This window comes from Salvelinus fontinalis, chromosome 22 (genome assembly GCF_029448725.1).
Source record: "Salvelinus fontinalis isolate EN_2023a chromosome 22, ASM2944872v1, whole genome shotgun sequence".
Taxonomy (NCBI): Eukaryota; Metazoa; Chordata; class Actinopteri; order Salmoniformes; family Salmonidae; genus Salvelinus; species Salvelinus fontinalis.
This window is the reverse complement of record NC_074686.1, coordinates 8,380,706-8,524,884: the sequence shown is the minus strand read 5'-3', so window position 1 is coordinate 8,524,884 and position 144,179 is coordinate 8,380,706. Positions and strand designations below refer to the sequence as shown.

The 144,179-nt window shown below is 44.2% G+C and overlaps 3 protein-coding genes across 7 annotated transcripts in view; all 3 read right to left on the bottom strand.

Moving 5' to 3' along the window:
- Window positions 1–6,138, bottom strand: part of LOC129819696 (voltage-dependent calcium channel gamma-4 subunit-like) — a 13,293-nt gene extending 7,155 nt beyond the window's left edge. The window contains exons 1-3 of one of the 4 annotated variants that reach the window (XM_055876184.1): window positions 6,030–6,138; window positions 3,179–3,457; window positions 2,462–2,689 (exon numbers count right to left, since the gene is read on the bottom strand). In XM_055876184.1, the coding sequence (XP_055732159.1) occupies window positions 2,462–2,689; window positions 3,179–3,209 (259 nt within the window). In that variant the 5' untranslated portion in view covers window positions 3,210–3,457; window positions 6,030–6,138. Of the gene's footprint in view, window positions 1–2,461; window positions 2,690–3,178; window positions 3,458–3,553; window positions 3,724–6,029 lie in introns of those variants that run through there. The other 3 variants (XM_055876186.1, XM_055876185.1, XM_055876187.1) reach the window with 3 other exon arrangements.
- An 18,052-nt stretch (window positions 6,139–24,190) lies between these two features.
- LOC129819695 (voltage-dependent calcium channel gamma-7 subunit-like) lies at window positions 24,191–62,011 on the bottom strand. The gene is made up of 6 exons (XM_055876183.1): window positions 61,523–62,011; window positions 55,014–55,209; window positions 34,871–34,960; window positions 32,690–32,830; window positions 29,554–29,699; window positions 24,191–28,238 (listed from the first exon to the last, which is right to left on the bottom strand). Exons 2-6 carry the CDS (start codon window positions 55,201–55,203, stop codon window positions 27,762–27,764), a joined length of 1,044 nt encoding a protein of 347 aa, XP_055732158.1. The 5' UTR covers window positions 55,204–55,209; window positions 61,523–62,011; the 3' UTR covers window positions 24,191–27,761.
- A 19,202-nt stretch (window positions 62,012–81,213) lies between these two features.
- Window positions 81,214–142,063, bottom strand: LOC129819694 (glutamate receptor ionotropic, NMDA 2D-like). Of its 2 annotated transcripts, XM_055876182.1 has the most exons (15): window positions 141,690–142,063; window positions 133,707–133,807; window positions 127,380–127,985; window positions 123,591–123,857; window positions 116,682–117,013; window positions 108,565–108,679; window positions 107,176–107,384; window positions 104,994–105,162; window positions 104,329–104,482; window positions 101,269–101,394; window positions 100,804–101,033; window positions 91,355–91,515; window positions 90,608–90,795; window positions 87,932–88,164; window positions 81,214–86,945 (listed from the first exon to the last, which is right to left on the bottom strand). In XM_055876182.1, the coding sequence occupies exons 3-15, from the start codon at window positions 127,923–127,925 to the stop codon at window positions 83,907–83,909; spliced, it is 5,769 nt and encodes a 1,922-aa protein (XP_055732157.1). In that variant the 5' UTR covers window positions 127,926–127,985; window positions 133,707–133,807; window positions 141,690–142,063; the 3' UTR covers window positions 81,214–83,906. The 2 variants fall into 2 exon arrangements, with proteins under 2 accessions (XP_055732157.1, XP_055732155.1); XM_055876180.1 differs by lacking the exon at window positions 133,707–133,807.
- Window positions 142,064–144,179: the final 2,116 nt, after the last annotated feature.

The window sequence follows — 144,179 nt, the reverse complement described above, 5'->3', positions numbered from 1 at the left end:
GAAGCTGTAATCAGTATGTTGAGCATCTGCCACAAATATTATATAAAATGGCTGTTGTCCTCTTTTGCGGTCTATCACTTACTGTAGGTAGCAAATGGAGAACCACTCCATCAGACTATCACTAATGACTCATCACTCTGACTCGTTACAGGAAACTAGGCGTATGTCCGCGTCACTATTTCACAGGAGAGACATTTTTTTTAGTTATCAAAATGCATTTTTGGGCGGAAATGCCTTCTGGAACATGTGAACTTTCATGTGCCTTAATATCAAACATGTATGCCATCTGTAAATATGAATAAAATTGTTACATTTCGATACTAGTTGGTTTAGCCACAGACAAAGTTAGCAACCTTCCCGCTGGCCATGATTGGCTGAGATAATGAATGGCTTGACACGCCGAGAGATGAGTTTGGATTGGTCTGCCATGTAGCTCGCTTCTATCTATTTAAGCTGGTCAGTATGTGTAGGTAATTCTGTCTAACGTAGTTTAAATATATATATATATATATATTGCATAGTAGAACAGTAGAACTGCATAAGTGTTGCTCTCCACTTTCTGGAGGACCGAGTTTTAAATCAGTGGAATGCATGGTGGAATTAGAGTATGATACAGTAGCCAAGGAAATGGAGAAAACACCTATCTCCGGATTACATTTTCAAACTAAGGGCAACCATGGCATCCGTGACAGATGTCCGTGACATCCATGTATATGGGTAAGATAGTCTATCTAGCTAACGTTAGCTGCCTGGCTCACTAGCTAACATTACATGTATGCAACGTGTATCTGTGTAATAATATTATTTGTATCTCAGAGCCATTTGCTTTGCTAGTTATAGCATAATGTTAGCTAGCTAGCTAACATTGAACCTGGTTGGTTAGCTACCTGCAGATTCATGCAGGGTAGTAATGTCATGAGTTGGGATTATGGTTCATTGTTTAGCTAGCTAGCTACATGTCTTAACAAAAGACTCCACTTGTCACGACTTCCACCGAAGGTGCCTCCTCTTCCTGTTCAGGCGGCGCTCGGCGGTCGTCGTCACCGGTCTACTAGCTGCCACCGATTCCCTTTTCCTTTTCTGTTGGTTATGTCTGTATTGATTTCATCTGTTTCTCGTTTGGGGTTTTGTTCAGGGCTATTTAAGCCTTCTAGGCCCGCCTGCTTTGTGCGGGCTTGTTTTCTGTTCTGTGTGTGGATGGTTGTGTTTGTTTTTGGACTGTTTGGTGTCCTGTTTTGGGGAGGTCATTATTTTCGCCTGTTGTTGTTGGCGTGACCTTATTCTTACCGGAATAAATACGGCAAACTCAAAGAACCCTCTGCTCTCTGCGCCTGACTCCGCACCCACCACTTCTAGCTACGTGACACCACTATGCAAGTAACCATTTCAATTGAATGTTAACGATGTCACTGCGACAACTGTTGATATACGTAGCTGGTAAATTCGCTCTGGCTATCTACTCCAATTTCAGAGCACTCTCGTCTGAGTTACCAAGGCTCTGGATAACATAAAAACAGCCTAACCAGCTCTGCTAGGGCGAGTAAAATAGTCAGAGTGAGCTGTTCTCTCATTTGTGTCTGGAAGTAGCTAGCAAGCTAGCCAACGTTAGCCAGTTAGCTTGGGTGCCCGACTGCTGGTGTTGGACAGAACGCTCGGATCAACCCTTAAAGAGATGGGTGGGGCTAAAGCTTGAGAGGGTGTGAATGATGCTGAATAGGTGTAAACAAAGAAGAGCTCTTCAATAGGTGCACCAAAACAGTCAAAGGCCATTTTCTCAAAACTGAGGTTACAAGTTTATCAACTTTCAAAGCAGAATTACATTCCCATTGTTCCTCAACTGTAGTGTATGATAAACCATTTTCTAGCTCAGAGACCTGTATCCAATGTAAAAAATAAAAAAGAACACAATTTCAAATTTGATACATAAGACTGAACCGAACCAGTCGGTCACAATTGTCCTCTTTGGCATTCGCTGGTCTCACGTAGCCAAGCCTTCAAAATCAAGTCATTGTCACGCATGGTTCTCGACAAGACTAGTTTCTCGCAGATGACAATAGGGGAAAAATGCTAATGTTTGATCATGTTAGATAAGCAGCTCTTGAAATGTGCCTTTTTTTCTCCTGACTGTCTTCCACTGCCCACTGGATGTCCTCTAAATGCACTCCAGGTCGCAGCGTGTCGAACCGTGTCTTTCATGGTTGAGCTGCACAACACACACACTCTTGTACACACACCTGCACACGCACGTATGTGCACATAAACGCGCGTGCACACACAAATGGGGAAATATGTAAACACACTGAGCCAAACACAGTGATCCACCCACACCCACCCACACACACACACACCCACACCCACACACACACTGAGGCATTCATCTGACCCCACCAAAACCCTGGAAATACACTGATCCCCCCCATCACCTCTCCCCCTCCCCACACACATCTAGACCTCCCCTTACCCTCCAGACAGCAGATCCTCCAAAGGCCAGAGTGGGTGAGGGCTCCAGGGTCTTTCTTGTCCTTGTTGTTGGGGTCATCCTGGGAGGAGTTGGCCGTGCTGTTGCAGATGAAGGCCCGTGCGTACAGCCAGTAGTCCGTCCCAATGGCCACCGCCATCAGGGAAAAGGCTGCAAACGCCCCCAAAGTGGTGAGGACAACCTGGATCCCCTTCTCCCACCACACCATGACTGGGCCGGAGAGAGGGAGGAGAGAGAGGGATTGAGAAAGAGAAGAACTGGTGAAATGGAAAAGACGCCTGAAAAGCTACAAATCAAGAGTATCCTCTTGAACGGTGTGGGTTTGTCTGTGTTTCAAAGGAAACAAACCGATATACCTCAACTGACCCGTTATTGACCTGGATGTCCAAAACCTGGTGTGTCGATTTCAATTCAATAAGACTTCATTAATCCCAGAGGGACAATTAGAAAGGCATTGTCAGTGCTTTGTCTCTCTGATGACTTGTAATTGTTTTAATACAAAAGCCTTTTGAGAAGGGCAAAAACCGAAAACTTCAGTATAACTGTCTAGTCTAGTTACAGAATAATTACTTGGGTAAATCATATTGTTTCCTTTTGAATCCAGGCATCTGTTAAGTGTGTCTTTGGTTAAGTGTTAACGTTAAGTGTGTGTGTGTGTGTGTGTTTGGTGAAGTGTGTTTCCAGTGAAATGTGTGTTACCTTGGGGCATGCCTCTGCCTTTTGCCTCCATGTCTGCAGCTTGCTGTTCCTCGTCAGTGAAGAGTGCGCATTCAGAGTCCCCTCTGTCCAAGCCGCATCCATAGACCGCTCTTCCTCTCTCGTTTCCTCTCTTCTCTTCTCGTTCCCCTGTCTCTCTCTCTCTGCTCCCGTGTTCCTCCCCTTCTCACTACCTCCGTCTCTATGTGAACGTGGAGCCACAACTCGAGGTTCCGTCCCTCTTCTCAGTAAGTGGCCGTGGCATGGGTCTCAGCGTTGCTCCTGTGGGGTGAAGAATAAGAAGAAAAAAGAAAAGGATTTAATAAATGAATGTGATGTGAGAGGGAAGCCAAGTAAAATGGTCTTTCTTAACCTTACAATAAGATGAATCATTAATACAACTTGGTTTGTACATTATGCGATGGACCAACCCGAAAGGAAAGCGGCTGATCCGTTTCCACATTTCACCTAGAGAGAGACAGAGGGATATATAAAGCAAGAGGGAACAGGAAAGAAGCGAGAGAGTGTGCTCTATTCCATTGCCATGGCAACAGTAAATTCCAAAGTCTAGGATGGAACAGAACACGGCGAGTGAGAAGCGAGTGGGGGGTGAGGGGCAGCTGGAACAGCTGAGGGGATTTTGCCGCGATTAAACCGAATATAAATACTGATGCTGAAGACCTCAATATAATATATCTTTTTTAAAAGAGTGAGTCATTTCAAAGCCATGATAAAACATGTAGAATCCTAGTGTACTGTTCAATTAAGGAAGTAATCAAGCGCATTCAGATGATGACAAGCACTTCAGTATCATTATGTAGTTGAGCTAACATATGGTGTGTGAGCATCTTCGGTACACATCAAGGGCATTAATATAGAGTTGTTTCCCCCTTTGCTGCTATAACAGCCTCCACTCTTCTGGGAAGGCTTTCCACTAGATGTTGGAACATTACTGCGGGGACTTGATCCCATTCAGCAACAAGAGCATTAGTGAGGTCGGGCACTGATGTTGGGTGATTAGGCTTGGTTCAGCGTTCCAATTGATCCCAAATATGGTTTCAATGGGGTTGAGGTCAAGGCTCTGTGCAGGCCAGTTACAATTGACCGGGGCAGCTCTAGCAGGGCAGAAACTTGACAAACGTACTTGTTGGAAAGTCACTGAGCTTTTCAGTACGGGCCATTCTACTGCCAATGTTCGTCTATGGAGATTGCATGGCTGTGTGCTCAATTTTATACACCTGTCAGCAATGGTGTGGCTGAAATAGCCGTATCCATTAATTTGAAGAGGTGTCCACATACTTTTCGTTTATCATAAGATTCAAACGTACATACAGAATGATTCATGAGCAGTTATTTTTACAGTAATTACCTAAAATGCTACTTTTTTCTATATTAAATTATGTGATGGATGCATCATTAATCAAACGATTCAGTGTACTGCAGTAGGAACCTTGTAATGATAAAATAACAGCCCAAAAGTTAGGTGATAGTCATCAAACAGTGGTTTATGACTCACGATTTCTACCCCAGTTTCAAGATGAAAAGTTAGTTCAATCCATAACTGAACCTACTGAAACGGGTTTAAATTACACACAAAGATGATTTTCCTCCATATCAAAACCATTAGAAGGTTTTTGTTTCTATAGTTGTTTGGGTACGTACTGTTCAGAAAGCAAGTAACCTAGACGGACAGATATGGAGGAGTTTTGCCATCGGCAACACATCAACACAGAATTATGATAAAGGAAGAGATCGAGTTCACGGACAAACCAGAACCACATACTGAAATGCATGAATGTACAGCTTTGGGGTACATGCATGGCATTAAATGATGGGTGATTGGGGAGATTCTGTAAGACTATAACAATGCTGAGTGAACAGAAAGTATGGGTTAAACAACAAGAGGATAACCTCGATATTAGTTGCACTTCTCCACATTGTGCACACAGAGACACACATACACACAGAAGCACACACAGAGATACACACTTTCCTTATCTTTGGTCGGAATCCTGAAATGTCCCCTGATTTGCACACTGTATGTAAAGTGTATTGTCAGTAAAGAAGAACTGTGCTGCAAAAGTTGAGGAGAGGCAAGTAGCTCGGGAATACTTACTGTGTGTATGCGCGTGTGTGCATGAGTGCGTATCTGCGTCTGTGCATGAAATCATAAAGCAGAACTATTGCATTGATAAGGCTATCGCTATCTGCAAAAGTAAATGCACAACACCCTGGTTAAGCAAACTACCTTCATGGTCATTAACCAATTGCTGCTGAAGGGCTAAGAAAATGTGTTGTATACTGAAGCATCATAGGAAGCAGAAGCAAAACCATTGAATTTATTAACTGATGAATGTACATGGAGACAAAGACAACCTACAAGTGCAGGTCTGTCTAAATGTACCACTTCCTCTGTCTTCTAGGCTGAGATCAATTCCATCTATTTATTAACATCTACCACTTGTGAGACCAGCAGCGAGAGAGAGAGAGATGCCAGGTTAAGAAACCTGACAAAATCTGATTAAAAAAAATCTGATTTAAAATAAGATGTTGAGTTATTAACAGCATAACTGGCATTGTACCGAGTAGCCTACATTTCTGTGTAAACATGAAATAAACAACTCTTATTTCAATGCAATATTGTTTTTAAAAAACATGTAGGATAATTACAGTATGTGCATTTCGATATGTAGGCTAATATTGCGAAAATGAATACTAGGCTAATCATGTACCTGGACCTGCTCTGCAGACTTAAAACGCACATTCCTCTTTTCATCATGCAAATATAAAATAACTTTCGGGAAGCATATCATTTACATATTGCATACAATCTTTATTCTGCTTAATGTCTTACCTGTAATTCTTGAACTTCTGCAGTGGTTACGGTGGACGGACTCCGTATGCGAGGCATGTGCAAGACGTGAGAATGAATGGTAAATATTGCTAGGATGAACGTCGAGGGATGTGGTGGGAGTTGGAGGGGGTGTGAGGGGGGGGGTTGCAGTGAGAGAAAAAGGTGTTTTTGAATAAAAGGTCAAATCAGACGTTTAATTCCATAAGTATGTCATCCATTATAATAAACGTTATTGCATAAATGAATAGGCTATGATTTTTTTAATTATTATTTGAGAATTTATCAAGGTTTATTAGGGAGGGGGTTATAGCCTATGAATGTAATGCCAGTCTCAAGTGGCTTTATTAGGCCTACATGAACCATCTTATGACGGTATAAATGTCAGCCATTTTGGTCCTGGAGCTGTTACACCATGCCTTGCAATGCTGTGATAAGATACTGTCTAAAATAATGAATTTGAAGAATTTATCTGCACTGTATGCCTATGTTTGTTAGCTAGCCTGACAGTTTTAGAGACATAACTTTTTCTAATTAACTGCCAATATGCCAACATTCCAATAAAACAATGCAGTCAATCCACAGCCATGCACTGGATGAAATTAGTTGATGATAGGATTTAGACAAGTTGTAACTGCAACAAGTATTATATTGTATCATATAATAGCACTCACAGTTTTACAAGAAAATATAAATTGAGACATTTATGGTCTGTTTGCATATATGTTACAGGCTATTTATACAGAAAATTGGTAAAAAACCTGTATAAACTGTATCTATAATTATATGAAAATATTGTAGGTTCTATTACACAATATCTGATATATCACATGCCTTACTTTGATGTTCCTGCATAAGTAAATTTAGGATTATGCCTCTACTGCCATTCATTCCAATTAGAACAATGGCTGCCATTTCTGGCCGCTCTAGTAATATAATAGGATATCTATGTATCCACCTCATTTACGAACATTGCTATCCAAACAACGGAAGTGACGGATTCGACTTCTGCTTTACTTCCCTACTGCAGCGCTGGTGGCAAACTTGCCAGAGTAAATCGTTTGAAAGAGTCCATTTATAGAGTATACAAGTCAAGTAAACAATTATAAATGTGAGTGTACAGGTGTAATTTTCTATGTATTTCGTTCAAGTTCGCTAACGTCAGCTAGACTTACTAGTAGGCTAGTTCTGTTGTGTCAGAGTTAAGGCCTGAGCCATCCACCAAGTCAATAACTACAACGATGACTCTAATGATAACCTATAGGCTACATAACTATAAAACGTTGGTGAGCATCCACACTGGAGGAAAGTTTCTCATGTAGCTACAGTCCTACATATGTCAATCAACTGATCAAACGCACAGCTTCTCTAACACACAGATACTGAGATACTGGTTCAGACCGTTCAGTGCTTTCAGGGTGTATTCATTGTCATAGTGACAACTGCAAATAATAGTTAAATGTACATGTAGGCCTAATGAAAATATAGTAACTCGTATTTAAATGTCGCAATTCAACAACAAACGCCCATTAGCGCGCGCATCTTTTACAGCATGTATTTGCCTCGTTGCTCAAGTGGTTTGCAAGTCATTTCCGACATGCATTTTCTATGCAGTAGGCCTGTTATAAATTCAGCAATTAGCAAGAGCAAGCCTGCTTCTTTCCCCGAATAGGCTATTAGCTATTTATTAAAACATATTTTAATAAATGTCCTATATCGTTTGTAGCCGATAGCTTTTCCTGGGATTTCACGAGAAGAGGAATTGCCTATTGTGGAGAGGCTTGCGTAGTCTATAGCCTGTTGCGCACGGTAGCAGCTGGAAGAGAGAGGCTAATGATGTGACCCCGAAGTAAAAAGCGAAATATTAGGCTATTCATTAGTTAAATATTAGGACTATAGGCTAAATATTTACCTGGCAAAGTGCAAGAAAAATAAATTAACAGATTATGAAATGAAATTCCTCCAGGCTGCACTCTGCCTGGGCACGCAAAGCTCCACTATTGATAAGGCCTATGTATTTAGACAATTATTATCAAGTGAATACGCAATTACTGTTCATAGGCTGTAAACTGCAGTGATGTATTGGGTACTTTTAATAACCACGCACACATCCTGTTTTGTTTCATGATGAAAAAGTGCATAGGTGTCACGCCCTGGCCTTAGTATTCGTTGTTTTCTTAATTATTTTAGTTAGGTCAGGGTGTGACATGGGGAATGTATGTGTTTTTGTAGTGTCTAGGGTGGTAGTAAGGTTTAGGGGGTTTATTAGAGTAGTTGGGTTTATGTTTAGTATAGAAGTCTAGCTGTGTCTATGGTTGAGTGTAGGTATCTAGGAAAGTCTATGGTTGCCTGAATTGGGTCTCAATTAGAGACAGCTGGTTATTGTTGTCTCTGATTGGGAGCCATATTTAAGGCAACCATAGGCTTTAGCTGTTTGTGGGGGATTGTCTATGTCGAAGTGTTTTGTGGCAGCACTTATGTTTGTATAGCTTCACGGTCGTCTGTTTCGTTTTTTCCTTATAATAAAAAGAAGATGTATTTTTCACGCGCTGCGCCTTGGTCCTCTCTCTCTCCCTTTGACAATCGTGACAGAATCCCCCACCAACATCGGACCAAGCAGCGTAAATCAAGGCAGAGTGGCTGGAAGCCCGAGAGGCTCCCCAAATAATTTCTTGGGGAGGGCACACGGGGAGGGTGGCTGGGTCAAGTGGGAGAATTGAGCCAGTTCCCCGTGCTTACCATCAGGAGTAGTTGGCTAAACTAAGGTATGAGTCGGAGAATGTGGAGGAGTTATTGGACAGATTGGAGGAAAGTGAAAGGATGGGAGATTATGAGACATTTGAGGAGTTGTTGGTGTTATTGGAGGAGAGTGAAAGTGAGAGATGTTGATATGGGGGAGCATACAACCAGGTAAGGTTGGGAAGCCTCCTGTGCGTCTTCTGAGCCCTGTACGCACTGTTCCTTCTCCCCGCACTCTTCCTGAGGTGCGTGCCCTCAGCCCGGTACCACCAGTACCGGTACCACGCACCAGGCCTATAGTGCGCCTCGAGAGTCCAGTGTGCCCTGTTCCTCCTCCACGTACTAGCCCTATGGTGCGTGTCTCCAGTCCGGTACCACGCACCAAGCTTCCTGTGTGTCAACAGAGCCCTGTTCCTCCTCCACGCACTAACCCTGTGGTGCGTGTCTCCAGCCCATTACCACCAGTGCCTACACCACGCACCAAGCCTCCTGTGTGTCCCCAGAGTCCTGTGCGTCCTGTTGCTGCTCCCCGCACTAGCCCTGAGATGCGTGTCCCCAGCCTGGTACCACCAGTTCCGGCACCACGCACTAGGCCTAATGTGCGTCTCCAGTGTCCAGTATGCCCTGTTCCTTCTCCCCGCACTAGCCTGAAGGTGCGTGTCCCCAGCCCGGTAACACCAGTTCCGGCACCACGCACCAGGCCTACAGTGCGCCTCAGCCGGCCAGAGTCTGCCGTCTGCACAGCTGTGCCTGAACTGCCCGTCTGCCAAGCGCCATCTGAGCCATCAGTCTGCCCAGCGCCATCTGAGCCATCCGTCTACCCAGCGCCATTAGAGCCATCCGTCTGCCCCGAGTCATTAGAGCCGCCCGTCTATCCCGAGCCGTCAGAGCCGTTCGTCAGTCAGGAGCCGCTAGAGCCATTCGTCAGTCAGGATCTGCCAGAGCCGCCAACCAGACAGGGTCTGCCAGAGCCGCCAACCAGACAGGGTCTGCCAGAGCCGCCAACCAGACAGGGTCTGCCAGAGCCGCCAACCAGACAGGATCTGCCAGAGCCGCCAACCAGACAGGATCTGCCAGAGCCGCCAACCAGACAGGATCTGCCAGAGCCGCCAACCAGACAGGATCTGCCAGAGCCGCCAACCAGACAGGATCTGCCATATCCGTCAGCCAGCCATGAGCAGCCATATCCGTCAGCCAGCCATGAGCAGCCAGATCCGTCAGCCAGCCATGAGCAGCCAGATCCGTCAGCCAGCCATGAGCAGCCAGATCCGTCAGCCAGCCATGAGCAGCCAGATCCGTCAGCCAGCCATGAGCAGCCAGATCCGTCAGCCAGTCATGAGCAGCCAGATCCGTCAGCCAGCCATGAGTCATCCAGCCAGGATCCGCCAGAGCTGTCATCCAGCCAGGATCCGCCAGAGCCGTCATCCAGCCAGGATCCGCCAGAGCCGTCATCCAGCCAGGATCCGCCAGAGCCGTCATCCAGCCAGGATCCGCCAGAGCCAGCCAGCCAGGATCCGCCAGCCAGCCAGGATCCGCCAGAGCCAGCCAGCCAGGATCCGCCATCCAGCCAGGATCCATCCCTCAGTCCGGAGCTGCCGTCCCTCAGTCCGGAGCTGCCGTCCCTCATCCTGGTGCTGCCCCTTATCCTGGTGCTGCCCCTTATCCTGGTGCTGCCCCTTATCCTGGTGCTGCCCCTTATCCTGGTGCTGCCCCTTATCCTGGTGCTGCCCCGTATCCTGGTGCTGCCCCTTATCCTGGTGCTGCCCCGTATCCTGGTGCTGCCCCGTATCCTGGTGCTGCCCCTTATCCTGGTGCTGCCCCTTATCCTGGTGCTGCCCCTTATCCTGGTGCTGCCCCTTATCCTGGTGCTGCCCCTTAGTCCGGTGCTGCCCCTAAGTCCGGTGCTGCCCCTTAATCCAGTGGGGTTAATGTGGAGAGTGGCCATTTGGAGGAGGCTACGGAGGCGGGTAGTGACTGTGGTGGGGTGGGGACCACGACCAGTGCCGGAGCTGCCGCCGTGGACGGACGCCCACCCAGACCCTCCCCTAGACTGTGTGCTGGTGCGCCCGGAGTTCGCACCTTAAGGGGGGGTTATGTCACGCCCTGGCCTTAGTATTCTTTGTTTTCTTAATTATTTTAGTTAGGTCAGGGTGTGACATGGGGAATGTATGTGTTTTTGTAGTGTCTAGGGTGGTTGTAAGGTTTAGGGGGTTTATTAGAGTAGTTGGGTTTATGTTTAGTATAGAAGTCTAGCTGTGTCTATGGTTGAGTGTAGGTATCTCGGAAAGTCTATGGTTGCCTGAATTGGGTCTCAATTAGAGACAGCTGGTTATTGTTGTCTCTGATTGGGAGCCATATTTAAGGCAAGCATAGGCTTTAGCTGTTTGTGGGGGATTGTCTATGTCGAAGTGTTTTGTGTCAGCACTTATGTTTGTATAGCTTCACGGTCGTCTGTTTTGTTGGTTTGTTTCGTTTTTTCCTTCTTATAATAAAAAGAAGATGTATTTTTCACGCGCTGCGCCTTGGTCCTCTCTCTCTCCCTTTGACGATCGTGACAATAGGTCTCATTATGCAACTATTTGGATCAGTTTGGGTCTATTCTCGTTAGTTTAGAAGGTCCAGAAAGGGACATTAGCAGGCCACTCATGGTGAAGGTCTATTTTGTCAGGATGTAACACGGTGTTAAGATAGGCCTACTATAGGAACAAATAGGTTTCTCCTTTCCAACTCTCAGCCCGTTAATGCTGTAGCCTATTTTACATTCAGCAAGCAAGAACAAGCTTGCATCTCTCCTCTTATTGGCTAGTAGGCTAAAGAAATCGAAATAAGTGTCCAACAAGCTTTTGTAGTGTGCCTTTTCCTGGAACTCCACACGATTTAAAAGGGATAACCATGGCAGCGGGGAGGCCAGGTGCATAATTGCACTACAGAACAATGAAGACAGACAGGCTGGAGATGTAACATATAGCCTATGTTAGAAGCATATGCATATTAGCCCATTATTCATAAACTCAATGTTAGTGTCACAGTGGCGTGTATAAGTGGCAGAGGAAGTCAGGCGCAGGAGAGTCAAAATAGAGTGTAGCATGGAGTACTTTAATTAAAGTCCCAGTAATCTGCTCCATAACACTCACGGAAAAATATAATACAAAATCTGGGTACGAAGACCCATCGCACACCTATACACAAACAACACAACACTTGACAACGAACAATCTCTGACAAACACATGAAGGGAAACAGAGGGTTAAATACACAACAGGTAATGAATGGGATTGACAACAGGTGTGTGGGAAGACAAGACAAAACCAATGGAAAATGAAAAATGGATCGATGATGGCTAGAAGACCGGTGAAGTCGACCGCCGAACACCGCCCGGACAAGGAGAGGCAACGACTTCGGCAGAAGTCGTGACAGTACCCCCCCCCTGACGCGCGGCTCCAGCAGTGCGTCGACACCGGCCTCGGGGACGACCCGGAGGGCGAGGTGCAGGGCGATCCGGATGGAGGCGGTGGAATTCTTTTAACATGGAAGGATCTAAAACGTCCTCCACCGGAACCCAGCATCTCTCCTCCGGCCCGTACCCCTCCCAGTCCACGAGGTACTGAAGGCCCCTCGCCCGACGTCTCGAATCCAAAATGGATCGAATAGCGTACGCCGGGACCCCCTCGATGTCTAGAGGAGGCGGAGGAACTTCACGCACTTCAGCCTCCTGGAGCGGGCCAGCCACCACCGGCCTGAGGAGAGACACATGGAACGAGGGGTTAATACGGTAATTAATGGGCAGTTGTAATCTATAACATACCTCGTTCACTCTCCTCAGGACTTTAAACGGCCCCACAAACCGCGGACACAGCTTCCGGCAGAGCAGGCGGAGGGGCAGGTTTCGGGTCGAGAGCCAGACCCTGTCCCCTGGTACGAACACCGGGGCCTCACTGCGGCGACGGTCTGCGCCAATTTTCTGGCGCCTTATGGCACGCTGAAGGTGGACGTGGGCTGCCTCCCAAGTTTCCTCAGCGTGCCGAAACCAATTGTCCACCGCAGGAGCTTCGGTCTGACTCTGATGCCAAGGAGCCAGAACCGGCTGATACCCTAATACACATTGAAAAGGGGTAAGGTTAGTGAAGGAGTGACGTAGCGAGTTCTGGGCTATCTCTGCCCAGGGCACGAACTTCGCCCACTCCCCTGGCCGGTCCCGGCAATAGGACCGCAGAAACCTGCCCACATCCTGGTTAACTCTCTCCACCTGCCCATTACTCTCGGGGTGAAAACCTGAGGTAAGACTAACCGAGATCCCAGGACGTTCCATGAACGCCTTCCAGACCCTTGACGTGAACTGGGGACCCCGATCAGACACTATATCCTCAGGCACCCCATAATGCCGGAAAACATGTGTAAACAGAGCCTCCGCAGTTTGTAAGGCCGTAGGGAGACCGGGCAAAGGGAGAAGACGACAGGACTTAGAGAACCGATCCACAACGACCAGGATCGTGGTGTAACCCTGTGAAGGTGGAAGATCAGTCACAAAATCCACTGACAGGTGCGACCACGACCGTTGAGGAACGGGTAAAGGTAAAAGCTTACCTCTAGGCAGGTGTCTAGGAGCCTTGCACTGGGCGCACACCGAACAGGAGGAAACATAAATCCTCACGTCCTTAGCTAAAGTGGGCCACCAGTACCTCCCATCAAGACAGCGCATCGTCCGACCTATCCCAGGATGACCAGAGGAGGGTGATGTGTGAGCCCAATAGATCAATCGGTCGCGGACAGCAGACGGAACGTACAGACGACCAGCTGGACACTCATGAGGAGAGGGCTCTGCACGTGACGCCCGCTCAATGTCCGCGTCCAGCTCCCACACTACTGGCGCCACCAAACACGACTCTGGGAGTATGGGAGTGGGATCCATGGGTCGCTCCTCTGTGTCATACAGCCGAGACAATGCGTCTGCCTTGACGTTCTGGGAGCCTGGTCTGTAAGTAAGCGTAAACACAAAACGAGTGAAAAACATGGCCCACCTTGCCTGGCGAGGATTTAGTCTCTTCGCCTGCCGGATGTACTCCAGATTGCGGTGGTCAGTCCAGATGAGAAAAGGGTGATTAGCCCCCTCAAGCCAATGCCTCCACACCTTCAAGGCTTTTACGACAGCTAACAGCTCTCGGTCCCCCACATCATAGTTACGCTCCGCCGGGCTGAGCTTCTTCGAGAAAAAAGCACAGGGGCGAAGCTTCGGTGGCACACCCGAACGCTGAGAGAGCACTGCTCCTATCCCAGCTTCGGATGCGTCCACCTCTACTATGAATGGCAAAGAGGGATCCGGATGAGCCAACACAGGCGCCGAGGTAAACAGAGCCTTCAGTTTACCAAAAGCCCTATTCGCCTCGGCCGACCACTGCAAGCGCACCGGTCCCCCCTTTAGCAGTGAGGTAATGGGAGCTGCAACCTGACCAAAACCCCGGATAAATCTCCGGTAGTAATTGGCAAACCCTAAAAAACGCTGCACCTCCTTTACCGTGGTTGGAGTCGGCCAATTACGCACGGCTGTAATGCGGTCGCTCTCCATTTCCACTCCTGAAGTGGAAATCTGATGCCCTAGGAAGGAGATGGATTGTTGGAAGAACAAGCATTTCTCAGCCTTGACATATAAATCATGCTCCAACAGGCGACCAAGCACCCTGCGCACCAAGGACACATGCTCAGCGCGTGTAGCAGAGTATATCAAAATATCATCGATATACACCACTACACCCTGCCCATTCAGGTCCCTGAAGATCTCATCTACAAACGATTGGAAGACTGATGGAGCATTCATCAACCCATATGGCATGACCAGGTACTCATAATGACCTGAGGTGGTGCTAAATGCCGTCTTCCACTCATCACCCCTCCTAATACGCACCAGATTGTACGCACTCCTGAGATCCAATTTTGTGAAGAAGCGGGCCCCGCGCATTGACTCCATTACTGTATTAATCAAAGGTAGCGGGTAACTATATTTTACCGTGATTTTATTAAGGTCTCGATAATCAATGCACGGGCGTAAACCGCCATCCTTCTTCTTCACAAAAAAGAAACTCGAAGAGGCGGGTGAAATGGATGGCTGAATGAACCCCTGACGCAGGGATTCAGAGATATAATTATCCATAGCCACTGTCTCCGCTTGCGACAGAGGATACACATGACTCCTGGGATATGCAGCGTCTACCAGGAGATCTATCGCACAATCCCCCTGTCGATGGGGTGGTAATTGAGTCGCCTTCTTTTTACAGAAGGCGAGTGCCAAATCGGCATATTCTGGGGGAATGCGCACGGTGGAAACCTGGTCTGGACTTTCCACCGTAGTAGCACCAACGGAAACCCCTACACGCCTACCTGAGCACTCTCGCGACCACCCCGTGAGAGCCCTCTGTGGCCACGAAACAGTGGGGTTATGAGTAGTTAACCAGGGTAGGCCTAACACCACAGAATACGCAGGGGAATCAATAAGGAAAAGACTAATCTTCTCCTTGTGACCTCCCTGCGTTATCATAGACAAAGGTGCGGTGACCTCCCTGATAAACCCTGACCCTATTGGTCGACTATCTAAGGCATGAATAGGGAAAGGCATATCAACAGAAACAACAGGAATCCCTAAACTATGAGCAAAATTTTTATTAATGAAATTCCCAGCCGCGCCTGAATCTACTAGCGCCTTATACTGGGAATGCAGGGAAAAATCCGGAAAGGTGACAGAGACAAACATAAGTGCAGCAGAGGGCTCTGGATGAGTATGGTGCCTACTCACCTGGGGTGATGCCAGAGTGCCCTGCCTGCCTTCTCTATTCCCAGAGGAACCAACCCGACACCGATCAGCAGTGTGATCTCTGCGATGATAGATGGTGCTCGAGCGGGTACCCCCTCCGGTCTCCCGACGCACCGTCCCTCCCAATTCCATTGGTTCGGGAGAGAGGGTGCGGGAGGATGGAACAACCAGACCCCGATCTAGACGTCCACGAGTAGCCAGCATGTTGTCCAGCCTGATGGACATGTCCACCAGCTGGTCGAAGTTAAGGGTGGTGTCTCTACAGGCCAGCTCCCGACGGACGTCCTCGCGTAGGCTACAATGGTAATGGTCGATCAGGGCCCTGTCGCTCCATCCAGCGCCGGCAGCCAAGGTCCTAAACTCCAAAGCAAACTCCTGGGCACTCCTCGTCCCCTGCCTCAGATGATAGAGAAGCTCACCCGCCGTTTTTCCTTCGGGAGGATGGTCGAATACTCTCCTGAAATAACGGGTGAACTCCTCAAAATGGTCCAACGCCGCATTCTCCTCTCTACACACAGCGCTGGCCCACTCCCGGGCTTTCCCGGTGAGGCATGAGACGAGGGCGGAACTCTTCTCCCGGTCGGATGGTACTGGGGAGACCGTGGCCAGATATAAGTTCAGTTTAAGGAGGAAACCCTGGCAGCCAGCAGTATCTCCGTTGTAACCCGTGGGTAGGGGTAAACGGATTTTATTAGGTTCAGGTGGGGAAAACGCGTTAACGGTAAATCCCAGTTGTGGCAGTGGAGGCGCTGGAGAAACTCCCTGTCTCTCCAAGCGATCCATATTCTGGACAATACGATCCATGATGGCGCTCAAACAGTCAATCTCCTTAGCTTGTTCCATAACGCGCTTTTCCACCTCCATGGCCGTCGTGTCCTCTCCTGCTGACTTCATATATATTGGTCAGAGATTCTGTCACAGTGGCGTGTATAAGTGGCAGAGGAAGTCAGGCGCAGGAGAGTCAAAATAGAGTGTAGCATGGAGTACTTTAATTAAAGTCCCAGTAATCTGCTCCATAACACTCACGGAAAAATATAATACAAAATCTGGGTACGAAGACCCATCGCACACCTATACACAAACAACACAACACTTGACAATGAACAATCTCTGACAAACACATGAAGGGAAACAGAGGGTTAAATACACAACAGGTAATGAATGGGATTGACAACAGGTGTGTGGGAAGACAAGACAAAACCAATGGAAAATGAAAAATGGATCGATGATGGCTAGAAGACCGGTGAAGTCGACCGCCGAACACCGCCTGGACAAGGAGAGGCAACGACTTCGGCAGAAGTCGTGACAGTTAGGCTTCATACCGCAGTGAATATATCCAGTCAATTTACAAAGAGAAAGAAGTTAAGTTGATCATAGGTAGTTCATGTGAGTACAAAACTCTAGGCTGTAAACTGCAGTGCCTATGTTTGAATAACCGCTCAAAAGCCTGCCGTTTTGAATGCATGTTCATTTTGAATTAACTGCATCTAGCCTGCCTGATTGGGCAACCATTTGCATCAGCAGTGGAGTACAGTACTCAAGTAAAAAATACTTTAAAGTACTAAGTTGTCGTTTTTTGGGGGTATCTGTACTTCACTTTACTATTTATATTTTTGACAACTTTTACTTTCATTTCACTACATTCCTAAAGAAAATAATGTACATTTTACTCCATACATTTCCCTTGACACCCAAAAGTACTCATTATATTTTGAATTCTTAGCAGGACAGGAAATTGGTCTAATTTGCGCACTTATCAACATAAATGGTCATCCCTACTGCCTCTGATCTGGCAACTAACTAAACACAAATGCATAGTTTTGGAGTGTGCTGCTGGCTATCCATACATTTTCAAAACAAGAAAATTGTGCCTTCTGCTTTGCTTTATTTAAGGAATTCGAAATGATTTATACTTTTAATACTTAAGTATATTTAGAACCAAATACTTTTAGACTTTACTCAAGTAGTATTTTACTGGGTGACTTTCACTTTCAGTTGCAGCGATGAGACAAGATTGTAACTAGTACCAATTGGATACCATGAAATTAGGGGATAAAAATAATAATGTTTTTTCTTTATCCTTGTTATAGTTAAGGAAACTAAGCAGCACATTCTCCCATAAAAAAAATTGTCATCAATAATATTAACAATTATAAAACTAAGAATATCTTTCCATAATTTCTATACAGGTAGACAATGCCAAAATAAATGCAAAACTGTTTCTGGATGTTCAACACAAAAAGTACAGTTAATATTCATGTATTTTTTTTGTTTCTTCAGGTAATGATTCGCAGGGTAATACGTCATGGATCATTCTGAAAGAGACCTCTTTGACCTTTAACTTCTTGAGAATACAGGGGGTGCTGTTTCGCATTAGCATAATTGCCTCTACAGATTAAACTGCCTCTTATTCAATTATTGCTGTTACTATATGCATATAACCATATACCATTGGATAGAAAACAAGCTATGGTTTCTAAAACCGTTCCAATTTTGTCTCTGAGTGAAACACAGGTCATTTCACAGCACTTTCCCTGAGCCAGAAGAAGATTGCAAGATGTGTATGCTCGCTTCAACGCTCTGCCTATATATGGTCATGCCACCTATGACCCGAAACACACTTCATTCTTCTTCCTCTGGGTGTCAGGAAGTTGTCAGAGGAGAAATTTTTTGTTTATCTTGTACTGACGTGAAATAAGACCTATTTCTTTAGCGTGACCGACAACTTCCGGTTTTCTGAAACGCGCGTTTTAGAGGTGCCATTGTCTTTTGTTATGCTGGCGTTACGGATGAAAACTATCTCCGTCTCGAAGTTTGTTTGATACATGTGACCATATCACCGTAATGTATGTTTTTTCAATATAGTTTAATCAGATTATTAGAATTTTTTCGGGAGTTTTGCCGTGTTCCGTTCTTTGAGTTTTTTAACTTTGGACAGGGACCGTGCCAGTCGACCAGTACCCAGGCTAAATGAAGAGGGGAAGTTGCCATTGTGAATGGATTGAACGACTCATCAGGACTAAGGACACCTTGATCAACATTCTGATGAAAGATCAGCAATAGTAAGACCCAATTTACGATGTTATTTCATATATCTGTCGTGCATGTGAACTGGTCGGGCGCGTCCAGCTGGTTCTGGCTGGCCTGGTTATGCTAATTTAGCGCTACATTTTGTTTTCGCTATAAAACATTTAAAAAATCTGAAATATTGTTTGGATTCACCAGATGTTGGGCTTTCAATGTCTGTACGCTGTGTATTTTTTCTGAAATGTTTTAAGACAAGTAATTAGTTATATAACGTTGGTCTCTGTAATTGTTCTAGCTGCATCAGCACTATATCAGATTGCAGCTGCAATGTAGAACTGTGATTTATACCTGAAAAATGCACATTTAAAAAAAAAAAACTATGCTATACCATAAATATGTTATCAGACTGTCATCTTATGAATTTGTTTGTTGGTTAGTGGCTATCAATATCTTAGTTTAGCCGAATTGGTGATAGCACCTGATGGAGTAAGAAACTGTTGGAGTAAGAAAATGGTGTCTTTTGCTAACGTGTTTAGCTAATAGATTTACATATTGTGTCTTCCCTGTAAAACATTTAAAAAATCTGAAATGGTGGTTTTATTCACAAGATCTGTGTCTTTCATTGGTGTCTTGGACTTGTGATTTAATGATATTTAGATGCTACTATTTAATTGTGACGCTATGCTAGCGATGCTAATCAGTGTGGGGGGGGGTGGGGGGTGCTCCCGGATCCGGGTTAGGTACTCTGTAGAGGTTTAACAAGCAGGTATTTGTGTGGTAATATAACCAGACTTTTCCCCAACAAATATCATTGATGAATGTATTCCAGTAAGTTGTGACATAAGGAATGGAAACAATGTCCCTTTGAAATAAAGTATGTATAGATCTGTTGTTCTGAGGGAGCAAGAAGAAACACATTTTTCCTATTGGAGTGTCAACAGGACTAAGCGAGGGTAGGTCAAGAAGGTGAGGTCTGGTTACACCTCTAAACAACATGAGAGTTCCAGATGGAATAGCATCAAAGACTATGGTGAACTCTAGGTGTAACAGGGATATTGTAAAGAGATAAAAATTCCTCATAATTGAGTAACAATCCTTCTGCATTAAAAAGTTGACTCACAAGCAGGCTATAATTATCAAACCATTTCTTTAAAAAAAATACTTTATTTCTATACAAAATATCCTTATTGTTCCAAATGAAATACCTATGCAGGGGAAAAATTATGTTTATATATTAACGACCACGCTAAGAATACTTCTCTATGAAAAGCAGGTCATTTTGTAGGAATCTTATCAATGTTATAGTTACAAAGTAACATAAAAATGAAGCCACCAAAACGGGAGAAGATATAATGAGGGATGAAATTACAAATTGAAGTTGGATTCTTTAAGAAGTGTTTAGCCCAATTCATCTTAAAAGTATTCTTCAAAGTTGGAAAATCGAAAAAATTGTGACCACCATATTCATATGTGTTCATAACGACAGATTTCCTAATATAATGTGTATGACTTTTCCAGATGAAGTTGAAAAGCATCTGGTCAACCGCTTTACCTATTTTGTTGTCAAGATGCAAGGACTGGGCTGCATAAGTAAGTCTGGAGGTACCTTCAGCTTTAGAAAGCAATACTACTCTACATTTCAAGGATAAATCCCTCTGCAACCAACCAATGATTCAACTTCTTTTCTTTTTTTTCAATAATAGGTATGAAATTGAATGAGCATTTTTCCTGTTGATCCTTAGAAATGGTAAACCCAAGGTATGTTACTTATTCATTGACTGGAATATTGCATATAGAAGGTATCACACAGTCTTTAACAGCAAACAATTCACACTTATTAAAGTTTAGGCAAAGACAAGAAAATATTTATCACATCGACTGCTCTAGAAATTTGGTCAGCATCTTTCAAAAAGAGGGTTGTGTCATCTGCAAGTTGACTTATGATAATATCTGTCAGCAATTGAGATCCCTTTTATATCGCTGGATTTAACAAAACTTGTAAGAAGTTGGGTTGCAAGCAGGAAGAGGTAAGGCGAACTTGGGGAACCTTGCCTAATTCCTCTTTTCAAATCAAATCTAGGAGAAGTGCCATGCTTCAATTTAATGGAACTGTTCCCATTCATATAAAGTTTTAATAGTACTACAAAATAATTTCCCAACAGTAGGCAAAGTTATGAGGGTGAAAGGGACCAAATTATTACTGTGAGGCACATGGGCTACTACTAACTACTAACATGTACACTTGGTATTTCGTTCTTAGCTACAGTATACATATCTCCCTGGTATGTTACATCATTTATGCAGCAGCATACAATACATTTTTGGACGCACCTTGTTGTGCTGTGCTCACTTGAACTAGAAGGTGGATCGGCTGTTCTTGTGGGCCATGTTTGTCATCAAAGTCTGGCATTCTCTGGATTTATGATGCTTTCAGAACAACTGGGAACTCGGAAAAAAACAAGGTCAAATCACGACGTCAGTGATCTTCAGGTCGGAGCTCTAGAAAGAGGCCCGATATTCCAAGTTGTAATTCCGAATTGGATGACCGTTCAAACCAAATTTTCCCAGTCGAAGCTCATTTTTTTCATAGTTCATTTTTTTCAGAACTCACTGAAGTCTGAGATTTCCCAGTTCCAAGTTTCCAGTTGTTTTGAACGAGGCATAAATCATGCTGGATTGACAGCATGGCCAATGTATTCAACTTTTTCTCTCCCATGGTGTTGAATGTTTATCTTTTTAAGCTTGGAAAAGAAACCTTTAAACCCAGACCTGGACCACACACCCATTCCACTGAATAGCAGGCTAGTGATTGCTTTGCAACGCTTGCAGTTAGCCACTGATTCCTTCCAATCCACTCATTGTTGAATTTGTGATTTACAACTTCCTGTGTAATGTTTATGTCCAATGGCCGATGAGCACCAATAGGTTTTCTTTATAATTTCTCTTCATATGGATTGAAAAGGATTTGCCAGTAGATTGTCGACGTGATGCATGATGACAACTGCTTGTCTAGTTTGCTAGCTAAGATTTTGAAAGTATGATGTTGACATGATCAGTCCAATCAAAGCTATGGTAGATATAACATGATTTGACTTCATTTTATCTGTGGCCAATGACCTTGAGACTTCTTGGATGGGCACTTCTAATGTAACTCTATGGCCGCACCCGAGGGGCTTGAATTTTTTAGCTCTACCCGTAGATCTTGCGGTGATGTAGTGTCCCCATGAGTGACAGAACACTAAGCTAATCATGGCGCAACTAGAGAGCATTCCCAACCCATACGCTCCGTATTTTTTGCTGGCTTCCCCACCACCACAGAAAAACCTGAGCTGAAACACCTGCATTTTGGAGCTGCCTTACTCAAGAAAACAAAAAAGAGACCATGTTTGTATGCAGCTTTATTAACTCAATGATGATTTTTTTGCCTTGTTTGGAAACTGATATGTGACACGTATTAATGCCAAAATAACAGGCAAAACAGGTAACAACAAAAAACATATATACAGTACCGGTCAAAAATTTGGACACACCTACTCATTCAACTCATGTAGTAACCAAAATAGTGCTAAACAAATCCAAATATATTTTAGATTTGAGATTCTTCAAAGTAGCCACCCTTTGCCTTGATGACAGCTTTGCACACTCTTTTTTTGCTAAACAGGTCACCACTGTTAATATCACAATCCTTGGTAATATGGTGTATTTTGTCACAATGTATCAGCTAACAGAAACATGCTAATGCAGGGATTTCTAGTTGCGTGGATATTAATTATGATCATGCGCGAGCACGGAGGAGGTTGGAATCCATAGTTTCAGCATTTGACTTCCGTGTTTTAAAAGAGTTCCAAAATGAGGTGGATAGGATCTCTGTGATACAGAAGACATGGGCTGTGTCCATTCGCAGATATAGGCTATCATCAACAGTTCATGGTATTGGCTTCAGTTTGTACAACGTTTGAAAGAAGTTTGACTGCGCAATCTGAAGTGATTTATAGCCTATGGTGGGTCAATTAATGAAGTCAATTGAGAGAAAAATTGCTATTCAGCCCGGCATAAGTCGTGTAACACTTAACTGTGACAATGCATTGAATTCACCCTACGGTCTTTGTAAGCCTACTCATAGAATTTGAATTATATTTCTATGGGCATAAAACATATTACGAGCCTGAAATAGCTGTTCACTACAAACTTGAATTACTTTCCTTTGTATTTCCAGTATATCCAAAGGTGATTCTGTAAAAGTAATGTGTCATCTGTACTCTCCCATCACACACACACACACACACAAGCGGACTTGTGAGCTGGTCATCATTTTTTTTTTTATATTCCAGCATCCAAACAGTGCACTGTGCACCCACCAACCTTCCTTCAATTCGCATGGCTGAAACAATCTCACGGAGAAAGCATCTGAGCGAGTGAAACAGCACCCCTGTGTCTTACTATATGTAGCCCACGTACCTGATGCTGTCTGGCCAAAAAGAGTATGGCCTTCACTCGCTCGGATGCTTTCCCCGTGAGATCATCCAATTATTTTGGATGAACGTGCAAAGGTAACCTACTCTTCGAAGTGATTTGACAATCAGATGAAAAGGTCACGACTGGTTGTGTTCATGGAACGTTAAAAGGTAATACGTTCTTACAGTTAAATTACGTCTTTACTATAAAAACCTATGGGGGCCTCAGACTGGCCTCTGCCTGGGGGCTCCAAATCACTCCACCCACCGCTGTACAGACACACACACACACACACACACACACACACACACACACACACACACACACACACACACACACACACACACACACACACACACACACACACACACACACACACACACACAGTCTTGGACAGCTAACCTTGTGGGGACCCACAATTCAGTCCCATTCAAAATCCTGTTTTTCCTAACCCTAAACCGTACTCCTACCCTAATCCTAACCCTAACCTTAACCCAAAATCCTAACACTAGCTCCTAACCCTAAACGTAATTGTAACCCTAAAACCCTAAAACTAATTCTAACCTTAACCCTAAACCCCCTAGAAATAGCATTTGATCTCCCCAGTTGGTCAAATTTTTGTTTGGTACTATTCTTGTGGAGACTTCTGGTCCACACAGTACACACACACACGCACACACACACACGCAGAACATCGTAACACCCATTAACACCATTACACACACACACACACACTTGGTACTGCTACATTTCTTATGGCTTTAAATAAGCAGAGCTTTGGATTAAACACAATAGCAGGGGGCATTACCAAGATACTGAGCATGTCAGTCTCCAGTCCTGCTATTCGTTCTCTACACCAGTGTGCAAACAGGATTTCATCTCTATATAGTTTAGCCATGTTGATCTTTTCAGCTCTAAAAGTTCCTGACATCAGCGGTAGGTGTGTGTGTGTGTGTGTGTGTGTGTGTGTGTGTGTGTGTGTGTGTGTGTGTGTGTGTGTGTGTGTGTGTGTGTGTGTGTGTGTGTGTGTGTGTGTGTGTGTGTGTGTGTGTGTGTGATTTTGTGTGTGCTTGTGTATGTGTGATTGTGTGTGTGATTGTGTGGGCCAGACATCTGATCACAAACATTAAGCACACACAGATTTACCTCTAGGATTTATTCATTAGTTGTAGAACAATGACGTTAGTCAGCTACCCACAGGCATCGATCCAATAACAAATAGTATCTCAGGTATGAACAATCTCTTCAGATTCATTAGTGCATTGCTTAGCAAAAAGAAAATGTCCTTATTGTCATTATTACCATTAAATCGTTGATTTGGTGGTAAATATGGGTAATATATTTACACTGATAATAATAGTTACAACAATAAGAATTATATAATAATCTTAATAATAATTAATAGCTTGGATCTCTGCTACTGTTGTTAGGCACAGTTCATTTTAAAAAGCTCAAAGACAGGTTCTAAGAGAGCGCCTTAACAAAAGAAGAAAGTCATCGAGAATGAGTGAAAAACGAGGCCTGCAAAGAGAAGAGACAGGTAGAACAAGTCTGCCCCACATTACATTAATGGGGATTTGAGAGACAAACCAAGACAAATGATCAATAAAGTTCAAAAGGTGGGATACCGGGGATGGGAAGCAAGAGGAGAAACAAGTGAAGGCAATAAAAGGAGCTTGAGGAAATCAATGAATCTCACTTTAGCTACAGAAAACCACAATCGTCCTCAACTTCAATAACATTCACGGTCTAGTCAAGACATGGCTCTCTGAAAGGAAACCTCAATTTAGCAGAGTATTATAACGAGGAAAAACAACAGAGGATAATATTTAATTGACAACATGAATGTTATACAATTCTTATAGCTACCCCTTTCATTTCTCTCTCGCTCTCCCTCTCTCAATCAACCTCTCACACCAAATCATAATAGGCCTACTATATTTTACACTATAGAGTTAATACAACTACACCACTACACTATTCTACCTATTATGATTACAGAACAAGCTACAAATATTATTTTGTTATAATTTTCCCTCCAGCAGGAGCCAGTCCTGTTTGATAATGCGTTCATATATTTTACTCTATACTATATTATAGGCTGTACATCGCTGTCCCGGGTCCCAAACAAACGAATGCTACCACTCATCACACGTGTATGTGCATCTGCTACATAAAAAACAATATAGCTATTTAAAAAAACATTTGATCACGTGTTCTGATTGCATGAGAAGATATGGAATTCCGAAAAACAACCACATCATATTAGGAAAACAATTGAAATGGATGCACATTGATCGGGAATTAGTTCACTATTTGTAGGCAGACATTGCAAGACTTTGTTATAAGTCGTTCTTCTATCCCCCAAGTCCAGAATTGCTAGCGTTTCGCTAGAAAAAAATGAGCGTCGTGACACAAAAGGCAAAGTTCAGCCTCGATGTAGAGCAATCAGACTCACTGCAAAAGCACTAGGTGGTGCTACAGAGACCCATTGGTCATGTTTTGCTCTCGTTCAGACCTTAATTCACGAACGGACGCTATTGTGAAATTCACTGAGTGGACAAAACATTAAGAGCACCTGCTCTTTCCATGACATAGACTGACCAGGCGAATCCAGGTGAAAGCGATGATCCTTTGTTGATTATCACTTGTTAAATCCACCTCAATCAGTGTAGATAAAAGGGCGGAGACAGGTTAAAGGAGGATTTTTAAGCCTTGAGATAATTTAGACAGGGATTGTGTATGTGTGCCATTCAGAGGTTGAACGGGCAAGACAAAAGATGTACTGCATGTGCCTTTGAACGGGGTATGGTAGTAGGTTTATCCCACGCTCGACAGTTTCCTGTGTGTATCAAGAATGGTCCACCACCCAGAGGACATCCAGCCAACTAGACCCAACTGTGGGAAGCGTTGGGAGTCAACATGGGTCAGCATCCCTGTGGAATGCTTTCGACACCTTGTAGAGTCCATGCCCCGACGAATTGAGGAGGGAGGAGAGGTATCTAATGTTTGGTACACTCAGTGTTTATTTCTGTGCTTTATATTAGACATTGTTAAACTCTTATCAACCTCCCACTTTCTTTCTCTCACATCCTCTATGGTTTTATTATATGTTCATATATAGTTCCATTTACTTACATTATTATAATACAGATGTTTCTAAACATAGATAATGATAATGGTCACAATCTTTCTTTTGATATTAGTAGTAGAAATAGTAGTAGTAGTAATTGAAGTTATAGCAGGACTGTGGCAGCTGGTTTGTGTGTGTGTGTGTGTGTGTTGCATTTAGTATAAGGATACCAATAAACATCAGAATAGAATGTAAACATGTAGTGCAGTAGGTAGGCTACATAGGCAGCATCTATTATATACACCCAGTCACAGTCAGAAGGAGAAAAGTAAACATTTCAAAATAAACACAGTCTTTACTTCATCAATCTACTCCATCGCTGTATGGAAAGCTCTTTTGGTAACTATGAATAGAAGGAAGTTACTCTACCGGTAAGCAGCCATGTGCTACAGAATATGAACACTCAAGCTAATTAGCAATCTAAGGAGGATCATACGTCTCATGGAATCTGCAAATAGGCTCTCATTCTTCGTAGTAAAATGGGTGCTTTTTTATATTCTCTGTCGTAAATATTTGTAAATGATGGGAAGTTATGGATTTTCTTTGTTACCAGGACATTTTAGTCAAAAACATAAAACAACAATTCAAGTGTTTTTTTATGGATACTGAAGCCTATGACCTGGACATTTATACACACACAAAAAAAGATGCTATCTAGAACCTAAAGGGTTTTTCGGCTGTCCCCATTGGAGAAGAACCCTTTTTCGTTCCAGGTAGAACCCTTTTGGTTCCAGCTAGACCCCTTTTAGAATCACAGAGGATTCTACATGGAACCAAAAAGGGTTCTACCTGGAACCAAAATGGGATGTCCTATGGGGACAGCCGAAGAACCATTTTGGAACCCTTTTTTCCAAGAGTGTAAGGGTATTACAAGAATGCTACTGCAGAGGGGAATCTGAGATGTTACAGTATGTACAGTTAAGTCACAGAACCCTCTTGAATGATCTTCAGATGTCTCAGATTTCTGTCTTCGTACTCACAATTCTTGCCTCTCAAATACAAACGATGAATACAATGATAGAACTAATCATACAGGAATACACATCTCATGAAAGACAAACATGGTTAAGATTTCAACATTTGTTTTTCCAGGACTTAGAGAAAGAAAAATGTCTATACAGTTTAAGTATAAATCTCTATGCATATACAATTTGTTCTTGATTCTTGTGTGTATTAGTGCTTGAAATGCATCGTATTCTTTTTCTTCTGAAACAGAATCACCCTTTCTTATAGACCCCCTCACCTCCCCTCCTCCCTCTTTTTCTTATTGTGTAAATGATGATCATATCCCTCCCTCTCTCTCTCCCTCGTTTAAAATATCTGTCTTCATTTTAAGCACAGCATCAATTGTGAATCATCCTCCACCCATCTCATTTTCTTTCCTTCGTTCATTCCCTTCTTTCTCTTGATCTCCTAAATATCCTTCCTTCCTCCCCTCTTCCATCTCTCCTCCCACACTTCTGTGTGTGCACTTGTGTGTGTGTTTGCATCTGTCTCTGTGTGTTGGACGTATGACAGAGCCAACCCCTGCTCTGTCTATCCCCCCTCCCCACCCTCCCTCATCCCTCACTCCCCCCTTCTAGCATGGCGAGGCACTCATGTGCATGTGTTGGTGGTATCGGGGAGGGGGCTGGGCAGAGGGGGGCATGGCCATGGGCATGGACTGGGGAGGGGGCCCGCTGGGGTGGGAGGACATGGTGTGGTGGCTGGAGTGGAGGGGGTGGGAGGACATGGAGTGGTGGGGGTAGGAGGAGGAGGAGGACTGCTGGTAGCTGGCGCCCGAGGAGGGGCCAGAGGATGGGGCCTGCTGCTGCTGCTGCATGGAGCTGCCCTTGGGCGGCGGGGGCGTCTGGTTCAGCTGGATGGAGATGTCGCTGGAGACTTCAGACGCGCTGCGGCCCCTCTTTGGAGGAGGCCACGACTCGGGGTGAAGGTATTGGCCGCTGTAGTCGCTGCACTCGGACAGGCGGGGGCGGTAGAGGGACGGGTGGGGCCGGTACATCTCCTCCTCGGCGTAGCGCTTCATGAAGAGGTACACTGACATCACCCCGGCCCCCTGGGAGAGAGCAGCGCAAGTACACTATGAGATACTATGACTCATATTAATGCATGACATGAAACTGAAACACCATCATAAAGAAGTCATAAGTGACACATTGGGCCATCATACATACATCAGGGACACTCTGAACCACAGCAAAAAGAAGGCTGACTAAAAATAAATCATATTATATAAAAATCACATAAAGTACTGGGCCATGAAATACAATAAATACTGGAACATTTAAAGGTCCAATCCAGCCATTTTTATCTCAATATCAAATCGTTTGTGGGTAACAATTAAGTACCTTACTGTGATTGTTTTCAATTAAAATGGTAAAAAAATAAAATAAAATTGCTTCTAAGCAAAGAGCCATTTCTCAAGCAACAATTTTGCTAGGACTGTCTGGGAGTGGTCTGAGTGGGGAGGGGATTACTGAGAACAACTTTCTTTCTGATTGGTATATCAACAAATGTATCACCTAGTGATGTCACCAGGCAGGCCAAAACTCCATCCCACCCAAACAGGCTGAAATTGCATGTGGTCTTTTCATACAGTCCATACAGTAAAAGGGCATTGTAATCATTTTCACAATTTAACAGTATTATTCCAACCTCACAGTGTGGAAATATACATATGACATAGGGAAATCTCGTTTTTGACTGCACTGGGCCTTTAATAAAGCACAATAGTCCTCAATACAACAGGATGTAATATAGCATCCTGAAAGATCTATAAAAAAATGTTTGAATCAATATAAAATATGAAACATTTTAATAATATTACATGCATACGTTATTTTCAACTGTGGAATATATTATATGATGCACAAACCTCTTAGTGCCTTAGCAACCTACCCTGCAATGCACCGAAGAGACACTAATGCTCAGACTCAACCAAACCGCTCCTCCGTGTAATAACTCATTATCAAAAATGCATTCATGTTGCGCCAAACATTTACACCTCATCCACTATTCATCGCTGACATCTTGATACAACATCCTTGAAACTTGAGCACAACGGCGCTGGCGCTAAGCGCTATTCCCCCTCCTCTTCCTCCTGCCGCCGCAGAGGGGCTGGAGAAAAAGAAAAGCCCTCTAGCGAACTGTATATTCATGTGACGACAGCAGCGTTTCAAGCTGCTGCTGTGACAGAGCTGTCACCCTAAAGTATCCGCTATTAACATTTATGAATATTGACGCGAGATGGGGGGGGCGGGGGGGGGGGGGATCCTAACAGTGAAGTACTGCGCTAGATGTTGGTTAGCAGTTAGCAGAGGTTAGTAGTTAGTGGTCGGGCGCTACGCTGGCAGGCGGACGGGTGCGCTGACCTCTTTGAGGAGGAAGGAGCTGGCAGCGAAGGCGAAGGACCAGCCGTAGTGGTAGTGGAAGAAGTGCTCGGGCTCACGTGGCCGGTTCATCACCTCGTCGTTGATGCTGCTGATGTAGAGGACCAGGCCCACCACCAGGCTCAGCCCTGAGAAGGGGGAGAGGAGGGTGATGGAGAGAAAAAAAGAGGGAGGGAAAGGGGGGAGAGAGAGGCAATGGAGATGCATAGAAGCAGAGAAAGACATGGGAAGGAGTAGATGAAAGAGAGAGAGATGGAATGGAGAGTGAGAGAGAGGAGGGGAGAGAAAGGAGGAGGGAAGAAGAGGCGAGCCAGTGGAGGGTGAGAGAGGAAGAGGAGAGAGAGAATGGAGAGGAGTGTACAGGATTGGGAAGATTATATGAAACAGTGAGCGAGAGAGAAAGGGTATTGTAAATTAGAATGAGAGAGGGAGAAAAGGGTAGAGGAAAGAGAGAGGAAGGGAGGAGGGAAGGGACAAACGCCAGGGGCAAGAGTGGATGGGGGAGTGGGTCAGAGAGTGTGAACATGAAGGGGAGGGTGGGTGGTAGGGAGAGAGAGATTTGGAGACAGGAGGATACACAGTGGGCAAGATGGAGGGAGAGAGTTGGAGATGAAAAGAGAGGTGGAATGTTTATATGAGTACATCTCTGACTGCTTGTTGCCTTGGCATCCAAATAGATCCTCTTGACATATGACATAAAGGGTGAGGCAGCTGGAAAGTGGGACAGTATGTGGCCTATAGTCACACCGCTGGAAGGGGATAAAAAACACCATATTTTGAGCCAAAGTCAGTAGTCTACTCAAAGGGCATAGGATACAGACAGGAGCTTTGAGGTAAACCCCACTGTTCTTGTTCTTTTATGAGAACATTATTTTATGAAAACAAGAATCCTAAATTATAGATGGTAAAATGTGATTACGATACAGTGCAAATGACCAACCATTGCTACTACTACTACTACCACAGCTGTATTACACTAGACTAGCTAAATTAGTGTCACCACTGCAAAAAAAAATCATTGTTTCTCAAATGTTTTCTCAGTTAAACTTCCAAAAGCCACCATTTTTGCTACGTGTTTCTGCCTTCACACGGAAAAGGGCTCGTATGGCTAAACATTTGAGCACATTTCCCCTGACGCATTAAAAAACAACAATAAAACAACTGAACAAGGTCCTCAAAACGTCCTCTTGAACCACATTTTAACGATTCATTATTTGGAATAAATTAGCCTCATTATACTAAATGGAAACCAAATCCCAACCACTGCCTGTGAATCTGCGATAAACAAGGACAACAGACAAGAGCAGTGGTGGAAGAGAAAGAAAACCTAATTAAAGGATGTGTCTGTGCTTTTCCCCAGCCGGCCAGCCTCGGCTGCTGCTGTCTCTGACCCTAAAATCCTCCTCCACCATTAAGCAGCACAACAGCCCCACTGCATAATCAACCCTGACCAGCACCACAACAACAACAACAGCAGGAGGAGATTCAGGCAGCAGTAACAGCTGCAGCAGCGGCCAAAGCTCTTGGGAACCAGTGACCTGGCTTCCCCTTACTGGGTCAGCAGGGGGAGCTGTGTGGCTAGCTGCTGCTAGCTCCTCGCCTGCTTCCCTCTCAGCAGCAGTCAGCCTTTCTGCGTGGGCGTGCTAGAAAACACTGTCCCTCTCTGAAGAAAGGCAGGCTGCACCGGAGCCAGTTTGAAGCGTCGTCCGTTCTGTTTCTTCAGAATGGTTTGGGTTAGGAGAATGTGTATGGAGAGCTGATCCTGAATCAGGATGTGAAAACGTTTTGTTTGCGAGGACATTTTTAGTCATTTGTGTTTTGAAATGATGATGAAATTCTATTCTATGGCAACCACATTTTTTATTTTTTATTTTCTATTTTTTTATCCCATTTTCTCCCCAATTTTCGTGGTATCCAATCGCTAGTAATTACTATCTTGTCTCACCGCTACAACTCCCGTACGGGCTCGGGAGAGACGAAGGTCGAAAGCCATGCGTCCTCCAAAGCACAACCCAACCAAGCCGCACTGCTTCTTAACACAGCGCGCCTCCAACCCGGAAGCCAGCCGCACCAATGTGTCAGAGGAAACACCGTGTACCTGGCCCCCTTGGTTAGCGCGCACTGCGCCCGGCCGGCCACAGGAGTCGCTGGAGCACGATGAGACAAGGATATCCCTACCGGCCAAGCCCTCCCTAACCCGGATGACGCTATGCCAATTGTGCGTTGCCCCACGGACCTCCCGGTCGCGGCCGGCTGCGACAGAGCCTGGGCGCGAACCCAGAGACTCTGGTGGCGCAGCTATAGACCACTGCGCCACCCGGGAGGCCCCCTGCAACCACATTTTTATAGAACAGACATTGAGAACAATGTCATGCAGAGAAACTAGAGAGCTCTCAGTTTGTTGAAATGGCTTCAGAATAACAGAATATTTTCTCAAATCCAGTTGATTTCTCAAGTCGTTTTTGAGACCCATTACCTGAAGCTGTCGTGGTTTTACAATATTTTAAGTTTTATTTATAAAAAAAAAATCTAAACCCACAGCCCAGAAAGTTTCCCGTTTCAAGTTGTATAAGTCGTATGTACAGGATACACATGGTCTACACCGTCCAACGAAAGGCTTACTTGCAGGTTCCTTCTCGACAATGTAACAACAACAAGAAATAATAAAAGACAAGAATACGAACATAAAGTAAATGGCTCAGTAGAAAATAATAAACAGAAAATACCTTTCATCGAGTTAACTACTAGAAAAGCACAGAGTACTCAATTTGCGCCTGAAACGGTGAAATCGTTCACCGCTGCAGGTCAGTGACATGTAATAAGGACAAGATAGGCACATAACTGCTCTGTCAGCAGCATCTCATGCTAGGCTAGCATCTGTGAGCAAGACATGCAATACCCCCCAAATAGAAACTGATGTCATCTTATAGACAACTGAGGATCAGGATAAACTGTTAGCCAAGCCACTAAATCAAAAACCAATCAGGAGGGTTCCAGACCCAGATCACACAGAACCTATTTTACATACCATTGGCAGCTTTCATCAACCAATAAGTATCTTGAATACTGAATATCATTAAAACAACAGCCAATGGGAAACTTTTATGTGGCACCTTACCTGAGAGGATGAAGAAGATTCCAGAGATGAAAGCCAGGATGGTGCGCTGGGGCCGGATGTGTCCGATGTTACTGATGACGAAGGCGGTGAAGACGAAAAGCAGCGAAACCATGGGGAACGGTGTGGCCGTCCGTACCATCTCTGATGAGGGAAACAGGTCAAGAGAAAAACAGAAGAAGAGGGAAAGATATATTGAGATAAGGAGGGAGAGTTAAGTTCAACACTAAAAAAAATATGAATTATAAAAAATATTCAACAAATAAAAAATATTCAACATTTCTTACATCGTTTTAATCCAAGTGTCAGTCCCACTGGGATAATTAAGCCGCGTTCAGTGAAAAAAGCTTTATGTTACACATGTCCTCTATTTATGACTAATTAAGTTAATAAATACAATACCAGTCAAAAGTTTGGGCACACCTACTCATTCAATGGTTTTTCTTTATATTTACTATTTTCTACATTGTAGAATAATAGTGAAGACATTAAAACTATGAAATAACATATATGGAATATTGTAGTAACCAAAAAAGGGTTAAACAATTCTAAATATATTTTAGATTTGAGAATCTTCAAAGTAGCCACCCTTTGCCTTGATGACAGCTTTGCACACTCTTGGCATTCTCTCAACCAGCTTCACCTGGAATGCTTTTCCAACAGTCTTGAAGGAGTTCCCACATATGCTGACCACTTCTTGGCTGATTTTCCTTCACTCTGCAGCCCAACTCATCCCAAACCATCTCACTTGGGTGAGATTCTCAAATATAAAATATATTTGGATTTGTTTAACACTTTTCTTGTTTACTACATGATTCCATACGTGTTATTTCATAGTTTTGATTTCTTCACTATTATTCTACAATGTAGAAAATAGTAAAAATAAAGAAAGACCCTTGAATGAGTAGGTGTGTCTAAACCTTTGACCGGTACTGTAAATGAATGCACAGTACATAACACATGGAGAAAAAAACATGAATGGTCTAAATTGTTATATAAGTGTATGAGCGATTTGTAACTGTTATGTTTTAGCTGTTACGCAAACCAATAACTAAGGCTACGTGTCTTTTTTTATGTCTGTCTGCTTGCGCTGCAATTATTTGTTGCCTTGTCTATTTGTCTATTCAGTAGTGCTATGTTACTTGTATTGTAGTCTGACACTTTTTCTTCTAACTGGGTTTTCCTGTTATACTTTGCTACCCGTGCTGCCTACTTTGTTTCTCGTGCTACTGCCTGTTCCTACAATGTTTTGCACTGTTGCCATAGATCTCCTATCATGTAGTGTTGCGATGTCTCTATTGTCGTGATGTGCTTTGTCTCTGCCTATTTTGTGGCTCGTGCTGTTGTTGTCTGCGCTTAACAGTGTTTGTGCCATGTTGAGTTGTTGCCATAGGAACTCTCATCGTATAGTGTGGTGGTATCTCTCCTGCTTTATTTCCACTGTCTGTCTGCTGATGTATCTGTGCTGTCGCCAAGTGTCTGCCAGGCCGTCATTGTAAATAATCATTTGCTTTTAATTGACCTGCCTTGGAACATAAGGTTAAAGAAAAATGAAAAGTGTCATGAGTGAACACTTGAATTATACAGAAAAAAATCTTCTTCCCTTCCTTTCTTACATGACTATAAAGTCTTTATGAAGTAGTTACAGAGGTTGACTTGAATTGAGGTTGGGAGCAATTTTGTACAGAAATAAATGCTTTATGTAATACTAGCCCCCACCATTCTAAATTCAATTATTTTACTTGTCAATCACGAAGAAAGGAAATCATACAAAATAAGGATTAAGTAACATTCATTCCCAAGAACACATTTCCTGTATCAGTTTATCATTCCCTACAGGTGGTTACGCCTGCAGCCAGCTGTACAAAACAATATACTGTAGGAAAGGTAATGTCCTTTGTCGTAGCGTGTCAGGTCCCATTGTAGTCTATATAGTCCACTTTTGGGCCACAATGTTCTACGCTTTACAAGGTTTTCCAAGTTTTCTTATCTTGAATAATTTAAATAGTTCTTAAATAAAGAAAAGGGAACTTCAGCAGTGTTCAACACAGGTTTTAAATAAAAGAGGTTGGGAACTATTTTGCCTCACCATGTTTCCTGGATAGAGCCATAAGGTGCATAAAGCAATGACACAATGACATGCAGGGGTTATTTTCCTGCACGTTTCTCGCTGTTGTCACTTACTTAGTATATTTGCAGTGTTTTCGGTCACGATGTCGATCTCAGCTTCAGTGGTGAAGTATTCCGATGCTACACATCTCCCCTTTTCAGGTCCTGAGAGAGAGAGACAGAGACAGATGAGCAGAAGAGACACTCGGGGTGGAATAGAGAGTAAGTCGTTAACCTGGAATTTGGGCAGAGAGCGGGACACCTAATCAGAGTGGCACAGAGGTGAACAGTCAGCGAGGAAAGCCACATTCCACACGACAGCAGCATCTTCCACCTTCCACCTTCCGTACCAGGCACCAGCGCAAACAACGCCATTCTGCTGGAGGGCCACCAGTATAACTCTGGCTAAAGGAGCGTGTGTGTGTGTGTGTGTGTGTGTGTGTGTGTGTGTGTGTGTGTGTGTGTGTGTGTGTGTGTGTGTATTCTTCCTTAAGCGTTCCTTTCAACCTCAAGCGTTCCTTTCAATGCCTCTGAGTCATGGGTAACAATCATTGTCTTCCGTCAGATAGCGCGTCGATTCCGCCTGCACTGATCTGTCCAATAAAAAGTATCATCGGACTGCAGTAACTACACGCTGCACCCAATACACCCCGCGCCCATTGCCATTGAGCGTACTTGTAACAGTACGACGTCCATTAGCATTATGTTACTACATGCATTATGTCCAGTGGTGGTCGGTGCCATTTAAGATGTGGCAGGACAATTTTTGTTTTTCATGAGCATGGCCTTATTTATATTACAGCATATTGGATGACTGTCATTCATATTCCATTCACTCAGTTCAATGTAACATGGATAGGTTAAGGCTACTGCATGATACTCAAATTTCCCCTCTAGCCATCATGAGGTTTCTACAACCTAGCCTATGAATGAAAGTTTACAATGTAGGTCAAGAGTCGAGAGAAAAATGTGAGGTGACAGGCATTGACACATGGACAGGTCTAAAGTGACACATTCAATACCGCCACTCTAGCCTGCATCTAGCTAATTTAGGGTGTAATTATTAGTTTAACAGTTGCAAACAAGAGTTTGCGTTTAAGAAATGTTTTTCAACAGAATCGCCCATGATCACACGTAACACAGTTCACTTTCATAGCAGCCACGTTGTATTACTGCTCGCATCTATGCGCTCTACATCTCTCACCTTTTCTCTTCGCTTGTGGGATTCAATGCACAACACATCAGCTGTACGTGACCAGGCAAAAAAAACATTTCCAAGCCAAACCATATCATAACCGCTACTCACAGCCTACATCGTTTTTACCATATTAGCTAAGGTAACATCATTGTCAACATAACTAATAGAACTAACGTGTTACAATCATGCACTAACGTTACAGTTACAGTGTACAGTCAGTAAGCAGTTTAGCACTTACGCCGGCAGGCCAAGGTGGGATTAAATTAGTAAAACCAAAAGCTGCCTTGATTTTGAAAAGTTCCAGTGTTGTGTTGGATAGTCATAGCCAGCTAGCTAACATAGCATACCTCTGTTTGAGCAGGGTGTTTGAGTAGGCTAAACTACCTAGCTGCATTTGCTAAGTAAGTGAAACTGAAAGCGATTTTTTATCAATTAAATATCTCTCTCTCTCTCTTGCTTCTTCTTCATTTTGGAAGATGGTCCTCCCCTTCCTCCTCTGAGGATCCTCCACTGATTACGTCACTACATGCACACTAGCTGGCTAGCTAGCTTGTACACATATCTGTTGGAGCCAGACCCTATTGAACCCAACTCTCACATGGCACTACTTGGTAGGTGTGGTGTGTAATCAATCGTCACTACACGCCATGCCCCACATGCCCCCCCCCCCCCCCACATGCCCCCCCCCCCCCCCCCCCCCCCCCCTCAGATAGACCCTCCTCGATCTGTCTCGTATCTCGCAAAGGGTAATCCGGCTACAATGGGCCGCCATAAAATTATAAAGTATAAGCAGTGATATGGACATAATGACGAGATGCTTTTATCTCCTCTCCAATAATGGGGTTTGTTGTCCACAAAGCAGAACGGCAGGCTGTCAAGCTCTCGCCTATTAAATTTGGATTGGTGGATACACCTCGTTACTTTAATTATTTTGCGAATAGTCGATGAGGGGTGTTGACGTCAACTGCCTGCATTCAACGGAGAGTGAGATGCTAATCTCATGAATATGCATAGACCTTCTTGAATTTCAACAGGGACAAATCTGATATTAAGGGTTTGCCGGGATGTCACGTGCATCACACTTATATCATTACACTCATAACAACCTAAGCATTAAAAAACGTATATTAGTTCAAACAAGCCTCACATGTCAAAATAGCAATTCATGTCTATCTTGACTAAATTCGACACACTCTCATTGCCCCTCATACAATAATTAAGGATCTGCTTAACATGGACATATTTTGGCCAGATAGAGGGCTCTCGCTTCGCCTCCCTCTCTGATATTACCTAGGTGACATTGCCTAATGAATCCTATTTCACCCTAAAATAGGCCAAATTATTATAAACTGAAAAAAATGGTTGTGTAATTGAGTTTTTTTTCTGAGGAAGTCTTAATAGCTAATTTGGACATCTAGCTAAGATGTTTGGTGCTTGACAGAACAGTATTTCTGGAGTTTGACAATGTGTGCACAACAACTAACTTAAATTTGTCCATGGCATTAGCTTGCTAACGTTGCTCGAAGCCAGTCACTTCGTATGAAAATAATAGGAAGCTAACCTAGTCCAGACATTCAATGTGGAACATCAAATGCTTTCTCCACTAGCTAGCTAGCAAGCTACTTTAGCAACATTATTTTATCACAATGAATGAATTTTGAAGAAGCAGCTAGCACTGCCTGATTTGCTGTGAGACCGTAGCCTCCCCGTCAGCTCTTCTGCTGCTGCACTCACTGACCTCAACTTAATGATCACCAAGAAACATGCTGATCTACGGACTGATTTCTGATAACACACCCTCTTAATTTTGGGGCAGCATGTCTACAACTCCAGGGCAAACTAGGCAAGCTGTTTAAAAGTCAGTAAAGGCAGAGAGAAATTGTAGAGCGCAAAATTCAAAATACAAAAATCGTAATATTAAACATTCATGAAAATCCAAGTGTCATACATAATTTAAAAGCGTAACTTCTTGTTAATCCTGCCGCTTTGTCAGATTTCAAAAAGGCTTTACGGCGAAAGCATACCATGCGATTATCTGAGGACAGCGCCCCACATACAAAAGCATTAAAAACATTTTCCAAACCAGCAGAGGCGTCACAAAAGTCAGAAATAGAGATAAAATAAATCACTTACCTTTGAAGATCTTCCTCTGTTTGCAATCTCAAGGGTCCCAGCTACACAACAAATGGTATTTTTGTTCGATAAAGTCCTTCTTTATATCCCAGAAAAGTCAGTTTAGTTGGCGCCTTTGATTCAGTTATCCACCCGTTCCACTAGTTCAATTTGCATACAAAGGAATCCCAAAAATTACCAATAAACTTTGTCCAAACAAGTCAAACAACGTTTCTGAACAATCCTCAGGTACCCTAGTATGTAAATAAATGATAACATTTAAGACAGAATGTAGTATGTTCAATACCGGAGATAAATAACGAGGTGCGCGCCTTCATCCATGCGCGCCACAAGACTACAGTCAAAATGAGAGCCACCTTGAAAAACTACAACTACTAATTCATTTTTCAAAATTCAAGCCTGAAAACCTTTATAAAGACTGTTGACATCTAGTGGAAGCAATAGGAACTGCAATCTGGGAGGATTTCCTTTGAATTTCCCATAGACAAGCATTTCAATGGGTGCTGAACTCAAAAAATAAAAATTCCGGATGGATTCTCCTTGGGTTTCGCATGCCATATCAGTTCTTTTATACTCACAGACATTATTTTAACAGTTTTAGAAACGTCAGAGTGTTTTCTCTCCAATATTACCAATTATATGCAAATCCTAGTTTCTGGGCCTGAGTAACAGGCAGTTTACTATGGGCACATCAGTCATCCGAACTTCCGAATACTGCCCCCTAGCCGTAAGAAATTTTAAACTGAAATTGCAACCAACTTTCTATGGTTTGTTTAAAAATAGCGAGATTTTTTTGATTTTTTTCAAATAACCAAAAGTGAGAGGTTGTAATCTGAATAAGTGGAAAAAGGCCATTCTTGAACATGGGGTGAGACATTCTTACTAATCTGCTATAGAACCTGTTCGGATTTAAGTATAACTTTTGAATGATGGAAGCCTTTAGTGAGAGGTCTAATGCTTCAATATTTAATCTATTTTTGCTAACTTTCTATTAAAACATATTGTAATGAGATCATTTCTTTTTTTCGGGATATGAAAACCGAGTATGTCCACTTTACCGTCAGACCGTTTTATTGGTAAAGTACACGGTAATGTAAAGGTTGTCTTTTTTTTGTGATCCAATACATAATATAGTACACTTATCATCATTTGGTTGTAATCCAGAGAGGTTAGAAAAAGTATCTAGATCATCTATGAGCCTGTGGGAGGATGCAAATTGTGGATTTAAAAGAAAACATGAATCATCAGCGTACAATGACACCTTTGTTTCTAATTCCTGGATTTCTAGGCCCTTGATGTTATTGTTGAATCTGATTTTAATAGGTAACATTTCGATGGCCATAGTAGATAGGTATGCCGATAGTGGACAACCTTGTTTTACTCCTCTTGACAGTTTAAAAATGACTGAGAAGTAGCCATTATTTACTATTTTACACCTAAGGTTACTATATATAATGTTAACCCATTGTATAAGAGATTCTCCAAACTTGAAATATTCCGGGCATTTAATATAAATTCCAGACATACTTTATCAAAAGCCATTTCAAAGTTAGCTACGAATACCATACCTTGTTTGACAGATTTTTCATAGCGCTCTATTGTTACCAGTACTTGTCTGATATTATCTACAATGTATCATCCGTATAAAAAACCTGACTGATTAGGATGAATAATATCCTACAATACCCTTTTAATTCTAAGCGCTATGAACTTTGCTAGAATTGTTGCATCACAACACTGAAGTGTAAGGGTCCTCCAATTTTTTTAATGGACTGGATCTTTATATTTACCACTTGGGTCCTGTTTCAGTAATAATGAAATCAGACTTTCTTGTTGAGTATCTGATAATCTACCATTTTTATCCGTACAACAGAGCATAATTTGCTAATCGAGAGGTGCCGGAACCAAAAGTGAGCTCGAGAGGGGGGTGGGGGAGTTCTGAGGTACCAGAAGCATTACATGCATATGATTTCATTTGCATAGTGCCATAGAGCAGCAGAGTATTGGGTTTTTCAGAAGTTGCACACATGGGGTCTGGAAAAAACTTGGCTTTTTAGAAATGCATTTCATGCTATTCTACATCATATGGCAGAATCTTTGGCGGAATCTTTTTTAAAACCGCACAAATGATCGAAATGGAAGGCTACTTTGACACTGACAAACTGAGATCAATAAAAAACGACCTTGTCTTTAATCCATCAATAGCCTAGGCCTAGGTGTGTGGAGACATATTGTAGGCTACAATATGAGGAGGACATTTTAGTCCTAAAAATGCCAGTTGCACTGATTTACCCAATGATGCGCAGCTCACTCGCTGTTGATGGCCGATGCGCGCATGCCAAAAGCCTCACTCCTTATTTTATTTTTGTAATATTTGTGTTGTGGAAAAATGACCAGGCAGGAGACGGGAGTACAGTTAGTTTTCGTTTAGTCAAAACCTCTCGTGCTCTACAGTTCCCGGGCACACTAGTGCGCATGTGCATTTCCTATTAGGTGTAGTAACGTAACACTGTCGTAATACATCACTGCTTAGTAACAGCATAGTAACTAATATAAACAGATGTAGATCCCAGATACTACACTCCTCCCCCATAGTGTTTAACTCCCAGAGAACAAGGTAAATATGTTAGGGAACTACTAATGCAATATCTGAACAATGCATTCTTAACATTTTCAACTACTGGGTTGAAGCAGACTTTTCAGAGCCCAGCACAAATCCAGGGGATTATTCTGCCCCGAAGATGGAGTTTGTGTCCTAATAACTAACCCAGGTAATGTCCTTTTTCTTTCCTTCTATCTAGGACATATTAAGGTGTTTGTTTGTTTTACTGTCTGTTACCTTAACCAGCTCAACTCACATGTCAAGCTTTTGAGGTGCCCTTCTCTGTCGAATAGGATATCTCCGCTCCTCCTGGGCTTCCGGTGGTGGGCCAGATTCGGGTGGAAGGTCAGGCTCTGTCTCTCCCGTACGTCCACAGTCAGGAGAATAGTCCTGGGGGTCGTTATTGTTCTCTCGGCGTGTCTCTGCTGGGGCGTTGGCCCGTAGCAGATGATCCACATGAACGTTGACCTGGCGATGACCAATTTGGACTTGGTAAGTCAAAGGTCCTTTGCGTTGCAAGATCACACCTGAGTTCCACAGGCTCTTGGGGTGTCTGAAATCACGTACCATCACCCTCTCTCCCTCTTTGAATTCTCTGACAGTCTTTGAGTGTCTGTCATGAGCTTTCTTCTGCTGTAGCTGGTGCTTTGCCACAGTGCTTGACAAGTCTGGTTTCAACAATGTCAGGCGGGTACGTGGTTGGCGTCTCAGAAACAGTTCAGCTGGTGTACATTCCGTTACTGTGTGTGGTGTGTTACGGTAAGTAAACAGGAACCGGGGAATCCTTTGGTGGGTGGGCACAGACTGAACCTCGAGTCTAGTCCAGGCCTTCTTAAAGGTTTGCACGGCTCTCTCCGCTGCTCCGTTTGATGCCGGATGGTAAGGTGGTGACAGGATGTGCCTTACTCCATTGTTCTTGAGAAACGTTTCAAAATCGTTTGACGTGAAAGGAGGGCCATTGTCCGATACGAGCTCCTTGACTTGTCCAAAGGATGCGAACAGGTGTCTGAGAAGATTGATGGTCTTCTCAGCTGTGGTCAGTTGAGTAGGGAACACTTCCATCCACTTGGAATGGACATCGACGACAACAAGGAAATGTTGCTTGTCAATCTCAGCGTAATCCACATGGATGCGTTCCCAAGGTGTCGCAGCCCAGGACCATGGATGAAGAGCTGCAGCAGCAGGCTTGTTGCGAACAGCTTCACAAGGTGAGCAGTGGCCTACATGCTGTTGAATGTCCTGATCCAGTCCAGGCCACCACAGATAACTGCGAGCGAGTGCTTTCATTCGAGTGATCCCTGGATGTCCCTCATGCAGGTCAGATAGCAGTCTCCTCTGGAATTTGTGAGGTACCACCACCCTTGATCCCCACAGAACACATCCTTGATCAGTGGACAACTGGTCTTTCTTGTCGATGAATGGACGAAGGTTATCGTCATTTACGAAGGTTGGCCAACCTCCTAATGTTAAGTCCAAGACTTTGGAAAGCACTGGATCTTTCCTTGTTTCCTCTGCTATGTCTGAAGCAGATATGGGCAGTTCGTCAATGAGAGAGATCTGGAAGACTGCTCTATCATCTTCACTGTCGGAGTCACTATTGCATGGTAGTCTTGATAGTGCATCTGCATTTGCGTGATCACTGGATCGTCTGTACTCAATCTCGTAGTCGTAGGCTAACAATATCAGAGCCCAACGTTGCATTCGAAGTGCAGCAAGGGTTGGTATAGCTGATTTTGGTCCAAGGATGGCCAACAAAGGCTTGTGATCTGTCAGCAGTTGGAACTTCCTTCCGTACAGGTATTTGTGAAACTTCTTCACTCCGAATATTATGCTCAGGGCTTCCTTCTCAATTTGAGCATGATTTTTCTCACTTGGTGACAGAGTCCGTGATGCAAATGCAATAGGGTGTTCTTCACCTGACGATAGAACATGTGAGATGACGGCTCCTACTCCGTATGGAGATGCATCACACGCGAGTCTCAGCTTCATCTCTGTGTTGTAGTGGGCAAGCCACTTGCTCTTTAGCAGACGCTGTTTGCAAGTCTTGAATGCTTCTTTGCATTGTGGGGACCAATTCCACTTTGTATCGGCCTGCAGCAGTTGGTGAAGCGGATGCAACAACGTGGACAAGTTTGCTACAAACTTTACGTAATAGTTCAGGAGCCCCAAAAATGACCTCAGCTCTGAGATATTTGTGGGTGCTGGTGCGTTTACGATTGCTTCCACCTTTCTGTTGGTTGGGTGCAGGCCTTGTGCATCAATCTTGTATCCGAGATACTCCACTGAGTCCTGGAGAAACTCACACTTGCTGCGTTTCATTCTCACTACGTATTTCTCCAGTCTTGACATCACTTTGTCCAGCACTACAAGGTGCTCTCCAATGGTTGGTGCTGACACGAGGATGTCGTCCATGAAGCACACAACGTTGTCTATACCGTCCAAGATCTGATCCATTGTGTGTTGGAATATCGCTGGAGCTGTCGAGATTCCGTAGGCCAAGCGATTGAATCTGAATAGCCCCTTGTGTGTATTGATGGTCAGATACTGTTCTGACTCCGGATCCAGCTTCAGTTGCTGATAAGCAAATGCCAGGTCCAGCTTACTGAAAACCTTCCCACCAGCTAGAGTGGCAAACAGATCTTCAGCGTTTGGTAGTGGATATTCCTCTGGTAGTATGCAGCGATTTACTGTGACCTTGTAGTCACCGCACATTCTGACGGTCTTGTCTTTCTTTGGGACTACAACAATCGGAGCGGCCCAGTCGCTCCTCGCTACTTTCGTGATTATGTTATTCTTCTGTAGGCGGTCCAGTTCCTTCTCTACTGCTTCCTTAAGAGCATAGGGAACTGGACGTGGTTTGTGAAAGATAGGCTTGGTTCCTTCTTGCACTCTGACTTTTGCTGTGAAGTCTTGTATTTCACCGTAGCCATCTTTGAAAAGTTATTTGTGCTTCTCCAGCATGTTAGTGAGTGTAGCCTGACTCACTGGTTTGTCCTTTCTCAGACTGAAGATTTCTCCCCAGTTCAACTTGATCTTTTGTAGCCAGTTTCTGCCTAGCAAGGCTGATTTTTCTCCTTTAACAATGACAAGCGGTAGCGTCCACTCCTTCCCCTCATACCGGACTGGTACCTGGATCTGCCCTAACATAGGAATAGTGTCACCAGTGTATGAAGAAAGGCGGATGGACGCTGGCTGAAGAGGGCACTCTTTCAGTTTTTCTTTGTAGAGGCTCTCTGGAACCAGAGATAAAGACGCTCCGGTGTCCAGCTGCATTTTTACCGTTTTTCCCGCTAACTCCATGTTGAGATAGATTCCATCTTTTTGTTGTTGAGCTGTGTACACTGTGAACAGTTCCAATACTGTTTCAGTTGTAACTTCCTCTTCTTGTGCTGCGTCTGACACTTTGTGCGCTCTTGCTGTGCGTTTTGAGGCTTTACACACTTTCTGTAAATGTCCAACCTTTCCACAATTGTGGCACTTTACATTTTGGAATCGACATTCACTGTGCTGATGATTATCTCCCCCACATCTGTAGCAACTTGGCTTAGACCTTTGAGATGTGGGCTGCTTTGTTCTTGTGTAACCTTGAGGACGGGACTGAGAAAAGTGTGACTTTTGTGAGCCTTTTTCACCACGTGCATCACTGACCTTGTGAATACCTTTCTGACGTTCTGCATATCCCGATAGCTCAATAGTATCCCTGTGGGCAAGCTCGAGTCCAAGTGCGATATCACAGGCTTTCCGAAAGGTCAGGTCCTTCTCTGACAGAAGCCTTCTGTGATATGCTTCACCTGTGAGACCACATACAAACTTGTCTCGAAGAGCATCATCAAGAAATTGTGCAAACTCACATGTACTTGCCAGCCTTTTCAAAGCAAGGATGTAGTCAGCCACGGTTTCCCCTTGACTCTGGTGACGTTGGTAAAATCTGAAACGTTCTGCAATGAGAATTGGCTTAGGCTTGAAATGCCTTGAAAGAGTTTCAGTCAGTTCTGCATAGTTCAACTCCACTGCTTTCATTGGTTCAATGAGACCTTTCAGCAATCCATACTCAGTTGGACCCAAAACACTGAGAAATAAGTCTGCTTTCTTTTCATCTTTGATTTCATTTGCAGCCAGCCAACACTCAAAACGCTCCAAATAGGAATCAAAATCCTCTTTTGTAGCCTCAAACTCTGGTACTCGACCAATGGTTGCCATTTTCAGTTAATTGTTCAGTTTTCTTATTCCTTGTATTCCTTAATTGTCCTCTAATTCTTCATTTCAGAAGTTTCTGCAATTACTTTGTTCACTGCACTCATTTGTAATAATGTACACACCGTGTTACGTTCCTTCTTCCTTTTTTTTTCTTCTTGACAATATTTTTTATCCACTGAGATCGCCTAATTTCAATGGGTTCAATGACAATTTTTATTTTTTTTTACCACCAGAGGGCAGTGTCGCTATTCTGGACTCCAATAGTCTTGCTACTAGGCAGCTCCTGAACACTGTACCTGCTAGCAGTGCTTAGCCTTTTTTTACTGGCAAAGAAAATAAAAAATAACTGACGAATTACATAATTATTTTGAGTTTCATTACTCACGCAACATTCTTCCCTTCAAGCAATGTCCGTTAAAGAAGTTTAATCACCTCGTCGCCACTGTAATATTTGTGTTGTGGAGAAATGACCAGGCAGGAGACGGAAGTACAGTTTGTTTTCGTTTAGTCAAAACCTCTCGTGCTCTACAGTTCCCGGGCACACTAGTGCGCATGTGCATTTCCTATTAGGTGTAGTAACGTAACACTGTCGTAATACATCACTGCTTAGTAACAGCATAGTAACTAATATAAACAGATGTAGATCCCAGATACTACAATTTTGTATAACAATATTTGGAAGTTGATCAACTATTTTGGTAGCCTACATTATAGAGTCTTTTCAGCAGTAGGCTTTTGCTTTCCACCCTGTGTTTTCCCTTGATTGTATTTTAAATATTGCGAAAAGCCTGTTTTGTCTGCATGCTGTTTGTGTCACTGACAGATTTGCTGCACGTTCCCGACTGTAGGCTATTCCTTGTTACTGGGCTACAATCCACAGCTAGACTATTTTTAAAATAAGCTATGTATCCTCTGTGGCTAAATTATAGTCCTTCTCGTGGTGTAGTAGGCTATTCTGAATGATTCCGTTACTCTCCGAACAGACAGCAGTTATTCTATAACTTTGGCAAATATTTTTCAATTCATTAGGGATGCTACAGTTCCTTGATTCTATGATTCTATAAGGAAATAAATGATGATGTCAACGCTGGAGGATGAGAGTTACAGGTTCATGTCTATCAGGGCAGAGAGGGAGAGATCATAGAAAGTGAATCTCATTTTAGTTATGTAAGAGATACAGGCTCGCTTCTCACACAATCACAGCCACGCACTGGTCTCACACATAGGCCTACAGTAGGATACAATGCCTGTGCAGAAAATCAACTTTTTAACATTACGTTTTTTTGGGGGGGCAGGAGAATTAATGAAGAGGCAACTTGAATGAACAATTATTTTTCATGCCACAAGAGTTGCCGGATCCGACCAAATAGCTTCTTGAATAAAACAGTCCAAAACGGAGAGGTGCCAGGATCCGGCTCAAATTAAGCACTAATTGAATTATTTTATAAGCCATAAAACGCCCTCTCCCTATCCACTCGCGATACAACGTGTATCGATTGACTTGCGTTGTTATTGTTCGCGGCTTGTGTCTATTTAATATCGATGGATATTTCACGTTCTCCTGTCAGACGAGTAACAACATGAATTGGTGCATGAGTCAGAAATAATGAAGTGCGACTCGAGTTTTGCCATCAGCTCGAAGACGGTGTCCCATTTTTGGTCAATCAGCAGCACTCAGTGGAGTTCTCTGCTGCTGTTTCTCTCTCTCTCTCTCTCTCTCTTTCTCTCTCTCTCTCTCTCTGAGACTAACCAACAGATGCAGGCACCATCAGTCCAGTAAAGAAACAATTGATATTTTACCAGTGTGATATACCGCACGTTTTGAAATATAATTTTAAAATGGTCTGAGAAGAACAGTGGCAAGGCAATTCAAGAATAGCCTACTGCACAAACCTCATTGTTACATAACTTTTATTTTTTTAATAGGTTAATGTTGCAAATGCTTACGTCAGAAAAGGTTGGTGACCACAGGGCTAGGGCATCACGAAGATATTCCCTACACTGGATTGATGGCAGATTTTAGGAACGGAAAATTTAATATGTTGGGGCTGCCCGTTGTGGGGGCTGCACACTGCGTTAATTCGGCCATTCTGTGGCTCTGGGGGGATTTTCCGAGTGCGGGCTGAACGTGTGTGACGCTTCGCATTGGATCCGATCGTGGATCTGGTGACATTTCTAAGAAGCTCCGGAGACAGGATTTCTTTGGAGGGGTGGATTGTGGATTTTGCTCAATGGGAAAGTTAATTTCTTGATCTTAGAATCAATGTTGTCACAGTTGCTTCTTGTTGAAGCGTATGGGTATTGGCTAGTAAATATCCTAAACCTAGCCAGCTAGACAGATAGCCGCAAGTTAAAACCAGAGAGAGAGAGGGAGGAGAGAATTCACTTTCTGTTTCATCTGCTGCTGGCTTGCTAATGTTCACTCAGATACGTTTTTCCACATGTAATTGATGAAATTAAATGTTTATTCTACAAAGATAGTAATAAATATGTTGTGAATATTGTAGAACAATCCTCTCAGCTGTTTTCCATTAAAAAAAGTGCACACCAGTTTACCATGTACAGTAGGCTACAATCAATATGTTCCTCCACAGCGTGAGTCAGAAATTGTGATCTTGCGTTCGGAGCTTTCCAGCGGTCTTCGTGGTTTTATATGCAGGGAGCATAAATTGTACAATTCTATACTAACAAATACTTTTTCAAGCTGGAACCCATGTATATTAGTTCATATACAGCACCAACTAAATAAATACAGTTGAAGTCGGAAGTTTACATACACCTTAGCCAAATACATTTAAACTCAGTTTTTCACAATTCCTGGCATTTAATCCTTGCAAAAAGCTCTGTTTTAGGTCAGTTAGGATCACTACTTTATTTTAATCCACCAGAAACGACATAACAAATATTCCAACAAATATTATGGTTAAACTCAAATATACTAATTGATAAAATTGGTCTAATCTTTGTAAAGAAAATCATAAATAGGACTGGTGGAGTTATGTCACACACGCAGCTAACAAAAATATATGGAAATGTCTGCTCGTCTCAAAATTACAACCAATTGCAACATTACTGGAAAAATGGAAGAGGCAAGTGGAAGGGGGAGAAAGTAAGGAACTTGTCTCTCGGCCATGCATCAAAGACCAAAATTGGCTTAAGAAATTTTTGATAAATAAAAAAGTATTCCAGTTTCATTTAAGGACCAAAACATTGACAGCTGTGCCTTTGTTTTAGTACTGTCCATACATAGCTTGTTTTTCGTCGCAGATTCAGGAATGGCTGAAGAATTGCAACATTTACCTGGAGTTAACTCTGCAAATAGTACTGCTAGGTGATTTAAAAAGTAATAGTCAATCGGTTAATAATATAATAATACTCTTAGCAAAAATGGTAATCTTTCATTTACAATATGTAGAATCTATGAGAATAGAAAGGTTCAGAAATGTTGTGAAACACTACAGCACAGTTGAAAAAATATATGGAAAATAGGAATCAAAACTGGTTGGTGTTCAAAGATAGACAGGAGGGGTTGATGGTAGCTGAAGGATGGGGTTAAAACAAACAAAAGAAAACTATTGTAAACTACACTGTGTCTGTAAAATGTATATAGTGTGTATAAGCTGGAAGTTGAAGCCTAAGAGTAGTTGTGCATTAGTTTACTCCAGTTAGGGGAGAACTAATCATGGCGCCGACAGAGATGGTCGCCTCACTTCGCGTTCTTAGGAAACTATGCAGTATTTTGTTTTTTTACGTATTATTTCTTACACTGTTACCCCAGGAAATCTTAAGTCTTATTACATACAGCCGGGAAGAACTACGTCAATTTACCAACATTACAACAAGGAATACGACTTTCCTGAAGCGGATCCTCTGTTTGGACCACCACCCAGGGAAATGGATCGGATCCCAGTAGGCGACCCAAAACAACGGCGCCGCAGAAGGGGCAAAGGGAGCGGTCTTCTGGTCAGGCTCTGTAGACTGGCACATCGCTCACCGCTCCCGAGTATACTACTCGCCAATGTCCAGTCTCTTGACAACAAGGTAGACAAAATTCGAGCAAGGGTTGCCTTCCAGAGAGACATCAGAGATTGTAACATTCTCTGTTTCACAGAAACATGGCTCTCTCGGGATACGTTATCAGAGTCGGTACAGCCACCCGGTTTCTTCACGCATCGCGCTGACAGAAACAAACATCTCTCTGGTAAGAAGAAGGACTTAAGATTTCCTGGGGTAACCATGTATGCCTTATGATTAACGAGTTGTGGTGTGATCATAACAACATACAGGAACTCAAGTCCTTTTGTTCACCTGACCTAGAATTCCTTACAATCAAATGCCAACCGCATTATCTACCAAGAAAATTCTCTTCAATTATAATCACAACTGTTAATCCCCCCAAGCAGACACCTCGACGGCCCTGAAAGAACTTCATTGGACTCTATGTAAACTGGAAACCACATATCCTGAGGGTGCATTTATTGTAGCTGGGGATTTTAACAAAGCTAATCTGAAAACAAGGCTCCCTAAATTTTATCAGCATATCGAATGCGCGACCCGGGCTTGCAGCATTCTGGATCATTGCTACTCTAACTTCCGCGACGCATACAAAGCCCACCCTCGCCCTCCTTTCGGCAAATCTGACCACGACTCCATTTTGTTGCTCCCAGCCTATAGACAGAAACTAAAACAGGAAACACCCGTGCTCAGGTCTGTTCAACGCTGGTCCGACCAATCTGATTCCACACTTCAAGATTGCTTCGATCACGTGGACTGGGACATGTTACGGATAGCCTCAGACAACAACATTGATGTAAACGCTGATTCGGTGAGCAAGTTTATTAGCAAGTGCATCGGTGATGTTGTACCCACGGTGACTATTAAAACCTTCCCCAACCAGAAACTGTGGATTGATGGCAGCATTCGCGCAAAACTGAAAGCACAAACCACTGTTTCATGGCAAGGCAACCGGAAACATGACCGAATACAAACAGTGTAGCTATTCCCTCCGCAAGGCAATCAAACAAGCTAAGCGTCAGTAAAGAGACAAAGTAGAGTCGCAATTCAATGGCTCAGACACGAGACATATGTGACAGGGTCTACAGTCAATCACGGATTACAAAAATAAAACCAGCCCTGTCTTTGTTCACTTTGGGGACAATACAGTGCCACTGACACGGCCCGCTACCAAAACCTGTGGGCTCTCCTTCACCACAGCCAACGTGAGTGAAACATTTAAACGTGTTAACCCTCGCAAGGCTGCCGGCCCAGACGGCATCCCTAGCCGCGTCCTCAGAGAATGCGCAGACCAGCTGGCTGGTGTGTTTACGGACATATTCAATCAATCCCTATCCCAGTCTGCTGTTCCCACATGCTTCAAGAGGGCCACCATTGGTCCTCTTCCCAAGAAAGCTAAGGTAACTGAGCTAAATGACTATCGCCCCGTAGCACTCACGTCCGTCATCATGAAGTGCTTTGAGAGACTAGTCAAGGATCATATCACCTCCACCCTACCTGACACCCTAGAACAAACTCCAATTTGCTTATCGCCCCAATAGGTCCACAGACGACGCAATCGCAATCACACTGCACACTGCCCTAACCCATCTGGACAAGAGGAATACCTATGTAAGAATGCTGTTCATCGATTACAGCTAAGCATTTAACACCATAGTACCCTCCAAACTCGTCATTAAGCTCGAGACCCTGGGTCTCGACCCCGCCCTGTGCAACTGGGTCCTGGACTTTCTGATGGGCAGCCCCCAGGTGGTGAGGGTAGGAAACAACATCTCCACCCCGCTGATCCTCAACACTGGGGCTCCACAAGGGTGCGTTCTCATTCCTCTCCTGTACTCCCTCTTCACCCAGGACTGCGTGGCCAAGCACGCCTCCAACTCAATCATCAAGTTTTCAGACGACACTACAGTGGTAGGCTTGATTACCAACAACAACGAGACGTCCTACAGGGAGGAGGTGAGGGCCCTCGGAGTGTGGTGTCAGGAAAATAACCTAAGGAGATGATTGTGGGCTTCAGGAAACAGCAGAGGGAGCACCCCCCTATCCACATCGACGGGACAGTAGTGGAGAAGGTGGAAAGTTTTAAGTTCCTCTGCGTACACATCACAGACCAACTGAAATGGTCCACCCACACAGACAGCGTGGTGAAGAAGGCGCAACAGCGCCTCTTCAACCTCAGGAGGCTGAAGAAATTTGGCTTGTCACCGAAAACCCTCACAAACTTTTACAGATGCACAACCGAGAGCATCCTGTCGTGCTGTATCACCGCCTGGTACGGCAACTGCTCTGCCCACAACTGTAAGGTGCTCCAGAGGGTAGTGAGGTCTGCACAACGCATCACCGGGGGTAAACTACCTGCCCTCCAGGACACCTACACCACCTGATGTCACAGGAAGGCCAACAAGATCATCAAGGACAACAACCACCCGAGCCACTGCCTGTTCAACCCGCTATCATCCAGAAGGCGGAGTCAGTACAGGTGCATCAAAGCTGGGACCGAGAGACTGAAAAACAGCTTCTATCTCAAGGCCATCAGACTGTTAAACAGCCATCACCAACATTGAGTGGCTGCTGCCAACATACTGACTCAAATCTCTAGCCACTTTTCTAATTAAAAATTGGATGTAATAAATGTATCACTAGTCACTTTAAACAATGACACTTTATATAATGTTTACATACCCTACATTACTTATCTCATATGTATATACTCTACTCTATACCATCTACTGCATCTTGCCTATGCTGCATGGCCATTGATCGTCCGTATATTTATATGTACATATTCTTATTCATTCCTTTACACTTGTGTGTATAAAGTAGTTGTGAAATTGTTAGATTACTTGTTAGATATTACTGTACGGTCGGAACGAGAAGCACAAGCATTTCGCTACACTCACATTAACATCTGCTAACCATGTGTATGTGACCAAAAATATTTGATTTGATTTGATTTGACACTAGGGTTATGGGAAAAGAATATAGGAAAATGTATTACGAAAAAGGTATATATATATTTACAAACAATGATGTGGGGGATTGGAAATGATGCAGACAATTAAGCTGATGGAAGCCACAATCCATCTGCAATATATATATATATAATAAGTAAGCAATGTGTTGAATAAAGTGTTGACAGTGCTGAATAAAATCTTAAACATGAACTCACTCATAAAATCAGCAGCTCTTTTGCTGTATTTGTCAGTCTTTCTCTCTAGTGATGTTTTTTAAAGATTTGAGATCTCACACAGTAGAGTTGACCATCGACTTCGCTGTGGGCTCGTGAAAGCTGCAGACCAATGACATTCCGTATTTTCTGCAGACACTGGGATCTGAGCTATCTGATTGACCAGCGGTAGGCCAATCTGTGCACTTCATTTGGTCTCAGTGTCTGCCGGGTTGGTGCAGTTTGTACTTTCAGACGCAATAACATGGTTAAAAATCCATGGCACCTGAATCACGTGCTGCTACCGCAAACAACACAAAACAAATAAAAAATAGGAAAGGAAGGGTATCGTTGGGCTTTTTACAGAAGTGTTTTGGCGATTGACTAAGAAAGCCTTGGAGACCAGGCCCTAGTCCATTTAGAATAAAATTGTACTGGTGTCGCATCAACACGCACAGATCCCTCCGACAAGTCATCCACGCACATAGTTTTGGCACCAGCCATAGGGCTCTACACAGTAACAGTGACCTCTGGCATAGCCAAAACTACTCTTTCCCAAAAGCTTGTACTAAACTTAGCAAAAAATAAACGTTCTCTCACTGTCAACTGCGTTTATTTTCAGCAAACTTAACATGTGTAAATGTTTGTATGAACACAACAAGATTCATCAACTGAGACATAAACTGAACACGTTCCACAGACATGTGACTAACAGAAATGGAACAATGTGTCCCTGAACAAAGGGGGTTCAAAATCAAAAGTAACAGTCAGTATCTGGTGTGGCCACCAGCTGCATTAATAAGTACTGCAGTGCATCTCCTCCTCATGGACTGCGCCAGATTTGCCAGTTCTTGCTGTGAAATGTTACCCTACTCTTCCGCCAAGGCACCTGCAGGTTCCCAGACAATTCTGGGGGGATTGGCCCTAGCCCTCACCCTCCGATCCAACAGGTCCCAGACGTACTCAATGGGATTGAGATCCGGGCTCTTTGCTGGCCATGGCAGAACACTGATATTCCTGTCTTGCAGGAAATCACGCACAGAACGAGCAGTATGGCTGGTGGCATTGTCATGCTGGAGGGTCATGTCAGGATGAGCCTGCAGGAAGGGTACCACATGAGGGAGGAGGATGTCTTCCCTGTAACGCACAACGTTGAGATTGCCTGCAATGACAACAAGCTCTGTCCGATGATTCTGTGACACACCGCCCCAGACCATGACGGACCCTCCACCTCCAAATCGGTCCCGCTCCAGAGTATTCATTCCTTCGACGATAAACGCAAATCCGACCATCAGCCCTGGTAAGACAAAACCGCGACTAGTCAGCGAAGAGCACCTTTTGCCAGTCCTGTCTGGTCCAGCGACGGTGGGTTTGTGCCCATAGGCGACGTTGTTGCCGGTGATGTCTGGTGAGGACCTGCCTTACAACAGGCCTACAAGCCCTCAGTCCAGCCTCTCTCAGCCTATTGCGGACAGTCTGAACACTGATGGAGGGATTGTGCGTTCCCGTTGTAACTCGTTGCCATCCTGTACCTGTCGCGCAGGTGTGATGTTCGGATGTACCGATCCTGTGCAGGTGTTGCTACACGTGGTCTGCCACTGAGAGGACGATCAGCTGTCCGTCCTGTCTCCCTGTAGCGCTGTCTTAGGCGTCTTACAGTACGGACATTGCAATTTATTGCCCTGGCCACATCTGCAGTCCTCATGCCTCCTTGCAGCATGCCTAAGGCACATTCACACAGATGAGTAGGGATCCTGAGCATCTTTCTTTGGTGTTTTTCAGAGTCAGTAGAAAGGCCTCTTTAGTGTCCTAAGTTTTCATAACTGTGACCTTAATTGCCTACCGTCTGTAAGCTGTTAGTGTCTTAACAACCGTTCCACAGGTGCATGTTCATTAATTGTTTATAGGTCATTGAACAAGCATGGGAAACAGTGTTTAACCCCTTTACAATGAAGATCTGTGAAGTTATTTGGATTTTTACTAATTATCTTTGAAAGACAGGGTCCTGAAAAAGGGATGTTTCTTTTTTTGCTGAGTTTATGTATAGTATGATAGCACCAGCAGTTAGCTACCAACAGCTGGCAGACATGTTAACATTTGGTTCGTTTTATCAGTGTTATTTAGATGGAAGTCGTGAGCTAAATGTAGTAGCTCTATAGCTAGATAACGTTAGCAGAGAGGTATAGCAGCTCTTTCACTTACCCGGTTCACTTCCATGCTCACTGAAGCCTGTGATAATGCTCGGGTGATAAAGCACGCTCAAATCCGCCCGCCTCATTCTTACAAATTTTGCCCACTTTTTACAACGTTTTTCAATCCCTGTGTGACCATGATCTGCTTTAGAGAAAACCTCATTACAATACTATAGCAATTGATTTAAGAGTTTTTAATTCGAGTTTTGTTTGGGTGCCCTTAGTTACTATTCTTCGTCTCGGGTCTAACAGCGCCTCTTCGTCTCGGGTCTAACAATATTAACCACACTGCTAACATTATGCTTAACCCTAACCTTAAATTAAGACCAAAAAGCACATTTTTGTTTTTTATACATTTTTACGATATAGCCAATTTTGACTTTGTGGCTTTGGTAACTAGTGACAATCATTGAGGGATGAGCGCCGTGTATGAGTGATGCGATATGACGCAAGACAAAGGGGTAACAATAAAACACGTGCATATGTTTTGTTTGTGTGTGTGTGTGTGTGACAGAACGAAATGTGAAATATAGCCTATGTTTATTCCAGTACCTGCCACAAAGCATTACAGTAAGGTACGTGTAGCTGTGTGTGCCTCTGTACATATGAACTACTGTTTATACGTGTTGCTTTCCTCACGCCACAAAGCATTATGTGTACTATACGTTCATGCGTGCTTCTGTACATATAAACTAAATGTGTCTATTCCAGTATACCTGCCACGAAGCAGACCCTCCACATGCCGGAGTGCAGGGCCATCCTGACCTCCATGCTCTGGTTCTGCTGCAGAATGACGCCCTCCTCCATCAGCAGCCAGTAGTCTGTGGACACAGCCACGCCCACCAGGAGCAGGCCGCACGCCCCAAACACCGAGGACAGGAGTGTGAGTGCCCGCGTGCTGAACATGCTCACCTGAGGAAGAGAGGAGAGAGGATAAGAAAGAAGAGAGAGGAGGTGAGCGGACAGGTGAGGTTTGGGGTCGAGTCTATTTCAGTTCAGCTAATTCGGCAGATGAATGGAAAGCCTGGTTGAAATGGAGTTGGCCTCTCCCCTGGTGGGTTTTCTCATCAGAATAACTCAACAGAGACGATTTTACAGTAGAGGAACCACTTGGTTAGTTTTATCACTTGGTTAGTTTCAGAGGAAGAGAAAGCTTCTCTACATGACTGAAGGATCCCTTTTATCACAATGCTTCACGTTTCAGTGAAGATAATTAACCAAATAACAGTTTTCTGTCTTCAACTCATCTTCAAAGAGCAAAGACAGAGGAAAGTGTAGGATTATCTGCCAGTGTCTTTGGATACATAACGGTGACTACTGGTACATATGCTGCACATACTAACCTGGTTAACCCATGCTGAATGTTGCAGTCAGTCTGGTTTAACTACCCCCTGGGCACACACACTGGTTGAATCAACGTTGTTTCCACACCATTTGGACGGAATTACGTTGAACCAACATGGAATAGACGTCGAATTGACGTCTGCGTGCAGCGGGTAGGCTATAGGTAGCATAAGCGGTGAATACATAAGCAGTGCTAAAAATGCAACACATGACTGCCCAGCCCGCTATGCCAGTGAATGGAACGACCTCACCACCACAGAGCAGCGTGCTGCAAATTACAGGTGAGGCTCCTCCACTGACGACAGTGTGGCTTTACCCACTCAACCGTTTCACCGGTGAGAAGGGGGAAAAAAAGAAAAACCTGCACGAGGGAAAGAAGAGGAGAGCAGGAGGAGAGCAGGAGAGCAGGAGAGGAGAAGAGGAGGAGAGGAGGAGAGCGACTGTGGTGCCGAAACCAATGACCTCATCACTGATCTGAGATGCAGCACTGCACATTCACGAATGTCACAATGGATTTTTCTCACTCATGATGACTCACCAGTTACAAATATTTGATATGGTAAGAAGCAGCACCCGTTCTATCTCCCTCGCGTGAACATAGTCTACCCAGACCTTCAGAAATCCGTTGAATAAACATTGTCAACTCAAGAAGACAGTGACCGAGGGTAAAGGGAGGACTGTGTACGTGTCAAGATTCCCTCAAGGCAACCACCGATGATTGGATAGAGGAGGAGGTGGCAAGGGGGTGAAACAGTTAGCATCTGTTGTGCTCGGTAGTTGTGTACTTGCGTCTGCAAGGTCAAACAGAATATGAAGACGAGGCACGTCGTCGAATTTGAATCGGAGCTGAGAAGAGGCTTCTTTATAAACAGTGTTGACTGGGAGTGCTAGACATGGCAGCCAGAGAGAGGGAAAACACCAGTCTCAAACAGATACTATGACAATTTGTAGTAAAATCTCCTTCACACTACTGAGCAACCGAACTAAGCCAAACCAACCTACAGTGCATTCGGAAAGTATTCAGACGCCTTGACCTTTTCCAAATGTTGTTACATTACAGCCTTATCCTAATGGATAAAAATACTGCATAATGACAGAACAAAAACAGGTTTTTATACATTTTCAAAACTGAAATATCACATTTACATAAGTATTCAGACCTTTTACTCAGTACTTTGTTGAAGCACCTTTGGCAGTGAATACAGCCTCGAGTCTTCCTGGGCACACCTGTATTTGGGGAGTTTCTTCCATTCTTCTCTGCAGATCCTCTCAAGCTCTGTCAGGTTGGATGGGGAGCGTCGATGCACAGCTATTTTCAGGTCTCTCCAGAGATGTTCGATCAGGTTCAAGTCTGTGCTCTGGCTTGGCCACTCAAGGACATTCAGAGACTTGTTTTCCGAACACTCCTGCGTTGTCTTGGCTGTGTGCTTAGGGTCATTGTTACTGTTGGAAGGTGAACATTCACCCCAATCTGAGGTCCTGAGTGCTCTGGAGCAGGGTTTCATCAAGGATCTCTCTGTACTTTGCTCTGTTCATCTTTCCCTTGATCCTGACTAGTCTCCCAGTCCCTGCCGCTGAAAAAAATCCCCACAGCATGATGCTGCTACCAGCATGCTTCACCTTAGGGATGGTGCCAAGTTTCCTCCAGATGTGACGCTTGACATTCAGGCCAAATAGTTCAATCTTGGTTTCATCATAGCAGAGAATCTTGTCTCTCATGGTCTGAGAGTCCTTTAGGTGGCGTTTGGCAAACTCCTAGCGGGCTGTCATGTGCCTTTTACTGAGGAGTGGCTTCCGCCACACTACCATAAAGGCCTGATTGGTGGAGTGCCGCAAGGTTCTCCCATCTCCACAGAGGAACTCTGGAGCTCTGTCAGAGTAACCATTGGGTTCTTGGTCACCTTCTTGGTGACCAAGGCCCTTCTCCATGAATTGCTCAGTTTGGCCGGGCAGACAGCTCTAGGACGAGTCTTGGGGATTCCAAACTTCTTCCATTTAAGAACGATGGAGGCCACTGTCTTCTTGGGGACCTTCAATGCTGCAGAAATGTTTTGGTACCCTTCCCCAGATCAGTGCCTCGACACAATCCTGCCTCGGAACTCTACGGACAATTCCTTCGACCTCAAGGCTTGATTTTTGCTCTGACATGCATTGTCAACTGTGGGACTTATATAGACAGGTGTGTGCCTTTCCAAATCATGTCCAATCAATTGAATTTAACACAGGTGGACTCCAATCAAGTTGTAGAAACATCTCAAGGATGATCAATGGAAACAGGATGCACCTGAGCTCAATTTCGAGTCTCATAGCAAAGGGTCTGAATACTTATGTAAATAAGGTTTTTCTGTTTTTTATTTTCAATAAATTTGCAAAATAAATCTAAGAACTATGTTTTCACTTTGTCATAATGGTGTATTGTGTGTAGATTTATGAGGAAATACATTCATTTAAGATATTTTAGAATATGGCTATAACGTAACAAAATGTGGAAAAAGACAAGGGTCTGAATACTTATGGAATGCACTGTATACACAGTTGTTGGAACCGTTCTGAAAAGGGCAACGTAAAAAATTAAATATCCAAGCCTGCACAGTTTGGTTGGGTTCGGCACGATGTGTGGAAAGGGTAATAGATACCATCTGGCCTTACGGATGGACAAAAGTAAGAGTAAGAGGCATGGATCGTGGACCGGGTCAATCCCTCATGGATCATTCATTATGGGCTCTCACATTTTGAAGCAGGGAAAGAGATGAGAAAGAACAATTCCCTTGATTCTTCATTCCCTTGAAACACTCTGGGCATCAGTAACATGAAGAGACCTATGTTTCTCTAAGATGGGGCATTGGGGTGGATGAGATTCCCTTTGTAGTTAAAGCCTACAGAATAAACCACAATTCCCATGCTGCACCCTCAGCTAGGTTCCATTACGGCTGGGCAATTTGGACATTCATCTATATTGCAATGAATTGCCTGAATTGATGTGATAATGACAAATAGAATGATAAGTTTATAACATGAATTTGCACCACAGTTTTTTATCATCCTTTAAACTACTGCTACTAGTTTGATGGTTGGTCAAATCAATTATCCCATTAAAAATGACCAATATTAGCAAACGTATTTCATGTTAAAATGTCTCTTGTATAGGCTACTTATCGTATTGATCAGCAAAAAGCATGCGATAAGTGATCGGTATGGTCGGTGTCGATTATTTTTAGTCTATCGTCCCAGCTCTAGGCTCCACCACTTTGTGTTGGGACTGGGAGAGCTTAGGTTTCTGGGAGGAAATGTACGGAATGCCACTTGAATGGGGGGGATGAATAGTGAATGGTGGTTTATGTTATAGCATGAAGGGGGGAGGGGATCCAAGAAGGGATAAATAAAAGAAGGGATCAGTAGAGGGAGAGTTTGGAGAGAGAGAGAGAAATAGAGAGAAGCTTCAAAGGAAAAATGTTTGAGGTCAGTGAGAGTGTGGATCTGTCCACTAGTATGGTGCTGAAATAACAGAATAATAGAAAGCTTAAAACTAAGAGAGAGAGAGAGAGAGAGAGAGAGAGAGAGAGAGAGAGAGAGAGAGAGAAGAGAGAGAGAGAGAGAGAGAGAGAGAGAGAGAGAGAGAGAGAGAGAGAGAGAGAGAGAGAGAGAGGCTGGCTAAGGGGGGATATGTTTGAGGTCATGGTTAGAGTGTGGAGCTGTCCATGAGTGAGGTGCTGAAATACCAGAAAACTAGATAGCGTAAAACCAAGGACACTATTAGCCTATAGTCTCATGTATGGGTCCGAGCACACTACTGTAATGGGTCAGCTCTTTTTTGTAGCTTAAATAACAAACGTCACACTTAATTAACTAGATAGGTTTATTCATTAAGGTAGTAATGTTGGGTCATTAGCATACAGGTGATAAGTATGTAATAATATTAATATTTTTGAATAATTGAGACCTTCCACCAGTGAGGAATGGAGTCTGGGAATAGGCACTTTACTTGAGGTATTGTGCCCTGCATCATGCAGCATATAGGGCTGTCACAAGAGTAGCATTATCCATTATCTTAACATGTCATGATGGGACATTAGCAGCGAATCCAATGTCAGCCTGCATGAAAACATTGGTGTCGAAAATGTCCCCACGTGTCATGACAATGTAATTCAATGTAACTCGTCATTCTAATGAGCGTGTTATGACATACATGTAGGTACAGTCCAATGGGACTAGGCTTCTCTCAACCAAATGTAGCAGATCCAGCGACTTTCAAGGACACACAGCCGTTTATGGAATCCAATACGGAGAAATACTTGGAACACTACGGAGAGTCACAGCGCTTCATTGTGCATTGTCTCCCTAGAACAGCGTTGGATTAAACATCGTGGGACAGTGTGATGGAAAGAAGAAGGGATGGATGGATAAGGCAATCTGGACCGATCATGGGTCAAGTGGACAAAGACAACTGCTGAGTGGTACAGAAACTACAACTCCCAAGCCACCGGGACCAGCCCCACAGTTGATATTCCCAGCTAAGTGGCCAATGAAGGCTCAGGAAGGGTGTCGTTTTCTGTTGAGGCGGCAATATGTTCCACTGTCAGCAGGCTCGGCCAACTGGCATGAAGAACGCAGTATTTAAAGCAGGGACGGGAAAGTAGGTCTGACATCAGCTTCTTGAATGAGAAAAACCATGCACAGGAGAAAGTACATGAAAAGCGCAGTAACGTACAGAGTGCAGTACACTGTATGAATGTACAGAGTGTAGTACATTGGAATCCATGAATGATACAGAGATAACGAACATCAAATGTGCTCAATAGGGGAAGAAGATCAACTGTAGGGAGAGAGTGATGGAGAGGGGGGCGGGGAGGAGACATGTCTGGGTGGGGACATGTCTAGGGAAAGACCTTGGCCCCAAAAATGTAGGAGCATCCAAGAGCTCTGACTGAACCTACACATGCCTGTACAAAGCCCACTATTCTTACAGTGACGGGCACCAACCACCATTCACAAATACATCCAGGATCTATAAACGGCCATGTCTGTTTTCTTTAGCGTTATATGTAGAGGCATTGAAAGCTATTAAAACTGACTGATAGACAGGGATAACCCATCCGAGCATTTAAACTGGACACCCAGAGCCACACTCCCCCCCCCCCCCCCCTCTCCTTCCTCCTGTCACCCCCCGCCCCCCCCCCCCCCCCCCCCCTCCAATCAAAAACTCGACACACACACACACACACACAATTTTAAACATGCACATGGACCCAGATACAGAACAACTAGGCTACTGCAGCACACATCATATACCATCACCTTCCCCTCAGGTTCCCCCAAGTAACAGGCGTTACTTTTAGTCTCCCAAACCAACTACATCCCAAAAATGTCGTGATTCCCATTCTCTTCACACATCCACACAGAGCTTTACCACACACTACCGTGCGCTGTTGCACTGCAATGAACAACGCTCACCAGTGGCAAAAGCGACACGGAAATTATTCTAATCATCAAGACATGTCATGGGAAGGAAATATTCATGAAGGTAACATTCTCAGAGCCCGCCACACGCACATCTTGCGGGGAGCGAGAGAGAGAGAGAGACCCAAGGCAGTATATTATAGAATGACAGACTACTTTTTCAGAATTTCAAACCCAAATGTCAGTCGCATGCATTTCTTGTGTGTATTCAGCCAGGCTAAATAGATGCAGCAAATGTTACAGACAGACTGACTGTAGCCCACAACACACTGACAGACGGACATCATCATGAAACGTGTGAACTGCTATAACCCCAAATGAAAACTATGATGATGTACGATGAGACATTTTTCAAGACGGTTTATGAAACGAATGGTCATTTGTATAGCGTAATGATGACATATAAGCAACAGGCACTACTCACTCTTTCCGACCGTCCAAATTAATGGTGCAGCCGTCGAAAGATCCGCGCGCTAGGGAGCCTTGACGGATTGTGCAATTTTCCTTTTACACCCCCCCCCCCCTCTCTCTCTCCCTCCTTCTCTCACTCTCTCTCTTGTGTTTCCCCGTATCGCCCCCTCTCCTCTCTCTCTCTCTCTCTCCCTCTCTCTATCTGACTCTCTCTCGTGTGTTTCCCCGTATCGCCCCTTGCTCCTCTCTCTCTCTCTTTTGCCACCCTCCTTTCACTCACTCTCTATTTCAGCACTGCGGAGAATAGGTTGAATGGGCTATACCGAGGAACGCGCAGAAGATGCGTTGAAGCGCGGGGGAAAGCGCCACACAGATCGAGGGACAGAAAGACCGCGGAGAGTTGCGAGCGAAGACGTGCTACTTTTGCAAGGAGACAGACAAAATCCTACGACACAGAAGCAGGCAGGGACACGCAGTTGGGTTGGCTATCGCACTCACGCAAGCACGAGCCCGCATGCAATAAGCAACACGTACACACACATTGCATTCAACGTGGTATGGAGAGGGTAATGGGGACAATGATTGTTCTACCAGGCTCGCGCAACAACACAGTGCTAATTGGAAACATTGCATTGGTTCATCCAATTAATGTAACATTTGAATTGAAACGGAGAAAGAACAGGGAAGCATATAGAAACTGCTCCTGAGTTAGAGTGAAATTAGGATGTTCAATACAAAATGTTTTTTTTTACGGAGAGGAGTGATCAGAGACAATATATGTATGGTTTTGAATCATATATCAATACTATTTCATGCTCACAAATATACTGAAAAAAATATAGAAACGCAGGATGTAACAATTTCAATGATTTTACTGAGTTACAGTTCATATAAGGAAATCAGTCAATTGAAATAAATTAATTAGGCCCTAATCTATGGATTTCACATGACTGGGCAGGGGTGCAGCCTGTGAGGGTAAAGGCCCAGCCACTTGGGAGCCAGGCCCACCCACTGGGGAGCCAGGCCCAGCCAATCAGAAGGAGTTTTTCCCACAAATGGGCTTTTTTACAGACAGAAATACTCCTCAGGACCGCCCCTCCCGCTTTTCAGATGACCCTGCAGGTGAAGAAGCCACATGTGGAGGTCCTGGGCATGCGTGGTTACACGTGGTCTTTGGTTGTGAGGCCGGTTGGGAAGTACTACAAAATTCTCTAAAACGACATTGGAGGCGGCTTATGGTAGAGAAATGCATTCTCAGGCAACAGCTCTGGTGGACATTCCTGCAGTCAGCCTGCCAATTGCACGCTCCCTCAAAACTTGAGTCATCTGTGGCGTTGTGTGACAAAACTGCACATTTTAGATTGGCCTTTTATTGTCCCCAGCACAAGGTGCACCTGTGTAATGATCCTGCCATGCAGGTGCTTCTACACCTGCATTGCTTGCTGTTTGGGGTTTTATGCTGGGTTTCTGTACAGCACTTTGAGATATCAGCTGATCTAAGAAGGGCTATATAAATAAATAAATAAAAATAAAATCATCTTCTTGGTGTGCCACACCTGTCAGGTGGATGGATGATCTTGGCGAAGGAGAAATGCAAACATAAAAGGGATGCAAACAAATTTGTGTACAAAATTTGAGAGAAATAAGCTTGTTGTGTGCATGGAACGTTTCTGGGCTCTTTTATTTCAGCCCTTGAAACATGGAACCAACACTTTACATGTTGCCTTTATATTTGTCTTCAGTGTATATTTGATGCATACTTAAAATGGCAAGTGAGTGAGCCGCGCTAGCTTGCAGTGTGAGCTGAAGTTGTATAAGGGAAGGGGAGGAGGGATTGGCAGTAGGAGCTCAGTTCAGGCTGCTGCTCCACCGCATGACGTACACCGCTCTGCTTCTATGCCTACAGCCAACTGCACAGCCGCACACACGAACGCCCACACACACACACTGGGTATACCAGACTTCGCGGTCATCCAGATGTATAAATCGCCATGGTGTGTGTGTGTGTGTGTGTTCATGCTTGCATGCGCCCATTCATGCCCGAGTAGCCACAATAACCTTAACAGACTGATAGTCACAGAGGTGTGTTCTCAGCATTGGACTCTATCCCTTTCCAAACCACACACAACCACACACAGGACCGACTGTACCGCCTGTCCTGCATAATAGACTGAAAGGTCACAAAGTAGAACAGAAATTATTTTATTGATGGGGGAAAGTAGACCTTTCAACCCTGTGGATGCTATCACCATAGCTGTCAATCATGGTCCGATCTGATGCTATTTGACATTTACTAAAGTTTCCATTGAGTTGCATGAGAAATTAGCCCTTAGCTATTTCCAGGTTCTCTGTGGCTTATATTTAAGCAATGAGGCCAGGGGAGGTGTGGTATATGGCCAATGTACCACGGTTAAGGGCTAAACTTCTTGGCCATATGCCACAAACCCCCGGGGTGCCGTATTGTTATTATAAACTGGTTACAAATGTAATTAGAACAGTAAAAATACATGTTTTGTCATACCTGTGGTGTATGGTCTCATATACCACAGCTTTCAGCCAATCAGCATTCAGGGCTCGAACCACCCAGTTTATAATAATGGGTAACTCCCTATTTGCTGTTCTTGAGTTTAACTGTTTACTGCTATGTATTAGAACAAGGGGATTGGGAACTGCAGAACTTGCCTGGTCACAGAACTGTTTGTGCTCTCATCTCAACTCCTAAGGTGACAATGACCAAAGGATTTGGCAAAACAGCACAAACAGATCTTGGACCAGACTAGTAGAATCATCAAGCACTGGGGGAAAAAAGCAGAAAATCTGAGATGACAAAATAGGATTCAAAAACCAGAGAAAAACTCTATATGTTTCTGAAATAGACATGTTAAAAAGAAGCCTTCATTTGAATAGACTCCCCTTAAGAGAGGAGCATGTGGGCTATATTGACCCAAACACCCCAAGCCAGCTCATAGAACACCAACAGCACTAAGAGGACAGGCATATTCTTTTAATCGCTCATCATCCCTCCCTCTTTCTTCCCCTTTGTATTTATTTTTGGTCTCCCCCCCTTCTCCTTTCTCTATTTTTTTCAGTCTATTTTTAGATGCATGCTAGGGAAATCCAATGCATGAATAGTGATATAAATAGCATGCTGTACATTGACCGCCACACATGAAATAAGAGGTAACACGATCATAACCATGTTATCATATGTCATAGCAACTGATATAACTTGTCATAACCTGTCATAATATGGTCATAACACTGTCATGACCCATATGTTGACACCTGTTGTGACATTGGTGTGTTCTTTTATGGCTGGTTATAACACATTCATAAGAGTGTCAAAACCCACATTCATTAAATGATTATTTTCCCTGCCAAGAAGTTTCCATGCGTTTGAAAGTTTGTTTCTTAAGCTCTTTGCTGTTGTTGTAATGGATTCTTTACAGTCATGTAAAACATTATGACCATTCTGTGTCACTTAACTTGGACTAAGATACAACGCTTTATGACACGTTCAAGTAGCATTATGACTCTCATAATCATATAAGCCAGATAGGCCTATCACGTACATGCCTTTATGTCAGTCATCAGTCACAAAGAGGGTGTCTTGTTCTGCTCCTGTTTTCATCCCAGTCATTGGGGCGGGTGCATGTCTGATCATTTAATATGGTCATGTTCAGAAAATGCTACAATAACATAAACGTACTGGTGACAAGTAGGCTATGGTGTAATGGAACGTTTTGCCTTGTGTGGTAGGTTTTGACACTCTTATGTAGGTGTCATAACCAGCCATAGGATAACTACCATGGTAGGTTTTGACACTCTTATGTAGGTGTCATAACCAGCCATAGGATAACTACCATGGTAGGTTTTGACACTCTTTTGTAGGTGTCATAACCAGCCATAGGATAACTACCATGGTAGGTTTTGACACTCTTATGTAGGTGTCATAACCAGCCATAGGATAACTACCATGGTAGGTTTTGACACTCTTATGTAGGTGTCATAACCAGCCATAGGATAACTACCATGGTAGGTTTTGACACTCTTATGTAGGTGTCATAACCAGCCATAGGATAACTACCATGGTAGGTTTTGTGGGTTTTGACACTCTTATGTAGGTGTCATAACTATCCATAAATAACACAATATATGTCATGTCACAACAGGTCTAAAAATGTGTGACATGACAGTGTTATGACCATATTATGACAAGCTATGTCAGCTGTTATGACATATTATGACATGGTTATGACCGCTGGGTGTCAAGTAAGGGGTTACCAAATAAACATGTAGGAAACATAGGAACCTGCTTAGAATTTCAGGTCAATGTTGGTACTTGAACCTATGCCAATGAATATGTCCAGTATGGCATGATAAAGAAAACAGAGCTACAACAGGAGTGTTACAATGTCATTCTGCCTACGTCTATGTATATGAAGACGTGTTCTCCGTGTGTTTGTTTTGGGGGGGGGGGGGCGTCCTGTTGAAAATTCCCACTCCCCTTATAAAGATTGTCTTGAATATTTCCATTATCTTGTTGCTGTGACAACCATGACTTCAAAGAAATTCCTGTCAGAAGAAAAAGGTGGGGTGGGAGAGGGAGAGAAGGAGAGAGAAAAATGTGTTCAGCAAAAAAAATTGCGGAGGGGGTTTGACAGTGAGCTGTGAGTTCGTGATGGGGAGGGAGGTGGAGAGGAGAGGGAAGCAGTTGAGGTGCGGTCTACGGAGAGAAAGGGGGAGGGGGGTGAGCGTGTCCAAACAAAGTGGTGGGAAATGTGGATGGGATACAAACACTGAAATTAACAAGCAGAGAGAGATATACATCAACAGTAATGTCTACACCGCAGCTACCTGTATGTACACACAGAGAGGGAGAGAGATAGAGGGGGCTTGGTGGGAGGGAGCGAGAGAGGTGAGGGAGAGAGGTAGGGCAGTTTCATTCTGACTTTTAGATCGAAATTTAGAAGGACAGGGAGAAGGAAGAAAGTGGTGGGGAGGGAGGGAGGGACGAGGAGGAAGGATTGGGTTACTGAAAAAAAGACAGGTTTTGCTGTTTCAACCATTACTAAACGGAGTGGTCAGCATCTTATGACTGCAGACTGAGGAAGAGGGGAGGACAGAGGAGGTGCGATAGAGAAAGAGTGGGAGCAGAAGAGAGAAAATAGGGAGGAGACCGGGTCAAATTGGAGGAGTGAGAGATGGAGGAATGCAGTAAAGGAATGAAGCTTGGAATAAGAGATGGGAAGAGGTAAGGGAGGATGAGGGGTTAAATGAGAGGAAGACCAGAATGATGAGGAGAACGAAAAGGTTACAGTGGCTGGTAAGGAAGAGAGAAGAAACGAAAGATTGGGAAAATGGAGGAGGGAATTAGGGAATCATTGGGGGGGGGGGGGGGGGGGGGGGGGGGGAGAAATTTGTCAAGGATTCAAAAGACGCATTAAGACTTGGCGCCATCTCTGTTGAAGTGTGCCTGAATAATTTCTTTAGGCCTTTAAAGCAATAACACACTGTATAAAATGAGGCAAATTCCACCAAATATTGCAGCACGAAAGCAATAACAGTGTTCATCCTCTTAATTTGGTCCCACTGTATAAGATAATGAACAAGTGTTGGTCCCGTGTTTCACCAGCTGAATTAAAAGATTCCAGAAATGTTCCATATGCACAAAAAGCTTATTTTTCTCAAATTTTGTGAAGTTTTGAGGGAGCGTGCAATTGTCATACTGATTGGAGGAATGTTCACCAGAGCTGTTGCCAGATAATTTAATGTTAATTCCTCTACCATAAGCCACCTTCAACTGTCACGCTTTTTGTCGGGAGAAGGAGAAGGTGCAGCGTTGTAAGTGTTCATTATTTTAATTAAACAACTGAACACTGAACAAAACAACAAAAACGACAAACAAACAGTCCTGTAAGGTGAACACACAAAACAGAAAACAACCACCCACAAACACAGGTGGGAACAGGCTACCTAAGTATGGTTCTCAATCAGAGACAACGATAGACAGCTGCCTCTGATTGGGAACCATACTAGGCCAAACACGTAGAAATACAAAACAAGGACAACATAGAACACCAGACATAGAATGACCAACCAAAATAGAGACATAAAAAGGATCTCTACGGTCAGGGCGTGACGTCACCCCCCCCCAAAGGTGCGGACTCCGGCCGCAAAACCTGAACCTATAGGGGAGGGTCTGGGTGGGCATTTCACCGCGGTGGCGGCCCTGGTGCGGGACTTGGGACAAGGACAACATAGAACACCAGACATAGAATGCCCACCCAAACTCACGCCCTGACCAACCAAAATAGAGACATAGAACTCTACGGTCAGGGCGTGACATCAACGTCGTTTTAGAGAGTTTGGCAATATGTCCAACCGGCCTCATGACCTCAGACCATGAGTATGGCGTTGTGTGGGCGAGAGGTTTGCTGATGTCAACGTTGTAAACAGAGTGCCCCATGGTGGCGATGGGGTTATGGTATGGGTATTCATAAGTTACGGACAATGAACACAATTGCATTTTATCGATGGCAATTTGAGTGCACAGAGATACCGTGACGAGATCCTGAGGCCCATTGTCGTGCCATTCATCCGCCGCCATCACCTCATGTTTCAGCATGATAATGCACAGCCTGTGTTGCAAGTATCTGTACACAAATCCTGGAAGTTGAAAATGTCCCCAGTTCTTCCATTGACCCATTGAGCATGTTTGGGTGCTCTGGATTGACTTGTACAACAGCGTGTTCCAATTCCCGCCAATATCCAGCAACTTCGCACAGCCATTGAAGAGGAGTGGTACCACATTCCACAGGCGACGATCAACAGCCTGATCTACTCTATGTGAAGGAGATGTGTTGCGCTGTATGAGGCAAATTGTGGTCACACCAGATACTGACTGGTTTTTTCATCCACGCCCCTACCTTTTTTAAAAGATATCTGTGACCAACAGATGCGTATCTGTATTCCCAGTCATGTGAAATCCATAGATTAGGGACAAAGAAATGTATTTCAATGGACTGATTTCCTCATATAGAACTGGAACTCAGTCAAATCTTTGAAATTGTTGCATGTTGTGTTTCTATTTTCGTTCAGTATATAATCGCTACTTTGTCGCACAGACAAACTTTGCCAAGCCTTTGGATGACATGAGTAAATAAATGATAATGTGCCCTTCACAGGAGAAAAAACACACGGGGCACATATACAATCTGGAAATATGTGAGTTCGCCGGTCATACATCTGATAATACTTCAGTACCAGAGATGCTGCACTAATGAATATGCGTTAAAAAAAGAGAAAAAGGAGGTGCATAGTGAATATACGCAATCTGTCATACATGACATAGTCATGTACGTTCACTACCGGTCAAAAGTTTTAGAACACCTTCTCATTCAACGTTTTTTCTTTGTTTTTACTATTTTCTACATTGTAGAATAGTAGTGAAGACATCAATGCAGCGCTCCATCACTCTCCTTCTTGGTCAAATAGCCCTTACACAGCCTGGAGTTGTGTTGGGTCATTGTCCTGTTGAAAAACAAATGATAGTCCCACTAAGTGCAAACCAGATGGGATGGCGTATTGCTGCAGAATGCTGTGGTAGCCATGCTGGTTAAGTGTGCCTTGAATTCTAAATAAATCACAGACAGTGCCCCCAACAAAGCACCCATACACCATAACACCTCCTCCTCCATGCTTTACGGTGGGAAATACACATGCGGAGATCATCTGTTCACCCACAAAGACACGGGGGTTGGAACCAAAAATCTCCAATTTGGACTCGTCAGACCAAAGGACAAATTTCCACCGGCCTAATGTCCATTGCTTGTGTTTCTTGGACCAAGCAAGTCTTGTTTTCTTATTGGTGTCCTTTAGTAGTGGTTTCTTTGCAGCAATTCGACCATAAAGGCCTGATTCACGCAGTCTCCTCTAAACAGTTGATGTTGAGATGTGTCTGTTACTTGAACTCTGTGAAGCATTTATCTGGGATGCATTTTCTGATGCTGGTAACTCTAATGAACATATCATATGCAGCAGAGGTAACTCTGCGTCTTCCTTTCCTGTGGCGGTCCTCATGAGAGCCAGTTTCATCATAGAACTTGATGGTTTTTGCGACTGCACTTGAAGAAACGTTCAAAGTTCTTGAACTTTTCCATACTGACTGACCTTCATGTCTTAAAGTAATGATGGACTGTCGTTCCTCTTTGCTTATTTGAGGTGTTCTTGCCATAATATGGACTTAGTATTTTACCAAATAGGGCTATCTGTATACCACCCCTACCTTGTCACAACACAACTGATTAGCTCAAACGCATTAAGAAGGAAAGAAATTCCACAAATGAACTTTTAAGAAGGGATACCAGTTAATTTAAATGTATTCCAGGTGACTACCTAATGAAGCTGGTTGTGTCACGCCCTGATCTGTTTCACGTGTCCTTTTGTTGTCTCCATCCCCTCCAGGTGTCATCCATCTTCCCCATTTATCCCTTGGGTATTTATACCTGTGTTTTCTGTCTGTCTGTGCCAGTTCGTCTTGTATGTTCCAAGTCAACCAACGTGTTTTTCCCGTGCTCCTGCCTTTTCTATTCTCTTTTGCTAGTCCTCCCGGTTTTGACCCTTGCCTGTTTTCTGGACTCCGTACCCGTCTGCCTGACCATTCTGCCTGCCCTGACCTCGAGCCTGCCTGCCACACTGTACCTCCTGCACTCTGAACTGGTTTTTCCCTTGTGCCTGTCCACAACCATTCTCTTGCCTACCCCTTTTGGATTATTAATAAATATCAAAGACTCAAACCATCTGCCTCCCGTGTCTGCATCTGGGTCTCTCCTTGTGCCCTTATAGGTTGAGAGAATGCCAAGAGTGTGCATAGCTGTCATCAAGGCAAAGCGTGGCTATTTGAAGAATCTCAAATATAAAATATATTTTCATTTGTTCAACTTTTTTGCTTACTACAAGATTCCATACATGTTACTTCTTGGTTGTGATGTCTTCACTAACACAGTATTCTACAATGTAGAAAATAGTAAAAATCAAGAAAAACCCTTGAAAGAGTAGGTGTGTCCAAACTTTTGACAGATAGTGTACAAAGTGTCTAGCAGAAATGAACACACAAGACATAAATATCTCTAAGCATATGCATGCATCCACATGGGGGACACACATGACCAAACACACAGATCCCACGCCACACATTTCCATCAAAAACAGCCTTCAACACACAGCAACTTCCTTCCTCCCGCGTTGGGCAGAAGCCCCAGAAGTCATGTTCTGTTGGCAGAAGGTGCAGGAGCCTACAGGGCATTGGCAGTGAATGTGACTGACTCCTCTCCATCTCTCTCTCTATATAATATCCAGACACATCCATATGTATCTCATTCTGATGTTTTGCCTTAACGCACTTCCATGCACCTGGATTCATATGGATTCAATGGCAACATACATTAGGGCTATTGGGGAATATTAAGTGACTGTGGTTTTGGCCTATGACCCAGTTAGGGACTCTTGTCTGTGCAGATGAGAGGTACTCTGGGAAGCTGTGTTTTTTTAGCCGCTAGCTACTCAGCTCAGGCACATCTGTGACAGAAGCCTTTTGGAACTCCACATGTGTTTATGAGGACTTAGAGGCTTGAGTCCTCACTTTGCCATGTGTGGGATTGTGAAGACATAGGGATTCCATGTCCTCGTTTTTGGCATCCTTACAGTGTGTCTTTGAGGACTCAATGACCCGTGTCCTCACTCTGCCATCTGTGGCTGTTTAGGTGTTTATGTTTACTGAAAGCCTTCGGTACAGTGTGCTTGTGAGGACTCAATGACCCATGTCTTTACTTTGATATCCAGTGTGTCTTTGAGGACTCACTGACCCATGTCTTTACTTTGATATCCAGTGTGTCTTTGAGGACTCAATGACCCATGTCCTCACTTTACCGCCTGTGGCTGTTTAGATCTTACCAGTTTTTAGGAAAGTCTTCATGTAGATCTTTCCGAAGGTCTTTCATTTAGCTACTGCTCCAGTGGTGTACGTGGCACTTCAAATGACCTAATAGTTATTCCAACTTTGCAGTTCATTCAAATATTTGGTACGAGCCAGTTTCCAATTGTGTTGAATTCTTTAAGGTTACGCCAAAAAGCAGTGCTTGCTACTACACCAGTCAAATAACCAACTGAAAAGGAACTATGAAATAAAACATTTCTTGACTAAATTAGTTGAAATCGATATGGAATTGACCCCAACCTTTGTGGGGAAAGTGAATGGTCCCTCCAAAGTAGCTCCAGACCCTCTCCACCGCCTCCCGAGACCACCGGAGTGATCCCACCACTGACAAGAATTTAGTGAGAGTGAGAGAGAGCTGCAACAGGGACTCGAACCATTGCTCCTAAGGTACAGAGGCATCTTATGGACTGTGCCTCCGGGCCGAGGTAGTAAAATACTCACATGTGCCATGTTACAAAAGTATTTACCATTTAGATTTCAGGTCTGATTAATAGATTGATGTGTCAATGTCATCACATCAGTGAGCATGAAGATATATTATGAACATCATTTGGAGTATGTAATGACAGAGGCGGCTCGAAGAAATGTGAGATGTAATCAATCGTTAGATAACTATCTCGCCAACACACACACACACACACACACTCTCTCTTACACTCACATATCCGACACACACATTATGTAACTCGCTTTAGGTCAAAATGCAAGAGCAATCTGTTCTTGTTAAACACCCCAGCGCATGACTGTTAATGGCCTCGTTAGGAGACGCAGGCTCCTTTTGAAAATTCATTTGGTTAATTAAAGCACTGAAGTGTGCCAGCATTGAACATTAAAAGGGGGAACACCTATGAGACCAACGGTTAAAAGGTACCCCTCATTATCTACCTGTTCCCATATATTACCCATACTACTGTCCCCCTATTACCGGACAGCAAGGGATGATCAGTCTTCCGTTCTCTGCTTTCGTATATAGATTTTCTCTCATTTAATTTCATGTAGTTGGCAAGCCTTTTACAATGAGCCATGTGTGTCCACTCCTCGCTATGACACTGACGATGATTTGGCAATTGCACCTTTCCCACTCGTTAGGGCATCACGTCCTCAATAAAAAAGATTGATTTATGATATCTGAGCCTCTATTTTGGGTTTTCTCCTTGTTTTCGACAGTGTGTGGCTATCTATCCTTCCTACACTCTCAATTTCTCGGTCGTATACAGGACAGTACATACAGTATGTGTGTAATGCTTGAGTTCCTTCCCAGGACTGCTGATCTGGGACATTAACTTTAAAAGTCCAATGCAGCCGTTTTGATCTCAATATCAAATCATTTCTGGGTAACAATTAAATACTTTCCTGTGATTGTTTTAAATTAAAATGGTTAATTTTTTTTTTTTTTTTAACAGCTTCTTAGCAAAGAGCAATTTTTCAATCAAGAATTTTGCTAGGACTGTCTGGGTGTGGTCTTAGTGGGGAGGGGAAATCTGAAAAGGACCTGTTATTGGCAGAGGGGTTTGGAACTCTCTTTCTTATTGGTCTAATAACTCATTTACCACCCCTGGTTATGTCACCAGGCAGGTCGAAATTCCATTTCACCGAAACAGGCTGAAATTTCAGCCGGTCTTTTCAAACAGCTCTTACCCTAAAACAGCATTATCATCATTTTCACAATTTCAGATTATTATTCCAACCCCATTGTGTGGAAATGTATATAAAACACCAGAAAATTGCATTTTTGACTACGAAGGGCCTTTATTTTTATTCTGCTAGGAGACATCTGCTACATAAGTATGTATGTATTTTGCATACAGAACATATACACTCAGTTTCGGATTCCGTTGTCTGTTATGTAAATATATCCTCACACACACACACACACACACACACACACACACACACACACACACACACACACACACACACACACACACACACACACACACACACACACACACACACACACACTTTCTTTACACACACTGCAGAGTACACACTCTACCACTGCCTGTTAAAACACACACATATTTACTTTTCATCATCAATCAACCTCACTCTCTCTCTCCAGCAGCCTCATGCTCATGGCCAGACACACTCTGCACACACTCTCTCTAGCTTGAACACAAGCCCACAATGACTCTCTTCGCCTCTCTGTCACATTCACACTCTCCTCTGCATAAACACACTCTTTTCCCCCCTTGCCATGTGCACGCGCACACTTCGTAATACGTCTTGATTCTTGCTGACACACACACACACACAAATGGTCATAACACCCATGATCACCATCACTCTCACACTCTCACACACACACACACACACACACACACACACACACACACACACACACACACACACACACACACACACACACACACACACACACACACACACACACACACACACACACACAGCTCATAATAATGGACAGCTCATAATAATGGACGGCTCATAATAATGGCTGGAATGGAACAAATTAAATGGTATCAACCATATGGAAACCACTTGTTCAATAGATACAATTCCACCATTCTGCTCCAGCCATTAGCACAAGCTCGTCCTCCCTAATTAAGGTGCCACCAACCTCCTGTGACACACACATACTTGTGCATGCACACAATATCCCCCCTTTATCCCTCTGCCACATGCACACACACATGTTCTGCATAAACACACTCTTCCTTGCCAGAATGTGCACTCATGCACGCACTCTCCATATCTCTCATTGTCACATTTTCCCACCCCACCATCGTCCTCATTGGTCCTCCGCATCTCATATTCTCAGTGTGGTGCAGTGAGACCCTATCCGGGGGCACAGCACTGGATCGTTCTGTGACTGTTACCATCTGACGTTGTAGTCTACTCTACCTCCCCATTTCACCCATTCCTCCTGCATAGGAGAAAATGTACCTAACTCCAAATGTATGATCACTTCTGTATCTAAATCGATATAGACCTGGGCCTGAGGCGGCAGCATTTCAGTGGTGGCGTTGGCCAGATCCTTCGAAGGCGTCCAGGCGGCATGGGAACGGGGCTGAAATTAGCCTCATCGCCGTCGTGCGCCGGCAGTTCTCCAGGAATATGCGTATGGTGAGTGATTCATTCCACTGGCAACCACCACGCTCTGCTGCAGAAGAGGACCCCCCTGCTCCATGGTGGCGGAAACAGAGTACTGCACCCTCCGCCGTGTTTTTCATACATACAAACTCCCAACACCAAATTAGATGTAATGTGTTCGGACAGCACAAGAGCATCGACGTATTTATTTATTTATTTTTATTTTACCGTGTAAGTTGACTGAGAACACGTTCTCATTTGCAGCAACGACCCGGGGAATAGTTACAGGGGAGAGGAGGGGGATGAATGAGCCAATTGTAAACTGGGGATTATTAGGTGACCATGATGGTTTGAGGGCCAGATTGGGAATTTAGCCAGGACACCGGGGTTAACACCCCTACTCTTACGATAAGTGCCATGGGATCTTTAATGACCTCAGAGAGTCAGGACACCCGTTTAACGTCCCATCCGAAAGACGGCACCCTATACAGGACAGTGTCCCCAATCACTGCCCTGGGGCATTGGGATATTGTTTAGACCAGAGGAAAGAGTGCCTCCTACTGGCCCTCCAACACCACTTCCAGCAGCATCTGGTCTCCCATCCAGGGACTGACCAGGACCAACCCTGCTTAGCTTCAGAAGCAAGCCAGCAGTGGTATGCAGGGTGGTATCCGAAGGCGCTGGTGCTTGTGGGTCGTGAAGGCAGCCGAAGCCGCTCTTAGTAAAATCAAAAGGAGAGAGGGCTACGATAGTAATTACTAATTAGTGATCGAAACACTAATTTGATTTATTAGCATTAGGTCAGTACAGTAAGTGGGGATTCCCAGGTCCCATTCTGGTGGTTCTGCTGCCCTCTGGTGGAGTGAGGAGGACTGTGCTGCAGAACAGCAGACCACTATTATGACTCATACATAGTCAATGACCACCGGCTCGTCTGGCCATCACATGTTCCTTTCATTTAGTTTCTTTAATTACACTATAAATGTTATTCAATTGGTTCCAATTTTATCTCCTCGTATATATGAAAAGAAAGAGGTTAAAGGAGTATATTCAACAGAATATAACATTTTCATGTGTGAAGTCTAGGTAGACGAGGAGTAAAAAATCTCCAACAGTGCAGTAATGCCTAGCAAGACAAAACAATACACACACAATCCAAAAGGTTAAATTAAGCAATATCAGAATGAGCAATGTCAGTCCGGAATATACACCGTATATGGTGTGTATAGACAGCATGGACAATATATGAACAGCAAAAGGTGTGTACATTAGTACTTATATAGGATGAACCATGACTAGAATACACTGTATACATTTAAAGTGGGTTAAACAGTATGCAAACATTATTCAAGTGACCAGTGTTCAATGACTCTCTGTACATAGGGCAGCCGTCTCAAAGGTGCAGGGTAGAGTACCAGGTGATAGCCGGCTAGTAACAGTGGCTAAGCTTCAGGTCAGGGTACTGGGTGGAGGCTGGCTAGTGGTGACTAACAGTCTGATGACCTGGAGATAGAAGCTGTCTCTCGGTCCCAGCTTTGATGCACCTGTATGCTCTCTGCATTCTAGATGGTAGCAGGGTGAACAGGACTTGGCTCGGGTGGCTGAGGTTCTTGATGATCTTCTTGACCTTCCTATGAAACCGGTGCTGTAGATGTCCTGGAGGGCAGGCAGTGTGCCCCCGATGATGCGTTGGGCTAACCACACCACCCTCTGGAGAGCACTGCGGTTGCGGACGGTGCAATTGCTGTACCAGATGATACAGCAGTGATACAGCCCAACAGGATGCTCTTTACACCTCTCCACCCCCCTTCTCTCCCCCATATCTCTAAGCCCTTCTCTCCCCCATGACTCTAAACCCTTCTCTCTATCTGTCAAAGTCCCCCTCTCCCTTTCTCTCCATGTCTTTCTTGGGTTTAGCCTTCTCCCCCCTCTTCGTGTGTGTGGGACTCTCTCTTTTCCCCTCTCCTCTTCGTGTGTGTGACTCTCTCTCTCTTTTTCCCTCTCCTCTTCGTGTCTCTCTCTCTATTTCCCCCTCTTCGTGTGTGTGTGTCTCTCTCTCTCTCTCTCTTTTCCCCACTCCTCTTAATGTGCGTGTCTCTCTCTGTTTTCCTGCCTCTTAACTCCTGGGCACAATCAGGGTTTACTTTGGCCTGGTTTCTGTTCTAGTTTGTCTAGTAGGAACAGGAGAGTGAACAGGCTGTTCAGACAATATGACAGGTGTTCTGTCATCTATACATAGAATAGAATACATTAACATTCATTACATACATATGTTACACAATAAACATGCAGTGAATTAATTAAGTGTAGACTCTCAATATTAGTGAAATTAAGTGGTGATATAATTTTTGTATTGCAATAAAGGACAATTGTATTGTATAGTGTAATTGCAGTGTAACAAGAATTCTGAGAATTTTAAGGGGCGATTATGGTGAAAGACACAACACAAGCACTTACTGAGACATGCGCTCGCCTTGAGTTGCCATTGTTGCCTATCTTCTTGGCAGATCATCACGTCTGCCTCGCCTTGGATTGTGGCTCTCACACCAAGAGTGTCTGCCTGAATACCAAGTCTGTCAGATGATTGCATCAGAAAGTGAGGACCTTAGTAATGGAATAGAAATAGGCCACATGCACATCCATTACTTCACTTACAGTGCATTCGGAAAGTATTCAGACCGCTTGACTTTTTCCACATTTTGTTACATTGCAGCCTTATTCTAAAATGGATAAATAAAAACATGTCCTCATCATGTCCTCATCTAGACCCTCTATTTCTGAAACTATCCGCCGCCATTATCGCAACCCCTATTACCAGCCTGTTCAACCTCTCTTTCATATCGTCTGAGATCCCCAAGGATTGGAAAGCTGCCGCGGTCATCCCCCTCTTCAAAGGGGGAGACACCCTGGACCCAAACTGTTACAGATCTATATCCATCCTGCCCTGCCTATCTAAGGTCTTCGAAAGCCAAGTTAATAAACAGATCACTGACAATCTCGAATCCCACCGTACCTTCTCCGCTGTGCAATCCGGTTTCCGAGCCGGTCACGGGTGCACCTCAGCCACGCTCAAGGTACTAAATGATATCATAACCGCCATCAATAAAAGACAGTACTGTGCAGCCGTCTTCATCGACCTGGCCAAGGCTTTTGACTCTGTCAATCACCATATTCTTATCGGCAGACTCAGTAGACTCGGTTTTTCTGATGACTGCCCTGCCTGGTTCACCAACTACTTTGCAGACAGAGTTCAGTGTGTCAAATCGGAGGGCATGTTGTCCGGTCCTCTGGCAGTCTCTATGGGGGTACCACAGGGTTCAATTCTCGGGCCGACTCTTTTCTCTGTATATATCAATGATGTTGCTCTTGCTGCGGGTGATTCCCTGATCCACCTCTACGCAGACGACACCATTCTGTATACTTCTGGCCCTTCCTTGGACACTGTGCTATCTAACCTCCAAACGAGCTTCAATGCCATACAACACTCCTTCCGTGGCCTCCAACTGCTCTTAAACGCTAGTGAAACAAAATGCATGCTTTTCAACCGTTCGCTGCCTGCACCTGCCCGCCCGACTAACATCACCACCCTGGACGGTTCCGAACTAGAATATGTGGACATCTATAAATACCTAGGTGTCTGGCTAGACTGTAAACTCTCCTTCCAGACTCATATTAAACATCTCCAATCCAAAATCAAATCAAGAATCGGCTTTCTATTTCGCAACAAAGCCTCCTTCACTCACGCCGCCAAACTTACCCTAGTAAAACTGACTATCCTACCGATCCTCGACTTTGGCGATGTCATCTACAAAATAGCTTCCAATACTCTACTCAGCAAACTGGATGCAGTCTATCACAGTGCCATCCGTTTTGTTACTAAAACACCTTATACCACCCACCACTGCGACCTGTATGCTCTAGTCAGCTGGCCCTCGCTACATATTCGTCGCCAGACCCACTGGCTCCAGGTCATCTATAAGTCCATGCTAGGTAAAGCTCCGCCTTATCTCAGTTCACTGGTCACGATAACAACACCCACCCGTAGCACGCGCTCCAGCAGGTATATCTCACTGATCATCCCAAAAGCCAACACCTCATTTGGCCGCCTTTCCTTCCAGTTCTCTGCTGCTTGTGACTGGAACGAATTGCAAAAATCGCTGAAGTTGGAGGCTTTTATTTCCCTCACCAACTTTAAACATCTGCTATCTGAGCAGCTAACCGATCGCTGAAGCTGTACATAGTCCATCTGTAAACAGCCCACCCAATTTACCTACCTCATCCCCTTACTGTTTTTATTTATTTACTTTTCTTGGCCAGGTCGCAGTTGTAAATGAGAACTTGTTCTCAACTAGCCTACCTCGTTAAATAAAGGTGAAATAAAATAAATATATACAAGCAATCTACACACAATACCCCATAATGACATCACAATACCCCATAATGACATCACAATATCCCATAATGACAAAGCGAAAACAGGGTTGAAGATATTTTTGCAAATCTCAAAAGAATGTAAATAAAATACATAAATATGCAGACCCTTTGCTATGAGACATGATATTGAGCTCAGGTGCATCCTGTTTCCATTGATCATCCTTGAGATGTTTCTACAACTTAATTGGAGTCCACCTGTGGTAAATTCAATTGATTGGACATGATTTGGAAAGGCACACACCTGTCTATTTAAGGTCCCACAGTTTTCGTTGTATATCAGAGCAAAAACCAAGCCATGAGGTCGAAGGAATTGTCTGTAGCGCTCCGAGACAGGATTGTGTCAAGGCACAGATCTGGGGAAGGGTACCAAAACCTTTCTGCAGCATTGAAGGTCCCCTAGAACACAGTGGCCTCCATCATTCCTAAATGGAAGAAGTTGGAACCATCAAGACTCTTCCTAGAGTTGGCCGCACGGCCAAACTGAGCAATCGGGGGAGAAGGGCCTTGGTCAGGGAGGTGACCAAGAACCCGATGGTCACTCTGACAGAGCTCCAGAGTTCCTCTGTGGAGATGGGAGAACCTTCCAGAAGGACAACCATCTCTGCAGCACTCCACCAATCAGGCCTTTATGGTAGAATGGCCAGACAGAAAGCCACTCCTCAGCCACTCCTAAAAGGCACATGACAGCCCACTTGGAGTTTGCCAAAAGGCATCTAAAGGACTCTCAGACCATGAGAAACAAGATTCTCTGGTCTGATGAAACCAAGATTGAACTCTTTGGCCTGAATGCCAAGCGTCATGTCTGGAGGACACCTGCCACCATCCCTACTACGGCAAAGCATGGTGGTAGCACTATCATGCTGTGGGGATGTTTTTCAGCGGCAGGGACTGGGAGACTAGGCAAGATTGAGGGAAAGATGAACAAAGCAAAGTACAGAGAGATCCTTAATGAAAACCTGCTCCAGAGCGCTCAGGACCTCAGACTGGTGCAAAGGTCCACCTTCCAACAGGACAACGACCCTAAGCACAATGCCAAGACAACGCAGAAGTGGCTTTGGGACAAGTCTCTGAAAGTCCTTGAGTGACCCAGCCAGAGCCCAGAGTTGAACCTGATTGAACATCTCTGGAGAAACCTGAAAATAGCTGTGCAGCAACGCTCCCCATCCAACCTGACAGAGCTTGAGAGGATCTGCAGGGAAGAATGGGAGAAACTCCCCAAATACAGGTGTGCCAAGCTTGTAGCGTCATACCCAAGAAGACTCAATGCTGTAATAGCTGCCAAAGGTGCTTCAACAAAGTACTGAGTAAAGGGTCTGAATACTTTGCGAATGCACTGTAAGAGGCTAAATGTGAATACAGTAGATCCTAGATACGGAATGGAGCACCAAAACAACACATTATAAATCAATATAAACATAAATATATTCGATATTCAGAGGAAATAATGTTACATTTTAAAATCTATTTTATACCAGTACCCCTTATAAAACAAAATCCCATTCCTGCTCTTACAATATCTTATACAGATCCATCTAATCATTTTTCACTTTAACTGGGTGGGTGATAACTGACCTTCTCGCAGTGAGGGGTGATGGAAGATAGGAACTCTGGCACAAAATGGCTGTCAACCAACATCCATTAAGGTGTTTATTGATGGCCCTAGCTAACTCGTCACAATGCACTGCACTGTAAATGCTCCTGCTGAGGGGTTCCATCTCAATGAAATGTGTTATTGGCATTAACGAGCTCACGTATACATTGGTATGTGTGTGTGAGTGTTCCTAGTCCAGAGCGGGTACATGGTAAAAACACATTTGAGTCAACACTTTGGACGTGAGCTTCGACGAAACGCCTTTCTAGTTGCATTGTTGAGAGGTGAACCTTCAAGTAAGAATTGAATTGTAATGTGTACACAGTGTGTTCCTGTGCAATAGGACAAATGAACTTGACCTGTGAAAGAATTGAACTGGACGTGGACCCTAACCATGGGCTGCAGCTGTGTGTGTGAATGAGAACACCTCATCTATAGTCTCTCCACTACAGTGTCACTCGCTGTGATAAAACCGGTGTACTTTTCTAAGGACAGACTGTCTTCTGCACAACATCTCCTCATTGAGAGTTGTGAACAGATTTATCACTCGCTCCACGTTTTCCCAATCATCCCTCCCGCACCCGCTTCTGTGACGCCGACCCAAAGAAAAATGGAAATGGGGGGGAAGAGGTTTTAATACAAAAATGAGTTTTATTCTGTTCTGCTTGCAGTACAGCACAGTATTGTCTTTCCAGTGGTGCGGCAGCCCAACGTGACCACTGTGTTGACACAATGATTCTCACACAGTGACGCAGTGCAAGTCCGTCTGGACACAGTGTGGAGTAAAGACAGCAGGGTTAGTGGACGGAGACAGCGCTGGACTGGGGCACTACAGTGGGGATTATTATGGAGGAACACAGTGCGTTTTTTGTTTCGTTCAGCACGACAGACGCAGGTTCGCAGAGAGGGAACACACGACACAGTCCTGGTATGGCTCACCATGGATAGTATACTGCTGCATGACGCAACAAATAGCCTGTTGCTGCCCGCTAGACCACATTGAGTTTCGGTGTTTAAAGAAGTCGCTGTACACTTCAACTCATTGGTCCAGTTGAAATCCAGGCTCAGTATCTCATTGGTGTTACTGAGCAGACTATGCCCTGGTAAAAATACCTAATATAATATAATATAATGGTTATTAATAACGTGTTACAGCCAAGGCCCAAACTTACACTACTACAGTGACACGGTCGTCAGACACACACCTTCGTCACATTGCGAATATCATTGTTAACTAATCGTGGTCGATGGTCGGTAAGAACACAGTCAGGTACTGGTCTCTGATTTCACTGGGTTTTGAGACCAGGTAAGACAGACAAAAAGCCAGCTTCCTAGATAATACTGTAAATTTAGTAGACAAACTTAACAGATAAGATCTTATCTTTGAAATATATTATTATATATAGATATGCTATTATTGAGATGAAAGAAATATTCACAGATACTTAATAAAAAATAGAACGGTTTACAATTGCAGACACTCATCAACACAACAAATAGACAAGGACAAGGGACAGAGATTTCGGTTAAATTGTGGTACAAATACCTTAGCAGGTAACATTTTGCCCACGGGTTAGCCTCGTCATTGGATTCTTGCAAGCTGTTGATTGTAACAAGCAAAGCACTGCTTCCATTGTGTTCCTACCGCTCTTGGGTTAACTAGGTTTTAAGAATAAAAACTTATGCTTTTAGCAACAAAGAGCGCTCCCAATTGTGGGTGAAAAAAGGAGATATTTCCTTCACATGGAACATTCATATCTTATCTAATGGCACTGGAATGATAAACAATATCCCCATATCAAGATGCTAAACAACAATCACTCTAATGCTACCCAACTACACAAATATATATATATATGCGATATATATCTAGATATTCAAAGAAATGCAGACAAACTTTCTACAACAACTTCGTGTTATAACTAAGGTTACTCTTTTTTTTCTTCAGCTGAATTATGGCTCAGATGCAGTCACTGGCAGATGAATGAGCTAAACAGACTATATGGAGAAGATGGAACTAGCCTTGTGGGTTACTGACAACACACACAAAAAGTCGTAACAGTGTTCACTCTCCGCTACTCAACTTCCTGTTGCTAATGCTAATGCTAATGCTAAAGGTTGTTGGGAAACTGGCTGATTTGAAAGCACATCTGACTGTGCAGGTATCAGCTTCACCGTCAAATTGCTCTGAGCAAGCTAGCTATTGATTACGGATTCACAAACGCATCTCTGGTAGCATCATTTAGGCACCGATCATGTTGACATCGTTACTGGGACACAGAGAATGAATCCTGACCACCTGTGAGGCCCCATGTTCGACAATTCCATCTAGTCCCCCCCCCCCCCCCAAAATGCTACAATCTTATAGTGTCTTCATAGTTGCAGCAGACTAGGTCAAGGCTACATTCTGTCTTATGGGGGGGGGGAAGGCTGCCAATGACGTTAGGTAGTTGAAAACATTTGGCTTGTACCCAGTATAGTACAGCACAGTGCTTACATTTTGTCAAAATTTAAACATTTGTCTCAGTTTATAACAACACTCTAGTAAAATAACCTTTTAAAATATAAAATGCATGGACTGTTGGTGTGCAGGTAATGTATTGCTCAAGAGGGTCATGAATGGGGGAGTACCTGTGGTATCAATGAAACAGCATTGTATGTAAGCTCCGCTGAAGTTTGGCACAGTATAAGATCAGTCACAGTCGACTTACCCTGTTGTCAAGAATACAAACACGGTAAAACACAGACACAGAACATCAAATATGAGTTCGAGAGGGTGAATGGGGAAAACTGAGAGAGCTAGCTACTATTCTGTTCTCCCTAAACGTGAAACATAGAACGTACACAACTATGACCCTCAGATTTCACAGGCCTGTGAGGTGTAAACCGTTCGGTAAAGGAACGTTGGAGGTTAATGTTTCAGGGATGTGAGTCAAATGTTCCTGCATTGGAGCCCTCAGTAGGGAGGCCTATGAACGAGTACCTGAGCCCTCATGAACAAATATAACTGAACAATAACAACCACTTCACTTCAAGACCCAAAGACACGGCCGTGTCAGGAGGACGACCCCCATTTCGGAGATCCCACTTCTGACACAAATTTCAGTTTACCAACAACACATGTAGTCGTACAGATACTCTGACCAGAATGAAGAGAGCCCCAGTAAACATGACATTGCGGTGCACTCCCTCTGACTGGACAATGGGGGTTGTGCAAGAGTTACAGGGGGCTGAGATACAAAACTGCGGTTGCCAAACAGTCATGACCCAAGGTTGTCTGAATAGGTCGGTGTTTCCTACCCAGGTAGGTGTCTATGATTCGCCTCACACCTCGCTCTCCACACTGGAGAAGTGTGCGGACCCCCTCCGTGAACAGAGGCTCTTGGCCTTGAGGGGCAGGTGAGGTGACTGTAACCTTTGGGGCTGGGGCACTGAGCGCAGTCTCTGGTACAAGAGTTTGGCACTAGCAGAAGCCATAGAAGACGGCTGGGGGGCGCCTGGGGTGGAGGATACTACAGAGGGAGACGAGACCGAAGAGGAGGAGTTGGGAGGAAGGATGTGGATGGGATGGGATGAGGAGGGAGGGGCAGGAAGGGCTGGGAGTGTTGGTGGAGGGAGGGAGGGGATGAGGGCCTGCGATGTAGAAGGCTGCCGAATGCGGTCTGTCCTCTGGATGCTGAGGTTGGACTGGCTTCCCGATTTGGGCTGATTCTGGGTCCGGTCGGGTTTGAAGGAATGCCGTTTGGAATTGGCGCTAGTCACAAAGCTTTGACAGTGTAGAAATAGTTCCTCCTGGCTAGGAGAGCTCACCATGGCCAACTTAGAGTGAGCGTGTTGATGTTCGAGGGCAGATTGGCAGTTGCAAGCCACATCCCCTCGCCCTTTGTCCTTGTCCTTCCGTTTCTCTTTCTTCTCCTCCTTCACGGGAAGCTTGTCCACGGACCAGTATCTTCGAGGAGCTGGTGGTGTCAATGGAGGTGGAGGCCACTGTGTACCACCTATCCTCCCTGAACCCCAGCCACCTTCCCCTGCTCCCCGTGCTCCGCCCCATCCCTCCCCACGGCCCAATAACGAGCCATCCCTACTGTTTATGCTGCCGGCTTTTTCTCTGGCGGGATAAGTGCCGAAAAACCAACCTCCCCCTCCTATTCCCCCAACTGCTCTACCCTCATGACCCTCCCAGTACCTTTCGAACTTTCCAAATTCTCCCGAGGAGCCGTCGTCGTCTGAGTAGATGCCCACCATCTTATCACTTTCCCTTTCGGACTCTGATGCGGTCCTTCGTCGTCTCTCGTGTCTCTTCTCTTGCTCCACTTTTCTCCGTTCCTCCTCGGAATCTTCATCATCATCTTCGGAATCCCACTCATGAAACGACAAACCTTCTTTGGAGTGAACCTCCACTCTCTCGCTCCTGCCCAACAGGGGGCGCGTCTCCCCTTCTTTCCCTAGGGCCTCTCTATCTGAACCCTTACTCCTGCGCCTGGACGAGAGAGGGATCAGTGGCAGAAATGCAGATGAAGGAATCTCTGACGATGGGTTTCCCGCTCCCCAGAATTTGACAGCGGTTGAAGGTTTTCTGGGGCTCTGGTACTGCTTGCTGGAACTGGAAGGCCTACCTACATGCCTGTGGCGAGAGTAAGGACTTCTGTGCCTTTCCTTGCCTCTAGTGTCCTCTCCATCATCTATTTCCTTGTCCTCGCTATCTCTCCTGTCTTCATCCCTTGGAATATTCCATCCGTAACTTCTGATAGAACCTTCACTCTTTTTCCTCATAGAGTCACGCCTCAGAGCCGGGTAGGAGGAGTAGGCCTCTTGCGTTATCGCTTTGAGCTGCCCTCTCTGTTCACCACCTCCCTCCTCGTGCTCTGATCGCTTGCCCCGATCTCTTCTCTTCACCTTCTCCTCTTTCTTCTTCTTCTTCTTCACTTTATGCCGCTTGCGCTCCCGCTCTCTCTCCTTCTCCTCTCTCTTTTTTTTCTTCCGGCCTTTCTTCCTTCTCTTTCTCTCCCTTTCTCTGTCTTTGTGATGCCGTTTCTCCTCCTTCCCCTCGGCCCTGGTTCCTGTTCCTCTAAGTCTTTCTCTCTCGCCCCAGGAGGTCCACCACTCCTGCAGCTGGGCTAGCTGGCTCCCAGCCCTCTCTCTCTCATACTGTAGACGAGGCTTGCGGGGTGGTACAGGCGGAGGGGGTGGACTGCAAGGCAGTGAGCGAGAGGACATGCGTCGGGATTTGCCCTTTCTCCGTCCTAGCAGGAGGCTAGACTCCTCTATCAGCTCATCAGAGTCATAAACGTCCTCGACATCCCTACTGCCAGCCCTGTACTTAAAACTCTGGGACGATGTGTATGTGATGGTGGAGGATGAGGGTGAGTTGGACCGTGAGAGGGAGACGGAGGATGAGGACGAGGATGAACTGGATGAGGTGGAGGAGCAGGAGCTGGAGGTGTAGAGGGCGGAATGAGAGGGAGTGGTAGGGGTAGTGAGGGCAGGGGATGCGACAGGGACAGGCAATGGGAGTGGGGGAGGGCGACGGCCTCGCCTGCCACCTCCATCCCTTGCTCCGTACCGCCCTCCCCCTCTTCTCCCCAAGGGGAGGATGTTCTCATACAGAGGCCCCCCGGAGCCCTTTCTTTTCGGGAGGCTGCCTCTTCTCCAAAATGGCGGTGGATGTGGGGATGAGGGGAGCGGTAGAGGGGGCTTGGACATTAAGTGCCCAGGGGGCGGTCCTTTAGAAGGTAGTCTAGGCATTCCTGAGGACTTTGTACCCCTCTGGTTCGTTTTGGGGGTTTGAGAGCCACCTGTTTGTGGGTCAGCATTTGCCCCTAAGCCCTCTGGATCGATCGGGCCATAGTATCGCTTGTATTCATCCAGACTCCCGTCCCCTCCACTGGCTCCCCCAGCCCAATGAGGGGGCAAGCCCTGTTGAAACTGTGCCATGTCTGGGATCCCACCGCTGCCACCAATCGGCTTGTCCGTGCTGGGCTTGGGACGGTTCCAGCGGTCTACCACAGCCAATCTGCGGTCATGGCGAGGCAGAAAAGTGGAGCACGGCATGGGACCCTCCAAAAGGGGACTGTTTGATGGCCCAAGGGCCATTGCAGAGTACCCAGTAGTTGGAGGAGATCCAGCAGGAAGCATGCTGTATGCTTGCTGTTGCTGCTGCTGCTGCTCATGCTGCTGTTGCTGCTGGTGATGATGCCTCTGCTGCTGCTGCACCATGGCAAGAGTAGTGTTACAGGTTACAGCCGCTGAGATGTGGGATTGGGGTGGAGGTGGCATTGTGGGAACACTCTGATATAGGGGAAGTGTGTTTCTGAGGCCTCCAGAGACGGTTTCATCTTCAAACTTGCAGCAACTGTACATACCCTGTGTAGACATAGAAGGGGAAGCTAGTTAGGATACAGCTAGCAAACTCCACATCCCAGTATCCCTAGATGAGAACATTGATACTGAAAGTCACGCAAGTCTCGTAAAGTCTCGTAAAACTAGGCTACATATGTTCATAAGTTGTGGCAGAAATGTAGCAGAAATGTGTCCCCATAGAGGTCTGCATACACTTACCTCAGTGTCTGCAATTACGGTGCACTCAAGCTCAGTTCAACTGCTCTTTCTAAATGACCCCCTAGTGTGTTGCGCACTCTGGAGCTCCTAGTGCAGTGGTCAAACAGTAAGTCAGAACTGACTCTTTCAAAGAGAATCATTTGTCCTTTCTTTCCTCTCTAGCATAAAATGTGACGTGCAATGAATATGGCGGATGCCACTCTATGCAATCTCGCTCTGCTCTGTACTCTCGGAGAGGAGGCAACTGACCACAAAGTACTAATGAGGGCGGATGAGGAACTTGTGACAGTTCTAATGCGGGTAATTTACAGCCTTAAAAGACTGATAGGCTACCATTAATTGTGTTGTATGGCGGGGCCATGTAAATCATAACAGCCTTGTCACCTTTACTTGAAGAAGAATCATTCAATACCAATATGTCTTATTCAAAGTCAAGAGTCATCCCACTAAATCTCATTTATCAGGAGGACAGAAATCTGATGGACATGGATCAACATTGCCCGTTGAGCACGTGAATCAACATTCGGTGAAATTGAAAGCGGGAGTCACAATCGGAGAGATCCCGGAACGTCGACGTAGAGCGCAGCAGTAAGAAAACACAACGTCCTCTGAAATCTTGGAGAAAACTGGGTCACTTTTAAAACGAGGCACAAACATAGCCTGTGATGTGTTGATGCACCAAGCCCTTTCCCTTTCACCACCACCAGGGGGCATCACTACCACCACCACCACCACCACTACCACCACCAGGGGGCATCACTACTACCACTATAAATCAGTCAGTAACTCACCCTGCTGAGGGCCAATAGGAAGTCCATGCCACTGGAGCGGCCCAGGCAGTGCCTGATCTTCCAGTACACCAGGTGCTCCCAGGCGAAAACCAGCAGACTGAGCCCCATGGCCACCAGCAGCATGTAGAAGACCCCCGCCATGTTGTCGATGTCCAGCTTGGAGCTCATCACCTCAATCTTGTCGTTGTGACAGATCCCCGAGAGCCACAGGCGCTCGAGCATGTCGATCTCATCTGACGGTGGGAGAAGAGGAGATGGGAGAGAAATAAAAAAACTACAAGGAGGGATTATCTGCCGTTGTTATGGGACAGGCATTGTTCTATACCTTAAGGGGGAAGCTAGGAAGGTAATAGTTGAGAGGTCAGGAGGAAGAGGGGTGAAAGTGTGTCTGGCTCAGAGGTGTTGTATGATGGCAAAATGAAAGCTGAAGATTGAGAAAATAGTGTGTGTGTGGGGGGGGGGGGGGGGGGGGGGAGAGAATGTGAGAGAGTAAGCCTGTGTATGTGTGTAAGAGAGAGGGGGGAAGCCGGAGGAAAGAGGGAGAGAGAGAAGCTGCATAGCTTTGATGGAAGTTGGAAATGGCCTGGATACAGAGTCTCCCGTGTTAAGAGTGACCTCGACAGATGAAAGGTGGCGGACACTAATAGGACTCCCAGCACAACCCATTAGTTCCATTTATCAAAAACAACTGTTACACTGTGAAGGAAAAATGGAGGAAAACCCAGAGTTTGTGCTCAGCGGAGAGCAGACAACATGTATTGAAATGACAGCCACGTCTGACGGCTAAAGCACCCTGCATGGTAAGAGTAGCTACTTAAAGTGTGTTTTAAAATCCCTGGTCATCAGAGTTAAAACAGTGAACCATTCAACTATATTAACCTTAGGTTAACTGCCCTGTGTTGGAAATCCCATTGTAAAGCCCAAACTACATGGATTAGAAAAACATGAATTAACCATGTTGACTGGAATGTCATAATCCACTCCAATAAAACAAAATAAAAGGGAATCTACCAAACAAAAATATTCTTCCAAGAATGTGTAGTTAAGAACTCACAGTCAGGAGTTAAAGGGATCTCTCTGATTACATTTTTACATTGACATTTTAGTCATTTAGCAGATACTCTTATCCAGAGTGATTTACAGTCATTGCATTCATCTTAAAATAGCTAGGGGGCACAACCACAGTCATAGTAAGTACATTTCCCCCCCCCATAAAGGATCTATCAGCAAAGTCAGTGGAAAAAGTCAAGTACGAGTGCTAGACCACGAAAGTCACGATACTTCACTGACAACTGTGTTGTTTTTTAAACAATTGATGCTAATTTGCGTGATCATAAACTGTGACAGACTCCTAATCTCATTCATCATATTTCAATAAACACCTCCACCCCCCCGCTCTCTTTCACATTCAACCCTTAATCGTGACCAAACTCAGGGCTTCACATAGAGCTTCTCTGAGCTTAGACAGAGCTGCAACATCCTCAGCACAAGCCGAAGGAATAACACCCCACCTTCTAATCACAGGACCGGAAACAAATGAGTGACAGTCAAATAAAGATGTTAAAGAGTTACAAAGAAAAAAAAGAGTCCCCGATTGTAACATTAGCAAAGTATGATACAGTACTTGAGAACACATATATGGAATCTTTAAGACCTTTTATGATGTATGGGGGGGTGATTGCACAGACCCAGATTAAGCCTAAAGTACTCATGGACTAAAAGGCATGTTAAATAGAGAATCACCATTGAAGTCCGTGTTAAGGCTTAATCTGGGTCACAACCAACCCCAATAAATCCAACATTCAACATGAATTGACTGTCTTGAAGTATGGCAGGCTTCCTGTAAAGACAGAGTATGTAGGACTACTCTAAGTCCTACAGGTAACTGCTAAAAATAAAGGAAACACTTGAGTAAATGAGGGATACAAAGTCTATCGAAAGCAAATGCTTCCACACAGGTGTGGTTCCTGAGTTAATTAAGCAATTAACATCCCCTCATGCTTAGGGTCATGCATACAAATGCTGGGCAAACCATTATTTTTTGCCAATATTTTGGCTACCATGGCTATGCCACCATAGGATGAAAATGCCCCCATCCACAGGGCACAAGTGGTCAAGGAATGGTTTGTTGAGCATGAAATCGATGTAAACCATATGCCATACCTGTCTCAGACCAGATTTCAACCCAATTGAACACTAACGGGAGATTCTGGAGCGGCGCCTGAGACAGCGTTTTCCACCACCATCAAAAAAACACCAAATTATGGAATTTTTCATGGAAGAATGGTGTCGCATCCCTCCAATAGAGTTCCAGACACTTTCAGAATCTATGCCAAGGTGCATTGAAGCTGTTCTGGCTCGACGTGATCCAACGCCCTATTAAGACACTTTTTGTTTGTGTTTCCTTTAATTTGGCAGTTACCTGTAGTATGTAGGTCTACTGTACAAAGTACAGTATGCAGGACAAACTGTAAAACCGTGAATGTGAACAGCATTCAACTGAATTAAGCAGAAGGTACTGCAGGAAAGTGTTTTTTTTTTCTCCTCACTTCAATCCACCACTAAAAGCAGAGACAGATTGATGCTGCCAGCCTGCCACTAACAAGCCAGCACATTTATCAACTTCTCCTGCCTGTCCCCAACCCCTCTCTCCCCCACTCCTTTCTCTCTCCTCACCGTCTCCCACCAGCTGCAGGAGGGCCAAGTCCACGGGGCGTTTCCAGCGGGTGTTCTTATGCAGGGCGATGCCGTAGCCCGTGGTGGCGAACACCTTTCCCGAGCCAATGGTCATCACCTTACAGCCCTCGTCTTTCCTCGCCATATAGTTTAGCACAGCCGCATCATAGATGAAGGCATCTAGTTTACTGACGGGGAGGGAGGGTGGGAGGGAGGGAGGGGAGAAAGAGAAGAGGGGATGAGGGTGAAATGATAAGTGAGAATGTGAGGTTTAATAACACGGTACGTCAAGTCCGGGTGAGGACTAAGCTTCTGGTGGTCATGTCGTCTTGGGGAAGTGTCTCTCCTCCGCCTGAGGCGCACAACTTGTTACGTCTACTCTAATGCTTCCAACATGATAAGTGTGTGTGTGTTTTATCTAATGTAAGCATAATTCATACAGTAGTTTGCACTATAAACCCCAGCAGAGACATAAACAAACATACAGTAGGACAGGACTGCATGGGGAGATAACTGTTGCTAAGAGGCTGCTATGCTGGGTCATGTTCATTAGGGCACACAACAGAAAACCTATTAAAAAAATGTTTTGCAACGGAAAAAACGAAAATGAGCGATTCTTATTGGACAAGTCTAGGTAGTCCCTCCATGTTTCAGGCTGTTTTCTTCCGTTTGGTGCCTAATGAACATGGTCCTGGTTGATTGTAATGAAATGAACGGGATGTCATCTTCAGAAACACACAAACTGACCCAGTCTTGAGGTTGTCGATGGCCTCCTCCACGCCTTTCTGGTTGTTGCGGATCATGAAGTTGTGCATGTTGGCGTAGTTGCTGCGGATGTTCTCCTCCGTGCTCCCGTTGGGGACGGTGCCAAATCGGAGTGGGGGGTACTGCTCAGTGGGCTGCTGGAACTGGGGGGATAGAGGGGGAACTAGAGGTTGATGTGGGGATTCAGGGTAAGAGTTGAGTGACAACAGTACATTACAACGTAAATAATGCATGCATAGTGATCTAAGGAAGTTGGACAGTTGGACAATACATCAAGCGACATGTCAACAATCAAAGAACTGCCGGAATGCAAGAACATTCGAAAAGATTGCTGCTCAAATCTCCAAAACCAACTCAACAAGTTGAGCATCTATCTTTTGAGATGTTCTTGTGATTTTTTTCTGCATCACGTGGTGCTGTACAGTGTCCACCCAACTTCCTTAGACCTAATTTAAAAACAGTTTCTTCTTCTCCCCCCAAAAAGAACAGAATTCTGCTCTCCTTGCATTTTTATTACAAAGATCTTTAGAAAGGGAGAGAAGTGAGAGGGAGGAACATTAGGGATGGATCAATGCATAAATTGTCATGACAGAAGACATTAGATGGATATTTTTTAATACCACACAAATTACCAAAATAAGTGGCTACTCTGACTGACAAACTGAGGATAATCTGGTCTTGAATTCAAAGAATCAATAGCCCAGGCCAATGAAGCGACACACGACTTGTACAATGTTAGGAGGAAATATATATACAGTTGAAGTCGGAAGTTTACCTACACTTAGGTTGGAGTCATTAAAACTTGTTTTTCAACCACTCCACAAATGTATGGTTAACAAACTCTAGGTTTGGCAAGTCAGTTAGGACATCTACTTTGTGCATGACACAAGTAATTTTTCCAACAATTGTTTACAGACAGATTATTTCACTTAGAATTCACTGTATCACAATTCCAGTGGGTCAGAAGTTTACATACACTAAGTTGACTGTGCCTTTAAACAGCTTGGAAAATTATGTCATGGCTTTAGAAGCTTCTGATAGGCTAATTGACATCATTTGAGTCAATTGGAGGTGTACCTGTGGATGTATTTCAAGGCCTACCTTCAAACTCAGTGCCTCTTTGCTTGACACCATGGGAAAATCAAAAGAAATCAGCCTGGTTCATCCTTGGGAGCAATTTCCAATTGCCTGAAGGTACCATCTGTACAAACAATAGTACGCAAGTATTAACACCATATGACCACACAGGCGTCATACCGCTCAGGAAGGAGACGCGTTCTGTCTCCTAGAGATGAACGTACTTTGGTGCCAAAAGTGCAAATCAATCCCAGAACAACAGCAAAGGACCTTGTGAAGATGCTGGAGGAAACGGGTACAAATGTATCTGTATCCACAGTAAAACGAGTCCTATATTGACATAACCTGAAAGGCCGCTCAGCAAGGAAGAAGCCACTGCTACAAAACAGCCATAAAAAAGCCAGACTACCGTTTGCATCTGCACATGGGGACAAAGATTGTACTTTTTGGAGAAATGTCTTCTGCTCTGATGAAATAAAAATAGAACTGTTTGGCCATAATGACCATCGTTATGTTTGGAGGAAAAAGGGGGAGGATTACAAGCCGAAGAACACCATCCCAATCGTGAAGCACGGGGGTGGCAGCATCATGTTGTGGGGGTGCTTTGCTGCATCAGGGACTAGTGAACTTCACAAAATAGATGGCATCATGGGGAGGGAAAATGATGTGGATATATTGAAGCAACATCTCAAGACATCAGTCAGGAAGTTAAAGCTTGGTTGCAAATGGGTCTTCCAGATGGACAACGACCCCAAGCATACTTCCAAAGTTGTGGCAAAATGGCTTAAGGACAACAAAGTCAAGGTATTGGAATGGCCATCACAAAGCCCTGACCTCAATCCTATAGAACATTTGTGGGCTGAACTGAAAAAGCGTGTGTGAGCAAGGAGGCCGAACAAACCTGACTCAGTTACACCAGCTCTGTCAGGAGGAATGGGTCAAAATTCACCCAACTTATTGTGGGAAGCTTGTGGAAGGCTACCCGAAACGTTTGACCCAAGTTAAACAATTTAAAGGCAATGCTACCAAATACTAATTGAGTGTATGTAGATATCTGACCCACTGGGAATGTGATGATGGTCTGATGAAACAAAAATATAACTGTTTGGCCATAATGACCATCGTTATGTTTGGAGGAGAAAGGGGGAGAACACCATCCCAACCATGAAGCACGGGGGTGGCAGCATCATGTTGTGGGGGTGCATTGCTGCAGGAGGGACTAGTGAACTTCACAAAATAGATGGCATCATGAGGAGGGAAAACTATGGGGATATATTGAAGCAACATCTCAAGACATCAGTCAGGAAGTTAAAGCTTGGTCGCAAATGGGTCTTTCAAATGGACAATGACCCCAAGCATACTTTCAAAGTTGTGGCAAAATGGCTTAACTTCTTTGGGCTGCAACCCCGAAGCCGGGCATAATATGACAACAGCCACTTCAAGTGCATGGTGCAAAATTAAAAATATATTTTTTAGAAATATTTAACTTTCACACATTAACAAGTCCAATACAGCATATGAAAGATAAACATCTTGTGAATCCAGCCAACATGTCCGATTTTTTAAAATGTTTTACAGCGAAAACACCACATATATTTATGTTAGCTCACCACCAAATACAAAAAAGGACAGACATTTTTCACAGCACAGGTAGCATGCACAAAGCCAACCTAACTAACCAAGAACCAACCAAACTAACCAAGAAACAACTTCATCAGATGACAGTCATATAACATGTTATACAATAAATCTATGTTTTGTTCGAAAAATTTGCATATTTGAGGTATAAATCAGTTTTACATTGCAGCTACCATCACAGCTACTGTCACAAATAGGACCGAAGCAGCCAGAGTAATTACAGACACCAACGTCAAATACCTAAATACTCATCATAAAACATTTCTGAAAAATCGATGGTGTATAGCAAATTAAAGACAAACGTCTTGTGAATCCAGCCAATATTTCCGATTTTTTAAGTGTTTTACAGCGAAAACACAATATAGCATTATATTAGCTTACTACAATAGCCTACCACACTACCGCATTCATTCATCAAGGCACGTTAGCAATAGCAATAGGCACGTTAGCGATAGCGAATAAACCAGCAAAAGATATATAATTTTTGACTAACCTTGATAAGCTTCATCAGATGACAGTCCTATAACATCAGGTTATACATACACTTATGTTTTATCCGAAAATGTGCATATTTAGAGCTGAAATAGCATAGCATCATATAGCATAGCATCTAACGTAGCATCTTTTTCCCAGAATGTGCGGATATTTTTATGACACTCCAACTATTCTGACCAAATAACTATTCATAAACGTTACTAGAAAATACATGTTGTATAGGAAATGATAGATACACTAGTTCTTAATGCAATCGCCGTGTTAGAATTCTAAAAATAACTTCATTACGACATCCAGCTTAGGTATAGCGAGAGAGTACCCAAAATCTGGGCGCAAACGACTAGTACAACATGTTCGACAGATATATGAAATAGCATCATAAAATGGGTCCTACTTTTGATGATCTTTCATCAGAATGTTGTACAAGGGGTCCTTTGTCGGGAACAATCGTTGTTTGGATTTAGAATGTCCTCTTCTCCAGTCAATTAGCACGGAAAGCTAGCAAAGTAGCACAAAGCTCTCCTTCCTGAACAAAGGCACACAACGCAACACGCCTAATGTCCCGAAAAAATTTCAATAATCTAATAAAACTATATTGAAAAAACATACTTTACGATGATATTGTCACATGTATCAAATAAAATCAAAGCCGGAGATATTAGTCGTCCATAACGACAGCTTATCAGAAGGCAAAACCAGGTCCCTTCACGCGCTCTCCAGAAAACAGGATACTGGTGACACGTCATACAAAGAGCTTTTGTTTGACCCCAGATCAAGTTACACACTCCATTTCTTCTCTCACTGCCTGTCGACATCTAGTGGAAGACGTATGAAGTGCATCTATACTAATAAATATCAAGGACATTACAGATATAATTCAAACGGTTTTAGAAACTAGAGAGTGTTTTCTATCCAATAGTAATAATAATATGCATATTGTACGAGCAAGAATTGAGTACGTGGCCGTTTCAAATGGGCACCTTTTATCCGGCTACTAAATACTGCCCCTGCAGCCCAAACAGGTTAAGGACAACAAAGTCAAGGTATTGGAGTAGCCATCACAAAGCCCTGACCTCAATTTGTGGGCCGAACTGAAAAAGCGTGTGCGAGCAAGGAGGCCTACAAACCTGACTCAGTTACACCAGCTCTGTCAGGAGGAATGGGTCAAAATTCACCCAATTTATTATGGGAAGATTGTGGAAGGCTACCTGAAACATTTGACCCAAGTTAAACAATTTAAAGGCAATGCTACCAAATACTAATTGAGTGTATGTACATTTCTGACCCACTGGGAATGTGATGAAATAAATAAAAGCTGAAATAAATCATTCTCTTTACTATTATTCTGACATTACACATTCATAATTCCTAAAACAGGGAATTTTTACTCTGATTAAATGTCAGGAATTGTGAAAAACTGAGTTGAAATGTATTTGGCTATGGTGTATGTAAACTTCCGACTTCAACTGTATATATGTATACAGAACAGAAATATAAGCTAACTGAAATAAAAGATCCTGGAAATTTTCCATATGCACAAAAAGCTTATTTCTCTCAAATTTTATGGACACATTTGTTTACATCCCTGTTATTGAGCATTTCTCCTTTGCCAAGATAATCCATCCACCTGAAAGGTGTGTAATATCAAGAAGCTGATTAAACAGCATGATCATTACACAGGTGCATCTTGTGTTGAGGACAATAAAAGGCCACTCTAAAATGTGCAGTTTTGTCACACAACACAATGCCACTGAAGTTTTGAGGGAGCGTGCAATTGGCATGCTGACTGTAGGAATCTTCACCAGAGGTGTTGCCAGAGAATTGAATGTTCATTTCACTATCATAAGCCACCTCCAACGGGTTTTTTTTGCCACGCCAGCCCAGGACCTCCACATTCAACTTCTTCACCTGTGGGATAATCTGAGACCAGCCACCCGGACAGCTGATGAAACTGAGGAGTATTTCTGTTTGTAATGAAGCCCTTTCGTGGGGGAAAACTAATTTGGATTGGCTGGGCCTGGCTCCCCAGTGGGTGGGTCTATGCCCTTCCAGGCCCACCCATGGCTGTGCCCCTGCCCAGTCATGTGAAATACTATAGATTAGGCCCTAATGAATTGATTTTAATTGACTGATTTCCTTATATGAACTATAACTCAGTTAAGTCGTTGAAATTGTTGCACTTTGCGTTTATATTTTTGTTCAGTATTAGTATATATATTTTTTTTAAGTTGCAAAACAAAACACAAATAAAATTGCATTATTTCTTGTAATATTGAATAGTTTTATCACACCACACCAGAGAGCATCATTTTGCCACAGAGGATCAATAGTTAATAAAAAATTATTGTGGGTTTATTTTTTACCACACTCACATGCAGGTATCTGCCAAAATAAAGGAAACACCAACATAAAGTGTCTTAATGAAAATGGTGTTGGGCCACCAAGAGCTGTCAGAACAGCTTCAATGCGCCTTGGCATAAATTATACAAGTGGACCTAAACCATGCCAGGAAAATGCACCCCCACACCATAACATATACTTTGTATCTCTCGTTTACTTAAGTGTTTCCTTTATTTTGGCAGTTACCGGTATGCCTACAATCGGGAATGCTGCTATTTGGCCAGCATGCGTGCCAAATATACAGCTTGTTGCGTTGTGGCCATAGACATATAATCCATAGAAAGGTTTTATAACTTCTTACCCTGGCAATTTGACTGTTAAACTAATGGGTACTCTAGCAATGGATGCCAGTCCAGACTTGAAATGACGTCTATGGATTCTATTTCTATGGTTGTTTGCGGTTGTCGTTTTGCCTTTTGAAGATTTCAAAATACAATTGTGGGGAAAAACGTACAGTTTGGAAAGCAAATGCGTACTTCTGAAAAGTCTAATCTGTCAGTACAAACGATAGCAACACATGTTTCTCAACAACTCCCATTTTGTTTTGCGAACACCAGCACTGTTTTTCAAAGTAGCTCATCATGAGATGGGCTATTGCCACGATGAGCGCATCGGCCATCACTGTGAGTAGGCTATGGCTTCATCTTTATCATTAGGTGAGACATTGTCCCACCGGAAATGTTATTATGTAGCCTACTGTAGGCAATGGTATATACACTATATATCAAAAGTATGTGGACACCCCTTCAAATTAGTGGATTCAGCTATATCAGCCATATCTGTTGCTGACAGGTGTATGAAATCAAGCACACAACCATGCAATCTCCATAGACAAACATTGGCAGTAGAATGGCCCGTACTGAAGAAGGTCAGTGACTTTCAACGTGGCACCGTCACAGAATGCCACCTTTCCAACAAGTCAGTTCGTCAAATTTCTGCCCTGCTAGAGCTTTCCCGGTCAACTGTAAGTGCTGTTATTGTGAAGTGGAAACTTCTAGGAGCAACAACGGCTCAGCCGCGAAGAGGTAGACCACACAAGCTCACAGAACGGGACTGCCGAGTGCTGAAGTGTGTAGCATGTAAAAATTGTCTGTCCTCGGTTGCAACACTCACCATCGAGTTCCAAACTGCCTCAGGAAACAACTCAGCACAATAACTGTTCGTCGGGAGCTTCATGGAATGGGTTTCTATGACCGAGCAGCCGCAGGTCAGGCCTAAGATCACCATGAGCAATGCCAAGCGTCGGCTGGATTGGTGTAAAGCTCGCCGCCACTGGACTCTGGAGCAGTGGAAGCACATTCTCAAGAGTGGTGAATCACGCTTCACCATATGGCAGTCCGACAGGACGAATCTGGATTTGCCGGATGCCAGGGGAATGCTATCTGCTCGAATGCATAGTACCAACTGTAAAGTTTGGTGGATGAGGAATAATGGTCTGGGGCTGTTTTTCATGATTCGGGCTAGGCCCCTTAGTTCCAGTGAAGGGAAATCTTAACGCTACAGCGTACAATGACATTCTAAACGATTCTCTGCTTCCAACTTTGTGGCAACAGTTTGGGGATGTCCCCTTCCTGTTTCAGCATGACAATGCCCCCGTATACAAAGCGAGGTTAATTCAGAAATGTTTTTTCGAGTTCGGTGTGGAAGAACTTGACTGGCCTGCAGAGCCCTGACCTCAACCCCATCGAACACCTTTGGGATGAATTGGAATGCCGACTGCGAGCCAGGCCTAATCAGGCCCAACATCAGTGACCGACCTCACTAATGCTCTTGTGGCTGAATGGAAGCAAATCCCTGCAGCAATGTTCCAACATCGAGTGGAAAGCCTTCCCAGAAGAGTGGAGGCTGTTAAAGCAGCAAACGGGGAGACCAACTCCATATTAATGCCCATGATTTTGGATCGAGATGTTTGATGAGCATCCACATACTTTTGGTCATGTAGTGTATACACTGTACAGTTGAAGTCGGAAGTTTACATACACCTTCGCCAAATACATTTAAACTCACTTTTTCACAGTTCCTGACATTTAATTCTAGTAAAAATTCCCTGTCTTAGGTCAGTTAGGATCACCATTTTATTTTAAGAATGTGAAATGTCAGAATAGTAGTAGAGAGAATGATTTAATTCAGCTTTTATTTTTGTCATCACATTCCCAGTGGGTCAGATATCTACATACACTCAATTAGTATTTGGTAGCATTGCCTTTAAATTGTTTAACTTGGGTCAAACGTTTCGGGTAGCCTTCCACAAGCTTCCCACAATAAGTTGGGTGAATTTTGACCCATTCCTCCTGACAGAGCTGGTGTAACTGAGTCAGGTTTGTTCGGCCTCCTTGCTCACACACGCTTTTTCAGTTCAGCCCACAAATGTTCTATAGGATTGAGGTCAGGGCTTTGTGATGGCCATTCCAATACCTTGACTTTGTTGTCCTTAAGCCATTTTGCCACAACTTTGGAAGTATGCTTGGGGTCGTTGTCCATCTGGAAGACCCATTTGCAACCAAGCTTTAACTTCCTGACTGATGTCTTGAGATGTTGCTTCAATATATCCACATCATTTTCCCTCCCCATGATGCCATCTATTTTGTGAAGTTCACTAGTCCCTGATGCAGCAAAGCACCCCCACAACATGATGCTGCCACCCCCGTGCTTCACGATTGGGATGGTGTTCTTCGGCTTGTAATCCTCCCCCTTTTTCCTCCAAACATAACGATGGTCATTATGGCCAAACAGTTCTATTTTTGTTTCATCAGAGCAGAAGACATTTCTCCAAAAAGTACAATCTTTGTCCCCATGTGCAGTTACAAACCGTAGTCTGGCTTTTTGATGGCGGTTTTGGAGCAGTGGCTTCTTCCTTGCTGAGCAGCCTTTCAGGTTATGTCAATATAGGACTCATTTTACTGTGGATACAGATACTTTTGTACCTGTTTCCTCCAGCATCTTCACAAGGTCCTTTGCTGTTGTTCTGGAATTGATTTGCACTTTTGGCACCAAAGTACGTTCATCTCTAGGAGACAGAACGCGTCTCTCTTACCTGAGCGGTATGACGCCTGTGTGGTCATATGGTGTTTATACTTGCGTACTATTGTTTGTACAGATGGTACCTTCAGGCATTTGGAAATTGCTCCCAAGGATGAACCAGACTTGTGGAGGTCTACCATTTGGTTGATTTCTTTTGATTTTCTCATGGTGTCAAGCAAAGAGGCACTGCGTTTGAAGGTAGGCCTTGAAATACATCCACAGGTACACCTCCAATTGACTCAAATGATGTCAATTAGTCTATCAGAAGCTTCTAAAGCCATGACATAATTTTCTGGAATTTTCCAAGCTGTTTAAAGGCACAGTCAACTTAGTGTATGTAAACTTCTGACCCACTGGAATTGTGATACAGTGAATTCTAAGTGAAATAATCTGTCTGTAAACAATTATTGGAAAAATGACTTGTGTCATGCACAAAGTAGATGTCCTAACCGACTTGCCAAAACTAGAGTTTGTTAACAAGAAATGTGTGGAGTGGTTGAAAAATGAGTTTTAATGATTTCCAACCTAAGTGTATGTAAACTTCAACTATAAAACATATATAATTGTTTGCTTCCTCTTGGGCCCCCTAAGGTGCTGGGCCCAGGGGCTTCAGCCCTGGTAAGCCCCCGCATGAATCCGGCCCTGCCTTCCCCAATGCAATGCTTTTAAATCCATAGACAGGTAATGTGCAAGTGCACACTTTGGGAGAAGTGTGAAGAATTGAGGCATCACTGTGCTATGGAAACAGACATTTATAGCCATCTTGGCCTTGGATCAGAATGGCCTCCTCACTCACACACCTTCTTGTCGCTGAGGCCAGACACAGTGTCGATGTACTCCTCCTGGATCATGAAGGCTGCCAGGTTGGCCGTGTAGGAGGCCAGGAAGATGACAGCGAAGAAGGCCCACACCAGCACCATGATCTTACTGGTGGTTCCTCTGGGGTTCTCCACAGGCACTGAGTTATTGAAGACCAGAGCCCACAGCAGCCAGATAGACTTCCCTATGGTGAATTTAGAGCCCCCTGTCTCTGGATAGAGAGAGGTCGGGGGGAAGAGATAGGGAGAGTGGGAGAGACAATGAGAGAGAGAGAGAGAGAGAGAGAGAGAGAGAGAGAGAGAGAGAGAGGTAAATGGATATTGAATGGAAAATAAACATCCCTAGGGTACTACTCACACTGGTATGTAAACTCATCACGACTACTTCAATTGCTTCAATGGTGATAACCTGAAATAATAATGACCATACTGTAATAAATGACTTACTCTTTGCACTTTGCAGGCTGCGGTTGTAGCCGACGGGACTGAAGAACTCGAAAATAAAGACTGTGACAGCGACCACGGAGAGGCACATGACGAACATCATCACCCACACAGCTGGGCTGTATGGCTCTGAAACATCACATCAGAAAGACAAGGGTTCTGTTCCAAGGTTCTCGCTAGCTTGCTACTAGCTATTGACACTTCCCAAATGGCACCCTACAATTCCCTTTATATAGTGGGGTCCGAAATGATCGACACCCTTGATAAAGATAATGATTGTATAAAATAAATAATTAGAACAGCTATGTTGTATGCTCCCAAAAATTGGGTAATTATATTATTTTATACTAATAAAACTGCTTAAAGAAAAATATTTTGATACTTTATACTGAACTACTTTATTTAACATAATATTTAGGGGTGTCAATAATTTTGCCCCCTACCTTTTTGAGGAAAAAAAATATTACTTGTTAAACAAAATCTCTTTCTCTGAGCAGTATTAATATAAAATAATATACTTTCAACATTTTTCTACATTTGATCCCATATTCTACATTGGGTCCCATATTCCTAGCACGCAATGACTACACAAAGCTTGTGACTCTACGAACTTGTTGGAGACATTTGCATTTTGGTTTTGTTTTTAGATTGTTTTGTGCCCAATAGAAATGAATTGTAAATATTGTAATGTATCATTTTGGAGTCACTTTTATTGTAAATAAGAATAGAATATGTTCCTAAAACCTTCTACGTTAATGTGGATAATCCTAAATGAATCGTGAATAATGATGAGTGAGAAAGTTACAGCGGGTCAAAGAACGTACCAGCAAGACATGCTAACTTCTCACCATTACCAACAACAGGGGAGGTTAGCGTTTCTTGGGTGTATCATCTTTGACCCCTCTGTAACTTTCTCACTCATCATTATTCACGATTCATTCAGGATTATCCCTAATCATGGTAGTATCCACATTAATGTACAAGTGTTTAGAAACATATTATATTCTTATTTACAATAAAAGTGACTCCAAAATGACACAATAATCATCTGAAATACAACCGAAACGAACTGCAAATGCATCCAACAAGTTTGTAGAGCTTGACGCAGTCCTTGCATGCTAGGATTATGGGACCAAATACTAAACTTTTGACTACTTTATTTATAAGAACCTTTTGGGGTGTCAATATTTAAAAAAAAATATACAATATAGCTCAGTATTTCAATTATTTATTTTATACAATCATTATCGCTCATATTTATCAAGGATGTCAATAATTTGGGACCCCACTGTAGAGCACTACTTTTTGGTAGAGCCCATTGAGCCCTCTGCAAAAGTAGTACACTACATAGGTAACAGGGTGCCATTGGGACACAGGCAATGTATTGGACACGCATTAGATGGTTGCTCGACCTCATCCCTTTAATAAGGCTTGTAAATGGACAAAGTTTCGATCCAAGAGTGGATGCACATTGTGCATTTACTAGCCTTATTAAATATATAAGTGTATGTGGTGGAGCATTTGTGTATGTTAGTTTTTACATGGCCCAGCAACCCTCTAACAAGTGATGTGTGTTTAACTATACAGACAGATTACAGGCATGCATTCTAAGTGGTATGCTAGCATTGACATTGGAACATAGCCAAGGAGGGAATTCTACAAAAAAAGCCATTCTCAAACCACTACACTCGTGCCATCGAATCCCCGAGCCGACAAGGTAAAAAATCTGTCGTTCTGCCCCTGAACAAGGCAGTTAACCCACTGTTCCTAGGCCGTCAATGAAAATAAGAATTTGTTCTTAACTGACTTGCCTAGTTCAATAAAGGTTAAAATATATATATTTTTAAAATAGGTAAAGATAGGAGGCATTTAAAGGGATTGTTTTGTGGTAACACAATGTTGATTGGATACCTGTGACGTAACTAATTATGCATGTGTTATTACAAAGTAATGAAGCAACTGCTCTGTAATTGCATAGTAAAGAAATGAAGACGTTTTTGTTATTACACAAGAGGAATCAGGAATGGCCTTTAAATCAGTTTTGGAGGTTCATATTCTGTCTGACCTTAGTCATAGAGGAGTAACCTACAATATCAAAAATACTAAGGTCAAAACAACATGGTTGAGAATAATGGTTGAAGGTCTCAAGAAAACAGCCTTACAAAAAGAGTGAGGCTTGAGGAGCCAAGATTTTCTTGGCAAGAGATTACTCTGGGCTCTGGCCAGCTAATACACACTAAGAGCAAACCAATGACCCTTAGGTTACCATCAAATCAGTGACCCTTGATTCAGACTAAATGGCCTTGGGGTAAAAAAAACTTCTGGGTGGCCATTGGATACAGAACATGTCCAGACTGTCTACTAAATCTTAGTTGACAGACAGATATAAGTCGGACATGAATCATTCAGGGGGGAAAACGACATCCAGTCTGTGTTGTTTGAGTGTCTGAAACTAAGATTACATCCAGCCTGTGTTGTTTGACTTCATATCTGAACTAGCTTGTTTTACGTACAGCACAGCCGTCTCCTATGTCCAGATTGCTGTGTACTACAGAGTCATATCTGATGAGCTGCCATTACCTCGGTGCATTTCACACTGTATAATCTAAGATCTGGCTGCAGATTTAAACGTACCCTCACGTCTCAATCGACAGCTGTAGGATTAAAATGTCTGCCTTGTTTGCAGACTGAGTCTCTCTACATGGTTGGGCAAAGACCAGAATTACGCTAAGGCGATTTGAAATGTAGAGGCGTTACCTTAGAGACATATTTTACTCTGAAATATTTTCACCATTCATTACCGAGGAGCGACATAGCCCATTAGAATACTGAATGGGTTTATGGATTTTATTTGAGAAGCCTGTGAAACATTGCTTGACAACTTTGATACTAAACCAAGAAAGAGAAATCAAGGTTTTCCTTGTTGGTTGGGTTGTCAGGTGTTGTGTTACCATAAACCCTTCATAGCCCATCATAAGCCCTTCACAGCCCATCATAGGCCCTTCATAGCCCCTTCATAGCACATCATATGCCCTTCATAAGCTCTTAGTCTGCCCTGCTCACCAAGGAAGGCCGACGGCGAGACGGTGCCATTGCTACGGGAGACCATGACGCTGATGCCTGTCTCCACGAAGGGCACGGAGAACTCCACAGCCTCCGACCTCTCCTTGTTGACGGTCAGGGAGCCAATGGCCATGTCGGCCCGTTTATAAACCACCTGGTGGGCGGGAGGGGAACTGCAGTTAGGAACAGAAAAAAAACGGGCCCATTCACGTTCACAGGCACTCACTTCCAGCTGTCTCAGTTGTAAAATGGTTACGTTAACGAGATTCGAGAGCGAGTTGAGCGACTGAGGAGCCTCGCGGCGAGAGAAAAGGGACACCGGCACCTGGTAGAAGGAGCCTAGCACCCGGAGGCTGTGTAAGCACAACAACACACCCTTAGCCGTGCTGGTATATAACATCCCCTTCTCTGTTAACCACCCGTATTAATCCCGGCCCTCAGAGGGGGATTGGCTTCCCTGGAAATAACGAGGCATCTGCCCAAGACTCCAAGCCAAACACTCCAGTTACTCTTCTATGGGAATACTAATCTATTTGACAGTTCTTAGTCTCATTTTGCCTCCACATTTACTTTTAGGGGATTTCGAGGAGGAATTGCATGGCACCCCTTGAATACGTTTTTGAATACAAAAAGAGAAAGAGAAGAATAAATGCATGACCCCTGACCTCCCCGACCATGCCATTCCACTGCCCATCACTCCCCCTCTTCCCGTGTCTGCCATTGGTCACCAGGTAGAGGTCATAGGAGAAGCCCACTATTTTGGCCAATCGCTTGAGGACGTCAATGCAGAAGCCTTTGCAGCAGTGCTTCGACGATTTCTCATCCACCGGCACACTGTGGTTACAGAGAGAGAGGGGGAGGGAAGGAGAGAAAGACAGGGAGGCAGAGGGGAGAGAGAAACAGAAGGGAGACACAGAAGGGCAAGGAGGAATGTATGAATTATTAGCGAGAGCTGTAGTAGCTGGATCAATACTGCCTGTAGTTGGACTGCTCAGTTTTAGAGAGGGGAGGCACATCAGGACAGACAGGAGAGGAGAAGGAGGACTGCATTAAAACAGGATTAAATGCTATTTTTCTGTGTGGGTTACCCTCAGCAGGGGACAAGGAGATTTAACAGGACATACGTGAACTCTTTCCAAGCATGTAGCTTTACAACAGGGAAGTCGACCGAAAAAGCCTGATGGTAGATCAAAAGCTACATTTATCTGGGCAAACATCAATGCGTGGTACCTCCCTGTATGCCCACTATGATAACCCATCAGTCAGTGCAGGTTTCAAGATTCTAATGGAATGTTCAAAGTAGGCTAATTAAATGGGCCAATCTCCCTGAGCAAATCAAACGGATGGATCTTTCAGCAGGCCTTATTACCAGGCATCAGAGACAGACTGGGAACACACAACACACTCATCAGACCTTTAGAGACCAGGGCAGACTGTGAAACACTGAGTGAGAGTTTATAGAAGAGGACAAGAGAGAATATACAACAGCATGTCAATAAGAAAAATGGGCAAGGCACGTGTTTACTGGTTAGACTAAGCCGCATCCAAAAAAGTTACTTTAAGGGGAAACTTCAATCAAAAGTTCACATTTGAGGTTTTGTTTGGAACTTTTTAATATTTAAAATAATATTTTTATGAGTGTACAAAACATTAGGAACACCTTCCTGATATTGAGTTGCACACCCTTTTTCCCTCAGAACAGCCTCAATTCGTCGGGGCATGGACTCTACAAGCTGCCCTAAGCGTTCCTCAGGGATGCTGGCCCATGTGTCAAGTTGGCTGGACGTCCTTTGGGTGGTGGACCATTCTTGATACACATGGGAAACTGTTGAGCATGAAAAAACCAGCAGTGTTGCAGTTCTTGACACACTTAACCCGGTGCGCCTGGCACCTACTACCATACCCCGTTCAAAGGCAGTTAAATCTTTTGTCTTGCCCATTCACCCTCTGAATGACACACACAATCCATGTCTCAATTCTCTCAAGGTTTTAAAATCTTTCTTTAACTCCCCTTCATCTACACTGACTGAAGTGGATTTATCAACTGACATCAATAAGGGATCATAGCTTTCACTTGGTCAGTCTATGTCATGGAAAGAGCAGTTGTTCCTAAGGTTTTGTACGCTCACTGTATAAAGACATTTTTAAGCTCAAAGGCTATATTATTTATTTACCACAATTCAGATGCTAAATCTTTACAAATTCTCTCCAATTATTTTCCCTGAATGCCTCGAGGAGAGGGAATGTAACCCTGTGACATCATACTTTTAGGAGTTATGTCCTTTTTACTTAGTGTGGAGTAAAGCACTGTATATGAAACACACTCTCAATAAACTATATGAATAATGAGGATCAACATGGCCGACCACGATTTTTGAATGAAATTCCCCTTTACACTTATGATAGTTACAACATTTAAACTACGTCGGTTACATGTTGGTCATGGTTAAAACATCTGCATGGTTCGACCATGGTCTGTCATGCTTAAACATCTGCATGGTTCGACCATGGTCTGTCATGCTTAAACATCTGCATGGTTCGACCATGGTCTGTCATGCTTAAACATCTGCATGGTTCGACCATGGTCTGTCATGCTTAAACATCTGCATGGTTCGACCATGGTCTGTCATGCTTAAACATCTGCATGGTTCGACCATGGTCTGTCATGCTTAAACATCTGCATGGTTCGACCATGGTCTGTCATGCTTAAACATCTGCATGGTTCGACCATGGTCTGTCATGCTTAAACATCTGCATGGTTAGACCACGGTCTGTCATGCTTAAACATCTGCATGGTTAGACCACGGTCGGTCACGGCAAAACATCCGCCCCAGTAGCAGGCCTTACTTGGTGGTGTTGAGCGGTAGTCTGCAGGGCACCGAGTCCCGGATGCAGGAGTTGGTGCCTGGGTCGGCTGGCTCCACAATGACAAAGGGCCTCTCCTCCAGGGTGACCACCTTGAGGTGCTGGGTGTCATCCAGCGGCTTGAGGAAGGAGCCGTAGCGTGAAAAGGGCTGGATGATGAGATCCAGAACACCGTTCTGCCACGTGCCAACCTGCAGGAGATCGTTCAGAGACACTCAGGAAGTATACGGAGCGCGAGGTGGAAAAGGGAAACCTTTGTGCGACGCAGTGTGTCTCTTTTGTTCACCGCGCCGCTTTGTGGTAAGTGTGACATGTGCTAAACACTTTGAGAGTGTTCCAGTGTCTCAGCGGTCAAGCTAACATAGGAGACTGCATACCGGGGGGAAATAAAAAGCAGAAGCGACCGCGACCTGTGTTGAAGTGATTCACAAATTAATTCAAGTAAGTCACTGTTTTCTGAAGCACCAATCCATCAGTTCTCCTTTGGGGTTACTTGAAGTTGTCTGGCTCGAATGTGACTAGTTATGTAATAGTGCGTGTACATGTCGACCATGGAATGGCCTGCATTTTTATGTTATTATCTTCATATTTTGAATGGTGGTTATGTTATAGTATAGGGAACAGTAAGTTACAGTACTATGGAGACTATGCACTGTAAATCATAAGTGGTCTGACTTTTCCATCATAAGAAACTGGTCAGAAACTGGTCCCGGAGCTCAATCATCCACTGCTTGTTCACTCCCCCTCTCCTGATCTGAGCCCAGAGCCCTCAGTAAATATACTCAGAGGAGATGGGAAATGAACTGAAGGAGCACTGCCGCAGGGACCATGTTATCATTCAGCTGCAACTGGGTCAGATTAGCCCACCTTGACACTGACAGTATGAAGGCAGTGGTGTAAAGTACTTAAGTAAAAAATACCTTAAAGTACTACTTAAGACGTTTTTGGGGGTGTCTATACTTTACTTTACTATTTATATGTTTGACAACTTTTACTTTTACTTCACTACACGCCTAAAGAAAATAATGTACTTTTTACTCCATACATTTTCCCTGACACCCAAAAGTACTAGTTCAATTTGGAATGTTTAGCAGGACAGGAAAATGATCCAATTCACACACTTGAACATCCTTGGTCATCCCTACTGATGATCTGGTGTGTGTGTGTGTGTGTGTGTGTGTGTGTGTGTGTGTGTGTGTGTGTGTGTGTGTGTGTGTGTGTGTGTGTGTGTGTGTGTGTGTGTGTGTGTGTGTGTGTGTGTGTGTGTGTGTGTGTGTGTGTGTTAGCAAGACTTGATGGGGTGTGAGATGGTGGTTAGCCAGGTTAGCGAGCGTGTCAGCTAATTAGAGGCTAGCGCGCTAACTCACTGACCTCCTCCCAGCCTTTCCCCTCGGTGTAGGAAATCACATCCAGCACTGGATTGGACAGGTAGCCGTCACTGTTGAACGAGTAGTCCCGGCCACTCAGCGTAATGTTACTGAAGAACCTGGAAGACAGGGAATGGAGTGAGAGAATGGCAGACAGAAAGAGAGAAATAGAAAGAGGGAAACAGAGAGAAATAGAGGGGCACACTAGACAACTTTCAGCACAGACAGACAGACAGACAGACAGACAGACAGACAGACAGACAGACAGACAGACAGACAGACAGACAGACAGACAACAAAGAAACTGAGAAACAGACAAACGGAAAAACAAAGAAACGGAGAAGCAAGCCTCATGTTTTAGCTGGAAGTGACAGTGAAGGCAATGAGCGTGGCAGAGAGAGAGAGAGAGCACACAGCCATGCAATCTCCATAGACAAACATTGGCATTCAAATGGCCTTACTGAAGACATCAGTGACTTTCAATGTGGCACCTCATAGGATGCCACCTTTCCAACAAGTCAGTTCCTCAAATTTCTGCACTGCTAGAGCTGCCCAGGTCAACTGTAAGTGCTCTTATTGTGAAGTGGAAACGTCTAGGCGCAACAACAGCTAAGCCGCAAAGTGGTAGGCCACATAAGCTCACAGAACGGGACCGCCGAGTGCTGAATCGTGTAGCGCCTAAAAATCATCTGTCCTCGGTTGCAACACTCACCACCGAGTTCCAAACTGCCTCTGGAAGCAAAGTCAGCACAATAACTGTTCGTTGGGAGCTTCATGAAATGGGTTTTCATGGCCAAGCAGCCGCACACAAGCATAAGATCACCATGCGCAATGCCAAGCGTCGGTGAGAGTGGTGTAAAGCTCGCCGCCATTGGACTCTGGAGCAGTGGAAACGCGTTCTCTGAAGTGGTGAATCATACTTCACCATCTGCCAGTCCGACGGATTAATCTAGGTTTGGCGGACGCCAGGAGAACACTACCAGCCCAAATGCATAGTGCCAACTGTAAAGTTTGGTGGAGGAGGAATAATGGTCTGGGGCTGTTTTTAATGGTTCAGGCCCCTTAGTTCCAGTGAAGGGAAATCTAAATGCTACAGCATACAATGACATTCTAGACGATTCTGTGCTTCCAACTTTGTGGCAAAAGTTTGGAGAAGGCCCTTTCCAGTTTCAGCATGACAATGCCTCTGTGCACAAAGCAAGGTCCATACAGAAATGTTTTTTCGAGTTCAGTATGGAAGAACTTGACTGGCCTGCAGAGCCCTGACCTCAACCCCATTGAAAACCATTGGAATTAATTGGAACACCGACTGCGAACCAGGCCTAACCGCCCAACATCAGTTCCCGACCTCACTAATGTTCTTGTTGCTGAATGGAAGCAAGTCCCCGTAGTAATGTTCCAACATCTAGTGGAAAGCCTTCCCAGAAGAGTGGAGGCTGTAATAGAACCAAAGGGGGGGGGGACCAACTCCATACTAATGCCCATGATTTTGGAATGAAATGTTCGATGAGCAGGTGTCCACATACTTTTGGCCATGTCATTTATCTTCCATGTGTTCTTCAGCTGCAAAATGTACTTGAAAGATACAACAAATGGAAGGGGGAGAGTGGCAGGGTGGCAGGGTGAGAGACAGCAGGACGCAGGTGGGCTGTTAGGCACTACACTAGAGAGCTCTCTATGTCCCAAGCTGCTTGTTATTGTGTTCCAGCCGAGTACAGTTACAGGCAGCTACGTGACATGAAATGTAAATAAACCAATGACTTGATGAACAAAACATGTGAACTTGCCTCTCAAGAGAGGGCTTTAGAGTAACCAGAGTTCTACAAAAGCCAGGTAGTTTCTGCATATCCCATGGATAATGTGCAGTGTGTGTGAGTGTTTGAGACTTGCAAAGACTGCGGTATGCAGAGAGGTAGGGTAGGCAGGCTATTTTCCATAATCTCCAACGCATCTGTAACTCTTTGATATCGAGAGTGCTAATGGCTTCCTAGCCCCACTCTTGATAATCAGGGGTAAAAGCTATAAAGCAAACCACACTAGCTGTTGGCTTTCATGTGGAATGTTTTGCTGTTAGGGGTTGTCTGTTGCAGAGTCTGAGATGCTTCTGTGTCACCATGACAACACTGCACCTAAAAGCACCATTCACAGAGGACGCCGCCAGTCAGATAGAATGTTAAAAACCCAACACCGGTTTTGTTTTTCTCTCCTGTCCTTCGAAAGGCATTTGGGATTTGTCGGCGGCGTTTTCTTGTTTTCATGATGCAGCAATTGTTGATTGAAGATGCCCTCATTTCATTTCCCACTTCCCTATTTATTTTGGCCATTATTTATACGAGGCTGTCACATAAAAAGCCTACTACACAATATGAGATTTTTTATTTACGTCTCAAACACTGCCCTCTCGTTGACTTCGCAAGAGAAATGAGCTGAACTATGATTTATAATTGATGGGTTTTTCGATATCATACAGTCGGAGGAATGATACGCATTCCGGCGCATGGTCAGACTGGCTGGAGCCCTACGGCATGGCTTTGGGCTATGTTGGTTTTCATATCCATCCTGTTGCTACTGTACATACAACGGGAAATGATGGCATGCAAAGTAATGCAATGCAATGCAAATGAGCTAGAGGGCCTTATACAGTATGTATGGAAGAGCTGTGTGAAGAAGTCATAAAGGGTTTCATTACTTTTTTATGACACCCACACCCGTACCATATTACACACAATCACGGTCACAAGCGATTCGTCAAAGCAAGCCCATGAAGAGAGCACTGACCCAAGCACAGAGAAATGAAAGTAGGAAACGCCCTTCGTCTCTATTCTACATTCAAATGATCCTTTTATGGTTTGGAAAAAAGAGATACCCCCAAAAAATCTGCTGACCAATATGGAACTATTCATCCCACCGTATGGTATTTGCTTTTCTTATTTGATGAAAAAAGACAATGTTAGCATTCACTTCAACTCTGCAATGCCACTGATCGCTCTTGGTGAGTGCCATGTTGTCATGGCGACACACAGTCATTGACATTACATGTGTTTCCTCTGATGCCGATCATTGTGAGGTGAACAAACAACCAGAAGCTACGGACTATTTGAATGTAGATTTGTCTCCCGTGCCGGAACAAAGACAACTCATAATGGCTAATGCATTCAGACAGAGAGAGAAGGAGTCAGGGATAGAGAGAGCGAGAGGTTGGGCAGAGAGAGAGAGAGAGAGAGAGAGAGAGAGAGAGAGAGAGAGAGAGAGAGAGAGAGAGAGAGAGAGAGAGAGAGAAAGAAAGAAGGGATGGAGGGTTTTGGGGGGGGGGTGACTAGCTGTTTAAACATCAGACAACATTCAGTCGGATTTTAATGTACTCTCTTTTGAGCTACATTAGCATGTGCCCTCTTTATTAGATTCTCCCATGCCTTACTGATGCCAGCTTCTTCATTAGAAGGAAACTGGACGGGCCTAGTGGTGGTGGGAGGGGGGGGGGGGGCTGTTCGTGGCTGTGTGTAACTGCCTCCGATATTTCTACCCTGCATTACACCACCATAACCAATTATCCAATTTACATGTAAAACGATGCCGCATCAGATCCCTTTTAGAGTCAGGCCAAGGGAGGAGAGAGAGAGGGGGGGGGGGGAAGAGAAGAGAGAGGGATGAGACGGAGTGATGGGAAAAAGAGAGAGAGCCAGGGAGAAAGAGAGGAGAGAGAGGGCTGCGAACTGACAATAGATGGGAGAGCGTGGGAGGGAAGGAGCGAGGATGGGATGGAGGGGTGAGAGCATGAGATTAGATTGAGGATGAAATTGAATGGCGGAATAAAAACAAAGCATAACGAGCATAGCGGTGGGAGAGACAGAGGGAGGAGGGAGGGGTGCAGGGATGAGAGAGGAGCAGAGAGGTACAGAAGGGGATGCAGGAAAAATAATTGTGAGATAAAGAGGGGAGAGTGGTGGGAGGTAGATAATTGTAGTATTATCCTGACTGGTCAAAGAAATGCATTAAAAGAGACCCATTATAGCTGATACATTAACAATGAATGAACAGTAAGTGGATTTTTTTTTTAATGTATTATTTAAGTCTTTGGTTACACTTTACATGGATAGTCAGACTGGATTTAAAATGGATTCAATGGAGATTTATTTGTTGTAATAATGTCAGATTTTTGGTAATAATGTCAAAGTGGAATTATGTTTTTAGACTTTTTAGCAAATTAATTCAAAATGAAAATCTTAAATGTCTTGTGGATAAGTATCCAACCCCTTTGTTATGGTAAGCCTAAACAAGTCACACAATAAGATAAGTTGTTAACAAGTCACACAATAAGATAAGTTGTTAACAAGCCACACAATAAGTTGCACTCTGTGTGCAATAATAGTGTTTAACACGATTTTTGAATGATTGACTACCTCATCTCTGTACCCCACACGTTCAATTATCTGTAAGGTCCCTCAGTCGAGCAGTGAATTTCAAACACAGATTCAACCGCAAAGACCAGCGATGTCTTCCAATGCCTCGCAAAGAAGACCACCTATTGGTAGATGGATAAAAAAATTAATAAAAAGCAGACATTGAATATCCCTTTGAGCATCGTGAAGTTATTAATTACACTTTGGATGGTGTATCAATACACCCAGTCACTACAAAGATACAGGCGTCCTTCCTAACTCAGTTGTCGGAGAGGAAGGAAACCGCTCGGGGATTTCCCCATGACGCCCATGGTGACTTTAAAACAGTTACAGAGTTTTGTTAGAGTTTAATGTCTGTGATAGGAGAAAACTGAGGATGGATCAACAACATTGTAGTTACTCTACAATACTAACCTAATTCACTGAGTGAAAAGAAGGACGCCTGTACAGAATAAAAATGTTCCTAAACATGCCTTCTGTTTACAAGGCACTAAAGTAATACTGCAAAATAATGTGGAAAAGCAATTCACTTTTTGTCCTGAATACAAAAGTGTTATGTTTGGGGCAAATGAAATACAACACATAACACACAGTATCACTCTCCCTATTTTCAATTATAGTGGTGGCTGCATCGTGCAATGATATGCTTGTAATCACTAAGGACTGGGCAGTTTTTCAGGATAACAAATTAACGGACTGGAGCTAAGCACTGGCAAACCTGTGGTTCAGTCTGCCAAACCTGGTTCAGTCTGCTTTCCACCAGACACTGGGAGATGAATTCACATTTCAGCAGGACAATAACCTAAAACACAAGGCCAAATCTACAATGTAGTTGCTTACCAATAAGACAGTGAATGTTCTTGAGTGGCTGAGTTACAGTTTTGACTTAAATCTGCTTGGAAATATACAGCAAGACCTAAAAATGATTGTCTAGCAATGATCAACAACCAATTTGACAGAGCATGAACATTTTTGAAAAGAATTGTTATTTTTCACTTTGTTTTTATGGAGTAGGTTGTGTAGAAAATGTGGAATAAGGAAAGGGGTATGAATACTTTCTGAAGAGACTGTATCTACAGAGCATCAGTCTCTTTTCAACTAACAACCTACTAACCCTAACCCTGACCCTAAACTTAATCCTAGCCCAGTGGTCACCAACCGGTCCCAATCGACTGGTCATCTCCAAAGAATTACTAGTTGATCACCAAACATTTCTGTAAAAAACCCAATGATAAAGCCTTGCATTCTTCAATTTTTTATTTGTTTTGCGCTATTGTTGGTAGGTGCACTTGATTCAGCAGCCCTAGTGCCGGGAAGGCAAAGTGTTCCCATTTTGAATCATTTCATGTGTTTGAAGGTAGAACTCCGCCTACCCGGCAGGCGCAAAGAGCAAATCAAGTGCACCTACAGGCCTACCGCTGGCCAATCAGATAGCTCAGATCACCGTGTCTGCACAATTTCCTCGAGCCATAGTGTCACGACCGTTATGAGAAGAATGAGTGGACCAAGGCGCAGCGTGGAAAAAAGACATCTTCTTTTAATGAAGAAAAAACAAACACTTATTAAACAAACAAAAAACAACCGATCGTGAAGCTAAAACGAACTAAGTGCACACATGCAACATAGAACATAGACAACTACCCACAAAAGCCTACTGCCTATGGCTGCCTTAAATATGGCTCCCAATCAGAGACAATGAATTACAACTGTCTCTGAGACCCATTCAGGCAACCATAGACACCTACACTCAAACACAAACCCATCTACTCTACCTAAACCCCCTAGACACTACAACCACCCAAGACAAGACAAAAACACACAAACATCTCCCCTGTCACACCCTGACCTAACCAAACTATTACAGAAAACAAAGATAACAAAGGCCAGGGCGTGACACATGGACTGTAAAACGAAGAATACAGCAAGAGCTGCTGTTTTGATGAGTAATTTCATGTTTAAGTTATTCAGCACTTTTACAAGCCACAAAATGCACGTTCTCCCTACTTCCACTTACGCTACAACCAGCACTGCAGCTGCAATTAACGAGTATATCAATGTGTTCCGACTTTCCCTGGTCATAGGAGTAACAACATGTTGTCACAATCGTCTTTCGGTGAAAGAGAGGACCAAGGCGCAGCGTGATATAAATACATCTTCAAATATTGTAATATTAGAAGATGTAACGAACACGAAACACTAATACAAACTAAACAAAAGTGAAGCTACAAACGAACGTGCAGACACAAGCTACTAACGTCAAACATAGACAATTACCCACAACCTACCTAATGCCTATGGCTGCCTAAATATGACTCCCAATCAGAGACAACGATAGACAGCTGTCTCTAATTGAGAACCAATTTAGGCAACCATAGACTTACCTAAACACCTACACTGAACACAACCCCATAAACTCTACCAAACCCCCCTAGACAATACAAACACCCTCGACTAGACAAAAACACACAAACATCCCCCATGTCACACCCTGACCTAACTAAAATAATAAAGAAAACAAAGATAACTAAGGCCAGGGCGTGACACATGTATTGGTGCATGAGGCAAAAATAATGCAGTGCGACTTAAGTTTTGCCATCAGCTGTGTCCCCTTTTCTCCGACTGACTATCAGAATCAGGCCATCAGCCCAGTAAAAAATTAAGAAGCTAATTATTATGCTGTGCCTCACAAGTAATACAACAAATTATCATATGATCATATACCATTCTTTTTTAAATATAATTTAAAAATGGTCTGAGAAGAACAACAACGGCAGGGCAATTCAAGCAGAGCCAATATGCAGTGATAATGTATTGGGCCTACAGCTTACTGCACAAACCTCATTGCTACAGAAATGGGTTAAAAAAAATTGGGGGGTGTATTTTATCCCCTTTATCTCCCCAATTACAATCTTGTCTCACTGCTGAAACTCCCCAACGGGCTTGGGAGAGGCGAAGGTCGAGTCATGCCTCCTCCGAAACATAACCCACCAAACCGCACCTCTTAATTCAACACAGGAACATGGCGCATTACTTTATTCTGACACATACTCTATATGGACGGACACGGACATACAGCATGTACACATGGCTCATGTATCTTTCAGCCAAGTGTACTGAATGAATGACATGAGAGGGACTTGGAGGAGTCAACTATGAGACACGGCTGACAGGCAGCAAAAGACAGACAGAGGGAGATACAGAGACTTCTCATACACAAACGGGAACCAGTCATGGAGAGAGAGGGAACAATGAGAGAGGGACAGAGAGAGAACGAGAGAGGGGTTGAGGTGTTCTAGCTGTTGATGGGGAGAGAGGCAGACAAGGGGGAGAAACAGAGAGAGGGGGGGGGCAGAGACCGACAGCGAGAGAATCACAGACGACAGAGTAAGGCAGACAGAGAGAGAGGGTTAAAAGATAGAAAGAGAGAGGGGGGAGAAAGAGAAGAGAGAGAAGGAAAGGCATAGACACACTGAGGATAGAGAGAAGCAGATGGACAGAAAGAGGCAGGCAGAGAAATAGAGAGAAGGAAATGGAGAGAGAGAGAGAGAGAAAGAGAGAGAGAGAGAGAGAGAGAGAGAGAGAGAGAGAGAGAGAGAGAGAGAGAGAGAGAGAGAGAGAAGCAGCCAGCAGTAGCAAGTGACACTCCTCTGCCACAGAGGAGAAGTTCTGAAGGAGAAGTTCTGAAGGAGAAGATCTGAAGGAACACATCCGCTGTCCTCACCTGATCCTGTCTGGCACCCTCTGCGTCTGGTTGCCATCTGTCTGGCAGTTGCCTGCGAAGTAGTGTGGTCCTCGGGCCCAGCCGTACTCCTTCCTCAGAGCCATGGCTCCGTGGGTCAGCACAGACACCCCTTTGGCGATCCTCCGGCGGGGCTCGTCTCTCCAGCCCTGCGGCCGCACTGCGAACAGGGCCTTGGGGAGGCCCTCCAGGCCAAGGCCAGACAGGGCTGGCCCCACGGCGAACCACATGTGGGAGTGTCCGGCCTGACCCGAGGCCCAGGCCGCCTTGAAGATCAGCGCCGCCTCCTCCTGGGAGCAGTAGAGGAGACGCACCTGGAAAGAGCGGGGGAGGAGGAAGAGGGGGAGAGAGCGAGTGGTTAAGTGGGAGTCTTGTTGTACCGAACTGGGTCAAATGATGTCAGTCACACTGTGGCAGTTTTGGGGATGCTGACCCCATTCACTGCCTTCTTTGAAATAATCTCAACTCAGACCATTTCCCATTCAGGCTGCAGCAGTGGACAGTGTTTGGCGTGAAATGTTATATCGTTACATCATTTCTGTTTCTTTTTGTCCATTCTCCTATTTCTTATTTACATACACTATATTGGACACCCCTTCAAATTAGTGGATTCTGCTATTTCAGCCACACCCATTCCTGACAGGTATATAAAATTGAGCACACAGCCATGCTCACTACCGAGTTCCAAACTGTCTCTGGAAGCAACTCAGCACAAGAACTGTTTGTCGGTAGCTTCATGAAATGGGTTTCCATGGCCGAGCAGCCCCACACAAGGATAAGATCACCATGCGCAATGCCAAGTGTCGGCTGGATTGGTGTAAAGCTTGCCGCCATTGGTCTCTGGAGCAGTAGAAACGCGTTCTCTGGAGTGATGAATCACACGTCACCATCTGGCAGTCCGACGGACGAATCTGGGTTTGGCGGATACCAGGAGAACACTACCCGCCCCAATGCATTGTGCCAACTGTAAAGTTTGGTGGAGGAGGAATAATGGTCTGGAGCTGTTTATCATGGTTCGGGCTAGGACCCTTAGTTCCAGTGAAGGGAAATCTTAACACTACAGCATACAATGACATTCCAGACGATTCTGTGCTTCCAACTTTGTGGCAACAGTTTGGGGAAGGCCATTTACTGTTTCAGCATGACATTGCCCCTGTGCACAAAGCGAGGCCCATTCAGAAATGGTTGGTCGAGATCAGTTCCGAAGAACTTGACTGGCTTGCACAGAGCCTTGACCTCAACCCCATCGAACACCTTTGGAATGAATTGGAACGGCGACTGCGAGCCAGGCCTAATCGCCCAACATCAGTGCCCGACCTCACTAATGCTCTTGTGGCTGAATGGCAGCAATGTTCCAACATCTAGTGGAAAGCCTTCCCAGAAGAGTGGAGGCTGTTATAGCAGCAATGGGGGAACCGACTCCATATTAATGTTCATGATTTTGGAATGAGATGTTCGACGAGCAGGTGTCCACATACTGTTGGTCATGTAGTGTACGTCAAAAACACCATCTACAGCTGGATTTCAATTACATGTGTTACAGGTTTTTTTTTTTTTCATTTATGTTCTGAGGTTGGACTTTAGCACGTACTGCACGTTAGCACGTAGGGCACACCGATTGGTGTCAACTCGTTAGCCAGTATGTTTTACACCTGTGCTGGTTGTCGTCTCATTAGTGGGAAGGTGTTTCACCTGTGCTGGCCCAGGTGCTATTTAAGAGTGGTTAGCCCAGTGTTCCTGTGGTCTCGAGAGATGTGGAGGGTTAACACCTTTAGTTGGCTCGCCCTATTGCTAGAAAAACAATCCTTTATCTGATCTTCCCTGTTTTTGTTTTGCTCCACTTTTATGCTTGGCTTCCTGACTTTAAGTCTGGTGTGAGTTTTGTTTGCCTCTAAGTGGGCAAATTTAGTGGGAGCTCATGGTGAGTGTCTTTTAGGTTGCAGTTGTTGTTGCTAGACAACTTTCAGTGGACACCCTCATGAGTGTCTTTTGGAACCCCTACTAAATCCCCACCTGGGTTGGTTGTTGTCAGTGACTCTTTGTTAGTTCCCCATTTTGAGCAACAATTTTTGGTTTTCTTGCTGGGTAATTTAGCTTCTTATGGCTGCAGGGGCAGTATTGAGTAGCTTGGATGAAAGGTGCACAGAGGTGCCCATAGTAAACTGCCTGCTCCTCAGTCCCAGTTGCTAATATATGCATATTATTATTCATATTGGATAGAAAACACTCTGAAAATTCTAAAACTGTTTGAATTATGTCTGTGAGTATAACAGAACTCATATGGCAGGCAAAAACCTGAGAAGTTCCACTTCCTGTTTGAATTTTTTCTGAGGTGGCAGATTTTCAACCAAGCTCTCATTGAAATTACAGCGAGATATTGATGAGTTTTCACTTCCTACGTCTTCCACTAGATGTCAATAGAACTTTGTCTGATGACTCTAATGTGAAGGGGGGCCGAAGGAGACAGGAATGAGTAATCACTGCCACGAGCTGACCATGCTTTCACATGCGCGTTCACATGAGGAGGACCTCCGTTCCACCGCTCATCTGAAGTCAATCTAATTCTCCGGTTGGAACGTTATTCAAGATGTATGTTAACAACATTCTAAAGATTGATTCAGTACATCGTTTGACATGTTTCTACTGACTGTTACGGAACTTTTGGACATTTCGTCACGTTATAGTGGACGCGCTTTGTGACTTTGGAATTGTTTACCAAAAGCGCTAACCAAAGTAGCTAATTAGACATAAATAACAGACATTATCGAACAAATAAAGCATTTATTGTGGACCTGGGATTCCTAGCACTGCATTCTGATGAAGTTCATCAAAGATAAGGAAACATTTATCATGTATTTTCCGGTTTCTGTTGACCCCAACATGGCGGCTAATTTGGCTATTGTCTCAGATTATTGCATGATTTGCTTTTTCCGTAAAGTTTTTTTGAAAACTGACAACGGTTGCATTAAGCACAAGTATAGCTATAATTCCATGTGTATAACTTGTATTATCATCTACATTTATGATGAGTATTTCTGTTGAAACGATGTGGCTATGCAAAATCACTTGATGTTTTTGGAACTAGTGAATGTAACGCGCCAATGTAAACTCAGATTTTTTGTTATAAATATGAACTTTATCAAACAAAACATGCATGTATTGTGTAACATGAAGTCCTATGAGTGTCATCTGATGAAGATAATCAAAGGTTAGTGATTCATTTCATCTCTATTTCTGCTTTTTGTGAAAGCTATCTTTCGCTGGAAAAATGGCTGTGCTTATTGTGGTTTGGTGGTGGCCTAACATAATCGTTTGTAGTGCTTTCGCTGAAAAGCATATTTGAAATCGGACACTTTGGTGGGATTAACAACAAGATTACCTTTAAAATGATATAAGACACATGTATGTTTGAGGAATTTTAATTATGAGATATCTGTTTGAATTTGGCGCCCTGCACTTTCACTGGCTGTTGTAGCGGGGTGCAGCCCTAAGAAGTTAACAAAATGGGGGCTCATCCAGGATCTTGTTTCCCATGAGTATGGTAGTCGCTCTAAACACCTACTCTGAAGCTCTGCTGTGTTCAGAATAGCCTTTTGTTGTAGAGTTTCTGTCACTGCCATCCACCCTGTTATAAGAATGGTAGAATCAGTTTGAAAGTTGCACAAACACACCGGCTTATAAAACTAAAGCTATGGACTTGAAGTTGGAAGTATTTGTGGAAAACCCTATGAAATACTAGATAAATTCACAAAAGTGAATCTGTTCATCATTGCAAAGCATTATGCCAAAGTGGCATCTGGCGATCCAAAAGCAGTAGTCAAAGAGTTGATTGGTACTGCTTTGGTGGAGAAAGAAATCTTTCCGGAGAGGGAGGTTGATGAAAAGGGTCCTACGGGTGGCAGAGTACATCCCGTAGATGTGCAACTAAGAGAGCTAGATCTAAAGGCAAAGTTGGAGCAACAAAAATTAGAGCGTGAACAATAGAAATTAGAGCTTGAACAACAGACATTAGAGCTTGAACAACAGACATTAGAGCTTGAACAATAGAAATTAGAGCTTGAACAACAGACATTAGAGCTTGAACAACAGACATTAGAGCTTGAACAACAGACATTAGAGCTTGAACAACAGACATTAGAGCTTGAACAACAGACATTAGAGCTTGAACAACAGACATCAGAGCTTGAACAACAGACATCAGAGCTTGAACAACAGACATTAGAGCGTGAACAACAGAAATTAGAGCGCGAACAACAGACATTAGAGCGTGAACAACAGACAGGGCTTGAACAACATATATCAGAGCTTGAACAACATACATCAGAGCTTGAACAACAGACATTAGCGCTTGAACAACAGAAATTTGAGCGTGAACAACAGACATTAGAGCGTGAACAACAGACACCAGAGCTTAAACAACAGACATTAGAGCTTGAACAACATAAATTAGAGCGTGAACAACAGACATTAGCGCTTGAACAACAGAAATTTGAGCGTGAACAACAGACATTAGAGCTTGAACAACAGACATTAGAGCTTGAACAACATACATTAGAGCTTGAACAACAGGCATTAGAGCTTGAACAACAGGCATTAGAGCTTGAACAACAGACATTAGAGCTTGAACAACAGAAACTAGAGCGTGAACAACAGACATTAGCGCTTGAACGACAGAAAGTAGTGCTTGAGCACAAAGAAAGAGAACGTGCAGGCACACTAGAGCAAGAACAAGAAGAACATGTGCATGCCATTTGATTAAGAGAGATGGATCTGGAAGCGCTCCCAATCCAGTCAGGCCATCCTGCACCCTCAACAGAGTTTAATCTTGGTCGGAACAGCCGGCTTGTACCACCTTTCAACGAAAAGGAGGTGGATGTATATTTGACTCTGTTTGAGAGGATTGCCACATCCCTAAAATGGCTGCGAGATATTTGGTCACTGCTCCGTCAAAGTATTCTTGTGGGAGAAGCTCAGAAAGTGTACGCCGCTTCATCTCTTAACCAGAGTTCAGATTATGACACTGTTAAAGCTGCTATCCTTCAGGCTTACGAGATGGTCCCAGAAGCACACAGACGACAGTTCCATACACTTTATACTGCCCTGAGAAAGGACACAGTGTCTCTGTGTCCTAAGTTGAAACAGAAAAATGAGAGGGAGAAAAATAAATTTCTTCTTGTGAGAGCACTGCAGCCCATTAAGTCTCTAGTTGGGACTGGTGTCTCCTAAACAGGATTTTGTATCAGGTGTGTATGAACCTTTTGTTTCAGAAACGGTCGTGTCTCTGCAGAGTGGCGATGCTGTTAAGCAGTCGGTGAAGATACTGCAAGACACTGGGGCGGCCCAGTCCTTCATTTTTAAAGGGTGTTTTGACATTGTCTGGCACTTCAGCAACTGGTTACAGTGTGTTGGTACAAGGCATGGAGATGGGCTGCATGGAAGCGCCTTTGTATAATGTGGAACTCGAGTCTGATCTTCATTCGGGTTCCGTCGTCACTGGAGTGAGGCCTAGCATACCGGTGAAGGGGGTCTCTTTCATTTTGGGAAACGATTCGGCTGGAGGGAAAGTCGTGCCAAATCCTGTCGTTTGTAAGGAACCCAGAGTCGAGGAACCTGATGAGTTATCAGAAAAGTACCATAGAGTTGTCACAATCGTTGTAATGATGAGACCAAGGCGCAGTGTGCATAGAGTTCCACATCATTTTAATAAAGAGAAACTCACTAAACAAAACAACAAACAACCAACCAAACAAACCGTGAGGCTACTGGAGTGCACAAAGGCAACTTACTGTAGACAAGATCCCACAACTAACAATGGGGAAAATGGCTACCTAAATACGGTCCCCAATCAGAGACAACGATAAACAGCTTCCTCTGATTGGGAACCATATCAGGCCACCATAGAAATATAATACACCTAGATGACCCACCCTAGTCACTATCACGCCCCAACCAACACAGAGAAAAAAAGAGCTTACTATGGTCAGGGCGTGACAAGAGTGCTCCCGTGTGCCGTTACACATTTCGTTACACGTTTCGGTTGTTGTCAGTGACTATTTGTTAGATCCCCCTTCTGTTTGAACAAAATGTTTGGTTTTCTTGCTTGTTAACGTAACACATGGAAGACAACACTGAATTCAATGTCGCAGATCAAACTATTTGAAGTATGCCAGGTAACTTATTAAGTATTCCTAAAGATGGGTGATTGGAGTGTCTTTCAGGTAATTGGCTACCAAGACAATACTGTACTAATCAGTGTCAAATTATTTCTCAGCAGGAGGGAAATCCGGCATATCCTGCACAGCAGGGTCCCCGGGAACAAGGTGGAGAAACACCGTCCTGCAGTACAGGTACACTGCAATGAAAGGACTGCAAAGACAGGATGACGGCATGAAACACAACAAAGACCTGGGGCTGGCATAACGGGTTGAGCTACCATCTGCAGCACATCTATACAGTCTGATGGTCCATGGAGCTTTTAGTGCGGACCGGGAATGTGCAGGGCTGGGCCGTAAACACAACTGCATGTTTACCCCTTCAGTGTGGGATCAAATCCCAGTCCCACAGCTATTCTGTATTCTCTCCCTGTCTCCCTTCTACCTTAAATCCTGGCTCAAGAAATAAATGATTAAGAAGAGTGAAATAAAAGATCCCCAATGTAGACTCCTTGGTCTAGTGGTAACAAACCCGCTGCTATTACATATACACACATCCCCACCAGAAACCTGGGTTCAACCCCCCAGCGTCTGTCCTTCCTGCTGTGTCTCCCCTCTTCATCAGTATCCCCCTCTACTTCTGTACCATCAGACAAAAAATCGTAAAGCATAACAAGACGGCTACTACCCCCCCCCCCCCCCCCCCCCCCCCAAAAAAAGACAGTAGTAGCCGTCTCACCTGCGCCTCGTTCTCTTTGAGCAGCCTGCTCGAGCGCGTCCCTCCCGGGTCGTCGGTGACGTTGAGCATGACCACTCCTTTCTTCTCCCAGCCGATGAAGGATCCGTCCGTCAGTGCCTCCACCATGGCCAGGAAGTCCTCGTAACCGTGGTGACGCGTGGCCACCACGGAGAAGGAGGTCCAGTCGAACTCTTCCAGCACCTCAAAGACCACGTCCAGCTGCATGGCTGTAGAGCAGGTGAACTGGAGGTAGATGGAGCCGCTCTCCTGGGGGAGGAGGACAACAGTGGTGTACAGGAGTGGGAGAAAACAGTTTGTTAAAGAGTGAAATGGGTTTTCAGGACAGGGAGGGGGAAAGCGGGAGCGAGAGAGTGCAGTGAACTGAAGGATGGAGGTAGTATCTGTCCATAAGAACACATAATTTCATTTTCTGCTATAAAGGAGGAATCCAGGCCTCATGTTCACGGAGTCTCAGAGTAGGAGTGCTGATCTAGGACCTGTTTTGCCTTTTAGATCATAAGGCGTAAGATACATGGACAGGAGAGATCTGATCCTAGATCAGCACTCCTATGCTGAGACACTTTATGAATACAGTGGAGTCAGATTTGTATTTAATAGGGAGAAAACATTTTGTAACAGAGTTAAACGAGAAGGTACTACCTGAACTTGTCGAATAAGAACACAGATTTTCCCTACTGAACACGTCCAATGTTAGGAGTAACGTAAAATTAGAAAGACAGTGTGAGCTTAATTCAGTCCTACACGCATTGCAGTGGCTTAGTCTGATGAAGGTCTATTTAGACCATAACGTTGGTTAAGAAAGATACATTAAACTTGTGGTGCATCAAGTTTCTTACCTATTCAGTGGCTTACGTTCATGCCATAGCAATATTACCCGTGGTTAAATAGGCCTATAATCACAATGTCTCAGGGTACTATAAACTCCTTGAGGTAGCGGCTTCCTGTTTTCAGAGTAAGAAAAGCTTCCTGTTTTCAGAGTAAGAAAAGCTTCCTGTTTTCAGAGTAAGAACTACATAAACAAAGACACAGAGGAAACATCGATATGGCCATATGTAATTGAATTCCAGTCTCAATACCATCTCTTTCTTTTTATTTTCTCTTTGTCTGTCTTTCCTACTGTGAAGGCTTTCCAGTACGGTCCTACAGTACGGTCCCAAATGGAACCCTATTCCCTTTATAGTGCACTACTTTTGACCAGAACCTTATGGGCCCTGATTAAAAGCAGTGCACTGTGTAGGGAATAGGGTGGATTTATGGGACATAACCGATATGTCCCTGAAGTAGAAGTACGTTCAATTATTCTTTATTCACTGTGCAATTATATCTATTTTGATGACATTTTTTTTCTTATCTTTAGCTCTGCATTGTTAGAAACGGACTGTTGGTCTACACGTGTTGTCTGTAAAGCATGTGACAAATCATTTTGATTTGATTTGAGATTCTGTATTGCACTGTAGACCATGATTTTTTTTTTTACGAAAAAGACTAGCCTTCCTCTCCTTGTCTCCTTTCCTTCCTCTTCACTGATCTGACCAGACTGGAAAGCCTATGCTTGTTCGGTTCTTTTAGATTATATTAGGATAAAAACAGATAAGGGAATGGAGAGAGGAAAGGGAGATACTCTACTGAAAGGTTTATGTACAAGTAGAGGATGAGATTTCTAGAGCCTTATACATAAGACAGACAAGATAACAGACACAGAGATGGGCAAAGACACTTAAAATGTTTTCTTGTTACCATATATCGAAGTAAAATACAAAATACTTTTGCCAAGTCATGTATTTAATAACAATACTTGCAAGTAGCCCCATTACTGTAACTACAACAACATTCTCAGTAACAGTTACAGAAACGTTTTACTTGCTATGACTGTGATGTGGTTGGTTATCTACCTTAGCTGAATGCTCTGGATAAGAGTGTCTGCTAAATTAACTAAATGTAAATGTAAAAAAAAATGTGCACTTGCAAAGCACACTGGGTATTATTCTAATGAGCTCCAACCCCAAGCAATTTTATTTGAATAAAATGTGTCCCGTTGTATTATGCAAGTGTTAATTTTCCAATTTACATTTTGGTAATTTAGCAAACGTTCTTATCCCACCATAGTGCCATCAGACTTCTGATACCAATGCAGCAAATTTGGGGTGATAGGGGGCCACAAAATTGTGAACCACTTTATATTTTTTTACGGAAAAGTATTTTGTATTTTGAAAATACACAAATGTAGCTCACTAAAGCAGCATTTCCCATACTCCGTCCTGGGGATCCCAACAAGTGCACGTTTAGTTTTCCCCCTAGCACTACACAGCTGATTCAAATAATGACATCTTGATGATTAGTTGATTATTTGAATCCGCTGTGTAGTGTTAGGGGGGAAAAACAAAATGTGCACTCCTTTGGGTCCCCAGCACCGAGTTTGGGAAACACAGCTCTAAAGTATCTTGTTACAAAATACATTGGATTGTAGTTCAGGCCAGTGAAATACAAATTACAAAAAACTTAAAGGTAATTTAAATATGTATTTCAAATACATGTAACAGAAATACTGCCCATCTCTGAACAGAAGGATACAATTTAGATGGAACTATATTATGCATATGTAAATGCCCACCGTTGAACTCCCTCGCTATATTAATTATTCAGTGAGCGATGCACAATTAACAAGGCCAAGTGAGACTTGACTGGGACCTGTAATTGTAGAAACGTTCACAGTTGGATATGTGTGCAAAAATAGGTTAAGTATCAAATGATACATTTGTGTTTGAGAAATCATGTCCAATCAATTGAATTTACCACACGTAGATTCCAATCAAGTTCTAGAAACATCTCAATCATGATCAATGGAAACAGGATGCACCTGAGCTCAGTTTAGAGTCTCACAGCAAAGGGTCTGAATACTTATGTAAATAAGGTATTTCTGTATTTTTTTTATTATACATTTGCAAACATTTCAAAAAACCTGTTTCTGCTTTGTCGTTATGGGGTATTGTGTGTGGATTGATGAGGATTATAATTTTTTTCAATACATTTTAGAATAAGGCTGTAACATTACAAAATGTGGAAAAAGTGAAGGGGTCTGAATACTTTACAAATGCACTGTATGACCCTTTTCACAGAGTGTTCTACATGGAACTCAAAATAGTTTTACCAGCAACCAAAAAGGGGACAGCCGAAGAACCCTTCTGGAACCCTTTTTTCTAAGAGTGTAGGGTTGCACAAATCCAGTCCTCGAGGGCCACTCTCTCTGTGTTCTGTTTTATCAACGGCTGATTTTGACCATTGGAAACCAAGTGTTGAACCTTCTCAGCAATCAGTGACATTAATTGTTAAATTACAGTAAGTGCCAGGCAGACACATAAAGCAGCAGGACTGCAGCCACTCGAGGACTGAAGTAGTGTTCTCCTACTCAGACCACACTCTATTCAGCTGGCTTTTTCTTTTAGCAAAGATGTCATCCTCATACTAGTTGTATATGGAGGAAGTTTTGTAAACATCTTTTTAGCAGCCAGATAACAACCAAAATACAACGTCTTTCCCATGACGTTTTGAAGAAGACATCTTTACCTGGTTGTAACAGAGACCAGTTGGTTGCAATCTGGTTTTATGGCGTCTTCTCAACCAGAAACCCAGTTTCCAACCAGAAAATGAAGACGTCATGTGCCAAATTCTGCCCACTGGGTAAGATGAGGCTTCCAACACACAGTAACTTAGGACTGATTGATTACTTGAAGTCCATTAACAAGGGAAAGTTCACAGCCAGGTAGTTACCTGTGGCTCCCTGCCCAGTCCGGCCCCTCCTCCCACGGCCACAACGGGCACTCCGGTCTGGGCCGAGACAAACTCCAGCATGGGGGCCAGGGGAGCCTGGTCGGGTGGCGGGGGCCTCTCCTCCTCGAACACCAGCCCCTGGAGCGGCGTAGTGGCCAGCAGCTCACACAGCTGCAGCAGAAGGCTCGCCGGGCTGCTCTCGTTCACCGTCAGGTAGATCACGTTGGCCGGGCCATACTGCGTCATCACGCTACCGCCCACCAGAGCCGCTGACGCAGACGCCAGCGGCGCAGACACCGCCACCATAGCCAATGACGACGAGGCCCCCCTCCCCTGAGGACCCCCCGGCCCGCTCGTGGCGCCCATTCCCCCAGCAGCGGCCGTCTCCGGGAGCAGGGAGTAGCCCGAGTGGACCACAGCGATGTTGACTACACCCAAGTCCCTCTCTCGCTCCCGGGGGCGGAGCAAGAGGGGAGGGGAGGAGCGGGCGGGCCCCGTGCAGGCCAACACGGCCAACAGGAGGGAGAGGGCGGGCTTGGCTGCCATGGGGGGGTGCAGTTTGGTGGGCAGAGCAGCGACGGCGGCAGTTCACAGGCGAAGAAGGACCTGGAGTGGAGAGGCGAGAAGAAAGGATTCAGGGGGGGAAAGTCTGAAGAATGAAAGGCCTCTAAGTAAGTGAGGAGAGGAGCAATGATACGCATAGAAGTAAGTAGGAGCTACAGTGGCGAGGGATACTATTGAAAAACAATCAAGTGGAAGAGAGAGGGGGGTAGGCGTAATGGGAAAAGGGGTGCTATCCACTGAGCCTCATTTAAAAAGAGCAGGTTTCAAAAGGAGAGAGAGAGAGAGAGATTGTGCTAGACAGGGGGGTGGATGAAATGGGCCTGCATCACCTACCATACAATCAATCAACATCTTAAGGTCAGTGTAAGCGTAAAGCTGAACTACAGAGTAACATAAGCTCACTGCTTAGGGACTAGAGTTGGAGTGCTCACCCCTTGAACCCCCCCCCCACGGGACATCAGTATTCATTACCCCAGGAGCTGATTCATGGTTCGGTCCCACACCATTGGAGAGCTTTGAAGCTGAGCTATAAATCTTTGCAGCCATAAACCACCAATGGGTACTGTACATCTAAATGGACAGGGCTAAATTACAATACAAATATAAATGGGGAGGGGTGGCGAGTTTAGTCGAGGTAGTTGTGTGTATGCACGTTTTTCTATGAACAATTGTGGTTGAGGTGGGGAAATGCTCTGTGCAGTTGAGTGAGGCTACGGGACCGTACACGAAATGTAAGGAGATGTAAAGCAAGCAACACTTAATTAATCATTTTGAAGTCGCTTAGCGTGCCAACCCCCCGCCACCACCCCCACCCCCCCCTCCCCTCCTTCTCATCCCCCCCTTTCGAATTCACTCTCTTTAATTAACCCTCCCTCTCCCCCTGGGGCACACACAAATAGACACAGAGTCAAAAACCCACTCTCTCCGGGTCACTACCACGCAGAACAACAATCGGTATCTGTCGCTCCCTCTCATATTGCCCGTTTTTTCTCATAGCGTCCGTGGCTAATGTCATTGCTTTGAACCAGAAGGCTTGCTGATGTAATGTCCTCTTCCCTCCCCCAAAATAAACAGCCTCTTTCTGCCTTGTTCTCTCTCTCTCTCTCTCTTTCTCTCTAATTCCGTTTTCACATTCCTACATCGCTCCTTTTGACGCTGAGTTATCATCTGAGGAAAAAATAGGGGGATTACAATGATGAAAAGTGCTCAATTTTGGGGGAAATGGCGGATGTAGACAAATTAAAAGAAACTGTAGCTGTCGTGGAAGACGGAGAGCAAATAGGGGATTGAGCCAGTGAGCCAGATAGCCACAGCGGCTGTAAAGTGGGAAAACAATAAAGAATTGAGAGAGGATATAAAAAATATATTAAAAATATATATATATTTTATTGTCACATACACCAGATAGGTGCAGTCAAATGTGTTGTTTTACAGTGTCAGCCATAGTAGAACGGCGCCCCTGGCGCTAATTAGGGTTAAGTGCCTTGCTTAAGTATATCTAAGGGACGGTAGTATGGGGTAGGCAAGAAAGATAAGTATTTAACACTGCCCTCAATATACCATTCAGACAAAGCCAGACCTCGGCTTGAATGCCTCATCCAAGCCCTGTTGCATAATTCAATTGGATATTACTACCTCGGTTAAGCCTATGGGCAGAGCCTGCCATGAAACCTAATGGCCTCACCATTTTTCAAAGTGAGGAAGACTGGAATGGCGTGCGGGTTTAATCCAGTTCAGACTGTATGAAACAAACACAGATCTTATGAAACCAGTACAGACCACACAGGTTCTGTACTCAGTTCGAAGGACATACGGCTGAATCCAGTACAAACCGCACTACTGACCATACGTACGGGTTCCGGATCAATCATTCCAGGCTAGCATTCCATCCGCTGGCCCTGAACCACTCAGCTTGTGTTGTCACTCCCCAGGACTCTCATACTCCCCGGGACTCTCATACTCCCCAGGACTCTCATACTCCCCAGGACTCTCATACTCCCCAGGACTCTCATACTCCCCAGGACTCTCATACTCCCCAGGACTCTCATACTCCCCAGGACTCTCATACTCCCCGGGACTCTCATACTCCCCGGGACTCTCATACTCCCCGGGACTCGCATACTCCCCGGGACTCTCATACTCCCCAGGACTCTCATACTCCCCAGGACTCTCATACTCCCCAGGACTCTCATACTTCCCAGGACTCTCATACTCCCCAGGACTCTCATACTCCCTCTCAGACTCTCATACTCCCCGGGACTCTCATACTCCCCGGGACTCTCATACTCCCCGGGACTCTCATACTCCCCAGGACTCTCATACTCCCCAGGACTCTCATACTCCCCAGGACTCTCATACTCCCCGGGACTCTCATACTCCCCGGGACTCTCATACTCCCTCTCAGACTCTCATACTCCCCGGGACTCTCATACTCCCCGGGACTCTCATACTCCCCGGGGCTCTCATACTCCCCGGGACTCTCATACTCCCTCTCAGACTCTCATACTCCCAAGGACTCTCATACTCCCCAGGACTCTCATACTCCCCGGGACTCTCATACTCCCCAGGGCTCTCATACTCCCCAGGACTCTCATACTCCCCAGGACTCTCATACTCCCCAGGACTCTCATACTCCCCAGGACTCTCATACTCCCCAGGACTCTCATACTCCCCAGGGCTATCATACTCCCCAGGACTCTCATACTCCCCAGGGCTCTCATACTCCCCAGGACTCTCATACTCCCCAGGACTCTCATACTCCCCAGGGCTATCATACTCCCCAGGACTCTCATACTCCCCAGGGCTATCATACTCCCCAGGACTCTCATACTCCCCAGGGCTCTCATACTCCCCAGGACTCTCATACTCCCCAGGGCTATCATACTCCCCAGGACTCTCATACTCCCCAGGGCTCTCATACTCCCCAGGACTCTCATACTCCCTCTCAGACTCTCATACTCCCCAGGGCTCTCATACTCCCCAGGACTCTCATACTCCCCAGGACTCTCATACTTCCCAGGGCTATCATACTCCCCAGGACTATCATACTCCCCAGGGCTCTCATACTCCCCAGGGCTCTCATACTCCCCAGGACTCTCATACTCCCCAGGACTCTCATACTCCCCAGGGCTCTCATACCGCAGTTTTATGGTCTTCCCTTGACATGTAGTGCACTGTTTGTTGCCTATGTTAAATGGGCCCTGCGGTATCATGGCCGTAGAGTGGTATAGTGTTTAGGGAAATGGCGTTGGGAGAAGATTGGTTAGTGGTTCAGAGTACAGGGCAGAGGTTACTGTAAAACACACCAGCTGGGTGAATGGATCATGCGTATCCTGACTGACGGAAACGGTGTCAGCTGTACAGTATGTACTGTACGGGAACTCTGTAGCCATGTTATCTATCCAGGCATTAGCATAGAGGCTATACATCGTTGAACTCCTCCCCATATCCATTGGTTGTCAACGACTTATCGTCCTACTGGATAATACAACATGAACAGATGTCCTCATGCAGTATTTCCCCTCTAAAAGCCCCTGCATCTTGTGTGAGGGTCGTACGGCACGTTCAGCTCCACCATGAATCTTCTGTGATGATCATATAGCACGGTCAGCGCAAAACCCTATCTGGACAACGGGATAACTGGTAGGCAGAAGTAACTGCACTGACCATGAGGGAGACAGAGGGGCAGTGCACACAGAGAGTGATTATGTCGAGTCTCTCTTTATGGCCGTCTAAGTGTTGGCAGACTCTCAGAGCAGCGCAAGCGTTATGAGGAACTGCCTGGCCCTGTCCTACTCCAAGCAGTATCCGCTGGCGCTTTGGCACACGGAGACACCATTAGCAGGAGTATGATGGTCCGTCACGTATGCTGAAAATATTTCAGTCCCATGACCCAAAAGTCAGGGCTCTCCCTAGTAAGCTTAGAGATGACTTGACTACCCCCGTCACACACACACACAGACATTCACACACACATGCACGCACTCACACACACACACTCACTCTCATACACACGCAATCTGATACACACTTACACAGAGTAAGATTCAATTCAATCTTGTCAAAGCCAACTGCTTTTCAAGGCACTCCGTGACTCCATGTCTGACAGAAAAGGAATTCCACGCAGTTAAAGAGGTCTTCCTCCCGCTAAAACACCTACTGTAGGTACAGTTTGAAGCACTTGTAATATGAGTGTACAAAACATTATGAACACCTGCTCTTTCCATGACATAGACTGACCAGGTGAGTCCAGGTGAAAGCTATGATCCCTTATTGATGTCACAGTGTAGATGAAGAGGAGGAGACAGGATAGTGAAGGATTTTTAAGCCTTGAGACTATTGAGACACGGATTGTGTATGTGTGCCATTCAGAGGGTGAATGGGCACGACAAAGTATTGAAGTGCCTTTGAACGGGGTGTGGTGGTAGGTGCCAGGCACACCAGCTTGTGTCAAGAAAGCTGCTGGGTTTTTCACGCTCAACAGTTCCCCCTGTGCAACAAGAATGGTCCCCCGCGCAAACGACATCCAGCAAACTTGACATAAACGTGGGAAGCATTGGCATCAACATGGCCAGCATCCCTGTGGAACGCTTTCGCCACCTTGTAGAGTCCGTGCCACAACGAATTGAGGCTGTTCTGAGGGCAAAAGGGTGGTGCAACTCAATATTAGGAAGGTGTTTTTAAAGTTTTGTACTCTGTGTTCATTGTCAGACAGACGGTTACTATTTTTACAGTGCATTCGGAAAGTATTCAGACCCCTTCCCTTTTTTCCACATTTTGTTACGTTACAGCTTTATAATACTTTCTTCTTTTTTTTTTAATTCCCCCTCATCAATCTACACCACCCCCATCATGACAAAGTGAAAACAGGTTTTTAGCCATTTTTACAAAACCTAAATATATATTTTTATATACATCTGCTACATTAAAAAATATATATGTTTTGCTTTGTCATTATGGGGTATTGTGTGTAGATTGATGAGAGGAGAAAAAAAACGTTTTAATCAAGGCTGTAATGTAACAAAATGGGGAAAAAGTCAAGGGGTCTGAATGCTTTCTGAATGCCCCGTATCTTCTTCTATTTCTACATCTTCCATATAGGATAAATCCCCTTGAGGTGATCTGTCTTGTTTCTTCTTCTATTTCTACATCTTCCATATAGGATAAATCCCCTTGAGGTGATCTGTCTTGTTTCTTCTTCTATTTCTACATCTTCCATATAGGATAAATCCCCTTGAGGTGATCTGTCTTGTTTCTTCTTCTATTTCTACATCTTCCATATATGATAAATCCCCTTGAGGTGATCTGTCTTGTTTCCAAGGAAGTGCCAGGAGAACAACAGAACCGACACAGGACTCCTTGAGCTTTAACAAGAAAGATTCCCTCACAGTCAGCACAGCAGTTAGCTATACGGAGCTACTGTAAGTAGGATAAATGGTATAAAGTATTTGCCTGGATGAAATACAATCATTACTTGATGCACTTGTTTTTCTCTTTCAATTTTACACCAAATAAGCACAAACAAGAAGCAATATTTGCCACTTCCTACTATACCTCCAATTCACCACTGATTGTGTGGCTGGAAATAAGGAACATCGCATTCCAATTTATTGGGGGATGTGATGCTTTACCTCATGCGTTGTCTTTGCATGAAAGTCATTTGGTGGCGAAAATTGTACCGGGATCAAACTTTGCCCCATAGCACTCTGCTTACAAAGAAGCAATATCATTTATAGAAATAATTGCTACTCTAAAAATACATACCACAATGCATTTGCTGACGGTCATTGGTGGCATTCTTCATTTCCCATATGCTGCGGCTATGGATGGTGGGAGGGGAAGGAACGAATGAATGCGGGCCTGCACTGAGGAGGAAGCACAGAGGTGTTTAAGAGCGTCTGCTCTCTCTGCAAAGAAGTAATCAACAGGCTGGCCGGTGACCTCGCTAACAATGTTTTTAATAAACATGACCTTCATTAGATTGAAAGAGAAGCTGGTGAAGGGAGCTGCGGATAAAGGGGCAGAGGAATACATTTCGGCTCTATTTCTTTTCAGGAAATGACAGATTGGGAAGAAGGAAGCATACAAAGCAGGCAGAGAGAGAGAGAGAGAGAAAGGTGTAGGGGGGGGTGGATTAGCTAATGTCATGGTCCTTCTGTAGTTCAGTTGGTAAATCATGGCACAGGTAACACCAGGGTAGTTGGTTCGAGTCCCAGTACCATCCTTATGTAAAATGTTGGCGTGCATGACTGTAAGTTGCATTGGATAAACGCGTCTGCTAAATGACTTTTCTTCTTTTCTATGAAGGAGAGACATGAGGACAAAAAATGAGCAGCGGACGGATCCCATTGGGCACAGACGTCAATTCAACATCTATTCCATGTTGGTTCGATGCAATTTCATTCAAATGGTGTGGAAACGACATTGATTCAACCAGTGTGTGCCCAGTGGGATATAGGATTCTGAGGGTGTCTGATGCTCCCTCGACCCACCCTAGGTATCTTGCTCATGTTTGTTCTGACGCCTTCGATCTCTCTCTCCTCTATCGACCATTCCATCTATCTCTCCCACTCCCTCTCTATCTATCCCTGGCCTGTCCCGCTCTCCCTCTCCCACTCCCTCTCTATCTATCCCTCTCCCTATCTTGTATCTTCTTCTCCCTATTTCTATCTCTTTCTCCCTCAGCCTCTCTTCCATTATCTCTCCCTGTCCCTCTTTCCCTAACCTCTTTCCTCCTCTCGCTCTCAAACTTGTATTGGTCGCATACACATATTTAGGAGATGTTATTGCGGGTGTAGCGAAATGCTTGTGTTTCTAGCTCCAACAGTGCAGTAGTATCTAACAATTCACAACAATACACACAAATCTAAAATAAATATTAGGACGAGCAATGTCGGAGTCCGGAGTGTAGATAGATAGATAGATAGATAGATAGATAGATAGATAGATAGATAGCATTTACTAGAATACAGTATATACATATGAAATGAGTAAAACAGTATGTAAACATTATTAAAGTGACCAGTGATTCCATGTCTATGTACATAGGGCAGCAGCCTCAAGGTGCATGGTTGAGTAACTTGGCGGGAGCCGGCTAGTGACAGTGTCTAAGCTCAGGCCAGGGTACTGGGTGTAGACTGGCTAGTGATTGCTATTTAACAGTCTGATAGCTTTGAGATAGAAGCTGTTTTTCAGTCTCTCGGTCCCAGCTTTGATGCACCTGTACTGACCTTGCCTTCTGGATAATAGCTGGGTGAATAGGCCATGGCTCGGGTTGTTGATGTCCTTTTGGCCTTCCTGTGACATCGGGTGTGGTAGGTGTCCTGGAGATCGGGTAGTTTGCCCCTGGTGAAGCGTTGGGCAGACCGCACCACCCTCTGGAGAGCCTTGCGGTTGGGGGCGGTGCAGTTGCCGTACCAGGTGGTGATACAGCCCGACTTGATACTCTCAATGGTGCATCTGTAAAAGTTTGTGAGGGTCTTAGATGCCAAGCCAAATGTCTTCAGCCTCCTGAGGTTGAAGAGGCGCTGTTGCAATGTGATGTGTTTGCCGAGAAACTTGGAAGATTTTCACCTTCTCCACTGCGGCCCCGTCGATGTGGATGGGGGCGTGCTCCCTCTGCTGTCTCCTGAACTTCACGATCAGCTCCTTCGTTGGTCTAGGGTGTCAGGTAAGCTGGAGGTGATATGATCCTTAACTAGCCTCTCAAAGCACTTCATGATGACAGAAGTGAGTGCTATGGGGAGATAGTAATTTGGTTCAGTTACCTTTGCTTTCTTGGGTACAGGAACAATGGTGGACATCTTGAAGCAAGTGGGGAAAGCAGACTGGGATAGGGAGAGATTGAATATGTCTATAAACACTCCAACCAGCAGGTCTGTGCATGATCTGAGGATGCGGCTAGGGATGCCGTCTGGGCCAGCAGCCTTGCGAGGGTTAACACGCTTAAATGTTTTACTCACGTCGGCTATGGAGAAGGAGAGCAGCCTGTGTCAGTGGCACTGTGTTATAACTGCACTGTCTGTATTCGATCATATTCCCAGTCACCTTGCCATGATTAAATGTGTTGGTTCGCACTTTCAGTTTTGCGCGAATGCTGGCATCTATCCACGGTTTTTGGTTTGGGTAGGTTTTAATAGTCACAGTGGGAACAACATCCCCTATACACTTCCTGATGAACTCAGTCCCCGTGTCAGTATATACATCAATGTTATTCTCAGAGGCAAGCCGGAACATATCCCAGTCCGTGAGATCAAAACTATCTTGAAGCATGGATTCCGATTGGTCAGACCAGCGTTGAATAGACCTTAGCACAGGTGCTTCCTGTTTGAGTTTCTGCCTATAGGAAGGGAGGAGCAGAATGTAGCTGTGATTTGATTTGCCAAAGGGAGGGCGGGGGAGGGCCTTGTAGCCATCCCGGAAGGAATAGTAACAATAAGCGAGAGTTTTTGAAGCGCGAGTACTACAGGCAATATGTAAATAGAACTTCGGTAGCGTTTTCCTCAGATTGCTTTGTTCAAATCCCCAGCTACAATAAATGCAGCCTCAGGATATATGGTTTCCAGTTTGTTTTGGTTTCCAAAGCCCAGTGTAGTTCCTTGTTCATTGAGGGCTGTTGTGGTATCGGCTTGAGGGGGAATATACACAGCTGTGACTATAAACAAAGAAAATTCTCTTGGGAGGTAATATGGTCTGCATTTGATTGTGAGGTATTCTAGATTGGGTGAACAAAAGGACTTGAGTTCCTGTACGTTATCACAATCACACCAAGAGCAGTTAATCATGAAACATACACTTCAGCCTTTCTTCTTTCTCAAGAGTTCTTTATTCCTGTCTGCGCGATGTACTGAGAACCCAACTGGCTGTATGGAAGGGGACAGTATATACCGAGAGAGCCATAATTCCTTGAAACAGAGTATGTTACAGTCCCTGATGTCTCTCTGGAAGGAGATCCTTGCCCTGAGCTAGTCTACTTTATTGTCCAGGGACTGAACATTAGCGAGTAATAAACTCGGAAATGGTGGATGGTGTTCAATCTGGGATAAGTTAAATTGCCTTGGAGAGTACGAACAAAGGATCCAATTCTGGAAAGTCATATTTCTGGTCGAAATGCTGGTGGGTTATCGCGGTTCTCTTAGCAAAAAAGTTATTTCCCGGCTGTATGTAAGAAATAACACCAAATTTGTTTTACAAATACTCTTGCTCCCACTCCCTCCCTATCTATCTCTCTCCCTCTTTTGTGTCTCCTTCTTTCCTCTCATCCCTCTATCTAACTCCCTCTCCCTCCCTTGTGTCTCCTTCTCCCGTCTCCTATTTCTTGCTCCCTCAGCTTCTCACATGCTTCTAAGGGTTTTATTTCTCCAGAGCCCCATTTGGCCAGTCCTAATGAGTTGGTATTTAGCTGGCTCACGATCCTCAACTTTGACCCCAGGGGAGCTGGCGGATTACAGGTCTCCGCCAGTGGGTGTCTCGGTTGTCACGCCACAGTAAAGAACTGGCAAAGGTGCCTATCTACATGCCCAATGCGGTGCCACTGTAGATGAACGACCTGTTGCATTCCCGGGCACAATGGAAACCCCCAAATGAGCGACCATATTGTTAGACAACGCTCTATGACCAGCTTTATTAAATCCATGTGTCTGACAGTAGGACTATTTATTTCAGATATAAGTATGTCAAATTCCTTGGCTGTTGTTTTGTTGTTTGATGGTTTGGTGCTAAGGTGGAATAAAAGTTTTTCAAGGTAAACAGAGACAAAGAAATCTGTACACAAACACAGCTATTGCAGGGATGGTACGCCTGGGATAAACGAAAGAATAGAGAAAATAAAAAATAAATGTATACCAGAGGCAACACACACACGTCAACTCTTTATTTCAGTCTCCATACATTGTCTTTCTCTTACGCCTCTCTCTCTCTCTCTCTCTCTCTCTCTCTCTCTCTCTCTCTCTCTCTCTCTCTCTCTCTCTCTCTCTCTCTCTCTCTCTCTCTCTCTCTCTCTCTCTCTCTCTCTCTCTCTCTCTCTCTCTCTCTCTCTATTCCTAGACATGTACTGCACATACTGTACAGGGTTTTGTAACAAAAACCTGCCTGTGTGAAAAAAAGCCCACAGACTTATTCATCAAACGGTATTCATCGGCTCTGTCAGATTCGCCCAACCAGCTACCAATCAAACAACTGAACAATAAACCTGCCTGTCAGTAGAACTGACTCAGAGAGAAATACAAAAACACAGCTGATCCGAGATGTGTAATCATTTGTGTTGGTCAGAGTCGTAGTTTAGCTGACTGAAGCTCAATTGCTCTCCTCAGAGGAAGCGAAATGAAGACAGACGTTTCCGGTTGTACTGGTACAAGAGGCCGTGGCCTAGCAGGTGGAAGCAGTAACTTCATCAAGCCCGAGTGTGCAAATGCAATGTCAATTTACATTTGATCGAAAGGGATTTACAATCGATGCCATTAGCCAAATGTTAGCTCTCTCTGCTAAGGGAGATGGAATTTATGACCCGATTAAAACGCAATGTTAACAGAAAGCAGACCAATCCATTCTACGGTGTCCTCCAAGCATTATAGGTAGTATTATATATTTAGAAAGTATCAGCCCCACCATAGTCAAGTACAGAGACCCTCCATGTCCCTTCATACCAAACCGTTTGCCCAAGCCTAAAAAGAGACAAATGAAATAAATAACGACCAAGGTTATATGGCCCCCTGAATGTATTAGATCAAGACGACAGCCGATGGACATTTTTTTAACCTGAAGACTTTTTGGAAAGAGCTCTCAGCTCACAGTAAAGGCAAATGATTAATTCATGGACATTCTGTAGTTCCTCATCGTGGGACATCGTCAGGTTTGGTGCTTTAGAAGTAGAGTAGAGATGGCAACACCTACACCATATCCATGATATACCACAGGCCTATCTGCAATGTATAGACACTGGCTGGCTGCACTGTAAATATGCAAACAGTGATACAAGAGGCACCATTAAACACCAGTTCAGTGAGTCACCGAGGCCAGAAGCTTGAGTTGGTTATCATTGCAGTCCTCATTTATTTATGACCTGCCAAACCACACACAGCCGAGAAAAACAGAAAAGGAGCATTTCTTTGTTTTGAAAGTTAATTTGAACATTCGATATATCGTCTCCCAGATATGCTTGGGATAAACGAGAGGGCGCCTTCTTTGGTCATTGTGCTCTGATACTGAGAATGATAGCCCTTAGGCCTACCGTTAGCCGAGCATATTGTAAGCTATCTGAATAGGCCAGGGGTATTCAACTCTTACCCTACGAGGTCCGGGAACCTGCTGGTTTTCTGTTATACCTTATAATTAATTGCACACACCTGGTGTCCCAGGTCTAAATCAATCCCTGATTAGAGGAGAACCCACGAAGAAATGCGGAACTGGCTTCGAGGTCCAGAGTTGATTTTGAAGGGACTAGGCTATGCAGCAGTCCTAGCTAGACTAATCCAAACAAGGACGATAGAACACTTGGAATGAAGATGTGGTTCAGAAGTTCCAGAGTGGCCTTCAAACAGGGTCTGGGTGTGTCGAAGGTGAGGTTCTGATCACATGATTCTGTCACGTACATTCAGGCGGTCGTCTTTGGACGCAACCTCGCGGCAGGCCCCGACCTCCAGCTCACTACTTTAACGTTAAGTTGGATCGAAGGCTTAATCCATTTTTTTTCAGTCAGGAAAGTTGAGCAAGTTTCATGGTGGCTCCCCTGGGTGTAGCCAAACCAACCAACACTTTGACCACCGTCACCATTGAGGAAAGCCAGGGCCACTTGGCTTGTCTCTAAAGAAGATGAATCTAAAATGGCCTCCTTTCCCCCTCTTAGCAGAACAGGGGATTTCAGTCCAAGGCTGCTAACGCAACTGATAACGTCACGCAGCCAGCAACCATTCATTCATACACGAATGACTCAATGGAACACCTCAGACTGAGTGCAATTCTCAGGGATGGAGAATAACTTTTCAAAAGGAGCTCGATATGAAAGGATCAGCAGGCATCAAATGGAAGAAAACAGACAGAAACAGGAAGGAACTACCTGGACTTGTCCACAAAGAAAAAGGTTTTCTGTTGCTTGAAAACGTTTTCTGTTGTGTGCCCGAATGAACACAACCCACCCTTGCCTGGAAGTTGGAAGCAAAGAGCTGAATCCTAAGGTGACGCTACAGGTGCAGCCCTCCTCCTCCACCTCCCCTGTCTCCTACTCAGTGGACCTGCCACATTAGTCTGATGATTTAATGGGATAAGTCCCCACAAGTCCAGAGTTACTCAAGAGCCGAAGCAACGGTCTGAAAGAAGCTTCCCCTGAGCAACTCGGGCCTGTCATTGTCAGATTTGTTTCTCTCCATAAAGGAATCCCTCAGAGATTGCTTTGCTGAAGTCATTCGGAGGCCGTGATATCAGCCGATGACAACGTAACATGTGTTTCAACACCCTTCCAGGATTAACTGGATGAAATAGAGCATTTTGGATTAGGACGAGTTCCACAATCGGTTTCAATGAAAACGACCTAAATTAGACTGTATGGCCTGTTACACATTGTGTGTGTGAAACTGTACGACACGTGAAACTAGGTCCGTTATAATCCAATTGCAAATCCCACCCTCTTTCATGCTCACAGGTCCAGTCCAGAACAACTAACAAAAGAAAACATGTATGGCACAGTGTCGTCAACTGAACAATGGGTTTTCAGGCAGACAGTCTCAAGATCCCATGCTGTCAAACACTTGAGAACCCCAATCATGGAGGGTGTCCCTTCAAGGCTATATATTACATAATGATCAATGAAAAAACGTGTTTCAACTTGCTCTAGGATAGAAATAAAAGGCCTACAATATTGGTTTTCAAAATAATCAGAATATATGCATGGACCGTTTAAGGATGCAAATATGATTTAAACACGCCACCAGCCTATAGGTAAGTTATTTACTCAATATACACCCAACAGTGCAAGTGGGATAGTTTGCCTAAGGAATTCTGATAAGATCAGAGCAAATTACCTTCTGCACAGTTCAGAATTGCAATTCAAAGAGCTGTCTTCCAATAAATTCACACATAGTCGGGAGCACAGCTGACAGATGGGGACGTACAGAAAGCTCAAGGATTGATTCAACATCTGAAAGCTGCCTTGGGCAAATACCGAGAGATGTGTCATGAGAAAAAAAGGCTACAACGTGTTCTCCGTGGACAAGAAAACAATAAAAAGGACAAATGGACACATGCGCATAAACCGGTTTCAAACGAAGGCAAATGTGTATACTAACGGCGAATGGTAATGTACCCAGATTAAAAACGCCGATTTGGTGGAGATAAGAACGGTACACATTTCTTTCATCACTAATGTAAATTATGTGTGGTGACTCAGAACGTGTGTGTGTGTGTGAGTGTGAACAAATGCCCGTGCCAGTGTATGTATGTACAGTAGGTTATGCCTGTGCAGTGTGTGTATGTACAGTAGGTTATGCCGGTGCAGTGTTCGTCTGTAAATAGTCAGAGCACTTGGAGTATGCAAGCGCATCAATGACAGAGGGGTCAAAGCCTCGCTCACCGGGTGGTTGTTGCCTATCCATCAAACTAGGTGCCAATATGAACACATTTAGCCTTGAGAAACACCACGCCACTATTCCGGTCCCCGTGCATAACATTCAGCACATTTTTGAAGGGCAAATCTTGGAACACTTCTTAAAGGAAACCTAAACATATCACCCTCACAGCAAGGAGTAAAATACTCACTGTTTTTCAGGAGCCCGAAACTCTCTTCTCCCCTCTTCTCTCCATCCACAATACATCCATTCCTCTCCTGGCCATATCCTGCGGGTTATCTCCCGTTGTGTAGCCTATATATTCAAATGTTGCACCTATACACAGTATCGAGCTTTTCTTTACTCAGCGAGCCTACATGTTGCTGACTACATCTCTCTCCCTCCCTCTTTCCCCTCTCACCAGTTATTTTGTTAAAATTCAGTATATACGCCTCGTCACCTAGCAACCTCCCTCTTCATCACTCCCGCGACACGTGTTGAATGCTAAACTTGTCGTTGTGGATTTTTTTTTTTTTTACGATGGAGTGGATGGACACACACTCAGTGGTGTATCAGTATGCTATCAAGATATTTATTAGAACTCTCCCTCCCTGTCTCCCTCCCTCCCTTCCCTCTCTCTTTTCCCCTCCCCTAAAACCCCTCTGTAAACCTATATTCCTCCTCCTTGCTCCCTCGCCCACATCTCTTCTCTCTCTCCAAGCAAAAAAGAAGCCAGTTTATAGATACCTTTAAAGAAAAAAACAACACTAAAGAGAATTCAAGCCTCGCACTTTGCGGTTATGTGTGTCTTAGGGGAATACATGATCATTGCAATTGTTTATAATATTCTACTCTGGGCTGAACTTTTTCACTGTAAGGGAATTTTGGGACTTAAAACTATTACACCCAGATAAATAACTTATTCATGCATATGTTAGAGATCCACCTATAAAGAATCATGTGTTATTTAATTACTGTAATCCTGTCTGCATTGATCTGGTAATTATTTGATGTCACAATATTAGGCTTTTGCAATTGTTCTACTTCTGTAAATAGGTGCTATAATTAGCCCTTATGGTGAATAACAGAGGAAAATCCTTTTTGATATTTTCTGCTGAGCACCAGCCATTTTGTCCTCTATGCTGGACATAAAATGTTTGACTGTAGCAGAGACGAAGACATGCGCCTCTGTACCATGCACACCCCTTTTATCTTGATGTAATCATTAAGGGAAATGGTGTGTGTGTGTGTGTGTGTGTGTGTGTGTGTGTGTGTGTGTGTGTGTGTGTGTGTGTGTGTGTGTGTGTGTGTGTGTGTGTGTGTGTGTGTGTGTGTGTGTGTGTGTGTGTGTGTGTGTGTGTGTGTGTGTGTGTGTGTGTGTGCGCCTCTGCCTTCTGTGTCTATGTCTCTGTTATGTTTCAAGTGAATCCACATTCACTGTGAAACCACTGGTATTTTTCTAGAGGCTTGTTTTTCCTGCGTAAAAATAGAGCTGCCACGCCGCCGATCGGTTCTGTGAAATATTAAAAATAGTGCCTAATTAACAGGAAAAGTGGACACTCATCTTGGTTGGTTACCCTGTTGTTTTGTAATTGGAAGACAGGGCATTGACCTCTCGACATGAGGTCTGGGAGGACGGAGAGAGAGTAATAGGAGGAATATTGTGGTGAGGGACAGGAAACTGAAGCAGCCTTTTATGAATCTATTACAAATCGTGGAACAGCTGAAAGGTAAAACAGTACTAAAGTGGCTATAAAACCACATGGCTATGTTACCCTACAAGCTCTATCATCTCTGTACAGTCACTGCTTCTGAGTGTGTTATTCAATACCTAAAGGAGATCAAAAGCTAACCAAATCCTCCTTAGCTAACCAATCTATTCATCTTAGAGAATAATTACAGACAAATTGTATTGGAAAGGCGCCATGAAGAAATCACTGTATTTCTGCACACGTTTGAAGGCTGTGCCTCGGTACTGGAATGGTACAATTAAAGCAGCATATTCATTCTTTGTTAATAATTGAGTTTAAAGCAACCGATATTCTCTGAGAAATATGACAGCACACTTCTAATTTAGTCTACGATAAAAATGTAATGTCAGAATTCTCCCTTTCTCTGTTCTGACTGGGAATACAACGGAGTTAATTGCCTTGAGTTTTTCTATTAAAAAAAATACAAGCAATTGACACATTCATTTTTTTACTCACAGCAGAAAAGGAAAGTTGAGGCAAAAGGCATGAATGAAGTGGTAGCTTGACTGAATACAGTGAAGTGACAATACAATTTGCTATTTAACAAGGTTATGAATCAAAGTTTGTCAGATGCTTTCAGATCTCAATAGTGGTCTGGTGTCAAGACGAGTCGTCAATCCCAAGTAATTAGAGATGATGAAAATAGAGATTGAGGCGCATATAGCTGAATATGGATATAAAGCTGGAACAGGTGGCACGGGGCGTTAACCCCGTGTGGAGCTCTGAAAACATCTGACAAACCCGGATTTTGGAGTGAACTGTCACTTTAAGTCTTGTGACACTCCTTGTTCCCAAAATATCCCAATTTAAGCAACAACAACAACAAAAAATTCACCTGAAAAACAAATCTAATCTAATCAAAATGTATTTATAGTGCATTTTCACCAAACGTGTCTCTCTCAACAAGTTGCAGATCTGGATCTACAACTTGGCCAGGTGAAGGAAGCTTC

Coding starts and splice junctions, on each gene's coding strand:
- LOC129819695 (XM_055876183.1), bottom strand. CDS start 55,203: ATGTTCAGCACGCGGGCACTCACACTCCTGTCCTCGGTGTTTGGGGCG. Junction 32,831..34,870: donor AAACACTGCAAATATACTAA/GTAAGTGACAAC, acceptor TTCCCTCATCAG/AGATGGTACGGACGGCCACA. Junction 28,239..29,553: donor GCTCCTTCCTCCTCAAAGAG/GTCAGCGCACCC, acceptor GCTCTCTCCCAG/GGGGCCGGGGTGATGTCAGT.
- LOC129819694 (XM_055876182.1), bottom strand. CDS start 127,925: ATGGCAGCCAAGCCCGCCCTCTCCCTCCTGTTGGCCGTGTTGGCCTGC. Junction 101,034..101,268: donor CAGCCTGCAAAGTGCAAAGA/GTAAGTCATTTA, acceptor CTCTCTATCCAG/AGACAGGGGGCTCTAAATTC. Junction 86,946..87,931: donor TCCTATTGGCCCTCAGCAGG/GTGAGTTACTGA, acceptor ATGTCTACACAG/GGTATGTACAGTTGCTGCAA.